At 35.8% G+C, this 143177-nt stretch overlaps 12 protein-coding genes, 1 long non-coding RNA gene and 1 pseudogene across 14 annotated transcripts in view; 2 read left to right on the forward strand and 12 right to left on the reverse strand.

The window, feature by feature from the left end:
* Window positions 1–575: 575 nt before the first annotated feature.
* LOC136817300 (uncharacterized) lies at window positions 576–1860 on the reverse strand. Its single transcript, XM_067073642.1, has 2 exons — window positions 1784–1860; window positions 576–1594 (listed from the first exon to the last, which is right to left on the reverse strand). The coding sequence occupies exon 2, from the start codon at window positions 1575–1577 to the stop codon at window positions 606–608; it is 972 nt and encodes a 323-aa protein (XP_066929743.1). The 5' UTR covers window positions 1578–1594; window positions 1784–1860; the 3' UTR covers window positions 576–605.
* Window positions 1861–10520: 8660 nt separating this feature from the next.
* On the forward strand, window positions 10521–15776 carry LOC136817302 (uncharacterized). The gene is made up of 5 exons (XM_067073643.1): window positions 10521–11172; window positions 12702–13049; window positions 13360–13782; window positions 14287–14508; window positions 14631–15776. Exons 1-5 carry the CDS (start codon window positions 10833–10835, stop codon window positions 15305–15307), a joined length of 2010 nt encoding a protein of 669 aa, XP_066929744.1. The 5' UTR covers window positions 10521–10832; the 3' UTR covers window positions 15308–15776.
* A 60-nt stretch (window positions 15777–15836) lies between these two features.
* Window positions 15837–17953, reverse strand: LOC136817303 (uncharacterized). Its single transcript, XR_010848059.1, has 3 exons — window positions 17871–17953; window positions 17371–17554; window positions 15837–15968 (listed from the first exon to the last, which is right to left on the reverse strand). It is a non-coding gene; the product is annotated as an uncharacterized lncRNA (long non-coding RNA).
* A 5046-nt stretch (window positions 17954–22999) lies between these two features.
* On the reverse strand, window positions 23000–26519 carry LOC136817304 (uncharacterized). The gene is made up of 5 exons (XM_067073644.1): window positions 26420–26519; window positions 25724–25876; window positions 24933–25043; window positions 23531–23714; window positions 23000–23335 (listed from the first exon to the last, which is right to left on the reverse strand). The coding sequence occupies exons 1-5, from the start codon at window positions 26456–26458 to the stop codon at window positions 23100–23102; spliced, it is 723 nt and encodes a 240-aa protein (XP_066929745.1). The 5' UTR covers window positions 26459–26519; the 3' UTR covers window positions 23000–23099.
* Window positions 26520–30656: 4137 nt separating this feature from the next.
* LOC136817305 (uncharacterized) lies at window positions 30657–33882 on the reverse strand. Its single transcript, XM_067073646.1, has 6 exons — window positions 33803–33882; window positions 33534–33572; window positions 32231–32386; window positions 31868–32008; window positions 31511–31706; window positions 30657–31012 (listed from the first exon to the last, which is right to left on the reverse strand). The coding sequence occupies exons 2-6, from the start codon at window positions 33570–33572 to the stop codon at window positions 30759–30761; spliced, it is 786 nt and encodes a 261-aa protein (XP_066929747.1). The 5' UTR covers window positions 33803–33882; the 3' UTR covers window positions 30657–30758.
* Window positions 33883–35393: 1511 nt separating this feature from the next.
* LOC136817306 (bifunctional peptidase and (3S)-lysyl hydroxylase Jmjd7-like) lies at window positions 35394–36965 on the reverse strand. Its single transcript, XM_067073647.1, has 3 exons — window positions 36679–36965; window positions 36223–36429; window positions 35394–36102 (listed from the first exon to the last, which is right to left on the reverse strand). Exons 1-3 carry the CDS (start codon window positions 36896–36898, stop codon window positions 35417–35419), a joined length of 1113 nt encoding a protein of 370 aa, XP_066929748.1. The 5' UTR covers window positions 36899–36965; the 3' UTR covers window positions 35394–35416.
* Window positions 36966–37627: 662 nt separating this feature from the next.
* LOC136817307 (general transcription factor IIF subunit 1-like) lies at window positions 37628–47940 on the reverse strand. The gene is made up of 10 exons (XM_067073648.1): window positions 47767–47940; window positions 47384–47456; window positions 46910–47109; window positions 46453–46726; window positions 46011–46095; window positions 39295–39450; window positions 38834–39006; window positions 38510–38597; window positions 38134–38280; window positions 37628–38022 (listed from the first exon to the last, which is right to left on the reverse strand). The coding sequence occupies exons 1-10, from the start codon at window positions 47907–47909 to the stop codon at window positions 37637–37639; spliced, it is 1725 nt and encodes a 574-aa protein (XP_066929749.1). The 5' UTR covers window positions 47910–47940; the 3' UTR covers window positions 37628–37636.
* Window positions 47941–48052: 112 nt separating this feature from the next.
* Window positions 48053–49037, reverse strand: LOC136817337 (glutathione peroxidase-like; annotated as a pseudogene).
* Window positions 49038–49173: 136 nt separating this feature from the next.
* LOC136817336 (glutathione peroxidase-like) lies at window positions 49174–58600 on the reverse strand. Its single transcript, XM_067073682.1, has 2 exons — window positions 58469–58600; window positions 49174–50052 (listed from the first exon to the last, which is right to left on the reverse strand). The coding sequence occupies exons 1-2, from the start codon at window positions 58487–58489 to the stop codon at window positions 49411–49413; spliced, it is 663 nt and encodes a 220-aa protein (XP_066929783.1). The 5' UTR covers window positions 58490–58600; the 3' UTR covers window positions 49174–49410.
* Window positions 58601–60234: 1634 nt separating this feature from the next.
* LOC136817308 (NADH-cytochrome b5 reductase-like) lies at window positions 60235–65791 on the reverse strand. Its single transcript, XM_067073649.1, has 5 exons — window positions 65367–65791; window positions 64150–64240; window positions 63755–63859; window positions 63183–63383; window positions 60235–62900 (listed from the first exon to the last, which is right to left on the reverse strand). The coding sequence occupies exons 1-5, from the start codon at window positions 65711–65713 to the stop codon at window positions 62667–62669; spliced, it is 978 nt and encodes a 325-aa protein (XP_066929750.1). The 5' UTR covers window positions 65714–65791; the 3' UTR covers window positions 60235–62666.
* Window positions 65792–88140: 22349 nt separating this feature from the next.
* Window positions 88141–94665, reverse strand: LOC136817309 (uncharacterized). Of its 2 annotated transcripts, XM_067073650.1 has the most exons (18): window positions 94597–94665; window positions 93967–94058; window positions 93588–93772; window positions 93355–93428; window positions 92936–93054; window positions 92781–92842; window positions 92558–92649; window positions 92202–92301; window positions 91963–92064; window positions 91786–91825; window positions 91394–91528; window positions 91109–91250; window positions 90814–90961; window positions 90429–90677; window positions 89672–89819; window positions 89071–89124; window positions 88811–88918; window positions 88141–88607 (listed from the first exon to the last, which is right to left on the reverse strand). In XM_067073650.1, the coding sequence occupies exons 1-18, from the start codon at window positions 94617–94619 to the stop codon at window positions 88492–88494; spliced, it is 1989 nt and encodes a 662-aa protein (XP_066929751.1). In that variant the 5' UTR covers window positions 94620–94665; the 3' UTR covers window positions 88141–88491. The 2 variants fall into 2 exon arrangements, with proteins under 2 accessions (XP_066929751.1, XP_066929752.1); XM_067073651.1 differs by lacking the exons at window positions 93967–94058; window positions 94597–94665 and having other exon boundaries at window positions 88303–88607; window positions 93351–93428; window positions 93588–93722.
* A 519-nt stretch (window positions 94666–95184) lies between these two features.
* On the reverse strand, window positions 95185–104702 carry LOC136817310 (HAUS augmin-like complex subunit 3). The gene is made up of 14 exons (XM_067073652.1): window positions 104571–104702; window positions 103225–103339; window positions 102819–102903; window positions 102522–102628; window positions 101665–101749; window positions 101340–101397; window positions 99802–99936; window positions 99365–99542; window positions 99017–99169; window positions 96674–96770; window positions 96337–96484; window positions 96122–96185; window positions 95754–95846; window positions 95185–95385 (listed from the first exon to the last, which is right to left on the reverse strand). Exons 1-14 carry the CDS (start codon window positions 104600–104602, stop codon window positions 95266–95268), a joined length of 1470 nt encoding a protein of 489 aa, XP_066929753.1. The 5' UTR covers window positions 104603–104702; the 3' UTR covers window positions 95185–95265.
* A 13446-nt stretch (window positions 104703–118148) lies between these two features.
* LOC136817311 (RB1-inducible coiled-coil protein 1-like) lies at window positions 118149–140034 on the forward strand. The gene is made up of 23 exons (XM_067073653.1): window positions 118149–118250; window positions 127149–127268; window positions 128102–128231; window positions 128357–128438; window positions 129089–129174; window positions 129324–129439; window positions 130019–130105; window positions 130219–130321; window positions 130511–130567; window positions 130720–130771; window positions 131165–131283; window positions 131662–131780; window positions 132053–132118; window positions 132207–132393; window positions 132685–132766; window positions 132938–132996; window positions 133148–135186; window positions 135786–135913; window positions 136129–136204; window positions 136471–136592; window positions 136919–136940; window positions 137370–137421; window positions 139576–140034. Exons 2-23 carry the CDS (start codon window positions 127201–127203, stop codon window positions 139651–139653), a joined length of 3930 nt encoding a protein of 1309 aa, XP_066929754.1. The 5' UTR covers window positions 118149–118250; window positions 127149–127200; the 3' UTR covers window positions 139654–140034.
* Window positions 140035–141463: 1429 nt separating this feature from the next.
* LOC136817314 (uncharacterized) overlaps window positions 141464–143177 on the reverse strand; it is an 8411-nt gene continuing 6697 nt past the window's right edge. The window contains exons 10-11 of the mRNA XM_067073656.1: window positions 142122–142286; window positions 141464–141858 (exon numbers count right to left, since the gene is read on the reverse strand). Coding sequence (XP_066929757.1) covers window positions 141715–141858; window positions 142122–142286 — 309 coding nt within the window. The 3' untranslated portion in view covers window positions 141464–141714. The remainder of the gene's footprint in view (window positions 141859–142121; window positions 142287–143177) is intronic.

Raw genomic sequence — 143177 nt, forward strand, 5'->3', positions numbered from 1 at the left:
ACTCAGAGTTAAATCTCTACCCTTCTTACCTAAATTAGAGCGCTTCCAAATCATCGTTTGTGGTTACAAGATTATCTAGGATTTCCCTTTTTTCTCAAATATTACGACCATAATTATACCGACAGAAAAAAGGGCAGTGGTAGGCCCATCACAGCTACAACTTGAGAAAACGCTGAATTGGTCGAGGAGCTGATTTGTTCACAAGAAGAAGAACCCGGCTCTCACAGTTCCATCAGGCAGATTGCACCATAACTTTCTATCGGAAGGTCTTCAGTTCAACGTCTGGTGAAAAAAAGAAAACTTCATTGTTATAAACGTATGAGAACACCTCAACTTACAGATGGTTGTCGCCAGAGAAGAACCGATCGCGCAACAAAGTTATCCCGTCGTACAAAGATATAAATATGAATTCTTGAGAAACGCTCAAAATTTCGAAGTTTTTTTGGGACACCCGATATTACTCAGCTCGGAGGTTTTCATGCTTCCTTAGAAATTGTTAAAAAGATAAATTGTCAACATACTTTTAAGACCTATTTTAATGAAATTAAAGGATCGTTCAAGAAAAACTAAGGTAATGAGGTTTAAAAGATTTTTCTTTCATTCAGTTATTTTGTGTTTTTCTTACTATGGATGAGCTTCATAATAGGCTCACTGGATTCATACCAAGTTTTATTAAAACAAACTTTTGACGGCATTAAATTGCTATAATGTTCTTGCAGTACTAATCGAGGCTTCTTTGGACATCGTACCTCTATACCCATGAAATCACAGCGCACAAGAGGTAGAAAATCATTTTTCAAGAAAGCTGGTCGGCCATCAGGAATAAACAAAATTGTGTCGTGATAATCAGTGTAGACGAACAAATCGAGATGCCACTGGCGATGTATGAGACGAGCTGTAGGATCGGTGAATGAACATTGACCTTCATAGTCTGGAACCTCCTTCCCTTTGCAACTAAACCGACGTCGCATATGATACGGTTTTCTCCAATCCTTTGTGAAGTATAAATGTACACCATTATCGTCGTAAGAATCCCAAGACATTTTACGGACCCGAATAGAAAGATTGAACAATGTTTCCAAGTCGTCATTATGAACACGGATATCGGTGTCAGCATCGTAAGGAATCGTTTCTTCATCACGCCACGCACCAAGTAATGAACCAAAATCCAGAAAGTAACGAATGTTATTAGCTTTTGCAATTTCTTGCCATTTTCTGATGAGAAATAAAAAACCCATCCGATCCGTGTTAATACCACACGTCTCGTCTCCATAATCACGATATGGTTTGGAATCATTTCTGTCAAGCCACGCTAGTTCGTTTTCATCTTCACTCAGTTTTTCTTTTTCTTCACTCTCTTTGTTTTGTGTGGAAGAAGAAGATGGTGATGAGGAGTGTCTTCCGCTTCTGCGCAACAAACGGTTGATCTTGTGCAATTCCGTGGAAAGGTTGCTTTCACGTTGCGTGTCGAACACGATGTAGATGGTGATGACAGTGAGCATGAGGAGAGCGAAGAAACGAACTTCGATATTCATCATAGTGGTGAAAGCTGACCCTCCTCGTCGATTCTTCTCCATCACACAAATAATTTTCACTGAAAATAGTAAGAGTAATTATTAATTTAATACATCACGGCTGCTCTCGGTAAAGTTATTTTCAAATCCATTAATGCAAGGACAGTAAAATGATACATGATCTTATCATTGCAATCCGTATTCCCTAGGAAATGACCTATGCAACTCCAAATCCGACATTTATCATCGTTTGAAACATAAAAAAGTACCGTTACACTTCCATACTCATCTTACTTCAACCATATTATCCAGTTGTTTATTTGTGTTAATTGAATTGAAGGAAGTTGTATCATGCTTTTACAGGATGCAACATAATAACTTCCAATCGATTTCTATTCATCGAAAATGAGAAGTTGGTAATTCTTATGGTTAAAGAAACACATTATATGATAATTGCACGGTAGTTATGTTGCAAAATGTATAATTAGTATACTGATCAAAAGAGTGATCAGCTATTTGTCATTTTCAGATATGTTATAAAGTGTAGGTTATTACAAAACCCGGGGGGGCACTAGGTTTGCGGACTGACGGTATGTGCGGGTCAAAAATTGGCTTTTAAAATTGCACCCTTACAGTGCAGCAAAAATCAGTGAAAATCATACCCTTAGAGTGTATTTTCCCCAAAATTTTCTATCCTTTTCGTGCAAAAAATGGTCAAAATTCTAGCATTTTTGGTCAAAATATCTAGATTTTTCAAAAATTTTCTGAAATTTCTACCCTTACAGTGCATCTCTAGTTTTTCCAACCCTTACAACGCATTTTAAACACACTGGAAAAGGTACCCTTAGGACCTGCACATACCCGTCGGTCTTTTTGCCCAGCTGCCCCCCCCCCCCGGGTTACAAAACGAAAAGTCACTTACACTATATTTGAAATGACCAGATTAAAATCAATCAACAGGAAAGGGACTTTATTCCAAAAACAAACAATCTCATATTCCTTTCTCGGATCGAATGTTCAACTCGTCCAGATTTTCCTTTCGTAGGAGATATAATCGGTAATAGTCGCGCGGCTGAGGTCGAAAAACGTTTCATTTCGTGATACATCTTTTAGATTCCAAAAAAAACAACGGAAACTCGCGAATTAGTATGTGTAGATTACAAAATCAAAAAGTTTCCACGATATTATCGTGCAAGTAACGAGTAATTGGCGATTTTTTGCGTTTCCAGGCAAAATTGCAAGGCCTGGAAATTCATGATTTGGGGGGGGGGTCTTCAATTTAAAAAAAGACCTATATCACATGATAGAGCTCTTCAAACTGAGCAAAAAAGTGTATTACACCAAAGTCCCAACTTCTCTAGATCAAAATTTATTGGCCTATTTGTGGTAAAAAACTGATGGAAAACAGGGAATTTCCCCACAATCTACATTAATTTATGCAAAATTAAACACCTTTTTGACCACAAATAGGCCCATAACTTTTGATCTAGAGAAGTTGGGACTTTGGTGTAATACACTTTTTTGCTCAGTTTGAAGAGCTCTATCATGTGATATAGGTCTTTTTTTAATTTGAAGACCCCCCCCCCAAATCATGAATTTCCAGGCCTTGCAATTTTGCCTGGAAACGCAAAAAATTGCCATTTACTCGTTACTTGCACGATAATATCGTGGAAACTTTTTGATTTAGGAATCTGCATATACTAATTCGAGAGTTTCCATCGAAAAAAGTGGAATCTAAAAGGTGTATCACGAAAATCATTTTCTAGCCACTTTTTTCGACCTCAGCCGCGCGACTATAATAATGGTGGTTGTTTTTATGCCAACACTATACTAAGTCAGCTTAGAAGAATTTTAAGGAGTTAAACCAGTTTCTTGCGAATAAAAGTATTCCCATAAAATGGTCTTGTGTTTTAACCTGTTTATTTATTTGTATCAATCTATTTGTATAAGGCTGAAAAAGCTAACAACACAAATACCGTAAGCACCACAGTTTGGTTTTATCTTAAAGTTAACCTGTGGTGACAGTGGTGGCAGACAATGATTGAAGAGTACATTTAAAAAAATATTCCTTCTCTCTCTGACACGGCGGTAAAAACAGTGTTACCCGATCCCACTCACACTTATTTAGCCTGGAAAACCAACTTTTTTACATAGTCTAGTTTATGATATTTTTGCTGCTTGTTTAACGCTTGGCGCAGGTAACTCGCCTGCATGGACATTTTTCCCTGCAATGCAGGTTCGGCCTGATTGGCCAGCTTTTGGCGTATTACTTAGCAGTACTTCCGCGCGCATTTTGATAATTTCGATGCGCGCGCATAATTTATGGAAAAAGCTGACTCTGCAGAAAAAAGGAAAACAAATGAAAATACGCCTTTGCGGGGTTCACGACGCCATTTTGTAGGCGGAGCAAATTTTGCGTGATACGCGGGGCAAAGTCCAGACGGGGATTCCTTCGATACAAAATGTCAATCAAATGTAAACAAAACAAAAACAAAACAAGACGACTCAGAGTCGAAAATTTCGCACAGTGTTTGATTATTTATAGATGAAATAATCATTTTAAACGACCGGGACTGGGGGAGTACTAGGGTTAGAGAATGTCAGGTCAGACCTGAGAAAAACTGGCTCCAACAGAGAATAAAGTTATCCTTACAGAGACAAGGCAAAAAAGTGACTCTAAGAACATTTTTCAAAAAAATTTCTAACCTTCTAGAGATCTTTTTTTGACCTTTCAAGTTTCGTACCTTAAATAATTCAGAGAGATTTGGGAAGGTCAAAAACCAAACCTTAGCATCAGCACATACCTGGCACCTATTAATGTCTAAGTACTCCCTCCCCCTTTACTATTAAAAGAATGCAATAAATAGAACTAGGCTAGAGCTAGAGCTTTATTGCCACCTAAATGTGAACTGTCCCAGTGTGGCCAAGTTACAGTCCAAATCAGTTTTTGCTGCCAATATATATGAAATTGTATATAGTTTGTATATATAGTTTTGTATATAGAACCTGACCTGTGTTGACAAATAAACAATAATATCAATCTGACAAAGTTATATACAAAAATTTACAAAAATACAAAAGGTACCTTGTAGATAAATCGAATTTAAACCAAATTAAACCAAAACATATCAAAAAGCTCAAACTCTATATTCTGTTATTTTGGTCATGTTTGCTATTATCAATATTTTAGCCCACAAGGCTGTACAGTAACTTTTTATCTTAGAGAGGTACGTGAAATTTGTGCAGAGATTTGAAATCCTCAATGTTGAAATGTACTATAGTTTTACGTCATCACAAGCAAAAAGTAACAATCCTAACTTTACTCATCTTCTTTCCTTTTTCTTCATAGTTTCTCAATATTTCAAAAAATTTTAGTCATATTAGATTGTTCACCCTCGTTCACCTCTAATGTATCTTTCCTGTATAACTTTCTACTTTAGCATAACTTGGTGCTAAGAATTTGTTTGAAAGGTAAAGAATCTACATACTTTTGGGACGACAGACTTTGATGACAGATACAATATAATGCAATCTCAATAAAACAAAATCAAACACAATCAACTGTGGCAGGCATTTAATTTTGATGATGCCTTGGAAAATAAATATATATAAAAAGAGTTTGATTAGACCATGAGGGCTATTTTTGGCAAAATATTGCAATTAGATAAGAAAAATAACTGTTTGAAAGCTTGAAAAAGCACTAATTTGGAAAATTACATGAAATATTCTAAATTTGCTGGAAATCAAAGTGAAATTTTTAAACCAATTTTCTTTCTGCAAAGTTTTTTACCTTTTTTAAAAAGCTAAAACTTTGTTACTACTGTTATTTTTTGAGAATTTTTTGAGAACCGTTGCCAGTAGGAATCGAAACCTTTGAAGCCTGTGTAGTATAGACCTTTTTTTAAAGAGGCAGCCATGTTGAATAATTATGTAGTCCAGCATTAAAACAATGATATAGCCATGCATAATTTTTAAAATATACATGATACAGTAATTATGTATGGCTGTATCATTGTTTTTATGCTGGACTACATAATTATTCAAACATGGCTGCCTCTTTAAAAAAAGGTCTATTCAAGGTTAATGACCACTATCCCACGAAGCGCCCATCCAACATGCCAGACTCTCCCATTCTATTTCTATTTCTATTATTTGATTAGCAAAAACTTTATACAAAGTTATTCTCGCCAATGTAACAAAAAATATGGTTAATAAAATGAAAAATATTAAGAATGTAGCCTAAATTTATAATATAAAAAATATAGAAATAATAAAATAATAAGTAATAAATAGTAAAAATCAATTCGATACAATCGATATCCCTTTCCAATCGATTACTAATCGATAAGTAATTGATGGATCGGATATCGATTGTTTTTGATAATCGATAGCCAATTATAATCAAGATTTTACGGGAAGCTTTTGATTGGCTATCAATTGATGGATTTTCCATCGATTTACTCTAAAGCTGTTTGATATTGTTCGCAATCAATCGACAGCCAATCAACGAAAAACCAATCTATTATCAGTTAGAATAGTCTCGATTACCTATCAATTCAATGATTATTGAGATCAATCGATATCCAATCAATCGGTTGGTTAGCGATTACCGTAAATTGGTCTAATATGTCGACTCCCCTCCTCTAATTCCGACTCCCTTTTTATCAGCTGCAATTTATAGAAAGATTGAAACTGTTTTTCTTTGCTTATATATACAGTGGTCAGAGAGGAATAATCCTTTTTCAATCAAGTGATTCAAGCTTTCATATTATTCCTTTCTCTAAAGAAGGGTGTCGGAATTTAAACGAGGGATGTCGTTATTAGACCAACTACTTACAGTAGTCATCGATTGGAAATAGTTATCTAGAGTGGGAGAGTCTGGAAACTGACACATCTCACCTACATACCGTGAAGTCGGGTAACTTGCATCAATGGAGGGAAACTTGCATAGCCATCAATCAAATGACTGACCAATCAAAGCAACAAAATTTCAAAACAAATGAACTATGCAGCTCCGCACACAGCTCTACTCTATCATTTTTGTTTTGATTTTAACTTTGTATTTAATGACCAGGCGGGTCATTCACATTCATTTGAGGGCCAGAGGGCTATGCATGTTTGCCTCCACTGATGCAAGGTAAATACCCGATCTCATCCCCTGCCATAAATTTTTCTGTGAAATACTTAGTAAATAATAATCTGTCTTACAACACAACTTAATCAAATATCAACAAATAATTATACCTGTAAAAATGAAGATCATACTTGTCTGTTGTCTGTGTTGTTGTGTGTAGTGATTTTCGAGGACAGTTCTTTAATTGTAAGATTAATATCACTTTATTGGTGCATTAACTAACTACACAAACATAAAATACTATGCTAAAAGAAATATAATCCTCTTTAAGTACTCTAAAAACACTAAAAACATGACAAAAATACAAAAAAACAGAGCAAGTCTGACAGCATGCTGAAATCCGCCATTAAAAAAAAGAGCATAATGTTTACGAATGCTTGGTCACGCCTACCAAACACTTGCAGACCGGAATCATTGAATTTTATCTTAGCGAGTGAGTCCATATTTCAGAATTTTCGAGAATGTTCTAGAAGTTTCAACTACTTTCGTTTTCTAATTTTTCTTCCGCACCGCCGCCGCCGCCACGAAAGCCTATCGTAATACTTTCGCTATGCGAAATTAATAATAAAATAATTCAACTCTGTGGTGGAATCAAGATGGGGAAAAATGATCATTGTTGTGTCTCAGGCTGCAAGAACGATAAAAGATATATCAATAACACCGTTAAAAGGAGTCATGTTGCTAAATTGAAATGGCACAGGTTCACCAGCCACCAGGATATCAGAAAGGAATGGACGAGACAGGTGAGGAGAGGGAGACCAGACTTTTCACCTGGGCAATGGACTTTTGTGTGCTCGAACCACTTTCCTGATGGAGAACCAACAACACAAAATCCATTTCCGAAATTATTCATGACGACTGCATCCATTAAAAACAAAACTCCAACTAAAAGGCGAAGTGTTTGGGAGTGCAGGAGAAAGCTTATAATGACACCACCAAATACAGACACCAATACACCAACTATCCTTTCAACCATTACCGTTGGTTTTCGAAGGCACATCAACAGGGATACACTTAAAAACCACTGATTGAGGGCTAACAATATGCAGTTCTCGTAAAAGAGTAGAAACAGAGTCGTCAGTAATGGCTTGTAAAGCTGGTTGAGCAGGGTGAAATTTTTGCAGTTCTTTCGCACGTAAACCTTCTCTGTTAATGTCAATGTTAATCTTTTTGTCATCTGAGCGAATTTTTTTCCGAATTGCAATATCTTTAACTTGTTTTGGAACAATGTCTCTCTTTGTTCTTTTGTTCCAGTCACATGAAACATCAGTACAAGCTGGATCAAGGTAGCCTTTTTGATTTCCATACTCCATTTTATACAAAACAGCAATGACATGATTACACGAGCGGCTACTACCCCCTACTACCAGCCATACAGCTACACCAGCAAGTCAAAATCAAAACAGGATCTTTTTGAATAGCTATCCACAAATGTTTTGTATCACTGACCGTCAATGAAGCTTGTACTTTAGAATACATGAAAACTTTGTTTTTTGATGATGAAGGCTCGTACATGTAGATCGGATGGACAAACCCACTATCAAAGTAAGAAAAAGCTTTTTGGTCTTTGTATCTACCAACATAGTCAATATCAAAATCCCGCACTTTCAAAATATAATTGAAGATATTTCCCAAATCTAATTTTGGCCATTTTAAAAAATCATCTGAATGTTTCTCTGTCTCGATCGAAAGAGGGTCACATATCTTGAACTCTTTCAGTCTTTTATCATATTCAGCTGCCAAAGCCTTCTTTTGATCTTCTAGTGTTCCAATAATTATTGGTAATTTATTTTCGTAGGAATAGAAAGCCCTGGCAACAAGAATTACCTTTTTACCAGTGACTTCCATAACTCGCATTGAGAGATAATCAGTCAAATTATTGAGACCAAGGTCCATAAAATCTTCATATACTTTCATTGACATTGTAATAATTTGTTATATTTCTACAGCTGAAATGAAAGAGAAAATTATCACAACACAACTCTGAGTTTCAAACGCACTCACTGTTTTTCTTGACCAAAAAGAAAACCTATATATCCTTTATAAAAATCAAATCAAAGATATCAGACAGAGAAGATATGTATTATGTTTTCATCTGTGAATTAACTTTCACTTTCCGTTGTTCAAGATGCAAGTGGTGATTCTGTTTTGTTTACATTTTTTGTTGTCGCGAAGGAATCCTCTTTTGAACTTTGCCCCAACCCACTGAAATTTTCTCGATCCCGCCATATTTTTGCTCCGCTTACAAAATGGCGTCGTGAACCCCAAAAAGGCGTATGAAAACATAGATTCATTTCGAAAAAAAATGGCTGTTGGCTGGAAGTCTAAATACATGTGGCTGATGTTTTGATGTGGTTTTTAGTAGTTTTGAAAGTCTTTAGAGCTTGTGAAAGAGTTTTTATGGTAAGTTGATTATGTGTGTTTGCCTGGGCTTCCAAAGTTCAGCAAGCCTGTCAACAAGGGTTCACACACAGACTTTTTATAACATTCTGTGTCAGACTAAATCTACCTGCACCAAGCTCTATAATTTTAGAACTTTGCGAGGTGAGGTTTGTTTTTTCTAAGATTATGAGTTTGGATTCCCAGGCTAACACTTATTGATGAATACGTTTCTTTAATCGATTTCTAATTATAGAAAACTTGTATGTTTTGTCTTGAGATAGCTTTCTTTCATCGAATCTTTTTTACGCGTCATATTTGTGATTTGATTGGCGATTGGTGATTTAAAGTCTATTGTGGCTAAAAGTGTGTTTTGTGATGTGGAATTAGGGAAAGGGGTTTTGCTTCCATTTTGCGTCCATTTGATCAAATTCTACTCTAATAAAGAAAAAGACATTTGTAAGTTCTTGAGAGAAGATAGCACTTTTTTTGTAAAAAGTCATTATTGCCACCGGAGGAAGCCTAAAGCTTCTGAGGATGGCATTCATAGCTTCACGCATAAGGAAGTTGGGCAAATATCTCATAATTTTGCGCGCGTTTTCAGTATTTTAGTTCCGTTTAACGGTAGCATTCTTATCTTACGGTTTCTCTATTGTTTTATAATCATAAAAAAGACTTTACCGGAGTTATTTTGATATGATTACTCATTTTGAAATGTCAGTTTGTCTTTTTCTTATCCCTGGAGAGTTAAATGAATCTAAGGAAATTCCCTTTTCTGGGAAATTCCCTTTTTACACCACAAGTAGTTATTAAGCGCTCTTCATAGGTTAAAAATATTACTCTAAACGTGTACATTAGTTAAATAACATGAGAAGAGCAGTATCTTCATATATATACGCTTTTTATAGGAAAAACCAGTAAGCCACATGATTCTGGCTGGGCTGCTCTTAAATTTATGTGCGTTTTCAGCCTTATATGTCAATATTAATCAAAATGGAACTCTACTTCTCAGTAATTTCTGAAATCTGAGGTTCAGATTCTTCTTAGTTTGTTCTTAGGTTTTGGCCAAATTTCATCCTCGTATTCTTATGAAATTGTTCTTATAGAAAAACGTTTAGAAAGAGAAAGAAAGTTTAGCGCCGCAGGTGATTTTTTGGAAGTCTCTTTATGAAGAAAATAGTTTGTAAAGATTTTAAAGTTACCGAATTACCGAAGTTTTACGAGTAAGTACCGAAATACCGTCACTGGCAGCATTTCAAATACCGGAATACCGCACATTTTTTCTTAAAATTCCGAAATACCGGATATAAAAAAGTCACCTTGAACCCCCCTTTCTCTTAACGAAATTTGACAGATTTGAAATTTTAGTGGCATCTTTTTAATATACAAGTGCAAAAGAACGTAAAACAAATGCTCATTATAATACATGAAATTTTTTAGTTACAAATTTCCACTAACTATTTCTATTAATTGCTTTTTTATGATATTTTTTTAGATAACAAATTAAGAATATTGCAACTTTTATTTTGATTATCTTTCAAAAATGGGAAAGCTCAAAAAAGTAAGGAATTTTGAAATCAAAGTCGCTGTGAATTCTTCATTTTATTCATACCTGTGATCAATTGTTTTGATTCATTTTTTACATGCATGAATACTAGCAGAAAAAAAACTTTCCATTCAACCTTCAGTTAATGTGCTGATTTCAATGCCTCTGTATGAATGAATGCTTAGATTGTTCTGAGAACATCTTCATTTTTATGAGAAAGAAGGTCTTTAAAACATAACGGGTTGGAGATGCATCAAATATGAGTGAACTTTTGGAAAAGTATCAATACTGGATAAGAATACACCTTGCTGTGGAAATCTTCATCAAAAGGGGACTCCTGCGTTTCTTGCACAATGAGGGCAAGGATCCATCATATAACGGTCTTACTTCTGACCCACCTAAACTCTTTCATGAAATGAATTTACTGAAAACAAAGAAGTCTTTGCAGAAAGTTGTCAAGAAGGACCAATGGGACAAACTGTGTCCAAAAAACAAACTATCGTCTTCAGAAAATTGGGATATCACGCTCATTTGCATCGTCATCTTAAACACATCCAGCTTACCAAAACCAAAAGGAGGATGGAAAAAAACTCTACCAGGTGAGTTGGTTATAGCAAAATACTTTGAATGCCAAACCTTCCATAAAGAATCGCATTTCTTCTGTCACTTGTAAATATCTGAAACGAGTTTCTTTCTAGGAAATTCTTGGTCTAACTCCCAAGCTTGTAACAGTTAGCCAGTCATTAACTTTCATTTCTCTAATGTTTCTTTTTAATCGATTCTTAAAATCAAAGTGTGTCGGGAAAAACCAAAATATGTAATGATATCTGCATTCTTGTGGACCGTTCAACGTAGAAAAATTAGCATGGAATGTTCTGTGCTGACACTGTTTCGTTTTCATCTTTTCTAATTTGTTAGTTGGGTTTTGATTTGTTCGGCCTCCATTCAAGATCCTAGATAATTTCTTTTGCATTTATCAGATTGTGCTCGATGTGCTTTCTATCACAGCATGATATTCACAAACTGTGATACTCGCTGTTAGGGAGTGGTCAGAAAGTATCTACTAGGGTGGGGTGGAGGATTTCAGGGGGGTTGGAAATTTTTTTTGAGGGTTTAGGGGTTGGCTCCAAAATATTTTCAATGGAAAGGGGGGTGCGAAATATTTTTGGCCGACTTAAGATATAACTCAAATGGAGATAGATCAAATTTTATGGTTTCACATTTGAAATCTTTTTTTATTGCTAATTCTGTATTCATCAAATATCGGCTATTTCGGTTATAGGTCTTAACATTGTGTAAAATATGGTTCAATTGACTAAGAGAGAATGTTTGTGAATGGATCCTCCATCTTACAATTTCATATGTCAGCATAGTCTAGCCTTTTTAAAAAGAGCTGAAAATAATGCTTTTAGCGAACAAAGTGGTTGAAAACTGAAATTTTTTTCCTGTCGCCGCAAACCATGGCTGCGCCTCCTTAATCTCTGATGAGATTTACATTTAAACGCAACTCAAAATATTACTCCTGTGATATCAAAATATTGTATATGCAAAGAAAGACTTTACTTTCAAATTCCACATGATTTAGACATTGAAAACCTCATTTCTGGGCAGAATCAGTCCGAAAAAGAGCTATGTTTGAAGTAAATCAGGAGTCCAAAATCCAAATTTTCTCATGTCTCCTTCGTCACTATATCCTTTGCCCCTGCACGTTTGTAATCAAGCCACTTGATGCCTTCTATATTAATGTAGTCCTCCCCACATGACTGCACAACATTTTGAAATTGAGACGTATAGGATCACTCACAATATGGAAATTTACTGTATTAAATCCGATTTATATGTGACAAGTCACCCTTATCTAAAAGTAAGTAAAGTAAGTATAACCCTCATCTTATTAATCAGTCAGTTAAAGTGTAGGAGAAAAAATTTTAGCAAAGGGGGGAGATGCAAAATTTTTTTTCAACCCTTTTGAGGGGGGGCGTCGAAAAAACTTTCCAGGTTAGGGGTGGGGGTGCGAAATTATTTTCCGATTTTTTTAAATATCCTCCACTCCCCCCTAAAATCAAAGATTCTCCAAAGGAGGAGGTGTTTAATTTCTAATTTATTTCCAATTTTTCACAAATTTCAGAAGAATCAGATATGTCAAGAGGAGCAGCTGTTTTGAGAAGTCGACAACTTCGGAACGAAATTAACCACGGTTCATTAAAAGACCTATCCACAGAAGAGCAATTCCTGGACAAGTGGCAGACCATCTCAGATATTTTGCATATTCTTTTGGACGGTGAAGATTTCACAAGGTTTCAAGCATTTAAAACAGAAGATTTGACGGGCTTCTCTGTCAAAGCGTTTAAAATGATCAACAATCGAATTAACGAAGAAAAACAGACGTCTGAAAACCGAAAACATCTTCAAGAAAGGTTGAAAGAGTTGAATGAAATCAGAGAATTGGTGAATGAATGGAAATCTCATTCTTTCGGTACGTACTAATGGTGGGGACTCTCCTTCTTACTAATTTAATTGTTTTACAAGCTAAACAGTCAATAAAATATCGATTGGTTGGATAAACATAAAAATTAAGTGAAATTTAGCTTGAGAACTATGCTAAAATTGACCAGGCTTTAGTCGATAAATAACATATTTAATTAAGAAAGGCTAGCTCGAAACACATTCCAAGTTTTCGAAATAAAGGATAGGCTGGTACTGATCAGGGTTTACTTAGTGTCATAGAATTCAGCGTATAAATGGAGCTAATTATAAACCTCCGAATACATTTTATTTTTAATCAGTGCAAGTGAATTCATATAAAAACCAATTGACCGATGGAAGTAGTTTACTCAACACCAATCTGACCGACATTCAAGCTGCTTATTATACTGTTCGATGTTCAGTTGCTATGGAAAATTTCACCAAGTGGCCAATCATGTTGCAGAGATGTCAAGTCAAACATGGTTTCTTCAATGCTCCACCACGTGACATCCACCCTGGGATGAGGGAAGGGTTTGCTTTTCACAAATCCTACCTGGCAACATTTGGTTGTTGGATCGCATGTTCTTACGTCATCAACGATAAATATTTTCACCTCTCAATCTATCAACCGTACACCATCAATAACAAGTACCAAAACAAGTTAGCAATGGTTATCAATGAAACGCATGACGTCAGCGCTGAGCAAGTTTTGGAATCTCATGATAAAGACAACGAATCTCAAGGTAGTACTGTAATGTTGTAAGCATTACAGCACAGAAAGGTTCAAAAATTTTCTCATACAAGACAACCCCTTCACATAGATCCGGCAGGATTTTTCAGCCAGTGAGAGTAAAAATAACGGATCAAAACACGATGGGTATTGATATTTCAATATTTCAATATGGCTGGGGGTTTGAATTATATTGTTTTTGAGCCAGAAAATTCAGTGGGGATGGAAAAAATAGCACGATGATTTACAGTGAGGATTTGCTTATCTGATTATCATCAGCAGGGACAAAAATTAGAGTATAGTTTTGCACTGGGGACAATATTTTCACCAATCTTTCCAGTGGGTCTGTGGGAAGGCAGTGTTATAAGCAAAGTTTCCAAACATGTTAAAGTTTCTACACTAACATTCCTCATCTAGAGCCCCCAAAAGGCCTTGGAATGAAAGTCATGTCAGAGAAGGGAGCATGATATTAGAAACCTATCCATAGGAAAGCCTAATCTTGCTCGTTTCTCCTCAGATAAAACAACGATCAGGATTCAGGAACGCGACATCTGCATCGTAGGAGAAATGGGCAATGCATACAAAGCACAATGTAGCATCAAAATCTACCCCAAGGAGTTCGCGAATTTGACTGACCTACTCCAAAAACAACAAGTCGACAATGATACTTACCATGAATTCATAAAACTAAAATTCAGCACGAAAATCAAAAGGAAATCAGCAAAGACCAAAAAGCAAGGTAAGTTTGCAGTTCAAACGTTCAGCTTTGACGGGGGGAATAATACGGCAACCAAAATTCGATTAACCAAATCTGATAAAAGAAGATGTAAAATATTGAAACGTCCTTCTTTCAACTTTCAGACCTAAATGATGGATTGCTTCTGACTGGATTGAAAGTTGGGTCGAGCATGCAATCGACTTCACTAAGATCACTTCATTTAAGAAGCGTGGACGTTTCATGTTCAGGTTGCATCGAAAACTTCACTAAGTGGCAATTGTTCAAAGTGCGTTGTGACGTCATGCGTGGTTACGTTAGTTGTCCCTTTCAAGACGTGGCGACGGGAAGTAAAGAAATTTTTGCGTCACACGCACGTCAACATTTTGGTAACGGTACATACGTGCGTGTAACGTATTCTATCGAGAACAACGGATATTTCATACACTTGCTTTATTTTCTCCCTTCTTCTTTTGCTGTTTATTCCAACATGATGGCTATGATGACGTCACACAAAAAAGACGAGACAACAGAGGATATTTTGAAAAGTTGCACTAACAATCATTTCTATGGTGAAATAGAACCGTTGTGCTTGAAATCTGAAGCTGAAGGTGTTTGTGTGGTGGGACTGATGGGGAGTGCTCAAAAGACCAACATCTATTTCACCATCTATCCGTTACAGTTCAAACATTTGGCAAAACATATCAAAGAGAGAATGGAGAAGAAAAAAAGCAAATCCCGAGAACTCTATGAAGGTTTCATAAAATCCCTTAGTTTAAACAGATATGATACTTCCTCCGTTGCAATGCAGGGATGTTTGTGATTAGAAGCTATTTTGGAAATCGCACAATACAAAAGTCCAAACACGAAATAATTCACAAAGACACCGATTAAAGATTGCAACAGATTGTTTACTTGGTTTCCAAAAAAGTAAATACTTCAATGAAAATTTCAAAAAAGACAACCTTGAAGTTTTCCCCAAGATTTAAACTTATTTTAATAGCTTTCAAATTATGTATCTTTAAAACTAAAAACCGTGGACAAAAGTTCTCACAAACCTAGTTGGACCAACTTCTACTGAAAAAAATGGCCAAAATAGAGAATTTGTGAAAAGGGGATGGGAAGATGATTTTAAAGCCAGCTGATTCTGTAACCCGATGTTTTTTTTTAAGAGAGAAAGAATCACATAGAAATTCAAGTAATAATTTATCGCTTTATATCTTTTATTTCATATTTACGAAAGTTTTTGTAACAATTATAATCACAGCAGATCATGCTATTGAATTTGTGAAGTCCTGTGCAGTCCAATCTTCCTTTTTGCAATTCCATTGGGCATTTGACCCAATATGTACATGAGCTACCTCGGATTTTACAATCAGCGCGGAGTTTTTCACCAGGGCAAGTCATGATTTTCATGGTTGAGGCGTTTGTGCAAGCGGTAAATTCACGGAGAACAGCTCGTTTCTTGGAGTTCTTTTTGGCAGCTGAAAAGAAAAATTTTCATTTTAATTTAAAGTACATCATTTAACGTATCTATTACCTTTTTGTACAGCATAGGGTTGCACCTCCTTTCTATTTCATAAAAACAGAATGCCGGTGGGCAGGACACGACAGGCTATTTTTCTTAAGTGAAATAAATGTTCATGAAAATTTCATACTCAAATATAATTAAGTACTAGCCATAACTTTCATTAAGGTGCCACCGCAGCAAAACGAACACATAGAGTTGAATTTGCATTCAAAAAAAATTATCTTAGCCCTACAGTAATTTTTGTTAAGAGTGACCTCTCATCTGAGACAAAATTCTTTCAAATGCTAACAAATGTGTCAAGGGAGTGATTTACAGTCTACTTACTTAGAGTGACATCCGTGCCTTGTCTTACACGTTTTTTATAAGAACAATTTCATAAGAATACGAGGCTGAAATTTGGCCAAAACCTAAGAACAAATTAAGAAGAATCTGAGCCTCAGATTTCAGAAATTACTGACAAGTACAGGTTTCCATTTTCATTAATATTAACATTTACGCCTAAAAAACTAATATAAAATTAAGAACAGCCCCGTCATAATCATATGACTTACTGGTTTTTCCTATAAAAAGCCTATATCAGAAGATACTGTTCTTCATATGTTATTTTACTAATGTATGTATGTTTTACTGTTATTTTACTGATGTATGTACACGTTTAGCAACATAACTGTACGAATACTATAAGGTAGAGTAATATTTTTAACCTATGAACAGCGCTTAATAACTACTTGTGGTATCAAAAGGGAATTTCCCAGAAAAGGGAATTTCCTTAGATTCATTAACTCTCCAGGGATAAGAAAAAGACAAACTGAGATTTCAAAATGAGTAATCAGATCAAAATAACTCCGGAAAAGTCTTTTTGATGATGATAAAACGATAGAGATAAGAATGCTACCGTTAAGCGGAGCTAAAATACTGGAAACGCGCTCAAAAACACAAACGCAAAATTATGAGATGTTTTCCCAACTTCTTTATGCGTGAAGCTATGAATGCCATCCTCGGGAGCTTTAGGCTCCCTGCGGTGGCAATAATTATAAAAGCATATTTCTTTTGCCGAATAACAAATCACCCCCTTCTCACAGACCTGGTAGGATTTTTTCAGCCAGTAGGGATAAAAAAACAGACTGAAAGTCGAAGGGGATTGTTATTTCTATATAGTTTACTTGGCTGGGGATTTCAATCCTTTTCTTTGCAAGTCAGAAAGCTCAATGGGGATGGAAAAAATAGCATAACATTTTGTATTGATGACTGGTTTATTTGATTATTTTCAGTGGGGACAAAAATTGGCGGAGAACTTTCCTGCGGACAATATTTTGGATAGTTTCTTCAGTGAGAAGGGGATGTAACAAGCATACCTAAAGCTTGCTTAACGGCAATTTTAGCAGCAGCTCTCATGTCAGCGACCAGAACTTCTGTCACAACAACACGTCCAGCGCAGAAGTTTTTGATGTGTTGTGGCAAGCTAGCAGCATTTTCATAAGGTTACGTTAAAAACATGTCTTTGACCTCTTCTACTTTGCGTGGCATTCGGTTCTTTGTCTGGAAATATGAAGGTCGTGATAATCTTGTAACATAAATATATGAGCTTTTTTAGAAAGCAATTAGTATAACAGGACTGAATAGAGATATTTCTAAAAAATTATTCCATGTTACTTTTTGTGCATTTTTTCGTAGCCCAAACAATCTATGGCGCATATAAGAGGTTCAAATTACGAAAAAAAGATATGATAAATCTTCATGAATGAGGCCCCCGTTGAGCCAAATAGTTTCAAATATTTTTAGTTTTTAAAACTTTTTTATTTCAATCACAAGCAATGATCCCCGAAACATTTTTCAAATGAAAATTATATCTTACCATTTTAAGAGCTCTTGAAACTTCGTTTGAGTTGGAATCCTTGGCTGGGTTGTATTGTCGGAGTTAACATTTGTTGTCCTTTTTATTATTAAGTTTGCTGACCACAACACCCTGGAATCAAAAGACAAAAGAATAGCAATCGAAGCAATCACAAGCTAAAACAATAATATGAGATTAGGTGTAGATATCGGAAATCCGGATTGTCTCTGTCAATGTCAATTTCAATGACACCACTTGTCTTGACTTACGAAGTTTGAGTCGACCATTTCGGTGACGGCTTTTCGTCCACAATGATCATCAGTGTGATAAGTTGCTCTTCCATTGTGTTTGTCAAAAACAATACTTTCATGGACAACTTCTTTGCCTTCTCGGATCTCCATCTTTTCAACTTCAATGGCGCTCTGAAAAGAAAGCACACGTTTTGTTCGTTTCGAAAGAAAATTTGGTGAGTAAAGAAGGTGCATGGAATAAGACAGTTAAGTCAAACTTTTATTAAATTCAGGGATGATAATTTGAAGGAGCCAAATCTCAATGAGTGAGTGAACTTATTGTGTTTATTTACCTACTAGGATTTGAATTAAAAACTCGATTACTCACAGCATTAAAATTCGAAGGGGGTTCCATAATTAAATATTTCCCGTTTTCCAAAAGGGAAATATTTATTAAAACGGGCTTTCTCCATAATTTCCCGTGTCAAAACGCCTTCCGTACGCCCTGACTGACGCCCGTTTTTAATTTCACAGCGAAAAATGCACCCAGTGAAGTATAAGTAATGTATCATGATTCGAGTCGACTGATAAACTATATATATAATATATGTTACAAGTTCCTTACGGATTCTCAAGCCCGGTTATAGTAAAACTATTACATGTTAGTAGCAGACCCGACTGGCAATTGTTATGTAGCAGGTTAAAACATGAGTTTTTGCTAGAAAGATGCAATTTGTTTTCACCAAGTTAAATCTTTAAAACAAATCAAACTGTGTGGGTTTCTTTACTTCCAAACAACCTACCAATAGTTTTGGAACACTCCATAATAAAGGAAGATGGCTGTTCTTGTGGATTGACTTTCTGGTTACCCCATATAAACACGATGTGACATGAAAGTGAAGAGACATGATTTGTTGGTTATTGTTTGATTTCTTGACTTGTATATCTCATGGCAAATGGCATACCGTGAAAAAGGGTAACTTGCATCAGTGGAGGCTAACATGCATATACCCCAATTCACAGACTTGTCTGGTCATGGTTTTCTCACCTTGTAATATGAAAATCAAATTTAAGAAAACATGTAATTAATTGAGGAAAGATAATTATAATTACCATGAAGTGCGTTTCCCAAATGACCTCACTTTTACACGCTTCATAATCTGACATCTTTGTTATTTAGAATTTTCAAAAGAATAAATCGCGATTATGTCATTAGTCCAAAACATGATTGGCTGATAGATGTGAGCCTGGTTTCCCCATCCACTCGGTAAAATATTCACCACCCTTCAGCCACCCTTGAGAGACAGGGGCGGCAAAAAAAAGTAAGTACGCAACCTTATGGAAACCACCCCATTTTGACATTTTTTTTAAACAAGTGGCGAAAACGGGGGAGAGTGTGCAGAGGAGAGCAAGCAAAAGACATTTACAATCACGCTCTTCGAAGCTTGTGACATGTTGTCGTGGGAAAAGAAAAGTGATTCTGATCAAAGGTACGTTTTTCTATTGTCAAGTAATTTTGTCATAATGTTTCCATGTCAACACTTTGAAGAGAAGTAATACTGCTCTAGTTGGTCTGTTAATTGGGGTATATGCATGTCAGCCTCCACTGATGCAAGTTACCCTTTTTCACGGTAGCAAATGACTTTTCATGTATTGATTGGCTTTACATATGATACCTCTAACTTTGAACACCTCCAGAATGTTGAAAAAAGCATTTTATGAGATAAGTTTCGATTGTAATTTTCATGGAAATTTTTAAGCGACAGATTTGACTTGGCGTCAGTTTTGTTTGGTTGATAAATCTTTAGCTTCACCATGACCGTGGGATGATTTTCAATAAACTTTTGTTGTTATACACAGTCACTCTTACACATGATGACTCCAGCCATGATTGGTATCAGACAGTCAGAATGTTGGAAATAAAACATTTTACGAGAAATTGTTGATAGAAATTATATTGACTTATTTTTACCATTTTGGTGGTGTGGGTTTTGTTGGTTGATAATGTTTACACCGTGGGATCCTGTTACGGTATATTGATTGTTGTTTGTTGGAATACACCGTTAACAGTCTCGCCATCTCCACCGTAGAGGCGGTAGGCAAAAATGCTCACTTTAGTACTGTGGCTGGAAGGTTAGAGAAATGTAAACATTGCCATTTTTTTTCCTTCCTTTAAAGAGAATGTTTTAGATGTTTGAACATGATATTAATGACAATTTTATGTATCTCTCCTGAAAATTTCACAAAAATTCATCAAGAGGAAAAGAAGTTATGATTAAAAGGAGTTCTTTACCTACCATTTCTCTGCTGGGTTTTCTTATGAGAACTGGATGTTTACCTACCATTTTTTACGGGGGAGAGTGAAGTTTCTTGTGGTTGCCAAAATCTAAACAATAGAAAATTGTTCATACACGTGCGCAACCGACACCTGTTAAACGGTGTATTGATTACAAAAAAAAAGAGAACCTTTTTTTGATAAATACTTTATTTTTTTCATGAACCGTGTGGATGGTTGACATCTTTCTCTAGTCTAGTCTTGTAAACCAATGCAGTGTCTGTTTTCAAATCTTGAATTCTCTATACCTACTGAATTTTTAAAATATGCATGATACAGTAATTATGCATGGCTGTATCATTGTTATGCTGGAGTACATAATTATTCAATATGGCTGCCTCTTTAAAAAAAGGTCTACTGTTTACAAGCTATTTAAACGCTTTAAAACTTTTAGCTACATTTATTTCTTTGTTTCATTTATTTCTTTGTTAAAGATAGATTTTTACTTTGTCGTAATGTAAATTTATTGTAAAGTTTTAGTTTTTGAGTTTAGTTCATCTGCAGTAGTATTTTTTCAGAAATCCTTAAATCTTGTGAATAAAGTAACATTTAACCAGACTTATTGCCCTCATTATATTCAAATTTGTATTTTTTTAGGACTGATAAGTACATATTTTTAAACACCAAATCAAAGCAAACAACATGCCAGTTCTTTCTGGACAAATATATATGTATACTTTATTGTGTGCTTTTTTATATATGTCAATAATGACCTTCATTTTAAGGAAATATTTAGTCGCAATTTTGCGATTCTTGTTTTAATGTACTTTTCAAAGGGGTGAGAAGGGGCGCATCGAAAGTTCTTCTATCAAATTTTCCGAACGAAGGGGAGATCGACCTAAAGGATCTGGGACACAGGGGTGTCCAAATTCTATGGAAATTTCTTAGATAACATTATTCTTGAATGAACATCTGTAAATGACGTACCAAGCACCCAACCAAAGCGACCAACAAAAAAAACTTCATCTGAAAGAGAAAAAAAGTCTTTTCATGAAACAATAAGTCATGGTTGGTTTCGAGGGGACTTCTTATAAAAATGTATCTTTCCATTTACTCATTTTACTGCTTACTACTTTTAAGCGACCGTAGTGCAGTGGTAGAGCATCCGGCTACGGTTCGCAAGATGTGGGTTCATCCCGCAGCCGGGTCATACCAAAGATTTCCAAAATGGTACTTGATGCCTCTCTGCTTGATGCTCAGCAACTAAGAGAAGGATCAAGGGTAAGTGGAGCAATCCAGGGAGAAAGAGTGGCGCCCTCCCCTATCTTCGGGTAGATAGCTATCGAAAGAGGAGGTCACCTTCGGGTCGCCTCCGACTGCGGTCGCAGACTTACTTACTTACTGCTTACTCTTTTTTATTTGAACTTGAGCCTTGGGTTGAGCAAACTTATTAATATTGAATAATCACTTGAATAGGCAACGACACCAGAAACTGATTTCTTTATAAATTCAAATACTAAGAAAAAGTTAAAAACATTTTAAAGCTTTGTGGACTATAAATTACCCGATTTCTTAGGGAATTGCAGGAAAATACTCGCAAAATAGTGAATAAATAGTGAGCATGTTAAAAACATTTTTCGCTTAAAACTAAAAAAACTGAGAGCATTATTCGGAAAAAATTTGTAAACCAAAAAAGTTTCGAAAGAGACAATACCTTTGATTTGTGTGTTGTAGCCACTTTATTACAAAATTAAAAATATCGAATAATAGAGTCAATGTCCTTACTGAACATTTTATATACCTCCACATTATTTATGCAGCTCAGATGACGAACCTACGCTGAAAATCATCAAAGTAAGCACAAAATCTAATTCTGAATAAAAACACGAAGGTGCGAACGTACCATTTGACTTTTACCACAAAGACGCTGGCAGATTCAGTTCATCGATACCAATGTTTTAGTATCAGGGTATCAATGTCACTTGCTCAAAAAAATTGAAATTATCATGTAAACGAAAAGCTGATAGCTCAATTGATTGAGCACCTGTCTTTACTCTGTGTTTTGTTTTGTTTTTTGTTTGAAGATTTTTTCACTTTAGTACAAATCTAAACATTAAAAGCTTATCCCATATGATGATCTCGATAAAGTCGATACTTTTGAGCCAAGATATTTCTTAATCCAGAAATTAACTAGGATCTTTCACAAGATATTCATTCCCGGGGGGGGGGGGCACTCAAGGTAAATGACCTACCAGACGTTCGGCCCTTAAGGGTAGGTTTTTCATAGTTCAGCTAGTGCACTGTAAGGGTAGGAAATTACAAAACTGCACTGAACTGCACTGTAAGGGTAGGAAATTGTGATAAAAGGCCAATTTTTTAGTAAAATTGGCACAAAATTGGTCAATTTTGGAGGAAAAATTCCACATTTTCTTGGAAAATTGCAAAAATTTTCGCCCTTACGGGCGACAAATTTTGAAAAAATGCACTGTAAGGGTATGATTTTTCATGGAAATTCACTGCACTGTAAGGGTCCGATTTTAGAAGCCAAATTTTGGGCCGAACGTATGGTCGTTTTTAGATCGAGCGCCCCCCCGGGTATTCATTGAATATTTAAATCAGTTCACAGAATAAACCGACTCTGAATGTTTGGTTAAAATTTTCTTTGAATCCTAATTAATGTTTTGTAATGTTTTGTTCTCAAAATACAAAATATAAAATCGAAAAATATCATAATTTTGTCTCTATTTAACAATTGTAATCGCAACAGATCATGCTGTTGAATTTGTGAAGCCCTCTGCAGTCAAATCCTCCTTTTTGTAAGTCCATTGGACATTTGACCAAATATGTGCATGAGCTTCGTCGGATTTTGCACTCAGCACGGAGTTTGTCACCAGGGCAAGTCATGATTTTCATGGTTGAGGCGTTTGTACAAGCGGTAAATTCACGAAGAACAGCTCGCTTCTTGGAATTCTTCTTGGCAGCTGAAAAGAAAAATTAATGAATTTTTCTTCCACTTGTGAATCATTTGAAAGGAGGTGGCCGCTACACTATTTCATGTAACTAAAGGTACTGAGTTAGTATTGCAAATGTCTACATATTGGAGCAATTAATTAAAAAAGACATTGCACCACTAGGCATTACAAGGTATTCCACAGAAGAAAAAACGTTTTTCATACCTTTAGCTTGTTTGACAGCGATTTCGGCGGCTTGTTTCAAAGTGGTGACTACTTGTCTTGTCACGATAGCTCGTCCAGCGCAGAAGTTCTTGATGTGTTGTGGTAAGGAAGCAGCGTTTTCGTAAGGTTCCATCAAAAACATATGTTTGATCTCTTCTACTTTATCGGGCATTTCGTTCTTCGTCTGCAGGAAGAGGAAAAAGAAGAAAAAATTTAGTCGTTAATTTTATTTTGTTAATTCATTGATTGAATATATTAGTAACCACTCCAGTATTTAACCGACAAAGGCTTCGCTCGTTGGCAGAATTAACCAAACAAATCATTCCAACATCTTTGAGGGGAGTACCGTGAAATAGAGTGATAATGTCAAACTACCGTAGGTAGATAACTGATTTTATGGGATTTAATTACATAAAGATGTTCCATTTACCATTCAATTCACCAAGTTTAACCGTCTAAGGTCTGTCTCAATATAATCTGCAGTGAAGGCAAAGAAGGTCCTAACTTGATGGATAGCTTTGAAAAGGGGTCCCGTGTTTATTAAAAATATATTCAAGAGTGGAATATCACCAAATAATGAAAGATAAGCTACGTGCTGAGATAAATTTATCCAAAATATATTTTTTATCGAAAATCAGTCTCCGTCAAATTTTAGGTATTCCCCATTTCGCATCATTGTGCAAAAAATCGAAATAAAGTAACGGGTCAATCCCGAAAAAATAGAGAATGAAGATGAAAAATGAAGGTGAAAAAAATTAACTTTGTGTAGATTCCCATCATCAAATTAGTAATTCTTTGATCTTAAATTATCATCACTATGAAAACAATTATTATATTAATTCAATCGATAGATATACCCAAGGTTTATCATTGATCGACTTTAAAAATAAAAAAAACAGCAAAAACAAGCCCAATTTATAACCAACCAGACCTAAATTGTTATGGAAATAACGATCAAAGCACCATTTTCAAATTTTTGTTGAACATTTTCTATTTTATAATGTTCCACTCCTTTATATCTTTTCAGTGAGCACAAAACCGCTAATTTATTCGAATTCTATTAAATTTATTCGAATTCTATCCTTTTTTGTTTCCACTGCAGATTATATTGAGGCAGACTTTAGTAATTATGTGCGAGAAATTCGTTCTTGATTTTGCTTCTCTTTTCCAAACACACGGTATTTAGACAGATAAAAACTAAAGGCTTTCTCTAAATAGTATTTGTTTAGTTATGTTTCGTTTATTTCAAGCGCATAGTTGATTGTTGTTAAAGAAAGGACCGTTCGCAAAACCAGACGACGGCCCTTTCTCGATGTGTCTTTCACTCGTAGTATTGATTAAACACATAAAACACGAGTATGAGCTTCTTAAAGACGTTCGCAGACTAAATGAATGTACTCACCATTACAAGAGCTCTTGAAACTTCATTGGGGTTGGAATCTTCAGATGGGTTGTATGGACGAACGATGCAATGTTTTGTGTCGTCTTTATCGAATTTGCTGACAGCGATGCCCTTCGAGGATACAGTAGGTGGAATAAATGAACATTGCTTTTTATTACTACACGTCTTGTATAAGAGAATATAAGGCTTCATGGCCAAATATTAAGAAAAAGTTTAGAACATTTTAAGGCTTTATGGACTCTAAAACATCCCAATTTCTTAGAAAATTGGAAAAAAACTCACAAAATGGTGAAACTAACAACATTTTAAGAACACCTTAGGTTTAAAACTCAAAAATCTAAAAACATCCGAAGGGCTCGAAGATTTTGGATGTTCTTATAAAAACCGGGTATGTCATTCAGGAAACACAAAGAATGTTTATCTGTATTCTAACAAGTCCTCCCCTTTCAACTACCCATCTTTTCAACTACCCATCTTTTCAACTACCCATCTTTTGAACTACCCATCTTTTCAACTACCCATCTTTTCAGTAAAGTTGTTGTCACCTTGGGGTACATTAGATATTGGTAAACTTCAGGAAGCAAAGTTTTCACACAAATACAATAGACGATATCGGCTTAACGAAATTCTCCCCGAATGATTACCCATGATGCATTGCGCAAAAAAATTCAGTAAGTCAATATAGTCCGTGAATTTTTTTGCGCAATGCATCATGGGTAATCATTCGGGAAGAATTCACTAAGCCGATATCGTCTATTACAACATCTTGTAAATGATTATATTAAACTTACGAAGTTTGAGTCGACCATTTCGGTGACGGCTTTTCGTCCACAATGATCATCAGTGTGATAAGTTGCTCTTCCATTGTGTTTGTCAAAAACAATACTTTCATGGACAACTTCTTTGCCTTCTCGGATCTCCATCTTTTCAACTTCAATGGCGCTCTAGAAACAGAATAGAAATTAAGAGTGAATGAAACATAGAAGCCATAAGAAGTGCTACCAAATCCAAATAAAAAATAGCACATTTTTTTGTCTAACGATATACAACGTTTAAGTCGAGAGAAATACAGACGAGTCTCCATAACGTGAATTCGTTGGCTCCGTTAAAATTTCCGAATCAAATTTCCCTTATTAAAAAACCTCTATTACTCTAACCTCCATAACTCGAATATTCCCATAAGATAAATAATAAAAGAGTAAAAAAGTATGACTAAAACCCACTGTTTCGTATCTTACCAAAGCCAATCCCCGAACCCCAAATATGAAAAAAAAAGAAAAAGCTCTACTACTCCAATGTCTGCACAACTTGGACGGTTTCTTTTTCCCCTGTCCGTTCAAGTTAAGTATGGAGAGTCCATGCATATAGAGTCCGAAAAATAAATGTAGAAAAAGACGGGTGAAATCAAGAACACTATACGAACAATTTTAAGGAACCTTATAAAAACGCGTAACCAGTTGTAAATTGAAAAAGAAATATTCGCTCACCATGCAACCAATGAGAGCGATCACGATAAATAGCTTCATCCTTGCTTTCTTATTTTGACTTCAAACTCAGCGATGTCGAAGAATGTGAATATTGTATGGACAATCCACAACCCATGATGCATTTTATATACCTCCACATTGTTTATGCAGCTGAGATGACGAACCTACGCCGAAAATCTTATCCTGAATAAAAACACAAGTCTGTGAACGCCAACAAAACCATTACCACATTCAAAAACTCTTCGTTTCACCTGCGTAAACACAAAATCACATTGAATCGAATTTCATCCGCTCAAACATGATTTTTCATAGTTTCGAAATGAATCACAACTTCGTGCTAACTGCAAACACGAAAACATTAAATTTCATACATGAGTTCCAATGTTTTCACTTTCAAACTACTATAGAGTGAATTTTAGAATGATAAACCACGGATAATGTTCCAGAAGCAACAATTGTACAATAAATAAAAAGGAATCTATCACTAAGGAAAAATTGCACCGGTGGATGGTATTACACGCATTACATAGCCATTCCAAAGTGATTTCTCTTCATGGACCTTTTGAAAACCAAGTATCTCCTCCCACCTTGAAATTTTAACCCTATTCGTACTAGAGGGGGGCTGTTTCTGTCAAGGGAAAAATTTTCACACTTTGAGCATGATGACATTTCTGACAGTAAGGTGCCACAAAAGTTTACACATTTCCAATATAAATTTATTTTTTATGTCAAAAATATCGTTCGAACCGTAATTTATTGAATACTTTTTTCTAAAGCCTTTGTTAGAAGACAATGGCTATTCAAAGAACTTTGGGCATGATGTGTGACGTCATCAAAAGTTACCTTATGTGACAACGATCTTGTGTGCCAAATTTCATCCAAAAAGACCAACTGGATGAAAAGTTAGGGGGTGGTACGGGAACGGCCTCTACCCCCTAGTTTTGAACCACCCTAATAGTGTTAAGGTTGTCAAGCTATGACCTTGAAATTGACCTGTTTTTAGTGGTATACATGGATAAATAAAAAAAACATCATCCGTTATTTTCATGTTAATCTATTCAAATTTCAGTCAATGTGTAAGTCAAACCTTCTTTAAAGAGCTTTCCTTTAGTTAGAACTATAGAGAAATACACTTTTCTCTGAATATAAAAAGAGAAGCTTCACTGTATCTAAAAAGTTTACGGTTTCGGTGCTATGCTATCAATCGTTTTAGCCAAAAACGGTTCCCGTCGTCGCAAACACCGGTTTTGCTTGCGGATCAAAAGCCCTTAGGATGATAAAGATGGTATTGTTGATGCTCTCTAAGGGGAATTTGAATTAGTTTTAGGAGTACGGGGGGAGGGGTTCAAGGTTTACGGTGACACGGTATCGGCCTTTTTACTGTGCAGTATTTCGGTATTTTAAGAAATAAAGTATGATATTCCGGTATTTGAAATGCTGCCGGTGACGGTAAATTGCTTAAAAATGCTTCGGTATTTTAGTAACTTTATTAAAACCCTTCCGAACTGTTTTCTTCATAAAGAGACTTCCAAAAATCGGCGTTAAACTCTCTTAATTTTTAGGAAACTACACCCATGTTTTCTAAAACGATCAATTTTGATTAGCTCCACAGAAACAGCTCCACCTCTAGTCAGTCTAGTGGCAACTTTTTTGTGATTGTAGTCCATCCATTATCCTTAAAATAATAACCTTTTGCAAAAAAAGTGCTACCTCTCAACAACTTACAAATGTCTTTTTTCTTCATTAGAGTAGAGTTTGATCCAAAGGTAGCGGATCTGTAAATAAGCACACATTTTTCGCGCTTGTTTTGCTGGCATTATTTTGTTAAAATGTTTCCCCAATCCTTGCGGGTTACCTTTTTTTGATTTACCTCCCCAATCTTGGTGTTGTCCGGACAATTCCCCCCTGGTGATTTCCCTCCTGGTGAATTCCCACCCATATATTTTTATATGTGTTTTTAAGTTTCGAAATCATGGACTGTAACCCCGGGGGGGGTACTAGCGTTGGCCAATAAGAGGTATGTGCGGACGGGACCTCCGAAAACCGACTGTTTTTTGCTGAAAAGGTGACCCTTAGATAGACTTTTTGAATTTTTTTTTGAGTTTTCCGACCCTTTCCGACTTTTAAAACTTTCAATCGAAAGAAATCTCCAATTTTAGGGTCAAGGATTTTTACATGATAGTCTACAAAGTTTTAAGAATCACAACGCCCATTTCTTTTTTTATTCTGAGAAAAGAACTGAAAGATTTTTACATGATAGTCGTCTACACAGATTTTTATAAGATAAATAGTAAAATCGCTTATTTCAAATTACATGATTTTTAGTTCACCAGGGGGGAATTCACCGAATGGGAATTTCCAGAGGGGGATTCACCAGGGGGGGATTGTCCGGGAATCATCTTGGTCAAGCAACCATGCTATTGCCCATCAAACTGCAAGGGCAGAATGAAACGAACGAACGAAAGCTTAACGATATTACTATTATTATCCATATCGGAAATTCAAACATCGTTTTTTTCTAGCGTCAGCCAAGTCTTTTCGCTTAAATGCAATGACTTCAACAAGTTTTGAGTACCCTTGCGAGCGGGCCGCAAATGACCAAAAAGTGTTTTTTCTGACTTCGGTTTAGTCTCACCGCTTCAATGCAACGACTTCAATAAAGTTCCGAGTGGGCCGCAAATGACGTTATCGCCCTACCAGGGCGGTTAATGATATTTCAGCCTTCTGAAGCACGACGCCTTAGTTTTCTCAGCGCGGGTATGACTATTTGAGTCATAGAACCTTTCAATACGCCCGCCATTCGAATCTTTAATGGCTAACTTAATGACCGCTATATGGATAATAATAAATGAGTTTATGAAAAATGTGTGTATGTAACGCAAGATGGTAGCTGATGAGCTGTCATTCTCAAATTTTGCCAGGGGGATTCGAGTATGAAAGTTGGATTTTCTGCAGTTTTAACACAAAAAATATCTTATTGTCTTCCGAAAAAGCAGTTGATGATACGTCGAGGTTTTAATTTATGTTTAAAATTTCATTTCATCTATGATTGAGTGCGAAAGATAGCACTGCCTTCCGATAAAACCCCCGTCCAAAAAAGGATTTGACGTTCGAATCGAAGAAGCCCCTACAGTGACTTTTTAACGAATATAATTCTGACGTCAATTTTTTTTTTTTTTTTTTTTTAGATAAATCACAAATTTATTTGGATATACATATAATAGAAATCAAATATATTATAGCCCCTACAGTGACAGTTTAACGAATATAATTCTGACGTTTAGAAGGCGTGGCACTTTCTACGATCACTAACTGTATGGTTTGATGTGTTCTAAAATCTAGGAAAAACAGTTTGCGAAGATAAACTTGTAACATATTTGAAATGTGTTCTGAAAATTTCTAGGGTTACTAGGCAACAAAATTACATCAATTTTCTCTTGATTATACCCCTGTCTCTTTAAAAGATGTGTTCTGAAGCTTTCTAGTGTTACCTAGACAACAAGAACACGTTAGATGAACTTGATTATACTCCTGTCTCGTCAGAACATCATTATTTCTAGCTGAATGATTTTCGAAGATCTGATCAGAACAGATCAAAACTTCTAGCTGAAATATGCTATCAGAACACATCGGGGAAAAAGGTGGCCTCGCCGGCTGATTTCGATTTTTTGGTCTTTTGAGGCGCGTCATGTCGACGTCAAATTCGTAGATACAGCAACATTTAAAAAATCTTTTCCATTCTTATTATACACTGATGATACATTTGACGCTCTCAATTTGGGGTTTTACTGCTTAATATTTAAGCTCCCGTTTTCGATTAAATTGAAATCGCCTTCAAACTCTCAAAATTGACAGTTTATTGTGAAGATTTCAAGTCATATTCTCACATTCAATTTGAAGTATAAAAAAGGTATTTACGAGAAAACTACTCGATGTACTCCGGGGGGGGAGTGGGTTCCAGGGGTACTGAATACCGAAATACCGGCAATTTTTTCTCGAATTACCGGAATACCGGACAAAATTAACTCCAAATACCGGACACAATTAACTCCAAATACCGTCCTCGAAAATTTCATCCATTTCACTGTATTTCGTGAGGAAAGGTATTTCAACTGCAAGAATTGTTGATGAAATAAGGAGTAAGGGATACCATGGTTTGTGCCGACCGAAGAAAATTTCGATTTTAACTGCAGAATTTTTGAATAGATATAATCATATAATTAGCCAATATACTACATATAATTTAATGGATATATTTTCATTTTCAATAGAACAAGTCTAAATATTGGTCTTACAGTAGCAAGATAGTGGTTACAAAATGAAAAAGAAGTAGAGAGAATTATGAGCTGAAGTCACACCAGTAATCACAGCACATAGCAGAATCATATTTGTGAAGACCTCTGCAATTGAAACCACCTTTTTGTAGATCGAGAGGGCATTTGATTTGGTAGACACATGAAGCTCCTTCTTTTCGCACGTCACATTTGGCGCGCAATTTTGGGCCCATGCATCGATTGGCCATCATAGTTGATTTGTTGGTGCAGGCGTTGAATTCACGGAGAATGGCTCGTTTGCGTCCGTTCTTGTGATGTGCTGCAAAAAAGTAAGCCATAATGAAACGTGTACAAATGTAACATAGAAATTCAGGAATATTCATTCTAAGTTTAGGGACCTAGCTAGCTTGACAAATGAAATTTAACAATTGTTGGATAATTGGATGACTATGTGACATTCGGTAAGTGTAATCGTCAAAAACCAGTCAAACTCTTTTAAGGAATTTTAAAGCTTACGATATCAAAGCCCGGGGGCCACTTATGGGTTTTCAATAGACTGGATGGAGCTGAGAAGTGGCCCGGTGTAATTTGGCTGACTCGATTTTTTTGCTTTGCTTGCGGTGGTAGCAAATCCGAACCACTAGATCCAGTCCCTTTTTCGCAAAACACAATCAGACGATGGATACATCGTTTTCAAAGTTTGTTGGTATTGTTTCTTTATTATCGTTTTATAAACTTTGATGGGATTTAGGAGTTCAGTCAGCAGTAGACTCTTTTCGATTATAAGCAAAGTTTGAGAAGATACAAAGACACCTACCAAGCATTTCTTTGACTTGTTCTTTAGCTGCTTCTTCTTTGTCTTTCACCACCTTCTTTATTCCGATCTGAAGACCTTCGCAAAAGTCCACAATGCTTTGCGGCAATCTTGGTTTGTCTGCTCCCATGTATTTGTAATCACGCATGATATAAAAGTCTTCAATTTCGATCACCTCTTTCGGCATCTTGTTGTGCGCCTGTCAAGAAACGCATTTGATGGACAGTTATAGTTTTCTCCATGTTGAAATTCGCTTTCAAATCGTCATACTGGGATACTGTACATGTTTTCGTTAGAAAAAAACTTTCCTCGAACTTCAAAAGCGTGAAAAATGAAGTCGTATGAATAAGTTGGACAAACCTTTTTGAGAGCATCTTTGGCTTGAACAGGGTCAAGATCAGTCTTTGGATTGTAAGGACGAACAACACAATAATTCTCCATGGAGTTCTTACCGCTAAATGATCGTTTTGGGTTGTGATCGAATTTTCGTGCTACATACCCCTGTAAAAGAAACACGAAAATTAAAATACTTATGACGAAAATATCTAAACTACTTTTTGCCTAAATTGAGACAGTTCAAGTTTAAACTTGTCAAAATCAGGTTAAACAATATTCGTCAGAAATTAAAGTTTCATTATTAAAAACACGAGCAATCAATCCCTCTGACGGGAGAATCTCGAGAGCTGACACTTGACTAACAAGAAATTGATTGAGGAAGCTTACATTTTGGGAATCAATGAATTCAGTGGCTCCTTTTCTTCCACAGTGATCACCAGTATGGTATTTCTGTGTTCCTTTCTCTGCATCCAACTCGATGTCTTCCTTCACCAACTCTTCTCCTTCTTGAACGTCCAACTCTTCACGATCCACTGATGCGTGCTGTGTGAAGAAGAAGAAGACAGTTGGGGAGAAAGTGGGAAAAAAACATATAGATCTGTTAGAGTTAAGGGGGCCGTTAACATAAGAAACGTCGGGGATGAAGCAAACGTATGAGTTTCTTTGATTAACAGTGGAGGCTATTATGATGTCAGAGATCAGTTCTAAAAATGCAGAGCTGTGTAACGATCTCCTGATGTGTGATGTGGTGGAAGAGCATGGAAGAAGTACAGAATATGAAATATTGAGATCTGTTTGAGTTGACACATAAAAATTTGAGGCAACTACGAGTTTCTTTGTCAAATATTAGTTCCAAGAATGCAGAGCCGTAAAACCAAAGCATAATCATTCATGGCATGATAAGAATGGCTACGAGCCCGGGGAGTACTTGGGAAAATGAAGGCTATGTGCCTCCCTTAAGGGTACCTTTTTTGGATTTCCGCTAAGGGTCGGAAAATTAAGAAATCAAATTTCAGTCCCACTAAGGTTCGGAGAATTAGGAAAATTTCAACTTTTTACCCCCGGAAAGATCGAAATTTTGTCAAATTTGTCCCAATAAGGGTCGTAAAATTCAAAAAAAATTTCTTTGTTTTCTCCTATTTAGCACTCATATGATCTGGCCTACGTCATGTGGCGCGCTTAAGGGTGGGGTTTTTCAGCATCCCAAAATGCACTGTAAGGGTGTGCTTCTGTGAGATTGCACAGCAAGGGTTGAATTTTAAAACAAATTCAAAATAATTGTTAAAAAGAAAGGTTTTTACTTCTCGTTTGTTTGAAAAAGTTTCTTCTGATAATTACAGCTGACTAGAATAATTTTCTCAGTTTTTCTTTGAAACAGAAAATTTCCAAAACTTCTTCTTTTACGCAGATTTACAGCTGAGAAATATAGTGCACTATAAGGGTTGGGTAAATCAAGAAAAATGCACTGAAAGGGTACCTTTTCAGCCATATTTTGAAAAGCAGATTTTGCGCGGCACATACCGTCGTTTCGAAATCGAGTGCCCCTCCCGGGGTCCCGGTAAGGGTCCGAGGGTTGTAAGTCAAGCGGCACCCCCCCCCGGTCAGCTCGCAACCCTAGTATCCCCCGGGGCTACGAGTGATAGAAGAAAAAGTTAAAAAAAGATAAAATATCATTTAAAAATGATCTTACCAATAAGCCAACCAAGGCAACAAAAATGAAGATCTTCATCTAAAACAAAAGAAAAAACAGAGTTTTTTTGACGATTAACAAATAAACAAAATACAAAATACAAGAGTGAAAGTCAGATAGCTGACATGGAACTTTTCTACGCCCATAATGTAGATCATGATTATTTGGGTCATACGAGCATAGTTTATAAGATTTTTACCAAGGTCCCAGCAAGGTCTAACAGCGCAAAGTCCTTTGATATATTCGAAATAAAGTAAAATGGTACCTACCGTGGTTCAAGTGCCAGTCCAAATGTATTGAGTATCTTTTGCATTCAATCCACAACCATGGCTTTTAAGGATATCACAAGATATTGCACGTGCTATAGAAAATTTTGCCGCAAAGCAAAACGCCCATGCAACATTTTTGGTAAAAATACTTTTTCGCACCTTTATGTAGAAATAGTTGAACACGCAACAAAATTCTTCTAATTCTTCCTGGATTTGTATTGATGCTTTTATATAAACAGTTATTATCGGAGATCATTGGGAGCAAAGGCTATTGATCAAAAACAATTTTCACGAAAAACCAAAAAACTGTTGACATGGGATAAAATTTGGGTCCTAAGGAGGAATGTGGAAGAAGACATTTCACGAACTTGTGACGTCATCTTGAAAATACACCTGCGGTCGAAGATTTAAAAGGTAAAGTGCATTTCACCTTCAGTTATAATGGAGTTGTAATAAGGGTGTGAAATTTCGTAGAATATAGCGAAAGAAAGTCCACCTGTATAAATTTGTGTTAATAAAAACAACAGTGTGTTAGAATGGGAAACTGGGTGCAAAGTCTTCTAGTTATCGTATAAACGAAAAAAATATGTACATTTATTGATCCATGTCTTCTTTATGGTTATCTCATCTTATTCATCAAAAACGAAAAAATTATCTTATGAGTCAGAAACCAGGAAGGCTTACAAAAATAGCAAAATTTATTGATCTATTGATAGCTCATAAAACCTTAAACAGAGTCTTTGCTTATGAAAAGAATGATACCATGATCCCTTCTGAGGTCTTACTTATAAAAGTCATACAAAAAATATTTTCCATAAACTAAGCTGCCATTTGATGAAAGTTCTTTACCCATGGGACCGTCCACATAGTACGTACGCACTAAAATGTCGAAAATCGATTACCCCATGTACCATGTACACAAGCGTACGCAAATGGCTATAGATACCCCCTGGTAAGTACGTACTTTTTCATTCACCCCCGCCCCCTCGGTTGAGGAAAATTTCGAATTCAAATCCTTTCCGTTCGGACCTTTATTTCAACAAACAAACAATAATTGGACTTTTCCAGAAAAAAACCGTGCACTGTTGAGGAGGTTCCATCTTTTGTGACCTACCCCCTTGGAATTCCAGGCAATTTTAGGATCATACCCCTCTGGAATTCCGAATTTTTACAAATTTTCAATTTCCCCCTTGGAATTCCGCTTATTATTGACGGATTTTGGTCTACCCTTATGGAATTCCACTGCATTTCAAACCTTACCCCCTTGGAACAGAAATGGACCTCCTCAACAGGGGGTGCACGATTTTTTTCTGAAAAAGCCCATTCTCTTTTTAATAATTTTTAATTAACTCTTTTTAATAACTCTCTTTCAAAAGATCATATAAGATAAAAAAATGGAAATGAAAGAATTTTCTCTGCGTACGTAAATTTTCCTTTGACCCTCTCCTCCCCCTGTACGCAAGCATACGCTTTTGAGAAGACCCCCTCCCTCCTTAGTGCGTACGTACTATGTGGACGGCCCCCATGATCGAATCGAATTTAACCGAGTATCATCTTGTGTTTTCATACAAAAACAAGTTAATATGCTTAATTCAGCTTTTTAATCATTCTATTTCACGAAACCAGGCTACTCAATCGAGGTTGTGACAATTTCTCTAAGAATTTGAAATAAACATACTTGGCATCATAGTTCATATCATACCAAAAGTTGACGGCAATGGTGCTATTGGTCTGTTGGACGTGGTGGAACCAGAGAGAGGGGAGATACAACACGTCACCTGCTTGTAACGTAACAACCAATGGACGCGAATTGTCGAAAAATGTCTGATATCTAGCATCGTATTTCAAAGGATTGCATGCTATCCAAGGAACTTTAGGTATAGAACAAGCCGATGATTTTAATGGTTCCTCGCCAGTTTTAATGTCATTACCAGGGTCGTTTTTTTGTTCATTATTCTCAACAGTTTCATCTTTGTGTACCTTACCTTCATGCTTTACACGTTCCACCACCTCATCAATGTCATTATCATCACGTGACTCGTCCACAGTCTTTTCATCCACAATATCGTAAACTCCTTCACATCTCCTCACATACTTAGCCAACGAAAACATTTGATATGGCATGAAGGGAAGAGTGAGTGGAGGGTACAAGGTGAACGTTTTACTTCCACGAACCACACAGTATAGATTCTCATAAGGATCTTTGTGTGTCGAAGTAATGGACCGGTTTCCACCCATCCAAAAGTTGATGGCATCAGGGGTCGACCCAAATGCTTCCGATGTCCAACTGATTTCACTAGCTAGAAAACACAAAACATGCAATTAAATACCGTGGAAAAAGATTTTCATATTCATAATATGCTGTTAAACCTCAAACCAATTCATTAAAGGATACCAGGACCAAGCAGAACGAGGTATACCTGCATCTGGAACGAGTTGATGGAATTCATCAGTGAAACTTGAGTTTTGCTTTTGTATGTAGACGACGTCTTTTGAATTATGATTGTTCAGCATTTTCAAGAAGTCACTCATTTTCATTTGTTCTTCATGCGGCAGGACGAATTTCTCACCCACCGGTGCATCGGCGTAACCATTTGGTGTCATAGAAACAGTCACTGTTTTGTCACCTGCACCAACAATAAAGAAATCGACAGTTAAACTGGAAATTAAACAATGTTTGGGTGATTTCCTTCTCGTTGATAATTTAATAAATCAAACACACTCGTCTATTGATTTCTCGATAAAACTTTTCTTGGCTACATGGACTCCTTTCCAAACAGAGACCAACGCCAGTGAAAAGTTGGTAAGCATTTATCTAGAGGCTTATGGGTTCACACAATAACTAATTCTTTACAGAAAAACGTAAGTTTGCTTACCCAGTGTTTCACACAAATATTCATCACTCCATTTCTCGACAGCAGGCCAATGTTTCACTCCACCGCGGATGACGAGAGGAACATTCGTCATAACATGTTCCCGTAGAAAGCACAACGGTGAAGGGTTGTCTTCCAACTCTCTCACTTCAGTTGGTAAATAGAAGTCGCGAGCGTCTGATAACAGTTCTCGAAACAAAGCAGTTTTATTTTCTGCTGCCATTGTCCATTCATATCATCATTACGATTTTCGCAATTTACAATGGTTTTTATTTTTATATACTCCCTTTTCTAAAGTTGAAGAGGAAAAATTAGTCAGAATTATAAGAAGGTTGAATGAATACAAAAGGGTACTTTAATGGGATAAAATCTCGCGGTGATTAAATTTCTGGGTTGGACTCATCTGTGAAGCTTTAAGATTTCGCGGGGACTTAATTTCGCGGATGGTACTATCGGAAGATAATTTTTCACGATTTTGTGCCTTTAACTGCCAAACTATGCATGTTGGTTATTAAAATACGCATTTTTAGCGCTTCTTTGACGCCAGTAAAAATTGAAAAAGTACATTTTTGACATTTTTTTTAGTTTTGTTTAAAAATATTTCGCGGACATGACCTTCCCAAATTTCCATTGGGACTTAATTTCGTGGATGGAACCCAAATCCGCGAAACTTTATCCCATTAAAGTAAATGATTTTAAATTGAATATTTGCTCGGTGAGAATTATTGTTCGATGCCAACTCACATAACCGTCCTTTAGAAGAGAAGATCGAAAGACGATGTTTTAGAATAATCCTTATTTTTCAAAAAAAAAATTATAAATAAGATAAAAACTTAAGTACTACAACTACAAAACGTTTTAAAACACACAAATGTCCCAATGATAAGTTTCATAAGCTGTATTTCTGAAGCTCTGAAATTCTTTTCGACCCGAAAATTAAATAAGGACAATATGATTTGTTTCATTTTTTATTCTTTATCGATAGATACAATTTTCCTTCAATTTTCTCCTGGTGGGGTTGTATTTTTTTCAAGATGGCGGCAATTGCACTAACGGTCTGCTCTTTACTTAATCCAGTCTTTTTCGGTTTAAATTTTCGCATTAAATCCGCAGTAGTCATTGGTTTGTGCGTGAGATAACGTCTTATAGCGCTTTCAGTTATATTGTGTCCATCTGAAGGTGTAGACGAGCGGACGGCCGGTGACGCGCTTCGATCGTTTCCGGCGGACGAGGGCACAGTGAGCGGACTGTTGGAACGCCCTCCCGATGAAACGGATGAATTGAACTTTTGTTTCTTCGATCCGGGTGAAGGGACTGATGAGCTGTCGTGACCTCGTTTTGAACCAGCTGAAAAGTGTGAAGGTGAATTGAAGACGGATAAAAAAGATTTCACATTGAAGAACAATTAATTTAAAGCTAATATGAAACGAACAGAAAAAATAAAAATAGATGAAATACCATCTTTGAGCGATTTGGCAGCTTGCGAAAGAGTATCCGATGTGGAGGAGTCTTGATCTTTCTGATGTTGAACAGGTGTGGAGGAGCGACTTGTTGGCTTCGATCCGTTGTTACTGCCGTTTTTCTTCTTCTTTTTACCATCCTTCCCTGAAAGAGAAGAAAATCAATTGATCACACTCTTGGCCGCTAACCATTTCAAATAAGATAAAACGTGTAGTATCATTAAAGGTATTTTATACAGCACTTTGTATTGATTTGGCCGAGAAAATTGACATAAAATGATTGAAATCAGAACGAAGACGTGATCAATGGCATTGAGAAGGTATCAATAATTTGCTACCAGATATCAACTTTGAATATGAAGCGCACTACTCACCTTGGATAAGCATGGCGTTCTTTGAATATTGATCATCGATATCCTCGTCATCGTCTTCTTCATCAGAGCTTCGTTCACCTGATTCACTCTGCGTATGTGAGAAGTGGAAAAAATGAAACCAATGATTGATGTGTTGTCATAAAGAAGTCCTCACAAAAAAATAAACACTTTATTGTACGACGAGGAAACAAAATTTGATATACATTTTAAGCGATTTTATAAAGAACTGACGTACGAAAACAAATACCATAGTTGAATATGTGAAGTCAATTTCAGATTTCTTTTCCAACAGGGGCAGACAGGGGGAGTAGTAAGAAGGATCACCTTAAGCATTGCTTTGAGTTGTTTTCCAGCTTGGTTGAGTTGTTTATCTTCTTCTTCATCGTCTTCGTCTTCAGAAGAAGTATCGGAGAATAAGTTCAAGTCGTCTTTCGCTTTCTGCTTGGTGGACGCTTTCTCAGGGTCCGGTTCATCGTCCATCTCCTTCAACTCGTCCTCTGCACAAAAACAAACAGAATAATGTCTAAAGAAACCACTTGGAACATAGGATTTATTTCAGGCTAAATCGACGTCAAATTGATTTTAAAAAACCTCAAGTAGATGTACGTAACTCAAACGTTGAAGAAAATAAAATGAGCAATATACGAAAGTATGAATTGAAGAATGTGTGTATCTTTTTTTGTTTTTAAAGATATCAATAAGATTTCAATATGGCCAAGTGTACCTGCACATACAACCAGGACGCTAACGAACAGGCCATGTAAGCAAAAGTGAAAGAGAGATACCGGAAGAGCTTTCGGACATGTAATCGACTTCTTTGGATTCGAGCATGTCTGCTTCTTCTTCTTCATCAGAATCTTGTTTGAAGTCATCTTCATCTCGCCCCTTCTTCTTTTTCCCTCCATAAATGTTCTTCTTGTTCTTACCAGCCCCTCCTTTCTCTAAAATAAACAATTCATCATGAAACTTATGGATATTCAATCTAAAACAGTGTGGATTATCCACAGAATGATAAAGGATATTTAGTCTCATCTGATTCCGAAAACAATAACACAGTGACAAACTTTTCTTATTTGCACCACGTTCAAAACAATAATACAGTGACAAACTTTTCTTATTTGCACCACGTTCAAAGCAATAACACAGTGACAAACATTTCTTATTTACACCACATTCAAAGCAATAACACAGTGACAAACCTTTCTTATTTACACCACATTCAAAGCAATAACACAGTGACAAACTTTTCTTATTTACAACACGTTCAAAACAATAACACAGTGACAAACCTTTTTTAGTTGCACCACGTTCAAAGCAATAACACAGTGACAAACTTTTCTTATTTGCACCACGTTCAAAACATTAACACAATGACAAACCTTTCTTATTTACACCACGTTCAAAGCAATAACACAGTGACAAACCTTTTTTATTTACAACACGTTCAAAACAATAACACAGTGACAAACCTTTTTTAGTTGCACCACGTTCAAAGCAATAACACAGTGACAAACTTTTCTTATTTGCACCACGTTCAAAACAATAACACAATGACAAACCTTTCTTATTTACACCACGTTCAAAGCAATAACACAGTGACAAACCTTTTTTAGATGCACCACGTTCAAAGCAATAACACAGTGACAAACTTTTCTTATTTGCACCACGTTCAAAAACAATAACACAATGACAAACCTTTCTTATTTACACCACGTTCAAAGCAATAACACAGTGACAAACCTTTTTTATTTACACCACGTTCAAAACAATAACACAGTGACAAACTTTTCTTATTTGCACCACGTTCAAAACAATAACACAGTGACAAACCTTTCTTATTTGCACCACGTTCAAAACAATAACACAGTGACAAACCTTTCTTATTTGCACCACGTTCAAAACAATAACACAGTGACAAACCTTTTTTAGTTGCACCACGTTCAAAGCAATAACACAGTGACAAACTTTTCTTATTTGCACCACGTTCAAAACAATAACACAATGACAAACCTTTCTTATTTACACCACGTTCAAAGCAATAACACAGTGACAAACCTTTTTTAGTTGCACCACGTTCAAAGCAATAACACAGTGACAAACTTTTCTTATTTGCACCACGTTCAAAACAATAACACAATGACAAACCTTTCTTATTTACACCACGTTCAAAGCAATAACACAGTGACAAACCTTTTTTATTTACACCACGTTCAAAACAATAACACAGTGACAAACTTTTCTTATTTGCACCACGTTCAAAACAATAACACAGTGACAAACCTTTCTTATTTGCACCACGTTCAAAACAATAACACAGTGACAAACCTTTCTTATTTGCACCACGTTCAAAGCAATAACACAGTGACAAACCTTTCTTATTTGCACCACGTTCAAATCAATAACACAGTGACAAACCTTTTTTATTTACACCACGTTCAAAACAATAACACAGTGACAAACTTTTCTTATTTGCACCACGTTCAAAACAATAACACAGTGACAAACCTTTCTTATTTGCACCACGTTCAAAACAATAACACAGTGACAAACCTTTCTTATTTGCACCACGTTCAAAACAATAACACAGTGACAAACCTTTCTTATTTGCACCACGTTCAGAGCAATAACACAGTAACAAACCTTTCTTATTTACACCACGTTCAAAACAATAACACAGTGACAAACTTTTCTTATTTGCACCACGTTCAAAACAATAACACAGTTACAAACCTTTCTTATTTGCACCACGTTCAAAACAATAACACAGTGACAAACCTTTCTTATTTACACCACGTTCAAAACAATAACACAGTTACAAACCTTTCTTATTTGCACCACGTTCAAAGCAATAACACAGTGACAAACCCTTTTTTATTTACACCACGTTCAAAACAATAACACAGTTACAAACCTTTCTTATTTGCACCACGTTCAAAACAATAACACAGTTACAAACCTTTCTTATTTGCACCACGTTCAAAGCAATAACACAGTGACAAACCTTTTTTATTTACACCACGTTCAAAACAATAACACAGTGACAAACCTTTCTTATTTGCACCACGTTCAAAGCAATAACACAGTGACAAACCTTTCTTATTTGCACCACGTTCAAATCAATAACACAGTGACAAACCTTTTTTATTTACACCACGTTCAAAACAATAACACAGTGACAAACTTTTCTTATTTGCACCACGTTCAAAACAATAACACAGTGACAAACCTTTCTTATTTGCACCACGTTCAAAACAATAACACAGTGACAAACCTTTCTTATTTGCACCACGTTCAAAACAATAACACAGTGACAAACCTTTCTTATTTGCACCACGTTCAGAGCAATAACACAGTAACAAACCTTTCTTATTTACACCACGTTCAAAACAATAACACAGTGACAAACTTTTCTTATTTGCACCACGTTCAAAACAATAACACAGTTACAAACCTTTCTTATTTGCACCACGTTCAAAACAATAACACAGTGACAAACCTTTCTTATTTGCACCACGTTCAAAACAATAACACAGTTACAAACCTTTCTTATTTGCACCACGTTCAAAGCAATAACACAGTGACAAACCCTTTTTTATTTACACCACGTTCAAAACAATAACACAGTTACAAACCTTTCTTATTTGCACCACGTTCAAAACAATAACACAGTTACAAACCTTTCTTATTTGCACCACGTTCAAAGCAATAACACAGTGACAAACCTTTTTTATTTACACCACGTTCAAAACAATAACAGAGTGACAAACTTTTCTTATTTGCACCACGTTCAAAACAATAACACAGTGACAAACCTTTCTTATTTGCACCACGTTCAAAACAATAACACAGTGACAAACCTTTCTTATTTGCACCACGTTCAAAACAATAACACAGTGACAAACCTTTCTTATTTGCACCACGTTCAGAGCAATAACACAGTAACAAACCTTTCTTATTTACACCACGTTCAAAACAATAACACAGTGACAAACTTTTCTTATTTGCACCACGTTCAAAACAATAACACAGTTACAAACCTTTCTTATTTGCACCACGTTCAAAACAATAACACAGTGACAAACCTTTCTTATTTGCACCACGTTCAAAACAATAACACAGTGACAAACTTTTCTTATTTGCACCACGTTCAAAGCAATAACACAGTGACAAACCTTTCTTATTTGCACCACGTTCAAAACAATAACACAGTGACAAACCTTTCTTATTTGCACCACGTTCAAAGCAATAACACAGTGACAAACCTTTCTTATTTACACCACGTTCAAAACAATAACACAGTGACAAACTTTTCTTATTTGCACCACGTTCAGAGCAATAACACAGTGACAAACCTTTCTTATTTGCACCACGTTCAAAGCAATAACACAGTGACAAACTTTTCTTATTTGCATCACGTTCAAAACAATAACACAGTGACAAACCTTTCTTATTTGCACCACGTTCAAAGCAATAACACAGTGACAAACTTTTCTTATTTGCATCACGTTCAAAACAATAACACAGTGACAAACTTTTCTTATTTACACCACGTTCAAAACAATAACACAGTGACAAACTTTTCTTATTTGCACCACGTTCAAAGCAATAACACAGTGACAAACCTTTCTTATTTGCACCACGTTCAAAGCAATAACACAGTGACAAACCTTTCTTATTTGCACCACGTTCAAAACAATAACACAGTGACAAACCTTTCTTATTTACACCACGTTCAAAACAATAACACAGTGACAAACTTTTCTTATTTGCACCACGTTCAAAGCAATAACACAGTGACAAACCTTTCTTATTTACACCACGTTCAAAACAATAACACAGTGACAAACTTTTCTTATTTGCACCACGTTCAGAGCAATAACACAGTGACAAACCTTTCTTATTTGCACCACGTTCAAAGCAATAACACAGTGACAAACTTTTCTTATTTGCACCACGTTCAAAACAATAACACAGTGACAAACCTTTCTTATTTACACCACGTTCAAAACAATAACACAGTGACAAACTTTTCTTATTTGCACCACGTTCAAAGCAATAACACAGTGACAAACCTTTCTTATTTGCACCACGTTCAAAGCAATAACACAGTGACAAACCTTTCTTATTTGCACCACGTTCAAAACAATAACACAGTGACAAACCTTTCTTATTTACACCACGTTCAAAACAATAACACAGTGACAAACTTTTCTTATTTGCACCACGTTCAAAACAATAACACAGTGACAAACCTTTCTTATTTACACCACGTTCAAAGCAATAACACAGTGACAAACTTTTCTTATTTGCATCACGTTCAAAACAATAACACAGTGACAAACCTTTCTTATTTGCACCACGTTCAAAGCAATAACACAGTGACAAACTTTTCTTATTTGCACCACGTTCAAAGCAATAACACAGTGACAAACCTTTCTTATTTGCACCACGTTCAAAGCAATAACACAGTGACAAACCTTTCTTATTTGCACCACGTTCAAAACAATAACACAGTGACAAACCTTTCTTATTTACACCACGTTCAAAACAATAACACAGTGACAAACTTTTCTTATTTGCACCACGTTCAAAGCAATAACACAGTGACAAACCTTTCTTATTTGCACCACGTTCAAAGCAATAACACAGTGACAAACCTTTCTTATTTGCACCACGTTCAAAGCAATAACACAGTGACAAACCTTTCTTATTTACACCACGTTCAAAACAATAACACAGTGACAAACTTTTCTTATTTGCACCACGTTCAAAGCAATAACACAGTGACAAACCTTTCTTATTTACACCACGTTCAAAACAATAACACAGTGACAAACTTTTCTTATTTGCACCACGTTCAGAGCAATAACACAGTGACAAACCTTTCTTATTTGCACCACGTTCAAAGCAATAACACAGTGACAAACTTTTCTTATTTGCACCACGTTCAAAACAATAACACAGTGACAAACCTTTCTTATTTACACCACGTTCAAAACAATAACACAGTGACAAACTTTTCTTATTTGCACCACGTTCAAAGCAATAACACAGTGACAAACCTTTCTTATTTGCACCACGTTCAAAGCAATAACACAGTGACAAACCTTTCTTATTTGCACCACGTTCAAAACAATAACACAGTGACAAACCTTTCTTATTTGCACCACGTTCAAAGCAATAACACAGTGACAAACCTTTCTTATTTGCACCACGTTCAAAACAATAACACAGTGACAAACCTTTCTTATTTGCACCACGTTCAAAGCAATAACACAGTGACAAACCTTTCTTATTTACACCACGTTCAAAACAATAACACAGTGACAAACTTTTCTTATTTGCACCACGTTCAAAGCAATAACACAGTGACAAACCTTTCTTATTTGCACCACGTTCAAAGCAATAACACAGTGACAAACCTTTCTTATTTGCACCACGTTCAAAACAATAACACAGTGACAAACCTTTCTTATTTACACCACGTTCAAAACAATAACACAGTGACAAACTTTCTTATTTGCACCACGTTCAAAGCAATAACACAGTGACAAACCTTTCTTATTTACACCACGTTCAAAACAATAACACAGTGACAAACTTTTCTTATTTGCACCACGTTCAGAGCAATAACACAGTGACAAACCTTTCTTATTTGCACCACGTTCAAAGCAATAACACAGTGACAAACTTTTCTTATTTGCACCACGTTCAAAACAATAACACAGTGACAAACCTTTCTTATTTACACCACGTTCAAAACAATAACACAGTGACAAACTTTTCTTATTTGCACCACGTTCAAAGCAATAACACAGTGACAAACCTTTCTTATTTGCACCACGTTCAAAGCAATAACACAGTGACAAACCTTTCTTATTTGCACCACGTTCAAAACAATAACACAGTGACAAACCTTTCTTATTTACACCACGTTCAAAACAATAACACAGTGACAAACTTTTCTTATTTGCACCACGTTCAAAACAATAACACAGTGACAAACCTTTCTTATTTACACCACGTTCAAAGCAATAACACAGTGACAAACCTTTCTTATTTGCACCACGTTCAAAGCAATAACACAGTGACAAACCTTTCTTATTTGCACCACGTTCAAAGCAATAACACAGTGACAAACCTTTCTTATTTACACCACGTTCAAAGCAATAACACAGTGACAAACCTTTCTTATTTACACCACGTTCAAAGCAATAACACAGTGACAAACCTTTCTTATTTGCACCACGTTCAAAGCAATAACACAGTGACAAACCTTTCTTATTTGCACCACGTTCAAAGCAATAACACAGTGACAAACCTTTCTTATTTGCACCACGTTCAAAACAATAACACAGTGACAAACCTTTCTTATTTACACCACGTTCAAAACAATAATACAGTGACAAACTTTTCTTATTTGCATCACGTTCAAAGCAATAACACAGAGACAAACCTTTCTTATTTACACCACGTTCAAAGCAATAACACAGTGACAAACCTTTTTTAGTTGCACCACGTTCACTATCAGAAGGCGGGTCATCGAATTCGTTATCTATTTCGTCTAGGTCGTCATCGTGTATCACCTGTGATGTGAGAAGGAAGAGCGGATGGTTAAAAAATACTCGCAATGGGAGGGATATACAAGCCGGTAGTGCAAGGAGGTCTGAGTCCGCCATTTTGACTTCATCCCTCCTTTTTTAAATCGTTGGAATCTGCATAATGTTCACCAGCCGTTTTACCAACCATTTAATTCCATGAAAAGCTTAAATTTTGCGTAAAGGGTGTAAAACGGGCATCATAGTTTTGCCATTTATAATGCCCTTTCTAGCAAATTCTTTGAGAAATATTCGACACTATACATAATTTAACCAGAAAGTTTTGACAACCCAATATTCTTATTTGACCCCTGCCCCTTAAAACCTCAAACGAAAAGTACAAACCAGGCCACTGCCATCTGCCCTCCGTTGCACTTTGCTTCCACCACTCTCCTCGTCTGCTGGTTTCAAGCCATATTTCTCTTGGTAAGCATTCATCCTGCGATCACGTTTTGAGAATTCTTGTTCCACTTGATCGGCACTCAGTGTTGCGTAATCGATATCTGGCATGAAGTTATACCAGGCTTGCACGGGTACTGCTTCGAACACGCCGTCCGGTGATTGTGTGATGATGAAGTATGCCGAATGATCAAGAATCGGTTCTTTGCGACCTGTATATCTAAACGACAGATATGTATTTTCTCAAGTTTTGAAACGTCAGCAATTTCCGATCTGATTTCAATTGCAAGGTCTAAATATTATTCGTATTATACTCCATTAGTCTTAACACTACTTCAAATAACCAGCTTGAATTAATGAAAGATTGTGTAACTCAAGGGGAAAGTTAAACAAGGAGACGTACCTTTTGCCTCCCTTCCCATTCAACCTGAGTGCATAAGGGAGATCTTCGGGAGAGATCTTTCTGGTTATGTATCCTCTTCTCTTCCTTCTTGCTTCTTCTTTTCGTTCGTAGTTATAAACACTCCCTGCTCCTGTGGTCGGCATGGCAACTGTGTCGTCTTCAACGTAAACTTGTTTCTTCGTTTTACGAACCATGTTGGCCTTTAGAAGAAAAATACAAAAATGAAATAACAGAATAATGTGACACATTTTGAGAGAGCGTTGATAACTTTAGATACCTTACACATAAAAATGTTCAAAAGATGATTCACATCCATCTTCACTTAATTCACAACTGTCCTTATCAACGCCCTTTACCCCTTGACTGATCGCACTTGTATGTTCAACTGATGTAGTTCTTTCCTTTACTCATAAGTGAGTCTTAGGAAAATTCATCTAAAGAAAAAGAAACCCTTCGGTTCGTCGCATATTGTACCTCTTTCACTTGATCCAGTTTTATCGGTCTTGGGCTGTTGATTTTCATGACGTTATAGCGTTTCACTAGATTTCTAGACGAAAAAATAAAAATTTGGGAACTTGAAAGTCAAAAAACTTCTAGATAAACTCACTATATCCCTCACTATCATTATTTGTTTGGTGAACAAATCAACACATAAGTGCTCGATACAAAAAAAAGATTGAAATCATGAATATATTTCCATGACAAGTTGAATAAAATTTTACATCGCTCAGAATTTCATGCTCCCTCAGCAATCGTCAGATGTAAATCTATCACTAATTGAGTGCGCTTTTTATTAGTGAAAATCTTTTCAAATTTGAATTAGAGAAATGTAAATGTCTAAAGAGAAAGGAACATACTTGGGTACTCTTAGCTTGTATTCGGTATACTGTTCAGGCGGTTTACTGATGCCAGGTGGGAGGACGGACGCACTGACCCCTGGAGGTCGTGATGTGGCCGCCGGCTTCATGCCAAGTGGTCTAATTGCTGTCGGTTTGTGCATTGTGTTTAATTTCTTTTTTATTTCTTGTTTAGTCTAAAAGAAAAGTTAGCCAACATATTTCAAAACAATATTTCGAAATCTTGACTTAGATTGGATTCATAAGGAATATGGTTTTCAAAATCAGAACAACAAGACAATACAAGTAAGTGAATTTAAAAATTGTTTCATTTCATATAATTAACAATTTTGCTTAACTGCAATATAAACATCAAATAAAACTCAACCAAGAGAAATTGAATTTAGAGTTTTACCATCATAAGCAGTAGCAAAAAAGAAGCAATGGAATAAACAAAAAAATAATTCATTGAGGTTATCTTTTAAAAAATAATTCATATCAAGTTTTTCTCCTTTCCAAAAACCATTTGGCCTTATTACGAAATCATTGCTTATTAAGTTCAGCTTTGATATCATTTTCGGCGTTCAAAGGAGTATCAGTTGGAGAGTAGCGTTTCACTGGTACACCATGTCGATTGCACAGAAATTTGGAAAAGTTCCATTTAATGTCATTCGTCAACATGCCATGTTGTTTACTTTTCAAATAAATAAACAAAGGATGTGCTCCGGCACCATTCACATTAATTTTGCTGAACATATCAAAATTACACCCTTTATTGGCAGCAAACTCTTTGATTTGTTTGTTGTCACCTGGTTCCTGTGCATTAAATTGATTGCATGGGAATGCGAGTACACGAAGACCTTGCTCACCATATCGCTTTTGTAATTCGATCATTTGAGCATAATTGGTCTTCGTCAAGCCTCATTCTGAAGCAACATTAACAAAGTAGGTGACCAATCCATTGTATTTGGAAAGATTCACTATATTACCATCGATATCCAATGCAGAAAAACCATAAATGGAACTCGCTTTTTCTGGACTTTGAGGATTATCCTGCTTTTGAAATGGATAATTGGTGGTGGAAAATAGCCGAGAATAAAGCCCTTCTCTCGAAAGATGTTTTGTGGCTTCTTCAAGAACTGCTCTGCTTCTTTGCAACATTTTTCTTTTGAGACTGAAATATAAACAAAGATATGCCGCAGATTAGAACTAAAAAAATCCTGTCACATTGGAAATGCCTGCCAATTCTTGTAGGATGGTGACACATCTTTTACTCAATCCATAAACTATAATCTATGCTATTATTTTCAACGTTGGTAAGAATTTTGTTTTAGGCGCAAAGAAACTTTTGTAACTCAATAAGATTGTCTTGTCAACCAGACCTTTTTAAATGTTATCAACACAAACGAAAAAAAAAAACTGAAATAATTTATAAAAATTTAACATTGTTTTCGTTGAAAATTAACACCAATAACATCTATAGACTACATAAAAATCCAATAAAACTCACTCAAAAAAGTTGACAGTTCTATCATCATAAATAGTCTAAAGCTACAAGGTCAATATCTCCTAGACATTATTAAATTCACATGACTTTAATTGAATAAATTGCCTCATTAGTATAAAATTAAAAATTCTTTGAAAAGAAATTACTCTGAAGACTAGCTATTCTTTACTAAGTTCAGCTTTGATATCATTTTCGGCGTTCAAAGGAGCATCAGTTGGAGAGTAGCGTTTCACTGGTACACCATGTCGATTGCACAGAAATTTGGAAAAGTTCCATTTAATATCATTCGTCAACATGCCATGCTGTTTACTTTTCAAATAAATATACAAAGGATGTGCTCCGGCACCATTCACATTAATTTTGCTGAACATATCAAAATTACACCCTTTATTGGCAGCAAACTCTTTGATTTGTTTGTTGTCGCCTGGTTCCTGTCCATTAAATTGATTGCATGGGAATGCGAGTACACGAAGACCTTGCTCACCATATCGCTTTTGTAATTCGATCATTTGAGCATAATTGGTCTTCGTCAAGCCTCATTCTGAAGCAACATTGACAATGTAGGTGACCAATCCATTGTATTTGGAAAGATTCACTATATTACCATCGATATCCAATGCAGAAAAATCATAAATGGAACTCGCTTTTTCTGGACTTTGAGGATTAGAATGTAGGAGATTTGTATTAGCAGTCTCTTTAGCACTTAGTGTAGGGAAGAGATAGCCGGTGAAAGCTTTGTAAATTGCCAACATGGCGACCACTGTCACAATTATGCCAAGAAGTGTTGAAACTTTTAAATCCTACGAAGGAACAAGAAATACTAATGAACTTTTTTTAATTAAAAAAGTGCTCTCCAACTTTATTTAATGTAACTTCTAGAGCTGAGTAATTTTCCCATAAACCTAAAAAGATGAAATAATCAACTGGACGGGCTGATGTGCAAGAAAGTTTAGAAAGGGATCTAGGGTAGGCCCATTGGATAGTTTCACAAAATTAAGAATCAAGTATCTAGAGGTACTCATCATGTACTTGCAAAAAAAGACCAAAACTTAGCATGATGGGGCAAAATATCTCATTTTTGTCATTCTATGAATGAAGTTTGAAGAAAAGGTTTTGTGAGCTTTCCTATGATATATAAATGAAGACTCCCTGGATTGGCAAACATAAAGAAAAGGAAGAAAAGATAAAATTTTTTGGGCATTTCACTTAAAAAAGTTCGTACAGTAATATGAAGCCATGCTTTCTCAAACCAAAATGAGGAATTGGTTTTGGGTGATTCTGAAACTATGGCCAGTAAACTATAGAATTTTCAAAAAAACCAACGTCACAAAAACACTACAAATTTGATTTTAGGGGTATTTTAGAGCTACCTGACCTGTCCTAGAGGAGTTTGTTCCTGCTCAAGATAATATTTAATAATTCAGTCCTTGGTCTATGAATTTGAAGTGATTGCAATAGAAAATCTTGGCCCTGCTGATGCAGATATTTGGTTGTAAAAAAACAATGTGATTGGGTGACCATCAATAATATGTTATGTTTGCGTCACCCGACTGACTCACTTTCAAAACATAAATACCAAGTTGGCCCAGTCACAATAATATTGGGAAATTTTTTCCATAGCTAAGCCTTTTTCTACATCACCATTCACTTCAAGTTTTTGTTTACTTCACCCACATTGAGTCCAATTTGAGTTTTTTCCCGTCCACCCTCATTGAAATTATCAACTTGAAATTCACTGACGTGATAGAGCCGGTATCCAGGAGGGCCGAAAATCAGGTTCAGTTTTAAGGTCAACACAACCCGCATTTCACTGGAATTATCTTAGCAAATTTAAACAGGGCGGCAAGAGATTCTGTTTTTTGCCGACTGTATTCTTCAGGATTTATCAAATATTAAAAATCCAACAACATTTGCTACCGACCGACCGACTGGATTTGGTGATATTTTATGAAGCGAACAGAACATCACGCCTGTCTGATTTGGAAAAGCGGGTGTCAATGTTAGATCATAGAAATAAGTTTTCACTGCAATGTCTAAACTTTTGACTATATCTAAAGAATTAGTAAAGCTTTTTAAGATCTGTGAAAAGCTCTCTCCTCCCAAATAGTTCTAGAATGAACCCTGAAAAAAACCAAGATAATTGATAAAATATCCAAACTTTAAATAAAGATTGAAGTTAAAAAATCACGAAGAAAAAACAAACTTTAAGCAAAGACATTATAGCTCATTTTTCCATGAAAAATAGAAAAACTTTGTAGAATCCCACAACATTGTAGAATCTTTTGGTACACAAAAGAAAAAACCTTTAAATCAACTGAATTCTTTCCATAATTCATATACATCGAAAAAACGTCCTTCTGCCATTTTATTTTTTTTAAATGTGAAGTCAGAACTTCTTGTCACGTGACAAATAAATTTCCAACATCCAATGAAAATGCGCGATTTGTATCACGCGGTAGATAAAAGTCACATGACAGCAATTTCCGTAGAATGGCCGTTCCATTATACTTATAGGATAAGAATACAAAGATTCTTACCAGGGAGTTATATTTTTAGCTGGGGCTTTTTATTAGCTATGGTAAAGTAATTTACGCGTGGCAGGATTAAATAAGGAAGTTGACAACGCATAACGTCAAATTGACGTTATTCTCATAACCTCTGGAATGTTTTACAAGGCTCTTGACAGAATATCGTTTGTCTGAATTGTCAATGATGACAGTGCCGTTATTAATTTTGTTAGATCTGACAATGTGATGTTTGTAAGTGCACTTTATAGTTTTGATTCCCACTGAAGAAACATATTCTGGTTTTCATGTTATTAGATGCTGTTTTAGAGCTTTAGGTCTACACTGTCAAACTGATCAAACCGCAACCCATTGTTATTGATCAAACTTAATCGAACACTCACAATTTTGTTAAAAATCTTAGAGTTCGATTAATTATTTTAATCGAACTTTAATCTTTCGATCGAGTTTGATTAGTTTGATTGTTCGATTGGTTCGAAAAGTTCGATTGATCGGGTCTGCCAGACGTAATTAATCGAACCAATCGAACGTTTTTTTTAATCGAACTTTGTCGAACTTAATCAAACTTTGTTGGGCGATTAATGTTCGACTAAGTTCGGTTGTCGAACTTTAATCGAATACTCACAAATTTCTCAAAATACCAAGTTCGATTTAAAGTTCGATTTAAAGTTTGATTACTGAAATCGAACTTAATCGAACTTTTTTTAAAGACCTTGACAGTTCGATTAGTTCAATTACATTATTCGAACTTAATCGAGCTAATCAAATTTAATCGAACTTTGTCAAGTTTAAGCAAACAAAAATTTGAGAAAACCCGAGCAACTGAAGGCCGCTCCACTTGCGCGTAATTCGATTGCACTTTTTGCCGGCCTTTGACGACACTTTGAGGAACTTTGAAGCACCCCTGCTGGTGCAGGCGTATACCCTCACACCCCCCTGACCAGTGGGCACCGCTCAAACCTCCCGGAACCCTGGCCAGGACCCCCAGGAGCCGTCCACGCTGGTACACAAATGATACGGTCATTTTTCCAAATTTTTCCCAATTTTCGCCAATTTTCCAATTTTTGCCGGCTTTTGATCACGTGCGTTTGGTTTGGGAATGCGAAACACGAACGCGAACTACCCATGTCTAAACTTTTCAATATATCTCTAGAACTAACAGATTTTTTGAAATTCTGTAAAATGGTCTAAGTTCCTGAATAGTTTTACTATGTTCTGTGAAAAAATCATAGCCATCAGTCAAATACTCCTTCATCTATTTAAGATTAAAGACAAAAATTTGCGAAGAAAAATAAACCTTGAGCACAAAAAATGCTTTTTTAAACACTTTTTTCCACCGAAAAACAAATAACTTTTACAGACTTACCTTCCCCAAAACATTGAAGAAGCCTCTACAAATTAAAGTAAATGAGATAAGATAAGATAAAACCGTAAAATCAACCAGAATTTACAACCTTTTGCCCAAAGCAAAAGACGTGCTTTTCTCGCCGCCATCTTGTTTAGAATGAGAATTCTAGAGAATTCCATTCGTTTCCAGCTCCCCCGGTCTTTTTTTCATCCAATCAGATCGCACGATTTCACTTTCGCTTTCTCTAGTCCAATAAGACTGCGGATTTGAGTCATGTGACATCTCTATTAAAAAACCCGTGCGAATTAAAATAGAAATACAGGGGGTCACACTACTGGCTACAGGAACTGAAAGCAAGCAATCAAGGCCAGTATTTTTGGTTTTTCTGAAGGACAAAAGGTATAGGAAGCTTTACTGAAAGAGGGATAAGGCTGGGACAATCTATCTAAAAGATATGGACAAAAAAAGGCACTTTTTTGGGTGATAATTAAGATTTTACTAAGAAACTTTAATTCTTTTACCCCGTCTTGCCCCTCCCCCTGATATGAGCAAGGGAACCATGTTGGCCACCCCTACTGAAAATTTCAGATCAAAACAAACAAGGAATTTAATTCCTGTAACTCGAAGAAAATTGGAAAAAGCTGGTTTTTGACTGTTTCTGATCCTAGTGCTATTTTTTGTAAAAGCTATGTAATTTATGTTTGGATTTCTAGAAAGCTTACCCATTCATTGTCAATATATTTTTTATTTGAAAGTAATCTCTTCATGGAATAAAAAGATATACTGTAGTCAAATCTTGTAGGGTCATTTTTCAAAAAAATTTTGCCAAAATTGATTTTCGCATTTCGCCATTTTACCCTACGCAAACGCATGTGTGATGACGCTTTGAGGAACTTTGAAGGACCCCCACCGGTGCAGGCGTGTACCCTCACATCCCCCATGACCAGTGGGCACCGATCGAACTCCCCGGAACCCTGGCCGGGACCTCCAGGGGCTGTCAACGGTGGTACCCAAATAAAGGAGGTCATTTTTTCCAATTTTGACCAATTTTCGCCAATTTTCAAGCCTTTCTAAGCTTAAAGGCTTTGGAGTTAACTGATGGAGGGTTCTGGCTTTGAGGGAGAGCAAGGCAGAGTGTATTCGAAGGAGTCCGGAGGGCTATGGGGGCTGTGGACGACTGTAGAGGCCTTCAATTGGTCTCATCGGCGATTTTTCCTGGTGAGAAAGGGGTGTAGTAGCCTCAATTGAGGAGGTCATTATTGGCAATTTTTGCCGCCTTGTGACGGCACTTTGAGGAACTTTGAAGGACCCCCAATGGTGCAGGCGTGTACTCTCATACCCCCCACCTGACCAGTGAACACCGATCGGACCCCCCGGCACATCGGCCGGGACCCCCAGATGCCGTCCGCAGTGGTACCCAAAGGAGGTCATTTTTTTCCAATTTTGACCAATTTTCAAGCCTTTCCGCCTTTCCAAGCCTTTTAAAGGCTTCGGATGACTGATGGAGGGTGCTGGCTTCAAGGGAAAGCAAGGCAGAGGGTATCCAAAGCGGTCTGAAGGGCTGTGGGGGGCTGTAGAGACCTCGATTGGTCCCACCGGGGCTGGTACCCAAAAGAGGTCATTTTTCGTAAATTTTGCCAGCTTTTGAGAACACTTTGAGGAACTTTGAAGGACCCCCAACGGTGCAGACGTGTACCCTCACATCCCCCTGAACAGTGGGCGCCAATTGGACCCCCTGGGACCTCGGCTAGGCCTCCCAAGGGCCGTCCATGGTAGTACCCGAAGGAGGTCTTTTGTTGTCAAACTTTTTCGAACAGAGTTTTTTGTTGAATTTGTCAAACCTTTCTTGTTGTTGAGCTTTATCGAACGGAGTTTTTTGTAGAATTTTTTCGAACATTTGGCGGTCATCGAAAAAATGCTCTGTTCGCGTCGCAACGGGTGTTAAAAATGCATGCGGGCGGGCGGGCGGGGCGGACAGGCGGTCAAAAACATTCCCGTTTTTTTTTTAATCACGCCAGTAACTCAGGGGCGGGTGGTAACGCGAGCAAAACAATTTTTCGATGGTCTTCAGTCAGAGCAATTGAGAAAAAAGCTATACTTTAAAAGTAAAATTTGATGCGGGCGGGTGACGCGAATAGAACAATTTTTCTATGACCGCCTTTCTCGTTGTCGAACTTTGTCGAACTTAATATGTTTTGTTGAACTTAATCGAATACTCACAATTTTAGCAACTTTTGAAAAGTTTGAATAAAGAATTTAATCGAACTTTTGTCGTTCGATTAAGTGCGACAAAGTTCGATTAGTTCGGTAAATCGAACTGTTCGATTAAGGGGACGTCGACAAACGACTTTCCTTTTTTTTAACGGCCTGTGGCCGTTAAGGTTCAGACCCCCTTCCCCCTACGTCTTAGCGGCCAAAAAAATTCTTCAAAAGTAACTTTCACTGGTCCATGGCCGCCATGTTCTTACGATTCGTAATCCTCAAACTTCTTCTTTTCGCACGGAATAAACATGTGGTTTTGAGCCGTGACCTTTCAATTTTGAAACTCCAAGACCCGGGCGATTTGCACTAAATCTGTACCGTCTCGTCCGAAATCATTTTTTGCATATATCTCATTAAGGTTAAGTGTTAATGATTTTTTTCTTTTTTCATCAGATACAGCTTGGTAATGGTACACTTTCTGCAAAATTTCATGTTTTAACTGTCTATCATTAATCTGCAATCATAAATTTTGTGTCAATTTTTCCTTGTTTTGGCAATTTTTAGCAAAAAAGTGCTTCAGTTTTATGGTAGCACTTTCTTTCCAGGAAGGTATAAGACCTGGAATTTTGATTTTCCATATAGGCAATTTATTTATGTGTTTTTCTACAAAAAAAGTGTTTTGAAACCTTTTTTCCATCTTGCTCTAGCAGTGATTTTCTGTTTACGTCCATTTTGACACTGAAATGTGTCCCGTCCGAAATCATTGCACATTGCCCCTATTTAAAGAGTGTTTATTGAAGGTTTTTTAAGTTTGAGAGTAAGCTCAATCTGTTTGTGTTTGAAAACCTGTCAAAAAGTATGATTTTACCATTAGGTTAACATTCTATAGGTCCTAGTGTATTGGTGATTGGAAGTGACACCAAAAAATGTCCCGTCCGAAATCACAATAAGATTGACAATATTTCTGAAATTCTGCAGGGTAGAAAGATTTGAATGGCTGAATATTGTAATCTAGGATAGAGCATATTTTAATTGAGTAAATCTAAGATTCAAAGCTCTTCAGATTTGATTCCAGGGGTACTAGAAAAAATGTCCCGTCCGAAATCATTTGTCCTGTCCGAAATGATAACTTTTCAAATATGTTTCAATTTGTAATAAAATGAATGTTTAACATTCAGGAAGTTATTAGCAAGACCTATTGGTAAGAAAAATGTTCAAACAGGCCAATTAAAGTAAGTTTTTATACCTTTATTTTAACCTTGAAAATAGGAATTGATTTCGGACGGGACAATTTTCCTGTAAAAATAGGTCTTGTATTAAAACCACTACTGGAACAAAAAGAGTGGAAGATTCTCAAGTATTTTCTATTTGGAATAGTAGTATATTTACTTGTATATATGTAGAAAGAAAAAGTTTAGCAAAACTTGAAATAAAACAGATTTTTATGAAAATGATTTCGGACGGGACTACTTCCTCAATACATTTTTCTGATGTATTCTAGCCTTTGGTTTTACAAATTTTGTCCGTCCGAAATCATTTTCAATATCTACAGTACATGCCAATCAAAAGAATGAAACAAAAAAAGGATTTCACCTAAGTTTAGTGATACTTAAATATCACCTGTTACAACCCTTATAATATGTGATACTCTCTACAGTGCAAGTTAGTTTTGATTTTTTTTTACCACAAATTTACCATTTTCATACGCTCTAACAGCTCCATGAGCCCCTATATCTTTATCATTAGGCCTTAAAAGGTGGTGTCAAGGTACATTTTCATGAAATATAGGCTATAGACTGTCATAGAAAAGTAGAGTTATGTTTAAAAAATGAACTTTATTATTCATGATTTCGGACGGGACACGGTACAGATTTAGCGCAAATCGCCCACCCGCATCAAGTCAGGGCGGGATGGGTGGAGCAAGGAGTCAACTGAGACGGAGGGAAAAATTGCCGACTTTCGTCATGTCAGTGAGGCTGGAACTTCGATTTTTGAGGATTACGATTTTACCAGTTTTTTAGCAATTTTTGCCTCGCTAACCCAAATCTCGCAACCTTTTTACCTTAAGGAAGATCGAAATTAGAGTTTTTCAGCGTTCCGAAAAAAACGCATAGCAGAAATTTTTTCATCTTCACAGGATCGATTCTCAACAACAAAATACATCTTTTGGTCTTTGGGTTTGTTTCTGACGTTTTTCCTTCAAAGAATATCGATCACTTTCCTTTTCCCCTTGAGCGCACGAGAAAAAAATGATTAGCTCACGTTTTCGCGCGGGCGAATAAAGATGAGGCGGCAATCTTGCACTGAGGGTGCTTCTTAGTTTCCGCCCTATTTTGCGCCCACGATAGAATGGTCCGAACACGGGGGTATTTCAAATGATAAACTATGTTGTTCTGTAAGTGTTTATTTTCTGAGAGATACAAATAGAATATTGAATATTATTAACATATTCATTTGAATATTTTTGAGCGCAAATTTAAATATATGGTTAAGTAAAAACTAATGATAACAGTTCTGTTTATTCCTCAAACCCCCGGGAAAAGTTTTTTTGCAGACTTAGCTATTTTACAAAACTTGGAAAAGAACTCCCATAGGAATTCCGATACCTAACCCGATTGGTTATTTTCGGAACGGCTTCAAGAAAGTCATAATGGCAGATAATTTTAAGAGTTTTGGAGGAATTGTGTGTAATTTATCGAAGTTGATGGCTTGTTGATTCTTTAAAGAAAAAAGATAACAGGTATAGCTTTTTCTAATCCTGGAATATCGAGGTTCCAGCTACACTGCATGTGACCAGTCATTTTTTTTCGTCGAAGCATTAATTGGTGATTGGGAATATAAAGGTGAATGTCGTGTGGTTGCTTTGGTCTTTAGCCTTTCTTCACATGTTTCTACTTTTTGGACTGATGAAATTTGTAAGTGAGACTTTCCCTTCTTTTTTTTAACTTTTTTAACGGCATTGCAGTGACCGCCTCCCACCCCTTATGGCCAGAAGCCGTTAAAAAAAAGGAAAATCGTTTGTCGACGGCCCCTAATTACGTCTGGCTCTGCTGGGGTCTGGAATAAAATAAGTTTAAAAACAGCAAAATGGCAACACCTTTACATGCTATCTCTCTAAACAAAAACTATCAAGTAACTTACAAATAGAATACTTTTTGCCATTATTTTCTCTGCTTGATAGCTGCACCATCAGACATTTAGACAGAAAATAATAATTTTCTGTTCTTTCTTGCTGTCTGGAATAATCTTCTTTTCATTTGAATGGCGGTGCACTTCTTCTCAATACGGGTCTATTGATCTAACGCCTCATTTTCTCTCCTTTTCCGCCCGACATAACATACATAACCCGCCCAAGCCTGAATCGCGCAAATACCGTTGTTTTCGCTTCGGTACACATTTCCGGTTTCGGGTCAGGCCTGGGGTGGCTTAGCATTCTAGTTCATTTCCTGAAAAATGTATGCTTTGATCTGACATACCATATTTATGCTTATTGAGCCAAGGACTATCGTTTGCCATATGTTTAGATTATCTAAAAATTACCTTGTACATTAATTATTGTACATACAAGATAGTGAAAAACAATTTTCACCAGAGAATAATCTGGTGCTCTCAGTAAGCATAAATAACTGACAATATGCAAGGTAGGGAATGAAGTTGTAAGGCTCTATTTCCCAGTCTAAGATTCACAACTGCCTCTTTTCAGTGGAAAAAAACAACAACAGAATTCCGGGTATTTAAAGAGTAGTTGATGAAGCTTGCTTTTCTGGGTATTTTAGCGTTTTTCACCATTAAAAGAAATAGGAAAATGACATTTTCAGGCTTTCTACTGTATTTAATCGAAATAAAGTCCGATTTGGGAGGGGTGTGATAGCTGCTAGGTTATATTCTCAAACTAGTCGGATGATTCACAAGCTTTTGGATCCTCGGATCCTCTAAGCTTAAGTTTTAAGTCTCATATCAAAATTCAGGTTAAAACTATACTCATATATACAAGTGAACTGTGCCTAGAAGCGCAATTCAAAATCACTTTTAATTCGCAAATACCTGGACCCAAGGATTATCATCCGGGGGGGGGGGGTACTTAGGCAAAATGGGTGCCGGGTATGTGCGAGCCATAAGGGTACCTTTTCTCATTCCTCAAAAGTCTCTCAAAGGGGTACAAATTCAAAAGTTAGTCTCTGAAAGGGTCCCAAAATCACGAAAATCAAAAATTTCTCTCTCAAAGGGTCACGATTTCCAAAAATTTTGACCAAAATTTGGTGAAAATCAAACCAAAATTTGGAAAAAATGGACCAAAATTTAGGAAAAAGTCTCTCAAAGGGTCCCAAAATCACCAAAATTTTGTCTCTCAAAGGGTCGATTTTCGATTTTCGGCTCGGACATACCCGTCACCTCGCAAACCTAGTACCCCCCCCCCCCGGGATTATCATCCAAAGAAGAGCGTCAACGATGCTAGCCCTGTGATCATCGGAGAGCATTTGATAGAATATACCAGGGCAGGATGAAAAGCTACAAATCGCTGTATAAACTGTTGACCCAAGCAATTTAGGGGCGGAGAAGAGTTCATTGTCGGATGAGATTCAATCTAGGTTCCCCGTAGTAATAATGAGTGCTGAAAATTCTTGTACGAAATTATTGGACTTGCACTTTCCAACAGCCCTTTAAAAATTGTAAACTTCTCCCCGGACGCAAGCTTTGGACCAACTCTTACGCTCGCAGCATATTATCCAAGCGAGAAGAAATTGTACAGTAAAGACAGGAGCGGAAATATCTATGACTAACGGAACTAGCGTTTTCAAGACAGTTGTTTGTTATTTTGAAATCGGTCAAACCAACGAAGCTAAATATAGTAAAGTTATTTAAAGCAGTTAATATTTAAATTACATTTACGAAAAATAGTTTTTTTAAAATTAAAAGAATCTTAAAAAAATTCTCAAGTGTTATGGTAAAAATTATTTTAAAAAATCTTTTAAAAGATCATCGTCTGAATAATACAATTGGTAGATACCCAAATTATTGATCGAGTGTGTTCAGTAAAAAATATATTTTAGTCAGTCTTCGTTTTCCCCTCGAATAAAATAATGAAGACTCTCTGTGGCCAAGATGCAGAGACATTATTTGAGAATCAATGCAGGCTCGGTACAATTAACAAAAACACCAACCACACCATTAATTGATTAAAAGGCTGAACCTATGTGGAAACACTCAGGAGAGGTCATTCATTTTTAGTGAAAAACTAAACAAAAATATTGAAAAAAGCAATAAAGAAGACGAATACAAAATTAACTTGAAGAATATCAACAAGAAAGAAAGACTACCTCAAACTTTAACACACCAAGATTAGCTCTGGATCAATCATTGAACTTTTAATTTTACTTCTTGCTCAAGCAATCAATATCATATCACAAGGGTCCTGTGGCTGGTCACCCAGTTCCCATGTGCACCTGATCAACAGATCAGGGCCCTGTACTGTTTTCATACCTACTTTTTTCCCAATCTCTGGCTTGCCGATATAAAGACGCTGACATGTCACAAAATCATCAGCACTTAGACAAACAATGACGTGTATCTGAAAACTTGATGGAAACCTGGAAACGAGCAATTGCTGGTCTTGTTGAAAGTGCTCCAAACGATACCATCAACAATTGTCTACGGATTTATAACCAAGAAACACCAACTAGCGATCAATATCAAAGCACTCAAATCACGTCGCAAACAAATGGTCATTGATACCCTTAACTTTCTAATGCCACCCCCTTCATTACTCTCCGACAAGGTGACTAAAGATGATGTAAGCTCTAGTTTAGACGGCCGACTTTCTGCCCTGTCTATTCTAATTGTTAGAGTAGGCAGAAAGAGGGCACAAAGTTGGTTGTTAAAATCTTTGCTTGGAAAGGTTTGAAAGAAGACATTGCATTGACGTCAAAAGAGGGCTATGCATCACTTTAGACAGCCCACTTTGTGCCCTCTTTAATTCACAATTAGAATAGGCAGGGCAAAAAGTGGGCCGTCTAAACTAGAGCTAATTCACCTTTTATGCTTGAAAATCAAGAATTTCTTCCCAGACGTAAGCCAGATTTGTAAAGCATCGTATTCCTTCAAACTCAATGACAAACCACTCATAAGTTGAGGGGCATGTGATCAAGAAGTGCATCGACTGTGCTATCTTGATCTTTTAAGGAGTATGAGCCTTGTGAACGAAAAGAGGAATAACGCCACCTTATCTACAAAATCCCTGGCCTTTACTATTTTTGTCCGTCTTGCCAAGATGAATAACCATCAATTTCCCTCATGTTCCAAATGATTAAACGGAAACCCTACCGTATGAAAAATCTTCAACTACAGTATCTCCAACTCAAATAACAGAGGCTGCTGAATCTACAGAAAATCAGATCCTAAACACTCCAAAGCGTACCCTCCCACCAATTCCATCCACTCCAAAGGAGTGCCTTTTGGTCGACGAACAAAAAACGAAACACTTGAGGGAATAGTAAAAACTAACTTTTTGAAGATAAAACGCCAACGAGAATGATGCAACATTGTCTTCTGAAAATACAACAGACAAAGAAAATGACTCTGATGAAATCCCAGTTTGCAATTTCTACAAAAAGGGGAAACATGATATCAAGGGCAAGAATTGTCGATTCAAACATCCAAAAATGTGCGCCATTACTGAAACATGGTAACAAATCTCCAATAGGATTGAGTGCTGGTACCAATTGTACCATGTTTTACCCTCGTATGTGTTCGTCCTCAATCACAAAAGGGAAATGCTTCAACCTTGATTGTACCTTCACCCATGTCAAAGGGACAAATCTCAACCAATCCAATAACCAAGTCAACAATACCCAACAAACACACGATTTTCTAAAAATTCTGGACAATTCTCGGACGGAAATGATGGCAATGATAACCAACAACCTGGCTGTAAGAACACTTCAGCAACCAATTCAAACAACACGGCAAATACATCTACACAATCTCCTACAACATTTCCAAGACATAAGACATTGTTCAAATGACATACTTCTCTTATGTGAGTATGCATGGTTTATGCCCACAAACCACCCCTTCGTCAGTTCCATTTTTTCCATCTTTCGCAAGTATATAGATAGTTGTTTTTAATGAACACTTCAACGCCAAATGCATACATTCGAATTGGCACATCAGCAAATTTAGTTCAAATGATCATACCAAGGGATGACATTTTATCACTTCTTGTGACATCTTCAACAATTCAGAATTCACAATCTTTGATGCTAACTTTTGTCAGACGCGTGGTAAATGTACGAAATTCACGAAAGTTCCCACCCTTAAAACCGATTTCACAAGAAAACATTCAAGAAAACGTCACTATTCTTTCATCTGTGACTTTGAACATTTCTCTAACTAACTGTTTCATGGCATTGTTGAACAGTGTGGAGCCACACACGAAGAAGAGTTGGTCTGAAGGGTCCACATTTTTGAATTGGATGAGATGGCCTTCAAACCATTGTTTATCGAGATGTTGGTGGTGTACTTCATCTCCATATCTCCATATCTTCTCTTCCTTCTTCTCGTTAGCCTGTTCGCCCTGAAATTGGCCAAAAAATAATACTTCAAAATGGATACTCGAAAACCAAAGCTTCTAAAACAAACCATTTCATTAGCCTTTTAATGAGATTTTTGAGATATTGAGATTCTGAGATTTTTTTGTTCAAATCACATACAAAAAAACATTAAGCCTTTAAGATAGTTGACTGTGATGATTGTAAAACACGTTTATACGTATCCGACACTCTCTTGATGAACGTGTTCAAAAGCAAAACTACATTTCACTTCCGTTGAATGTAAACTACACAACTACCACACTCACGGTAATGAAGTAATGAATTTTGAAATTCCAGAAGTCTTTCCACCGATCGAATCGTTCTTTTTGGATGATTTCGTCTGCATCATGGGCACTGTAACACAACAAGATTCTCGTCTCACTATCTTCATTCGACAGAATCTGGTCCGCAAATTGTATCATAGGTGTGATACCAGTCCCTCCAGCTAACATAACCAACTGTTGACACTGAAGAATAAGATGAAGCAACATAGATCACATAAACCAGCATTTCAAACCACTGCATCAATTACTCATGTATGTACAGAAAGAATATGTGGGAACAGAATATTGGGTCCCCGAAAATTATTCTACAACAGCAAGTGGTTTTCTTTATGAATTTCAAAGAATCACAAAAACGTAAACTCCAGCTCATAATTCCTATCACCGTTTCAGTACCTTTATATCTTGGTGATCGCTCTCGTAGCATCTTTCTTATCTCTTGGAGAGGAACGATTTTTCTAGCCTATCCAGTTTCACTAGTTGTTTGAAATACAAATAGGTCATTTCGAAGTTTCTCAATTAAGTGATAAATTAAACAACTACAACTCTCACTATACCTTTTCATGGACTGTATGTAAATGACCAAAAGGACCTCTCCAATCGACAGACGATCCAATCTTCCATGTCTTCATACTTCGTGACATCGCCCCTTCTTCGTATATCTAGAGTACGGTAAGAAACCTCGATTGATTTTCTGAAGGCTATACGCTCTACTAGAAATGTATAAAATCATTGTGAACTTCGTTTATAATGTATACGTTTGCCAGGATACGTCAACATAACATAATATATTGTTTACACTTTGGTGATCAAGATCCCAACTTTTGCGCTTTTGTATCACGAAAACATTCTTTTTGATTCCATTTGAAAATGTAAATAATTCTCTATGAAGACGCATTTCAGTAAATATTATGATCATTGAAAACTATGCTTTTCAACTAAAAAAATTTACCTTGACGGCGACTTGGAACGAACCACGTTGATGTGGAGCACTGACCGGTGTGTAAGGTCTTACGATTGAAACATCATTTTTATCTGTACATCTGTAATGGATTTGATAAAAAAGTAGTTTTTTATGGTACGGAGGTAAAATATTCATCGCTAAAAAAATTACGTCACTTATTAAAAATTTTGTCACTTTTTCTGGGCCAGTAATTTTTGCCGCCACACATTTATCGATAAGGTGTTTATTCTGCATACCTAAAAAGCGGCAAAAGAAAAAAAGCAAATTGATGTGCATTATCATTGAACTAAATGATCACCATCGCATACACGGCGTATAAACGCGGCGGAGGGTCTAAAGAATCTGAATCACTTCATATATTACTTGGGCATTGGGGAAAAAATGTCGGAGTTTTATCTAGTCGGGTTTTTTTTCGTCGGGGAAAAATTTCGTCACCTAGAGGCATTTTTGTCACTTTCCCCCGACCAAAATTTCAAATTCGTCACTTTTCCCCAACGAAATGTTCAATTTAGTCACTCTCACCCAAGTAAAAATTTAGATTTTAATTTTGGTTGGAGTTTAAAAAATCGGGTAAAAGTTTTGGTCGGGGATAAAAAAATCGGGTAAAAGTCTTGGTCGGGTGATAAAATATCGGGGAAAAATTTCGTCACCCCCTCAAAATTTTCGTCACTTTCCCCCGACATTTCCCCGATAAGGTATATGGAAAAGGCAACTATTGCCTTAACAGGAAATATTTCCCGAACGGGAAGGTGGGAAACTTCCCGAAATGGCTAGACTTTTCAAATCGGGAAGTTTACCAGTTTCCCGATCGAGAAAGTGGTCTCTGAGTACTCCGGAAATGCCTGTGGAAAGTTAAAAACTTGTCCCTCTTGTAAAGGAGGGAAAATAAATAATATTCACCAGGTAGTTAAGAAATCCACCTGGTAATCGCTTCTTAATTCTACTTTCCCCATTCCCAATTAAAAACTTCCCTAATTGGAAAAATTTTCTCGGTCGGGAAACAAAAATCTGCTTTGTTTACAAATTTCTATTTCCCGTTCGGGAACGATGAAAAGTTTCTTGAACAAAACGGGAAACGTGATGAAATTTTCAATCTGGAAACAGTTTCCTTTTCGGGTTATTCTCACCTTCCCGTTCGGGAAATACTCCATTTAAGGCAATAGTTGCTTTTTTCATGTAGTGGTACTGTATGTACGTTACCTTACCTTGCCACCAAGTGTTGTCCACGAGCCATAGGTAACTTTTTATTGTTGGGGATTTCGAAAGTGAAATAAAGTATCGGAGAATGATCGATGATATCGATTAATCGAAAGGATCGATATTCAAAAATGGATATGATTTCATCCTTTTCAATATCCTCCTCGTCATTCTGCTCATCTATTCGTTGACACCTTTGCCGCCATCTTGAAAGTTGCAACTCGTAGAGGTCGAACACACATGTTGAGCAGCCGTTACCGCAGCAATCTTCATCACGTGGTTTGGTTGGTTGGCATGGATACAACGCACCACCATGGTGTTCTTCTTTAGAAGAATCCTCGTTCCGGTCCGTCATTCCAATGACAATATGACCATATTCATTCTAATTCTAAATTCACTTTACGGATTTTAGGTATTTTTCAACATTTAATTTGCTAAATTGAAAAGGAAAAGAATTTAGTAAATATTCACCGTCAAAAGCACCGGAAAGACCCTAATTCGCTTTTGAATTTTTACATTGAACTGGCGTGGCAGGCTCGGATACAGGGGGAGGCTATAACCAATGGAGGAGAGTGCACTTTATTATCGTATTACCTTATATGGAAACTAATTACTCTCCATGAATAAGATAGCCTACCTCCTGAATCCGACCCTGTGGGGATATGACGGCATAAAGCAATAGATTCTATCTTAAAAACTTATTGAATGAGTTCTCACCATAGTGAATCGCGCATCGACAAAGAAGAAAATTTCGCGAGCAAAAGTACAATATTTCATTCTTGACGTACGAAGGAATAAGAAATCGATTTTGCTTTTGTAAAATTGTTTATGATGATATTGTAAAATGAACGTCATTATAGTGATCATAAAAATATTATTTACACGCTGTATTTCTCTATTTTTCGTCGAATACATACTTCCAAACCGCCTTATTGTTAATAAAAAATCAATTTACAAGTATAAAATATATGATTAAAACAAACGCTTAGAGTATTTGACGAATATTTGTCAGCCTGCTTATGATGAGTTGTGTCCAACTTGTGACTTGTTTATATACTATCTTCAAAAACAATGTGTACAAAATGGAGTACGCCACCGGAGATAAACTTTTTGTTCTTTTTAATCCTACTGACTGTATTTAGGGATCAATCTGGTCGGTTTTCAGAAAGCCCACCATATTACCCGACTATGTGATCTCAAAGATATTCGATAATTCGAAGAGACACAACCATTACACCAAGATGAATGAATTTTTAAATGATCACAAAAATGCCATTTTATGGAAAATAAAGAAATGTGTTCAGAATGCAGTAAATTTGCAATCAAACCACGTTCCAAAATTGGTAAAGTATTGGAGACGACACAAACATCAAACTTTGCACCATCATCTGTGACATCAAAAAAACGAGTGGTGTCGACTGTCAAAGTCACAAGGCAGGGGAATAGGAAAGTGAAAGCTGAAAACTACGGATTGACGAAACAAATGCAAGAAACTTTTCATAAAAATTCTGTCGACATTCAAGAAGATCTCAGAGATGATTTAATGAAGATCTTTTATGGTGTTGTAAATGAGAGACTTACACTTTTTACACGATTGTTTTGAAGGGTCTGTTACAAAAAGGTTACACTTTCATGAAAAAAAAACAATTTCCGGTAAAGGTCTTAGAAAGTGTAAAATCGTATAACATAATGATTACCCGACATGAACAAAATCAAAGATGAAAGATTTTTAGAATTTTCTGGCCTTGGTGCCTATTTTTATTGAAAGCAATGGAAAAATAAAAGTGTCGGATGGACAACATATAAAATAGGTATTCCAGTCGAGCCTTAAATGCTTTAACCGTATATATCGATTGAACACCTAACCTAATGCAGGGTTGACCGTTTTCCAGTCATTTATTTCGTTCAAATAATCTAAATATGAATTTATGTGATTTCTTACTTGTCCATCCGACACTTTCTTCACTTAAGGTATACCATCAAATTTTCCTAGAGGAAAGTATAAACGACCACACTAAAAGAAAATGGCAAAACCTATCGACTCAAAGATCATGGAAAAGGATCTGATATCACCTTAAGCTGCTTATGCAATACTGAATTGTCGGAGTGACCTCGAAATATTTTGTCCATCCGACACAGAAATGCCAAAAGTTTAAATGAAAACACAATGACCTCTTAAAGATCGGTACAATCAAATAAGTTTTAAGTGGATGGCTCTCCTCAAACTAGTCCCCTTACCAGACCCCTGGGCTGGCTTACATGCTTAAGAAGGAACCTTCTAATGCGCACGCGGACCAGTATTGTGACGTCAATTCGTAGCAGTGCTTTTAGGCGCGAAAACTTCTCGAGCTAAACATTCAATCTTCGAATCTCGTTCTGTGAACATCATCATGGGAAGATCAAGGAAAGAAAATAAACTCTCCGTCGCCGAACGTTGCAAAAAGTATAGAGAAACACATAAAGCTGAATACCGGGCATCCGATAATCTTCGAAAAAAATTAACACGTTTGCGATCGAGAGCTGATCCTGAGATGGAGAAAAAACGCTTGAAAAAGCAAGCTGAAGGAAAAAGATTACAACGCTTAAAAAAGAAACTAGCTGAAAGCCATATTTTATTATTTTATCGTGATTAATGTGAAGGGGGATTCTTAGTCAGTCACGTAATTTTTCTTTTCCTAGTCTTCCTTTTGTCCTTTGGATCATAATCTCAGCAACGGACAGTGAAAAAGTAAGTAGTTTTTGGTTAAGCTTCTTACTCGCACAGACATAAACAAAAGCTAAAAAAAAATAAAAAAAAAAATAAAACATTCGAAAGAATGTTTTGCATCGTAGGGTCTTCATTTCTTAGAATCCGCGCCGTGCGCCGCGCGCGTCTGAGATAGAAAAGTCGTGTAGTGGAGTAGGCTGCACACATCCCCTTCTGATACGATTTGATATGTATTTGGATGCGTATCGTCTAAAATATTTCTGTCACAACTTACCCCCGTCTTTTCTTTTTTTCTTTTTTGATTATGCGTCATAGCAATACAATGACTTGTTCAATTAATGAAAATTGATAATTGTGAAAACAACAGCACAATGACTTCATTTTTTCTTTCTTTGATTGGATGTAACGAAATTATGTAAATTTATGCAAATTTTGGTTACCCCAAAGTTGAGGTAACTCTCGGACGAGAATTTCATACACGATACGCATCCCCTATAACAAAATAAATTCTGGGGATGCGCGCAGCCTAGTAGTGGAGGGGTTACCTAGATTTTATGGATTTTATCCATTTTTATATTTATTTTTTATTTTACAGAATCCTTCGAAAATGCCATGCCGTCGACGCCGGATCAAGAAACCGTTGGTTCGGGTGCATTCCGATATTCGGCTTCAAGAAGTAGAAGTTTGAGAAAAGCGGAAAAAATCTACCAAAAAGCCCTCCTGGTAAGAGGACTGAGATCGTTAAAATGTTGGCTTCGAAATCCCTTCCCCGAATCAAGTTCTACGATAGTAGAGGCCGTCCGAAAAAGGAGCTGGAAACTGAAGAGGAGCAATGGCTTCAGGATTTCCTTGACCGCCCTGATATATCTCGTCAGACACCAGGACGCAAAGACACTGTCTATATCGGTAAGGTGAATGGCGAGAGACAATACAAGCAAAAGCGATATTTGCAATGGACTCTTCGGGAAATTTTGGATATCGTTAATGGTTCCAGTCAAGTCCAGCAGACTGTTGAAGAGTCTTTTCCTGCAAGGTTCAACAGCAAAGTTGTAACCTTCAGAATGCTCTATAACTTTATTAAGGTGCACAAAGAGTACAAATTTCAAAGGGACACGCCTCATGAGTCTTGCACATGCGAGATCTGCGAAAATGTTCATCTTTTCGTCATGTCAATCAATCGAAATCTTAAAAAGATAGATAAACGGTTGCCGACTAATGTCAAAGAATTTTCTTGTGACCTCGAAAATGTGAAGTGTATGAAATCCAAACCTGGGAAGCTGCTGAGGATTGTTTTATAGACGTCCAACAATCCTCCGAATCTGACACCAATTCTGGAGATTCAAGTGGAACAGATGCAGAGAATCATGACGACGAGTTAAAGTATCATCAATGGGCGACTGTCAATGGCAAAGCTTCCAAAGTTCAGGCGACCTTGCCTTTTGATTCCGTTCAGTCCACATTCAAAGAGAAAATGAAGGAGCTTAAATTGCACATTTATGTCCAAAACGAGCAATATAAACTTTACAATAATTTGAAAAATGAAATGTTTGAAAATAGTATTATTCTGCACGTAGATTTTGCTGAGAACTACGAGAATAAACAACAAGAGGAGTGTCAGTCCGCCTATTTTGGACACGCCTATTTTGGACTCACCTCTTTTAGCCTTTTTACCGGAGCAGCTTACATCCGAAAGAATGATAATCTGGAAAAATTGTCGCTTGTGATTGTAACAGAGGCAAAAGATCACTCCCGAATAGCAGCACATTCCTGTATTATGAAAGCCATAGATATGGTAATAACAAATCATGCTCATTCATATGCAGACATGGGGCACCAGATATGCTTCTCTCCGATAGAGGGAGCAACTTCATCTCAGCGTTGATGAAAGAAGTCTGTAGACTCATCAACACGAAAAAGCTTAATACATCATCATACCACCCGGCAACAAATGGAAAATGTGAAAGAGTCAATGGGGTTATCGTGAAACGGATCTCTTTGTTCGTAAGTGACAACCAAAAGGACTGGGATGTCCACTTACCTGGCGCCTTATTTGCAATAAGGCTTGGGCTTCTACAAACGAAACTCCGTTTTTCTTGGTTTATAGAAGAAAACTAAGGCTTCCGGGAGACGTCGCACTGCTGCCTCAAAAGAAACGTGCAGTTACCTTCGAACAGTCTAAAGAAGAGTTGGTCGAAACGCTCAAAGTAGCCCACGAACTAGCCGCCGCTCATGCAGAAAAACAAGCATCCAAAATGGATCAGTTCTATAACAGAAAAACTGCTCCACCCAAATTTGAAGTCGATGACAAGGTCCTCATTTCAAAATTGAACAAAACTATTGGCCTAAGCCCAAAACTCGGACCAAAATTCGTTGGTCCCTACATTCTGAAGGAAAAACTGTCCGATGTATTATTCAAACTAACAGAAACCAATGGCAAACCTGTCAAATCGCCGATTCATGTTAACAGAATGAAAAAATACGTTGAGCAACAGGAAAGCGTTGATTCCTATAATAACGACGCTATGGACGACCTACCACGACCACCCAAAGTACCAGAGCCGCAAATCAGATAAAGAGCCGACACCTATATCGTGGACATGACTGGTCCAGAAGTCATTATAAACCACCGCAAGAAAAAAGGCAAAATGGAGTACTTGGTAAAATGGCGTAATAAACCTATGACACAAAACACATGGGTTCCTAAAAATAAACTTGATAGCAGCTTTGTACAACCCTACACTGACAAAACGCGGTATTCCGTGAATAATATAAACCTTACCACGCCTAGGAGACATATGCAAAACGTCAGAGGTACCGCAATCATTTGGCTGATGCTTCTCAACTGGGTCACAAAGAGCGAGGCAATGCAATTAGGACCAATTTATGACTGCACAAGAGTCAAGCCCACTGGTATCTACAGATTCCCGGACATACGGAATTGCACAGTTCCGCCAGACGACGAGACTCGACGAGTACAAACATTTAAGGCAGAAGTCCTGCACGAATCTCCGAAGTACACACCCGTCACTTTATTCCACTGTTCCAAATTTGAAGCCACTTTGACTTGTAAAGAAGGATTCCTAGGAGGAAAAAGGAAATACCGAAAAACGAAAATACTTGCGATGACAGCAGCAGAATGTCGCAAAATCTGGTTCCAAAAAGCATATGGAAACCAACGCTTAAGACCACTTTATGGAAAAGGAATATGGGAATTAGACGCAGCCGAGAAATATAGATGCAAATGGATGAGCACCAAAACAATTTCTTTCACGCACTATAGGATAACGGAGTATAAAGGTTATATAATTGGAGGAAAAGAAAACCTTCACCAAGCAGTCTCAAAATCCAAAATCACAATGTCCCTACAAGAAAAGGTTTTGCAGACCAAAGGAAGACATGCCGTCAGTACTCAGCTGCCAACAAATCTTGACGCCAATGTATACCATTCTAAAGGAATCCACACTATAAAGATGATGGGTGATATGGTCTTAGTTAGAAAGCTTAAAATCGGAGGGGCAATTATTATGAAAAAACAAGGATCGTATGTTTTGGACAATGGCTATGTCATTCAAACAAAAACGCCATCACAAACTACCGTCGATACTATGCTACAATACACCAAATCTATGAGAAAGTATATTCCAAACGATGAACATTGGTCGCTAGTCGAAGCCCATCTAGCGGCACTTTACCAAACTGAAAGGCTGAACCTCATAGATACCTGGAATTCTATATGTGTCGAAAATCAAAGAATACAGAAGATCGAAAGGTGGATTCTATCTACCTTCCCAGACAGCAGTACCAATTGGTTTTACAAGAAAGGATACCACTTCGAGGCAAATGGCGATAGAATAATTATCAGTAAATGTTTCGAAATCACATCCTATTCAATAGCATAGGACAGGCGTCACAACAACACGTGTTACACGCACTTTCCTATATACATTCCATACGTAAAGAAGGTGTATTTTCTCAACCTACCAAGCATATCACTTCTACACACGCGCAACAGGATTGACTGCAGTGAAAGACCCAATGGGACCTATATTGTAGATGCCCTGAACAATGCATACTCAGTAGGACCAACAGGAAAAATAGTTCCAGCCAAACTGTCCTACATAAGAAACCGTGCAACACGAATGAATTAATTTCCGGATTCAACTCAGAACTATACGAACCCAGACCGCCAAGAATGGATCAATACTCAATATTGCAGCTGATTACTTCAACTGGGCAAACCATAAGTGACATGCATGATACCGTATCTGCAGATCCGGGATCAAACTTCATAGAAAGTATCGGTAAAGCTCTCGGTCACGCGTTAATGGGTATCGGAAATAGCGGAAGCATGATCATAAAGAGCTTGGGTACACGAGTCACTAGAAGGAGTGAACGAAGTGGACAAAGGCTTAATAAATTCATTGGCAAATGCAAGTGCTGTTATTCTTCCAGCCGCTGGACAAGCTCTGGAAGGAGCAGGTCATGGATTTGCAAGCGCAATGGGAGGAATATCCGGAATTGTTAGAACAATCGTAATATTGTTCATAATGATAGCGGTGGGATACATACTGTTCAACAAAAACCCTGGAATGTTTAAAAATATATTCAAAAGAAAAGAAGATGTGGTTACAGGCATTATAGAGATGAAAAACTTTCCCAGGGAGGCAAAATGTCCGGTCCATAGACAACGTGAAATGGACGTAAATACAACGTATCCAAACCTACGGGGGGACAAGCTGGTTGCACCCCATACGTCGAACTGAACTAAAAGTCAAGAAAAACAAAAAAAATACAACTAAATATAAACCACATAAACGATATAAACTCTATAACACTTGAAAATCCAACCAACAGACGAATCATATTATATCGTACATAAGCGTGCAAAACTAATAATACTTAAAAAATGATTAAAAAGTTCAAAACTTCCATTAATCTCCTATGGCCAAAAGCTCTCATGCCGGGAGATTCAGAAATGATGACCCCCGTCCAGAATTCAACAGAAAATTATAACAGAACGAACGAACATAGGACGTACAATGGATGCTGCACTAAAGCCGCCCAAACGTATAAATAGCCCAGAAAGACTATCCCAAAACAAAATGGCAACTAACGAAGAAAGCAGAAATAATGAAACCGCTTGGAGCATCCCAGTAGAAGATGGATTGTTTCCCAGGGGTCTGTAGATTGAAGTAAACACAGCTGTTCTGGACACAAACATCGAAATTCCGACAGGTGTTAGGCAGCAGATGTACCATGCCTACACGGTAGCCAACCTACAGGCACAGGTGGATCTGCTGACCGCACTGACAACACGGCTGATGGAAGAAAAGTACGGCGGGATGTGAGAAGATATGTCTCGGAGCTGGAGATAATTGGTTTTGAAAGAGCATCAGCGATTGTCTCCAGCTCAAAATATGACGGCACTCCGTTGATGACTGACCAACTAAATTTACCGTCACGAATGCACAGAGACGCATCCGGATACGACCAAGAACGTAACCCAACACATCGGAAAACGATTCTCACCGAATTGAATAATTCCCGTCGTCATAACCCCAAACCTGTTAGTAAAAACGATCAAGTTGTACCGGATATTTAGCCACAAAGGACAACATCAAACAAAAACTATTTACTCGCATATGTGTATCACTTTTGAATTGTATATTACCGCGAATGTAATCAGGCACACTATTTTTACAAAAGATTTATAAGTATTTAGTATTTATTAGTATTATAGTTTTTGGCGAGGTCGCCAAATGTAAGGGGGGAGGTATGTCACGAGTACATCCTTTACTAAATGTAAATAGCATATTTATTCTATAGTTATAACCTCTATTAATAAAAGTTAACGCCGTAGCTAACAACAACGATAGCTGCCTTCTATTCTTCAAATATACAACCAATCAAATAGCTTTGTAAATTCACCAATAAAAATTAGAATGAACTCTGAAAACAAACGTTTAACGAACGATTCGACAAATCGTGAGAAAAAAGATAATCCCTGGAATTCGAACAATGCTCTCGGTAGAGACCAAACCACCAACTACGTAAGCACGAGATTTTCGGTACAAACCTGACAAAAACATTGCCTAATGTTGCAAAGAATCCACCAATCAAACCAAGAGAACAAACTTTAAGATAAACGTTTAATGAACGATCCACTCAACCGTGAGAAAAGATAATCCGTAAAGCCAAAATAAGGAGTGTTATAAATTCCACAAGAAAAAGGTTTGGGCAAGTCCTAGCAAATGGAAAAACCCTAACCGCAAATTGCGTTACACGAAATTCTTAAAAACAATACGTACTGGCGAGATAAGGCAACGTCGGAGCAACGTTCTTCATCAAACAAAAGAAACCGTGGGAAAACACAAGAAGAAGGAGTGGCGCTCCACCACCTCAAAAACAGTATAAATACAGAGGTCGAAATCAAGGAAGGCGGTCAAGGGAAGCGAGCGAATAGAGAAGAAATAAATCGAAATAAGATAGGCCATCAGCCTAAGAAACAAATAGCGAGGCCATCAGCCCGCACTAAACGTACTCTTTTATTGTAATTTCGAATATGAATTTAAAGGAAGAAGAAAAGAATCTAAGGGAAATTAATTAATAGCAAACCCCTTGAATATATCGTGTCAAATCATTATTTGGAATCATTTGAAAATAAGACTTACGGAATATACTTTAGTAACAAAAAAAGGCGATTGTTACAGAATTAATGCTAAACGAAAAAGACTGGAAAGAAAAAGCATCGAAGAGGCCTGTAAGGCGCAAAGAAGCATTTATGAATTGAAAAGACGGCCAGTGTCTATTTGGGTTACTGGCATTATCAAAGACTATATTGACAGTATTTGCAAATAATCACAGTTTATGTTATGGAATTGATTTTTTTGTTTATATATTTGTTAAATAGTTGAAAGTATAATCGTTTTAATCAATTTCCATGGAATCCCGTGTATTCAGTGATGGGGACATCACTTTTTTTATCCCCCAAGGTGTCGTATATCAAGAAGAGTTAAACTGCTACAATAACTTAAACTGATACAATACCTAATTGAAAAAAATGTGGGTTTGAAGCTAACCACAATGACCCTATCCTTTTATAGTTATTGCAGCACTTCTCTGTTTCACTTCTCATGCAAAAGTCAGGTATAATTCTGTAGTTACCAGGTCCTTATAATTAAATGAACCTTTTGTTATTAATAGTTATTATTTTCAGTATATCTCTTTAGCCATTTAAGTACCGCTTATATTTTTTTGAAAGTTAAGTTGTTATTTGGTATTGTTAACCGGTTACTTTTTCGAAGCGGGCTACATGGCTTTTTGCGCAATGCAATTGGTTCTTTTCGCATGACGACGGGCCTACATTGTCCAGAGTTGCCCGTCGTTAGGAAAATTCATTGTGACGTCACTTTTTCAAAGGAAAATGAACAATGTGTTGACATCATTTCTCTCATTTTTTATTTCTGACGTCAGAAATTATAGCAATTTATCATCTCTTTTCGCTTGTTTTTTCTGCTTTATTTCGCTATTTTTCCTGGATAAAGCGCTAAAAATCAATCAAAGTTGAAGGAAACGGTTAACAAATACAATAATGACCGGCTTTTTTCGGGCTGTACTGAAAATATTGCCCTCGGTCAACGCAACAACCTCGCAAGCTCGGTCGTTACTTGACCTCGGGCAATATTTCTCAGTACAGCCCTCACTAACCGGTCATTATTGTATTAGTGTTATCTATATTTTATTAAGGATCACCCTTATTGATTCTGTTATGGTCGTTCCTATAATGTGTTAATATCGTGATTTTTCAGTTCTTCCAACTCAAAGAATGGTTCAGCTTGGGTCGAGTTTTCCTATTTACTTTGGATTTATCAAGCTTCGATAACGATTCCTCGTGCCTGATCTGATTCTGCTTTTTTGCCAATCTCGAGAAAAGCTGGTAACAGACGAACGAACGAACGGACGAACGCACGAACGGACGGACGGACGGACGGACGGACGGACACAGGTTAATTTATATGACCTCCACCGGGGTACCGGAGGTAGGTCCAAAAAGTTCTAGAAAATGTACACTATCATCTGAAGATGATTGTATTTCACAAAGAGATTATTTGCACTCTTTAAAAAATAAGAAGACGTAAAACAACGTGTGAAAACAGAGTTTGGTGAGTATAATACAGTGCAGGTCAGGGGGGGGGTCGGTAGTAAAATCTCAGACATTATATGAGTAGTAAAAGGATTTTTACGAATTTTTACATACCACCACCCAGACTCTTGGAAGAGGTATTTTACTACCCTGGTAGTAAAAGTTTTTGGGACAATTTGTCATGGAGACCACCTATTTTTTGGTTGCTTTTCGGACTGATTTTACAAAAAAAGCTAAAAAATGATTATTTCTGTGACACATTTTTCACTTAGTGCGAAAATTAATGTTTGCCCTTAGAATTAAAGTCTTTTTTATTTTTCACAAAAAATTTCGAAATTTTTTTGTTTCTAGCAAACAACTTTCCATCAGAAAATTTCTTCAAATTATAGAAATTTTCAGATTTTTTCAGAAAAGTCATTCAAAAAATTAAAAGAACTACAAAAATAGCTAAAATTTGCTAATTTTACCAGGTTTAACTACCAAGGTAGTAAAAATTTTTCAACATTTAACACATAGATACCACCCATTTTAGTATTTAACTACCCTGTGCAGGGGGGGGTCATGCAGTTATTATAAAAACACTATGACAATTACTACCGTTAAACCAAAATTTGGGAAAACAGTTACTCCACCAGTGGACTAACTGCAACATGGGTGGTGCCCAAGCCCAAAATTGTCGATTTTGGTAGGATATGGTGTACTAAGTGAGCACATTTTTCAATTTTTCACTTACAATTTTAGGTTTTTAAAAATTCCGGAAGCAAAAAAATTCAAAACATTTTTTTCAAAAGTCAAAAAAAATCACAAAATTTTTTCATTAATCAAGGCATGAAAGATATTTTAACAAACTTGGAAAATGATTGAGATATTTAACTCTTGAACGGTCGTTAATAAGTCGTACCCAGTAAAATGGTATCAAAAATGAGGAATTCAGTGAAAAAATTGCCAAATTTGGCATTTTTGGGGGTGGTATACACCAATTTTGAGGGTAAAATCAGTAAGTACACTATTCATGATATTCATGATGTAATCTTATGTAATCTTTTCGTTGATTGACACTCCGAATCAAAACATTTGGCCGCCATTATTGGTGGCAAAACAAATGCGTTCCCCAATGTTTTCCAACCAAGGACCCCCGGAAAAAATAAGAAAAGATTAATACAGAAGTCCAAATACTCCAAATCAAAGAAAAAACTCTTTCATTGAAATTCTTTAATTATATGCAATAGATTTCCAAAAAATATTTAATTCTATTATATTACGTCACAAGATATTAAGCTTTCTTTTTCGTAAACCCCCGGTTTCAATACAAAATAGGTTAGCGGGACAATTTTTTTGCCACCAATAATGGCGGCAAAGTTGTTACGTCACATCTATTGTTTAGGCGCAAAGATTACATCATGAATGGAAATATCATGAATGGAATAACTGCAAGGGTGGTGGTGTTTGTAGAAAATGTCCAAAATTGCAGTTACTCCACATAGTGTCAAGGAGTAACTGCAAGACCCCCCCCTGCCCTGTGTAGTAAAAATGTTTTTCGATTTTTCGTCACACCACCACCATAGTCGTTTACTTCATTATGTCTGATATTTTACTACCGACCCCCCCCCTGTGCAGGTGTACAAGAGGTGAAAGGAGGCTGCGAACAAGTTGTCCTTTCAGAAATTGATCCACGGGATTTCACGACCCAAACTTGTCAGCCCATTTAACAGGCCAACGCCACAATTGGAATAAAAGATGACAATACAAGAACAAAACTATCGAAACCGATACTTTAATTATTGTACTCGGTTAAAGGCTTTTCCCAGGTCAAAACCAACCCTCTGCCGAGAATGCAACCAATTTAATGACAGGCTCGACACTTATCTAAAGAGCACAATGAGCACAATGCATTAAATGAAAGACAACCAAAAGATTCGTCAAGAAATTGAAATGAGCAAAAAGGAGGTGAGAAATGTTTTCAAGTGCAGAGATTCGTACCCTAATATGAAACAAATCAAGTAAAAGTATGAAAAATACAAGCATTTTAAAACAATTCTTAATTTTCTGTTTCTCAGAACTTTCAAAAACCTTTAGAGAGTGAAGATGGAATAGCTCTTATTGCTTTTCTTTCTTTTTCAAAAGCTTACATTGTAGTAAACTTTCAAGAAATGTATTAATTAAGTAATGACGAGGTGTGTCTTTCAAGTTTGACCACGGAAGCGGACGGTCATGCTGATCTAAAGAACTTGAGTTGAAGGGTGTCGAAATATTTTTTGCTTATTTTTGGATTGTTTTGATTGATTTTTCTTGCTCTTTGGCTGCTGTATCTGGTTTTGTTTGTATTTTTGCTGTCATGAGTCAAAGAGTTTTGAGGAGTTCCTCTGGTACTACAAAACAAGATGAATTTCTGGACAAAAAACTTTTGGAACTTAGCCAAAAACTTGCAACGAAGGATGATATGGAAGAAATAAAGAATATTTTTCAAACATTGTTAGAGCGTCTTGAGTACCAAGAGCTGAAAATTGCTTCTTTAGAGAAGAATAGTGTAGATCATGAGGAAAGGATTCATCTTCTTGAACAAAAGGTGTTCGACTTTACATCTACGGTCAATACTTTGTCCGACAAAAATGCTGTACTCTCGAGCTCTATCGATTTTTTGACAAAGCAAAAAGATGCACAGGAACAGTATTCTAGAAGATCATGTTTAAGAATTAATGGTATTAAAAAACAGGGCAATGAAAATGCTGCTACTTGTGTTGAAAAAGTGGTGGATATTTGCAAAGATTTGAAGCTTAATATTTCTTGAATTGTAGTATTGACCCCCTGGTATCGCTAAATCTAAGAATTCCCAGAAGAAAATTCACAGGTCCAAAGCTTCTCTTATCAGATAAAAAATTATATGGCGCACTTTTAAGTCTTTTATTCAATCCCTGGCTTAGTCCTAGTTTTTTTGTAGGGTTGCAGGTAGTTTATTATGAAATGTTGTCAGTAACATACATCTTTTTTGATGAGATAATTACTGCTATATTTTTTGGTTTGCTGAGTTTTTTTCTGTAAAAGTAAAATAAAATAAACTCATTTCAACATTTTGAAGAATTTTATTTATTTTTGTACTCTCGAAACAAGGAATTTTTTGAAGAACATCAGCATTACAAATGTCAGAAGGAACCATGGATTCACCCTCCCCCAGTTTGTTGGGGAGTAAAATTCAGCAATTTTATGGGGTTACCTGTTTGTTGTTAGGGGTACCTAGCTTATCTGATATCTACCCCAGTACTTATTTTACAAATTGAATACTGCAGACATTCTTCATTGCAGTTTTCCATTTTCAACTTCAAATCAAATTTTTATCTTTATTCGTACATATTGCTTAACAACAGCTCTTCTTACAAACAAGGTGTGCAGGTAGAACAACAATTTTCAGTTTAAAAAATTCTTATGTCAAAAGGGGTACTAAACTCAAAGCATATTTTAAGGGAGTTTCTAAACATCGACCAGAAATGGCGACCACGACCAGCGACCACGACCGGCGACCAGATAAATTTGGGTCATCGAGTTTTTCCTCTTTCTCCACCGTAGAGTCTCTCTTATGATCATTTATTTATGGAATTGAAGAGTAAAGCTCACCTATGGTGGCCCATAAGTGCCAAGTAATTTTTTATTGAAAAACTCAGAAAAATATTTTTTTTATAAATGAAAATAACTTTCATTTTACAATTTAAATTAACTTTCATTTCAAAATCAATTTAAAAGTAATTTCGTTTTCAAAATGACTTTAAAAACAACTTAAAATACGACCCAGCAAGGCCACACAAATGATTTAAATTTTGTTTTAATTCTCATTTACTTTTCGATATCATTTTAAAAAGCATTTTGTTTTTTTATTTTTAAAATCACTTTTCTCACGTAGCCCATCAGTGCCAAGGACAGCTTTGTCTCCAGACCCCTACAGGCTTAAAAGATTGAAGTTACTATGGTTACTTATTGGTTTGTTTACAGTTCACGGCCCATCAAGGCCAAAACAACTTAGTGCTTAAACCCCAAATATTTTTACAAATGTGTAGGAGAGTATAAAATGATATCCTTTACTCCAGTGTTCTATGGTACCATAAATGAGAGATTTTATGTCCGTCACAGTGCTTTTCCTTTCTATTGTTTATTGTTTGGCTGGTGGGTTGTATTGTCTTGAAAAATTTACTTCTTTTTGCAGACAAAATTATTCATCAAACAATGGGGAACATGAAGAGCCTTTGTTTTGATGTGTAAATAAAGAGTCGAATTTTTTCTTAATATGCAGCATGCGAGCATAAAAGGAAAAATGTTGAGAAGAGAGGAAATACACTTTTTTTATATAAGAACAATTTAAGAACAGTGGAGAGGCTGAAGTTAGAGAGTTATAGCAAAAAGAATCCCTGGTTGCCCCGGTTTCTAAAATCCTCTAAATAGTAAAGTAAATAGCCAAAACTTGTTTTTTACCTTGGAAAAAATAAGAACAAAATAAGAACAATTCAAGGCTCAAAGTGCCAAAAAATTAAGAACAGCCGAGCCTCAGCAAAAATTTACTGGTTCTTATAAAAAAAGAGTGTAATAAGAGGGAAGTTTTATTTACTTCCAACCCCTTTCATGTTGCCGCCATATGCTTTAATATTTTTGGCTCCGAGGAAACCCCAATGTGACCCCCCCCCCCTAAAACAAACGACTGGTTCGTTCTATTATCAAAAGAAACTTTATCTGTTGAAATTTACTCATTTCTATGAGTGGCCTCAATGGGCTGTCAGATCAATTCATTTAAAATAATTTAAAATTGATTTTAAAATGACATGGCCTCGATGGGCTGAGTTGGAAATCGTTTTTGAAAACAAACCCGTTTTTAATTTGAAACGAAAATAGAAAGTAAATCAATTTTGAAATCAAAATTTAGTTCAAAACTTAAATTAAAAGCTATTGCAAAAATGAATGTGAAAAGTAAATTATTTTGAATTTTTTTTATAGAAATGTCAAAACAATTTAACTTGGCTCCCATGGGCCACCATACTCACCCCTGTCTCACATGTAGTGATTATAAAGCCACGTGCAAAAACGTGTAGAGTAGCCATTTCAACGCTCTTGGAGCTTGAATATAGTGTCAATTTGTATCCTTTTGTATTTTCGGCATCAAATTGGTTAGTGGCAAAATTTGTGCTGGAATTTATTTAGGAAGCTTTATATTTGATCATCAGATCATTATTTTGTCAAAATAAGTCATTTTGACAATGTAAGGACAATAGAATAATTGATGAGATTGATATCTCTAAAACTGGCCTTCCCAGCTTTTTCCTGCTACTGACAATTTCTATCTATTCATACTAAAGGCATCTCATTCGGTACAATTAAAATATTTGGTGTAATAAAGTTTACAGGCATCACACTTAATTACCCTATCAATATTTTTGTCAAAAAGTGTCACTTTGTCTAGAAAATGACTGGTAACGTCAAAAGTCACTTTTAGTATTCTCTAGCTATAGAGTAATTCTCAGCCACATGCTCAGTGGTTCATTTGAAAGCCACATCAGGACTCGATTTGGACGTTCTCGACGGTGGAGAGAGCAGGTAAACTCGATAACCCAAATTTATCTGGTCGCCGGTCGTGGTCGCTGGTCGTGGTCGCCATTTCTGGTCGACGTTTAGAAACTCCCATATTTTAAGGAAACCTAATTTGTTGGATTTACCTGGGAACTTGACTGAAACCATGAAAACCATGAACTTTTTTCTCCAATATGGGTTTCCTTTAATAATTATTTCAACATGACATAGTATAGTAAAGTCTGTTCCAAAAAATTGGCAGTCCGTACTTCTTTAAACATTGCTCTCGAAGGAAAAAATATATATGACTAAAAGTAATTTCAAGCGGCTTTTTGTGAAACCTTTATAATAGATTTTTCTGAAAAAAAACTTTTATTTCATACTTTTCCAAAACTTTGAATCCTGCTGATTTCAAATGTATTCACATTTTTCAAATCTCTTTTGGGTTAAAAGTTACAGCCCTCAGGAAAAGGTCCACTTCGACCATTTTTTGCAATTTATCGCCCAGTTGGACCATTCTTCCTCTCTTATTGTCCTTTCTTTAATAAGGCAATCTTACTTAGTTTGCATTCATTTTAGGCATACTCTATATGCAGGCCATATTCTAGAAGGGCGGAGCAGCGTCCGATGGCAGCCAAAAAGGGCACTTTTCAGAGTGCTTTTTATTTTTAATTAAATACTTTTTCTCCAGGCAAAAAGGTATTGATTTTATCCCCCGGTTTCGCCGGCCCTGTTTAATAAAAATGAATGGACATAATAAAGAAACCTCAAGTGTAAGAAGCGTGCTTGGTGAAATTTGTGAGAAGACTTCACGCTACAATACTAAACCGTTTGTACGAGGATAAATTAGCAAGAAAGAAAACAAATAAGAAAAAGTCGAGAGCTTCAAATGCAACGAAAAGGCTAAACTTTGCAGTGACCTTTTTTGAATACCCCGGGAAAACACTTTTCAAGAAACTCGACAATAATTTGATGGAGTGTGAACTCAAAAAAAATATGTAGTGGGACAATCCAGTTGTTCACTGATATGGACTCAGTAAAATCAAAAGTCTTTGGATATATTAAAACAGATATGAAACTTCAAATGAACGAAAGTGACTGCAATTTCAATTATGTATGTCAAGCAAGAAGGGAGAGGAAAGAAAATTAAGCGCATCTCTACTGATCCAGATTTCAACTACGATGCATTGGCTTTCAAAGAAATGTGCAGTGGTTCAACGAATAAAAATATTCTTGTGTTGCTTGGAAACCCTCTTCGCTGTCAACAGTCAAGCCAAAAGAAAAGTGTAACTTTGAGCGTCAATCAAGACAGTTCAACATCTTTTATAAATACCTTATGGAAGTAAATTATTCAAGTGATGATTCGTTACCAGCTGCCAAATGGAACACATCTCAAGCACCCCTCTGGTACCAGGCTCAAAAAGGAAAAAGATTGCTACAACTACCTCAAGAAAATTGCCAAAGAAGGTTAGAACAATATTTTTTTAAAGCTCATCTTTTTTTCTACCTTTGTAACATTCAAATAGTATATATATGTGCTTTTTGAAAAATATGTTGTTTTTTTATTTTTTTAAGTTTTTCTGACAAGACCTTAATTGTTCGTTTTAAATTCGTCCATAAATGTATCACTTGTTTGAAAAAAAAACTTTGCAGACGCTCAAGTGTGCTTGACATACATTTATATGTTTATGGTCATCAACTTGATTCAAATGCCCAAAGTTGACTCCTGCTATTAAGTAGGACAAAACACTGTTAAATAAAAAAAATTGATTTAATTTTGATTTTTTTAGGTTTTATGTTTCATGTTTTTACTATGTAGGATGTGCTGGTTGCTGATACCTCGAGTTCTGAAACTGATGAAGAAGCAAATTTACATGATCTTGAGGAAATTTCAAAAAATGGTAATCTTTGCTGCGACTAAAAAATTATTTATTCTAGCTAATTTCTCTCAGGCGTGATAAAGTAAGGGTATTAACATGGGTGGAAGTGGTATTTGTTGGAAGTGTGGTTCGGCCAAAGAAAAGATTATAGCTAAGAGGATGTAAAAATAAGGAACTTTTACTTTTAACTTCCGAAAATATATTCAATTTATGGACATAAGGCGGGTTCAGTGGATCTCGAGGGAGGGGGTTACAATGAAATTTATATCTTGATCTCAGGATTGATAAATTGTATTGACCTCCAATATTTTGTCCAGATAGTGAGTAAAAATTGTCAGTAAATTCGGGAGTTTCTAAACATCGACCAGAAATGGCGACCACGACCAGCGACCACGACCGGCGACCAGATAAATTTGGGTTATCGAGTTTACCTGCTCTCTCCACCTTAGAGAACATCCAAATCGAGTCCTGATGTGGCTTTCGAATGAACCACTGAGCACGTGGCTAAGAATTACTCTAGCTAGAGAATACTAAAAGTGACTTTTGACGTTACCAGTCATTTTCTAGACAAAGTGACACTTTTTGACAAAAATATTGACAGGGCAATTAAGTGTGATGCCTGTAAACTTTATTACACCAAATATTTTAATTGTACCGAATGAGATGCCTTTAGTATGAATAGATAGAAACTGTCAGTAGGAAAAAGCTGGGAAGGCCAGTTTTAGAGATTTCAATCTCATCAATTATTCTATTGTCCTTACACTGTCAAAATGACTTATTTTGACAAAATAAGGATCTGATGATCAAATATAAAGCTTCCTAAATAAATTCCAGCACAAATTTTGTCACTAATTAATTTGATGCCGAAAATACAAAAGGATAGAAATTTACGCTCTATTCAAGCTCCAAGAGCGTTGAAATGGCTGCTCTACACGTTTTGCACGTGGCTTTATAATCACTGTAGGTGAGACAGGGGTGAGCTTTACTCTTCAATTCGATAAATAAATGATCATAATAGAGAAAGACTCTACGGTGGAGAAAGAGGAAAAACTCGATAACCCAAATTTATCTGGTCGCCGGTCGTGGTCGCTGGTCGTGGTCGCCATTTCTGGTCGATGTTTAGAAACTCCCCAGTAAATTCCTAACAACAGGACTGACTAAATGAAATTTTGCACATCGTCTTATATCAACATAATCTACCTTTAAAATTAATAATCTACCGCTTAAAATTCCGAATCAAAAGCTCCTGTACTTCCTTTCTTCCTGTTGCTGCAATATTTTTTTTTTTAATTACAGTGTTTGCCATGGTTAGTGACAACAGTGCATTGCTTGCTGTATTTTGTCGTGATGCTAAAAAGTAATTCGCAAAACTAAAAACACTACACATCTTTTTGACACAGATTAATTAAATGGCAAGTCATGTATGATCTTTTTGCTTTGTATTCCAGGCATCTTATTCGAAATAGGAATCACTGAATCACCTGACATCGTAGAGGTCCAAAAGGACGCCCTCGAGGACGACATCGTCTCTGGATACGTATCTGATACGCCCAAACGATGTAGAGAAGTTATACAATCAGCCTTTGGACGTGTAATGTTTATAGACGAGGCTTATCAACTTTGTCCTCAAGAAAGTGAAAAAAAATCATTCGAGGGAAGCAGTGGATACAATCATGCAAATGCAATACACCTAAAAAAATCCCGACGAAAAATACCCTATATTTATCTTTGCAGGCTATCCGGATGATATGGATAAGTTTATGGCCAGTTTCAATAGAGGGATGAGGCTTAGAATAAAAGAGAGATTCGACTACACACCAGAAGAGCTTTCTACGATAAGATGCTACGACAGAAACTTAACATTCCCTATAGCGTAGAGAAAACGTTGGTAACTGGTTTCATTTTGCTTCCACCAAGCGTCCGTGCTGACCAAAATTCTTCGTTGTGCGAGGATTTGTATAAATTCATCGCTCAAAACCAAGAATTGCGTCTTCGGTTTAATTCTACACTTGAAGAGTTGAAGACTTATAAAAAAGAGGATTTTTCGGAGGGAATTAAAGTCCTCGTAAGAAAGTTTGTACCAAATGTAAGAGAAACCCATCGAGAAAGCTCAAGACGTCTGGCTACACGCGCCCGGAGTTGGACTCATTCCAGGTTCGCCTTAAACTCACTGTTGTAATCTTCAGAACATTTTCCATTTCTTTTGTTGGCTTTAAAACTGAGAACTAATTCCCCACCCTCGAAAACCAGGGTCACATAGCCCACTTGATGCTATTATGCTGATGGGCGCATTGACGTGGGACATAAACATTCTTTCATTTAGCCTTGTACCTCTGGCGATATCCCTTCTTGGTGCCTAGCAGGGGGATAAGGCTATTACTTTTTGTCAGTAGTGTTTTGTCTTATTTGTTCGTTAGTGTGCCGTGTAACCTACATTATAAAGAAAAAAAGTAATTGACTTCAAAGATATCCCATGGTTCTCATTGGGCCAGTGAGACATTTGATTTCCTTTTTTCGTACATAGCTTATAGCTTATCATCAAACCATTGTACTTCTTCTATTGAAGCACGTATACGTTCAGGTAATTGAAATAAAGGGTCCAAACCCCAAAATCGTGAAGGTATGGCTCCATCGAAAATTATTTACGAGAGTTGACAGTTAATTGGTTTATTTTGCTTTTTATTCCTAATGCTGCACTTTAGTACCAGTGATTAGGACATCACTTTTCCTGACTCCCAACCATGTGATTTTCTACATGCCGATCAAACACTTTGGAGATAAGAGCTTGCTAAAATGTAAGTTCCCCAGTAATTTTTCCAAATGAATGCTGAACTTTATAGTAGAATGTAGCCGACTCTAATCTGAACCTCTTTATCAAATCCTAACATTCTAACAATATATATTGTCCTAAAATGTATATAAAAGCCTGTACAACATTGTGAGCGGGACACGGAGAACACAAAGAAAAAATAGGGGAGCAAGGCTGCGAGAATCGACTATACATTTGGCAGTAAGGTCGTTGTATTTCTCAAAGAACCATGTAGTTATTTTCAATCCCTAGGCCTTTCTATCTAATTTAAATGTAATTGTAAACAGTTTGTTTAGTTTAATTACACACTATAAATTGCTCATATATATTCAATATATAAACTATAGAACCATAAGAGAGTAAGTTCAACTAGGTGACTCTCACTGACTCCTTAATAAGAGCTGATGAAAAGTATTTATGTTTTTGGGGGATGATAAAAGTGTCTCGTAAACTGGTTCCATGATAAACTACTTGCTTGTCACATACACAAAATTGTTCTTCAAAAGGTCCACGAGGCAAAACTCTCTGTTAAAGTGAGCCACTGTATATGGTGCTGAGACCTTTGATCACTCTTTGTTTGTTACGACAACGTGTATAAACCAAAGTAGCAATACCGTTACAAAAACCGGTCAATCAAATCAGGATGTAAGGTATAATATCATGGAGGAGATAAGCACGAGATGTAAGGCTCACAGGAAATAATAGCGCGCTGTTCAATAGTGAGTTTTAGGATCAAGACAAATGCTAAAGCCAAATGCTAAAGTATAACGTAGCGTAGTTGCCTCTATGACCATGTATTTTACGTACATAATGAGTCTGTTTACAGACAAAAATCATCTTGAGGGACGATGTAAAAGAGACCAAACTGAGTTAAGACACACTCGCATGCCATATTTTGATCCATGGCCGATGAAACGGAAGAACTTGTTTATAGGAGATCCAGTCCTTGGGTACGTTTACACGGTGGCATGCAGAGAAAATAATCGTTCAAAAACTTTGACGCAAATATTAGCCAAATACTCCAAAGAACTAATTGCTCAATTTCTTTGTGATAAAAATTCATAAAAATGTGTGCTATTAAAAAATAAATATCATGTAAAACTTACGAACAAGCATCCACCATGTTGAAGAAGCCTGATATGGTCTTTATAAAAAGTCAACATTGATATCTTCAAGAAGGTTTTCATGGATGAAACAGCAAACCAAAGCATCATCCATTACCAAAACCAATCGATTCCAGGCTTTCAACCTTAAAAATCCATGTGTTATAATAAAACATTGACTAAGCAGCAACCGATGTACTCAGATAAGCATCTTCCTGACCATGAGTTGATTCTTCTCATTCCTCGTGATTTGGTTCATTCGGGTGAACTTCAACAATTTTCTGTTGCTGAATCTTGTTCACGACTATTTGTTTACTTTGTGCAGGGATGTCCATCATCAGATTCGTCCACCATGAGAAGCCATCTTGAATCTCCTTTTTGTTGGCCTGGTTGTCATGACTACTACTCTCTACTTCAGTATGATTTCGTTTGCGGTTATTTTGATTGTCTGATTGAGCTGATGACATTTTCTAAAGTTATTTTATTTATTTTTTATTTTTATTCTTTTAGTAGCTGAAACGAAAAGGAAAAAAAGAGATTTATTTATTAGACCTCGAAACGAGAAATAAATTTGATCCTCATGTACAATGTAATCATTAAAGCATCAAAATAATATATTCTGTAATAATATAAAAATGTATACACAAAAATGCATTTTTGGTAGTATAAAACTATAAAAACTCTTGATAAAATGTTCATCTTGTTGGCCCCTCAAATTATGTTTTATTCCCCTTTAGTACCAACAAACCGTTAGAACAAGGGTTTAGTCATGGTAAGCTTGGTTGGTAACCATTGAGTATCAACAATCTCATTGTAAGCCAATGTATCGTCTTATATACAATGGCTAGCGTATCCTTTCAATGGAGTGGTCCTTGAGTGCGCGTACTTCCGAAGAAATAGGGGGCATCTCCCCCTCTCCCGTTGATGAGCGAAGCCCAACAAACAAATCAAGAATGGAAATCAAAAGACAACATCATCAGAGCACCGTCCATCACGTATGTAACAGGAACAATAGAAACAATGGTCTTTGGTTTTAACTGCTCGTATATCATGTTTGTGGCTTCTGGAAGAGAGAAAGAGAAAGTAACAGTTATTTGTCAGCTCATATAACTTACAAATAATACAACATTTCGCGAATTTTAATTGGAGCCAGATGGAAAGTGTTAAAGACCTCAACCGTAACCATTTGAAAAATCCTTTCAATAAATTTCAGAAAGCAGATATATAACCACAAAAAGGATCAAGTAAAACAAAGTGTGGATAGACCTTTCACTTCTTGGTCACGTGATGCTGTATCACCAATAGCAACAAACAGACGGCAAAATGGAGCATCTTTTGATGGAGGAACTTCTCGCAGGACTCCACATGGGTTATCTAAAGTTAAAATAATTGAGAGCATTTTATCTAAAAAGGTACAGTGATAAAGGAATAAGATGAATTCAAAAGTGTGATCATTTCCATTCTTTACCCCCCCCCCAGAATATTAGCTATTCGCCATCAAAGACATCAAAGACTAAAAATATTACCGAGAGAAAATACTCTGGAGTTCTTGAAATATCTTGAAACATCATTGACCACATCTAAAAAAAACAGTGGAATTATAAATCAACTCTTAGGATGCGTTAGTAAGACACACAAGACGAGGATCCTCTTTTTCTCAACGGTTGGGGAAAATGTTTAATTTCTCCAGCTTTAATCTGTAAAATTGTTTCTTCACATCCGTCCGTAAAATCTTCAATAGAGTCCTAAACAGATGCTAAATAAATGCTAATTCCTAAACGGTGTGAATAAATTCCTACCCCCAGGCCATAGGATTAGCCAATATAGCTTCTCAGTTATGGAAACAGCTAAATGATTGATTGGCGGCTAAGCGATTGATTGGACCGCTTCTAATAACATTCGAAAAATCTTGAAAAAGTGATTAAGCGAACAAGGTCGAATCTACAACCTAATTTGTGACAATTGACTTTAAAGACAAGTAAAATGTCTATTCGTAAGTCGTTTGAAGTTAAAAACTCCCATTTTTGCCTCTTTGATTTTATTAAATTTAGGTTGAGGAATCAACCATATCAAATATCTCTGATTCTTTTATCGATTTGATGTGAAAGATCATTTCTTCTCACATACCTTCAGTTTCATCTTGGCCATCCTCATCCTCGCTACAATCTTCATCTTGTTGCAATGGGATGACCATGTTGACGTGCCATTCGATGCGTGCATTACGTGGCAAGCGAGGGACGCAAACCACTCCTACTTCGTAATTCTCTGCTGGAAACTAAATGAACAATATGCGTCTGAGTGTTAGGTTTACCTAAACAAAGAAGCTATTGCATTGCTAATTCGATTTCTAGGATCTTACACTTCTCACGCTACCATTTTGAATTTAAAGGCCTGAAGTCACAGCAACGAATTTCAAAATGGTAGCCTAGCTGAAGAAAACATTAAAGCTTAGGGCTTATGGATGTGCGCACTTAGCGAACCAGCGTAAACAAGGTGTAATGCTTGGTTAGAAAAATGGTTTAGCAAAACAAAAAATCAAATGGTGCCGTCTGTTGGCTAAACCCTCGGTTTAGCAAACAAAGAAAACACAGAAAAAAGACTGTTGGCTTTGATCGTCTGTTTAGGTAAAATTCTAAACGAATCAATGCGTTCGCTAAACCCTCTGTTTCACTTTTTTGGGTTTTGGTTAAATGGTATGCACCCTTAATGATACAGATAAAAGAAGTTCACTGATGCCCGTTAACTTTCCAGAAATAGTTCTGTCACAACGATTTAAGAAAGTGTTATCAAGAAGATGGGAAGGGGAATCAATAGATGTTAAAGGGGTATACTCTCGAGATGTTCGACTGTCGAGATAAACTAAATTGTATAAATAAAAGCTTACAAAATCCTGATGATGTTCGAAGATGTTCTGAGCCATTTTCATAAATTTGTATTGGGTGACATAGCAAGTGATACTTCCATAATGAACGTTCGAGTGTCGTTCGTTTGCAAACACTTCTGCTACTTCATGGACGTGTTTTAGACTAAGCATGGCTTCACGTGGAAAATCATCCGTCAAAAGTTGCATGGAAGCTGGTTGCAACGGGATGGAACCCGAGAAGAACACTTTCTTCAACCGTCCTATTGTGCACTGAAATATACAAAGGCGACAGCCTAAAAGAAGCTGTTAGAATGTTCCGACAACAAACGTTTCAAAAAACAAACAGGATCCATAATACTCGAAAAGAGTTATATCCCATAGTAAACTAAAGAAAAGAAAGTGGCACCTTGACGGCTTGACTGTATGGTCCGATGTTGGCGGGTGCCCAATATGAAATGCCTTGTACGTAATGCACCTGACGTTGTGATTGGTTTACTAAATGAGTGTCCATACGAAAATGTTCGTTCGGCGGCAATTCCACCTTCACACAAACTCTAAAAAGAAAAGTTAAACCTGGTTCTTTTTAAAGAGACTGAAAGACTTAAAAATGGATGAACATTTTAAGGTGGATATTTGGAATTTTAATACATAGTGATCAAATCTCCTCGCATCTATTTCGATTGTAATTTAAGCAATGGTACCTAGCAGGTGGTTTAGCTTTGAAGAACCTTTTGTAGACGTTATTGATTCGTGCAAAATCATCCATGTTTCGAACAAAAAGATGAACTAAACAGTTGATTGGATTATTTTCGTCTTGTCCACCACAATGTTCTTCAAGTTTCTCTGGAAAGAAAACAATTTTAACAATTATGTGTGAATCACAAAAAAACTTATCATTTGGGTACGCTTTACGATTGAATGATTAATGATTGAATTTCTCACGATCGCGCAACATCACAATAAAAGCCACAATTCAAATGACCCACCTTTAAATGTATTGAGTACTTGCAACGTCGATTCTTCAAGAGTTTTGTCCTCTTGAACTGGACAAACTATGCCACTAACCCAACCAACTGTTTTGTTGGATCGAAAACTGAAGCAACAATCCTTTGATTTGGGCACTACAAAGAAAGTTAGAGTAACTCCAGTGAAATAGTAGTTTACTGCTTATAATGCTTTCGAAGAGAAACAAACTTAAAATGAGGGGTAAAAACAAAGCTGGGATAGCGTAAACAGTTTAAAGACTTGGGTACGTGCACATGGATGGTGGCAGATGGATTTGTAACGGTAGTACACATCCATGAATCCATCTCACCCTGGCCCAACCCTAGTCATTCTGGATCAAAGAAAGGAGTGAAAATAAAAGGAAAAAGCTTACCATCAGTTCGAGTGCAAATTACATCTGCATTGTCTTTCTCCTAAAGAAAACAATCGTGGTATTGTGAAATAGTCAAACACTCATCAAAGTATGCATATTGCACTGACAAAGAATGGAGAGAATGGAGAATAAACAAGAGAACGATAGTGTTTTACTCATACGAGGAGCATACAATACCTGCTGATCATTAGAGCAAAGCTGTGGCACATGTACGTTCAACAAGGGAGGTGTTGCTATGGTGACGCCCTTCATTCGTTCCCGTAATGTCATATTGCTGTTCTGGAATGGAAAACCATTAAAGGGATGTTGTAGATAAGCTATGACTAAGAGACAATAGATAGGCATCATGGCGAGTAGGAAGTAACGAAGATTGTGTTTATTCACATCTGTTGAAGAAGGAGAATTCAACTACCTACAACATTGAGTTTCTCTCGGAGATGGAACTTTTGAAAAGTTTTGTATGCAACGGTCAAAACATCATTACTTTCTTCGTGTGTCACAACTGTCGATTCATCTCTGTAAGGAATTAAAAGATTTACTTGTAATTGACATTTCAGTACATCCATTGGCGTCAATCTTTCAGTAGCTCTTCAGGACTTTTTATGTGAGTCAAGTCTTTCCATTAAAGAACATCTATATTGGATTTCAACCGCTGAACAGATAACCCTTTCATGGAAAACCAAACCACGTTCATTATGCTTCAGAAACTGGTCTAGAAGCAATAGCGACAACCTCTTAAAGGATAGATAAGCTGGAGTGCCAATCAACTTACATGACGATTGTCTTGATGAATAGTGGACAATCAAGAACAAGTGTTTCGTACTCCCCTCCTTCTCCACAAACGTTCAGAAAACATTCCTTCTTCTGCAATGCGAAAAGTTCAAAAATCAATTTCAAATTGGATACTCTACTATGAGAAAAAAATCAAAAATTCTTCTAGAGGTTTCTAGGCAACCGGCGACGAAGTATTTACAATTAAACAAAGCAGACGTTACCATCCTGTGAAGACTTTGTCGCATTTCATGTAAGGTTTGCCCAAGATGACATGGCTTCAAACCTGAAGAAAATCAAAGTTTCTCAGGTTAAAGCGTATTATTAAAGCCACTAACAAGTAGCCAATTGTTAACACCTGTTTCATATTTTGACTTACCAAGCGAAGCAACTTTGATGAGAATTGCAGTGACTTCGGCAGCAATCATTTCATCCAGCAGCTCATCTTGGTTTCGTTGCCAAAGATAAGCCAGTGATTTCAATTCCAACCGATTGCAGCTGTGTTTTAAGAACAAGGAAATTTTGAAATTTTGAGCTCTAGATTGCTTGAAAATGCACTCAAAATAAATTTATGACAAATTAAAAAAGAAAAACTTTGCATTTTGCAAAATAACCATTTTTGAAAATATTATTGGGGGGGGGTAGCCAGTTGCTACGGCACTGAAGTTTTTGGACCCTCGAGGTTAGAAGAACCAATTGGAACCAATTCGAAACATTTCATGAAAAAAACTTTGAATTTAGTTCAAAACTGTGAGACTGGTTAGTTGCAACAATTTCAAGTGACAAACAATTACCTACACATGTTCAACGCGCACTCTTTGATAATTAGACAGAATCGCTCCAGATGAAACTCCTTCAAAATCAATTTCTTCCTAAAATATTAACAATGAAAGGATTATTCATTTTAAATCTACATCGTTTGCTTCTGAGCTAACAAATATATGAATCTTGGAAGGCCAACCAACCTGTAGAACATGCTTTCATTCATTAGGTCAGATATTTTCTCAAAGTGCAAAGAAAATGATTATTACCTTGATTTTTTTGAGCAATTGAAAAAGATCTTCAACTTCATCTTCAGCGACAACCTGATAATCTTCTTGCACGTTCACTGAGCGGCCACGGATCACCCTTCTGTACAACGGTAAACCTAACGCTTCACTATAAGCGTCGATGACGTCATGACCCACTGTCTGATACATATAACTGTCCATTTCGTCTAAAAAGATCAAAAGTTTTGAGCTTACGCTATGAATGGTGGCCGTGTGAAGGGTAAGACGCTATGGGCAATACATGTTATTTACATAAGCTTAGGGTAAAAAACAAAAGGATTCCAACCCGGTAGATTCATCAGAATATGTCTTGACACGTGGTTATTTACTACGCTGAGTGGACCCAGTAAAATAAGTCTACCTTTTTCTTCTGGTTGAAGATTCGCCAAAGCAACAATCTCATGCCCTTGGTAAACACAATGCATCATGTTGAAACAACTATCCTTCCCTCCGCTGAAATTCAAAACAGGTATTGTTACCTAATTTACTGAAGATGATATGATGAGCCCTCCCCACTGGGGAATGGGTCCTAATCCTTGCGAAGTAGGAATTCCTCCTCTTTCGATTTGGAACGCTTAGCGCTATCCAGACATCGCTGGTTCTGTGCACGCGAGACACAGATACCATGATGCATAGTGATGACACTCGAACCACGCGGGAGAGCATAATAGCTCGTCGCAGACGCGGAACAGGATAAGTGATACCACACACAACAATGCCTGGCATATCATCCACACTCTTGTATCAGAGTAGTGGTACCCAATTCCCCTCACATGGTATGGGTTGAGCCGGGCGAAAGTGTGTTCATTTGCCAAGTGAACCGTAGTACTACAGTGGGAATCGAACTCGGGTCTCCCAGACTGGAGTCAAGAGCGATGACCACCACACCACTACTCCTAATTTACTGAAGAGACCTCTGAAAATCAGGCCGTATTCTTCAACTTTACCATGGCAGGTACTGAGTTAAACAAATATATAAAAAGACACTTACCTTATTAACGCGACGACCCTCATTTTTAACAGCTGAAGTTATTTAACAGGTGATTGTTTTATATTTTTTCCTAAAAAAAGGAGGATACATAGAATGCTCAAGCAATCAAGAATCAGAATATTTTGATTTATTATAAATCAATGGACTGTTCCATTTAATATTCATACAGGGGGTGCACGAACCTTTCAAGCCTAAAAAGATTCTTCACAGTGCGAATGTCCCCTGGAAAATGGATTTCATTATCCTTAGAAAAAGTCTACTTTTTACCGTTAAATTAGGGTTGATGAACTAAAGTAAGTCTTCTCCTTCTTAGAAATTTCAAAATAACTTTGAGCCTCCTTGAAAAATTAAAGGTCTCAATGAATCCCAACAATTTTCTTGGCACCCTTGGAATAAAAACGAGCTTACCTTTTTGCCCCTAGAATATAAAAAATTTGTGAACGATGCTTGTTCATAAAAAAAAAAAAAAAAAATTTGTTATACCCCATGAAATTTCTTCTTTTAGGGGCTTTTGTTTGCGTCCACCTCAAGCATGAATGTAAAATGGAATAGCCCAGTAGAATGCAGTTGGTCAAATCCATCAAGGTATTGAAATCAGAATAAATATGCTTTTTTCATTTGCAATAATAAATATTCGATATTTACAAAAATAATCTCGCTCGAAAAATTTTATGAGGCTTGTACTCTAGATTGTATCTCAGTCATTGTTCGTTTCAATCGTGTGGGGTCGTTGAAGAAATTCGGGAATACGCTTCTCTCCAGTTCTTTCAAAGAATCCGTCGCCAAAAGCTGAGAGAATAAGATATAATACAGCGCCAAGGTTTTCCATATTCACTCATAGTTGATTATTAGTAGAATACTCTGTATAAGATTGAAGACCATGACTTTGTTTCAGAGAATAGGATTGGAAAGAATTGCAATTATCTATAGATTCGTTACAACTGACTGGCCTTGTTGAATTAGACATTCTATAACCGTATATCCTGGTATAGCAAAAACCTGAGAGGCCAGAAGAACAAAATGTTTAGAAATTTTGATGGACTCTAAAATTACAAGTTATTCTGTATACAAAATCTGTAAGAAAATGAAAAACTTTCACATGAAACTTTGTTTTTAGAATTTGCAGGATCTACCTAACTTAACCTTGATGGACCTACCTTTTTCTTGGCCATTACATCTTTTATGATGTCATTCACTTGCACTTCAGCTAACGTTAAATCTTGCTCAAGATGTCCTACCATATCCTCCATCTGAAATATATTAATAAGAGGAGTTTTGTGATACTTCAAATTTCAAAGCTACAAATGATATAAGCTAATCCCGGAATTCCAACTGAAATTTGAAATCTTCATAAGACTGAATTTTTTAAACATCAGTCTCCAAACTTTACTTATTGGAAGTAAACTACGCTAAGATTATCTTTAAATTCTTGAACTGAAGACGAGTAGACTAATTGTGAAGGCAAACTATTCAACTGAACGACGGGATTTTCTCTGGGGACCACGGAAATAAAAATGAAAAAAACCTGTGATTGTAGACCAGCTTCTTCATAACCAACAAGTTTTTGTATCGTAATGATTGAAGACTCTCTAGAAAGAAAAGGAATATTTCATTTCCTTTAGATGTGCAATAAAACATGACCTCCAACACCCCTAGAAAACAAACTAAACACAATTCTCATTATTGACTTTGTCTAGCAAAAGTATAATGAACGATAAGTTGTCTCATTTCTATACTCACAGTGTATCAAAATACTTGTCTTTTTGCGTTTCAAGGTCTTTACATTTATGGGAAAGGTTGTTCAATTGAGATGATAATATTTGTGAGCGGTCAATCAAACTTGAGTATGTCCGGTAGAGTTCATTCTCATCCCTCTCTTCCACTGGAACTAATGTAAACAAACAGTGTTGGTTTATTAAGATAAAGAAATACTTTATATCAATCCTTTGGTACACTTCCCATATTTGTATTGTACATTAAAAACAAAGTCATGGAGTCAAATAAAATACAGGGCTCTACCCAGCCAAGGCCTTTGAATTCTATAAAAATCCTGAATATGCAAATTAGAGAGACATACCTAATGCATCATAAATACGATTCATGAATTCATCTTTTGAGCTGATTGTTTCCTTGTTCAAATTATTAGTTTGAAGAACTGGGTCTCGGAGTAAAGCCTTGTTTGAAGTTTATCGTTAAGGAATACTCATGTAAAAACTACCTTCTAAATAGAGACTTTCTGAAACAGCCAAAAAACGATTTGTGTCTCAAGTTTGCACACAAGTGAATATCCAATAGCTTTTTTATATTAATTTTACTTATAATGGTATTTATTTCGAAACATCATCTCTCTCATAATAAATCCAGACATTATCAGGCCTCTCTGTTAAGAATTGTGAGAAAAGTTTTCAGAGCAGCATTTCTCAGCAAAAAGTTGGTAGATTCGGTCATTTTACACAATCAAGAGAGTACTACTGGGCCAAATTGAAAAGTGGTCAACCAAAACACAAAATCAAAAATCTTACAAACAAAATAAGTAACTGTGATTTTTTTTTTAAATAACCCTTAAATTTTCCAATTTCAACTTTTAAATCAACTGAGTCGCACTTTTAGTCTCTGTAATCAGGTGATTATATCGAAACACAACTAGTGAGGTTTGTCACGGAAGGACAAGTGTTAAAATATAATGGACCTTCTTTTGAAAAATAAATGATTAATCAAAAATGAAATGTTGTTTTAAAACAAGTACATACCCTAGTTAGTTTAATAGGTTTGTTCATTTTGAAATAAGTCAAACAACAAAAAAGTACTGCAAGCAGAAACTTTTTTCAAATATCGAATTCCTTCCGTGACAATTTCAAGACAAAAAGTTTTTTCACCAGTTTTGTGCAAGTACACTATACTTGATATTATTGCAAGTCCTAACTATTGGTACCCCCTAACAAAAAATGAAATTACATTCCAAAGCAACCTCCTTCATATTCACTTACAAGGTCTGAAATTATTGTCCTTCCGTGACACTTTCACCTTGTCCTTCCGTGACGGATTAAAAATATCTTGTTATTTTTAGAAATCTTGGACTTCAATGGGTCTAATTTATTACAGGAGAGTGTCCTACGAGGTTTAGAACCATTGGGAACCAGCTCAACCCTGTATGGAGCTCAGAATAAGCTTAACTAAGGCTCCAGTACAGCGCTGTAAGCTTACAGCGTAAGCCCAGGCGGCTCTGGAGGCCTAAAAACCGGTTTTCTGGCAAAACTACTGTTCCCAGCGGGTTCTAAACGATCAAAATCGCTTCAGCATCATGGAAATATGCTAATTAGAGTCTTTGGAAGTAGCTCACTTGCTTGCAAGGTTGCGTTTTTACGTTTTTTGCTTAAAAAAGCCTTAAAAACGCTTAAATAGAGCTTTTTAAGCGTTTTAAAGCTATTTTAGTGAAAATTTGTCGGTTCTGCCCCCTTTGCTGGACTTCAATGGGTCTAGTCCATTGCAGGGGAGTGTCCTACAGGGTTTATGACCATTGGGAACCAGCTCAGCCCTGTATGGAGCTCAGAATAAGCTTAAAACTAAGGCTCCAGTACAGCGCTGTAAGCTTACAGCGTAAAGCCCAGGCGGCTCTGGAGGCCTAAAAACCGGTTTTCTGGCAAAACTACTGTTCCTAGCTGGTTCTAAATCCTCTAAATCGCTTCAGCACCATGGAAATATGCTAATTAGAGCCTTTGGAAGTAGCTCACTGGCTTGCAAGGTCGCGTTTTTACGTTTTTTTGCTTAAAAAATAAAATCTTTCCTGTAAAATTTCCTAATTATTATCACCATTATGGTTGAACAATAAAAATACAGTTTCAAGGTTTTGAAATGAACTGAATAGTAAAAATGGCTATGATTCATGATATGATGTGTCACATGATGTTTCAGTCAACATTTCTTACGCTATTGCTGATTTTGAAAAATAGGAATTTTTTCCTTCCGTGACACTGACCTTTCTCAGTTGCAAAGGCCTGTAGCCATTGAAATTAATTTTTTTGACTCAGTTCTTTTTCAATGACAAGCAGATAGACATAAGTTTCTTTTAGTGGTATTTTGGTTTTAAAATTATCTTTAAATTCACAGGAATCTGAATCAGCATACTTTTGTCTTTTTTAATGTCTTTGCTGCGTTCCTTCCGTGACAGAACCTTCAAAGTTCAATTATTCAACGAGGAAAAACTTTTATGAAATTTATTTTGGTTTGGAAGTAGTAGTACTATGAAGGCTTTAATTCAGGACTAATACTATTTTCATTAAGTTTACCATTTTTCAAAAATAGACCAAAAAAGGCTCTGATTTCCTTCCGTGACAGAAACGGCACTTTTCAATTTGGCCCTACAACAGACAACATGAAAAGCATTTACATTTTGAAGATCAATAAATGGTGAAAAGGATACAATTCTAGAGGAGATTTTCTTTATTTCTGATGCTAACAATGTTCTTGAAGATTCGAACAAATGATAAATTTTACGATGTTCTTTCAATTCAATCTCGTACATCATTGTAAGGAAATAATTCCTGGAACATTGTAACAAAAGCTGATTTATGACCTAAAAGTAAACAGAACAAGTTAACAGCATATTTCTCTTGACCAACCGAGGTCTTCTTCGACCAACTTTGACAGCAGAATTTGAAAGAATTACAAAACAATTGTTTACTTTTGATTGTGACACTTTTCTCCTTTGTGGTTCAAAAATGTAGTGGTTTTAATCGAAAAAGATGCTGCAAACTAATCCATGGATTACCTCACTTTGCTTGGAAAGAAAATAATCTTGACGAAAAATCTTTAAATCATAATTTCCTTCCAACACTTTGATGCCATGTAACTGCTGAAGTTCATTCAATAAAGGTATCATTTGTTCATCCAAATCATCTTGCAATGCTTTTCTACTCTTTTCATTCATTACAGTCAACTTTTTGTTCCTGGTATATAAAAAGACAAAAAATAGCACATCTTCTAACAATAATATAGAGGGTAAGGTTGGTAAAAATAATTAATAATGACAATTAAATAATGATAGAGGGGTGAAGTTCAAGGAGAAGAGCAAGAAATATGTACAATATATTTATCAAAGATTATTTCTCTGCCAATAAACTTATTTAAAAGCTTGTGCGAAACTATCAAAACAAATCTCTCTGAAAATTTCAAATAAAATGTTTAATAGAAGGGTAGAGTTCTTACTTGTTAATGTCTGCGTCAACAGTCGAATATCCCAAATTAAGTGATTTTACTTGGGACTCTGCAATCTTGATTTTTCGCTTCAAGTTCTCCAAAGTCATTTCACTTTGGAGCCGCTTGATTTCACTTTCTTGATACCTAAAAACAAACCCCTTACTTGATCATAAAATACAATACATATACAAGACGTCATTTTGACGTCAAATTTTTTTCTGGCTGGTTGTGCTCGTCGAAATGCATCAAAATGGCGAAAACTAAAGAAATACCAAAAAAAATCGAAATTCAACAAAATAATGGATTCTGCACCCCTGACAACTGCTTCATGAACGAGATTGTGAAGGACAATGATGTGCTACAATGTAGAAGATGCGAAAGGTTTGTCCATTATGCATGCACGGAGCTACCTGCCTATCAGATACAGCTGTGCCTCCAATACAAAAGCCGGCGCTTCGAATGTGCCAAATGTGTTACAGTCACGCCAATTCTTCTGGAAAAGATCAAAACAAGTACAGAAAGAGTGCGTAAGGACAAGGCAACAAATACTGATAAGGTTAATAATGGAGAGCAACAAGGAGATAAATCTACAAACGCTCGATTGGACAGGCTGGAGAAGAAAATCGAGAAACTTTTAGATAAGGAAGATGTCGCTAAAGATAAAAACAAAGGACATACGCAGAAACTACCAAAGAAGAGCTGAAGAAGCAAGAGGTAACTATGAAACAACAGACCTATGCTAGCATTACAGAGTTAAAGAAACAAGAGGTAACGATCAAGAACTTCATCAAAGAAGAGAAAGAAGAAGTACGATGGCTGAACCTGACAAAGTGCAATATCATTGTTCACAACATTGATGAACTCAAACATGAAACCCTTGAAGAACAGCGAACAAGTGATAAATATTACGTCGAAGAATTTGTGAGCAACCAAATGGGACTAAAGGTAAACATCGTCAGCGCAGAAAGAATAGGAGCTCGAAAGGACGAGATGTTCAGGACGAAACGTTGGCGACCCTTAAAAGTTGTGTTAAGGAATGAAGAAGAGAAACGTCAGATTCTAGCATCAGTCCACAAGCTAAAGAAAATTGTAACTGATTTACGAGTAACCGATGATTTTTCTAAAAAAGAACGCGAAACCATCAAAGAATGGCATAGGAACGCAAAAGAGAAGACAAAGTTACAAAAAGATGGCAGTCAAATAAAGGTTAGAGGAAGTCCTCGGACTAGACTCTATTTCAAGAAGATCTGCTGTGACTTACGCGTTACTGAAAATGAAATATTGTAAAGACGACTGATTAGAGGCCAACTGTGCGCCTACAAAATGTTAAATATGATTATTTCATAGAGGTCGATAGACCTGCGAAATATATTACTATAAATAAATAAAAAAAAAAAAAAAAAAATAAAGACAATTACCTATTATAAGAAGCTTAATTTCCTGGAATATTTTGCAAAAAGTTATTTTTTTTTGTATTTTGGAGAAGATTATAATTTTCATAAAGAACCAGCAATAACTGAGAAATTTGATGCATAAAAATACATTACTGTATTTGAAGTCTCTTTAACTCTTGTTTATCTTTTGCTTTTATCTCATCTCTTTCTCCTACAAAATATGAATAACTTCATTCAAGGCAAAGAAAAATAATAGGTTATAGCAGTAAAGAAGTATAATATGCATTAAAACTAATCTTTATCTATTTTTAAAACACTAAATTAATTACTGACGATGATATTAATATATCAAAACATGTTTAACAATAAAAATTAACTTTGCTTCGGTCAAGTTCATTTGACAATGTCTTGCATTGACTTAATGTCCATTAAATATATTTCATCTTATCTCACAAGTTCCTATATACCATCGCATTACCTTTGAACAGTAGAGTTTCTGGTTTGCTAGTATCCAAAAAATCATACTTTGTCTGGTCTTTAGAACCTGCCAATTCTGCTATTCCCTAAAATCAAGGGCAATATGTTTTGATAAAAATTGTAATCGATTTCTTACGCTTTAAGCCTAGTTTTTGGAGAAAAACAAAAAAAATTGATTTGAGTTTTTCAAACAGTGTACTTTAATCGGATTAACTTTTGGGAGATTAAATTTCACAGTTTCGCGAATTTTTGCCATTTTCGTGAAATTAAAACTCGCGAAAACGCGTGAGATTCCCGACCCACAAAATTTTTTTAATCGCATTTTTGGCGGAAAACCAGTTCAAAGTCTTCATTTGTAGCACAAAATGGCTATTTTTCAGCTGTTTTCACAATTTTCTTCGCTTGCAAAATTTAATCTGGCAAAATTTAATCTGATTAAAGTACAAATTGAATTGACTCTTGTTGACAATGTTATAATTTTCAACTTTAACATACTAGAAATTATGTTATAATTTTCGAAAACTTTTAACATGAATTAGATTAAGGAAATTTTGAGCTATCATAATGTGAGTTCATTTTATTGGTTTGAAAGATGTTGTGCAAAAGAAGAACAAAAAAACATTGATCAAGATATTTTTTCTGCTATAACCTTTTCAGCTACTTAGCCAAATATGAAGCATGATAGCTCAAGATTGAAGTTAAGTTTTATGTTTTTATCAAATGCTGGACAATGTCTGGATTTTTAAAACATTTCTAGTTTTCTCCATGTACTATTTTTATAACACCAAGCAGCACCAAGTAGAATCTGGTCAGTATCTGAATGATATAATCGAATAAAAGAAATATGTACAATCTTACCTCAAAGAACTGTTTTTTTGTGTAAAGAGCCAATGAGTTAGTGAAGGACTCTTCTTCGAGCTGAACTTCATCAATTTGTTGTTTATAAAGAAAAGGATGACTTTTGTCTAGAAAATTTAAATATATAAGTTTCAAGGTTGTTTACTCTTAACATCCCTACAAAATAATGCAGCTATAAATCACCACAAAATAGGAATTAAAAAAGTTAACCACAGTCCTATATCATCTCATTTGCATTTTGAATTTCAGTGCCTTTTTCTTTTTATGAGAAATACAATTGTATCTGCTATCCCTTACCAGATCTTAATGGATCATCATTCTTCTGATAAAGTTCAGCAAGTTTTTCCACATTTTTTATAAGACTTCCTAGTGCTGCTTCAAGCTAGAAAAAAAATTTTTGTTGTATTTTTTATTCATTAGTGAAACTGTCAAACTATTTCATTTTCCCATAGGTTTCAGGAAAAATTTTCGAATTTCAAAATGGTTTTTGAATGTCATCATTATTGTAAATGCTGTCAAAATATTCCAATTTAATTAGAAGACACCCAAAAAGACATTTCATTTATAACAATAATAACTTTAAGCAAGTGGAATGTACTCCCAACCAAAACTCTCAAAGAAGTGAACAATGGTTCATTATTTCATGACGATGAAACCTGAAAAGGACACGAAACTTCTAAAAGGGATGAGGTTAGTTGCTTACTTTCACAACATGTTTACTCTTTTCATCACCAAGCGTTCTCTTGAAATGTAACTCATGATTTTCATCAGCTTTTGTAAGAGATGCAACCTTCCCTTTTAACTTGTCTTCCAACAATCTAAACAAAATATGACAATGTGATATAAGACCAGTACTGTAAATAAATATTTCTAGTCACTCGGACATGATGTCTGACTAAAATAAAATCCAATTGGTCAAACTCAAAATCCTCTCGGTCATTCAGTCTTATTTTTTCTAAAATTATCATAATTTTTCAACTAACAGGATATATTTACTAACCTCAGTAAGAAAAAAAAGTAGAAACACTCTTAAAAGTTAAGAAGAAAGCAATTTGATAAAGTGATCTGAGAAAATCATAAAGGTTACGAAGAAAGCAATTTGATAAAACTGATCTTTGAAAAACTCTTAAAAGTTACAAAGAATGTGATTTAATAAAAAGTGAACTTAGAAACACTCTTAGAAGTTACAAAGAAAGTGATTCAATAAAAAGTGAACTTGAAAAAACTCTTAAAAGTTATGAAGAAAGCGATTTGATAAAAGTAATCGTAGAAACACAAGTCACAAGAGGCAATTAGAAAAAGAATAGAGTAAGAGGCAGGACTTATAGAAGATTTGTTCCCAAATCAAGTTAATGTTTTTATTCTTCTTTTCATCCGGACATCACGACCAATAAAATACAAAAGGTTTTCAGTCACTCAAAAGGCTTTTTCAGTCTGACATTGGCTGATGACCGTCGCTGTAAGACTATCATACATACTGTATATTTAAGGCATGCAAACCTTTTTAATGTATCATAAAATTAAAAAGATTTTTTAAAACTACCATCTTCTATAAAAACTTGCTTTAATATAAAAGAAAAAGTATTGATCTTTTTAAGATTATTTGATACCTTAAGGGGATTAATTCTCATGGGAACTTATTTTCGCGAGCACAGAAAATGAAAATTTTCGCGAGGATAAAATTTCGCGAATCAGCCCCTTTTTGATTGAATTTCTTTCATTTTCCTAGGGATTTAGGCAAAAATTATGATGTTAAATTTTTCGGGAGAATTATATTTTGCGAATTTTGAGAATCCAAAGGTTTTTAAAATTTTTGCGAGAATTAATTTTCGCAAATTTCGGAAAAACTCCCCGCGAAAATTAATCCCCTTAAGGTACTAAAAATAAAAAGCAAAACGATATTAGAAGTTTATACTATGATTCCAAAAATCTATTTCAAAAACTTTCTTGTTTAAATTGTAAAAGACTCAATTTGCAAAAGCTTGAAGTATTACCTTGTGACAGTAAAGCTTTGCTTCAAATTGATTAAGAGTATGGACAAGGACTTACCTCAAATGCTTTGTTTTGCTGTTATAACTCATCTTTTTTACTTTTCCAAATCTTTTTAAAACATAGATATTTTTCTTTTTTAAAACTGATAAACAAGTTTTAAAATGGAATCTAAGAAAATAAGAGCTTAAAGGATCAGTGGTAATCTTGGGGCATTGTGCCTACTATCCGTAAAAAGGCAAAATATGGGTGGTATCTATGTTAAATTGCTCAAAATAATTTTAGTACATGTATACTAAAATAACATTTTCGAAAAATAGGTGGGGGTATGTCAAAAATTAGTGAAAATCCTTTTAGTACTCATGTATGTCTTACATCTTAGTACTGACCCCCCCCCTGTTACTAGGTAGATTTAGTTAAAATTGTTTTGAACATATATTTCTTTTTTGACAGTACTGTAAGTAAGCTAACAAACCGACCAGGAAGTGTCTAGTGTGTCAGTAACTAGTTATTACAAAATAAGTATCCAAAACCTATGCTAAACGCATGTCCTGCATTGTTGTACTGTTTGTACAATGTTCAGGGTTTCATCTACCATGACTTGTCAGCTATTTTTAAAGTCCATTCACTAATCCTTGATTTACTTGTCATTTTCAATCAATGTCTTTCGTTCCTACTATAATATAATATAAAAAAAAAACTGAACGGATGTGTTGTTAAAAGATGTAAATATGGCGGAGAAAATTCAGGAAAATCTACGAAAACAGCTGAATTCAGCATCAATTTACAACCTTTGCAGCCCATCTGAATGTGTTACAAGTGAAGAAGGAGAATCCAAAGACACACTTGAATGTAAGAAGTGCAATCGAATCGTACACTACATTTGTTCAAAGCTCCCCGTCTATCAAATCCAGTTATGTCTAACATACAAATCAAAAGCTTTTATTGGTCAAAATTGTCCTGTGATCACTCCTGATCTATTTGAATGGGTCAATTCATGTGAAACATCAACAGTTTCAGGATTCCGAAAGGAGATAAAAGCTTGTGAGAACATAATGAAAGCCCAGGACGTAGAAATCACTCAATTAAAGTCCAAAGACGTTAACACTATGATCAGCAAAATAAAGGATAGTTTTGAGACCAGAATGGCAACATCAACAATCGAAAAGAAGATGGAAAACATCATTGAAAAGAAAGAAGAAGTAAGACCACGAAGCTATGCAGCAGTCGCGTTGAGACAAATCGAGAAGTACATAGAAAATATATGCATTTCAAAGAGAAAAACAGGAGGAACGACAGATTCAATCCACGGTATGCAATCTAATTCTTCATGATGTTGACGAATCCACTGAAAATTCAGAGGAGTCCACCAAAATCTACGACAAAGAATATCTTCATGAAAAAGTCTTACCTATGATGCTACAATTAAGGAATATAAAAATCAAAGAAATTCAAAGAATCGGAAAATTTTTGAGGAAAATGAGAAACGCTATCGACCAATAAAAGTCCGATTTGCAAACGAAGAAGACAAAAATACAGTTTTAAAGGCAATCACCAAAGGAGGATTACCCTTAAGATTACCTTTCCAGGTGACAGAAGATCTTACGAAAAATGAAAGGAAGACAATCAAAGAGTGGTGTATCAAAGCGCAAGAAATGAATACTTCAATAAAGGACGTAAACTTCAAATTCAAAGTCAGGAGGAGCCCTAGGAAAAAACTCTATCTTAAGAAAATTGTAAACCGAACAAAGAGCGGTTCATAGAGGCCCATGTGCTCGCATGGTGGCCTGCAAACTTGTATAGCATTATTATTATTATTATACTAGCCGGTACACGGCGTCGCACGCCGGTTAAGCTGTAGCTGAACGCTCTGTTTTTATCAGATTTAAAAGAAATCTAAATCAGTCAATTCTAAATCACTTTTTTTAAACCCTTGTCATAACTTTTCGAATTTAAATATGTAAAATGACGTACACAGTTTTTAACACTATCAACCACTTAAATGTTTTTATAAGAAAAAAGAGATGGACTAATTTCTTTTCTTGCTTTTTATCGTCCTTTGAATGCTGTTATTGTTCGACAAATTTAATTTTTATGTGTTGATTTACATTTGAAATGTTCTTTTCTATAAAAAAAACTTGGTTTGTTTTGAAAAGAATTCGAATGTCAAGATAAATAGGTCAATTTTAAATTGCTTTTTTAAACCCTTGTCATAACTTTTCGAATTTAAACATGTAAAATGATGACGTACACAGTTTTTAACACTATCAACCACTTGAATGTTTTTATAAGAAGAAAGAGATGGACTAATTTCTTTTCTTGCTTTTTATCGTCCTTTGAATGCTGTTATTGTTCGACAAACTTTTTAATTTTTATGTGTTGATTTACATTTGAAATGTTCTTTTCTATAAAAAAACTTGGTTTGTTTTGAAAAGAATTCGAATGTCAAGATAAATAGGTCAATTTTAAATTGCTTTTTTAAACCCTTGTCATAACTTTTCGAATTTAAACATGTAAAATGACGTACACAGTTTTTAACACTATCAAACACTTGAATGTTTTTATATGAAGAAAGAGATGGACTAATTTTTTCTCTTGCTTTTTATCACCCTTTGACAAACTTATTAATTTTATGTTTTGATTTACATTAGAATTGTTATTTTCTATAAAAGAAACTTGTTTTTGTTTAAAAAGAATCCGAATGTAATGAATAAATACCATTGTTAAATACATTTGAAAACATTTCAAACAAAAGAAAAGAGAAAAACAGGGTCGGGCAAAGCTGTGCAGAAATTAAAATCACTAAATGTAGAGGAGCCTTAAATTTCAAAACAAAGGCTGAATAAAGTCTAAACACCAGGCTCTATCCGATCTGTCAATCAAAACAAACTTACCGAGAACAAAACCTTGCTTGCGAAATCTTTTGCAAATGGCGCGAATCCAATAGAACAAATTAATTTGTGGAGCAAGAAAAAATCTCGGAAAAATGACTAAAAGTCATAATTCTAAAACACAAACAAAGTGAAAACGAAAGTGGTGACACACAGACACACAAAGCACCGCTATTATATATAGAATATTGTTGAAAAGATGATTCAGATCACTATAATAAATCTTTTGGAAAATTAGCCTAATTTTTTTTTGAAAATGAAGAAGAAAATCATGAACTTTTTGTTATCCTTTTAATATCAGAAACGCTATTTTTGGTAGAGATGTACTTTCAAGCCACCTATGACAGAAGCTAATCAATTTTAATGACTTTTTTGACTAATGACCAAGTTAAAATGCTTTAATTTTTTTATATTTGAGTATTAAAAAGGCATGCATTCAAATAATAAAGGTTTAAAAATTTTCTCTGGGCTAGTTAGTAAAATATCTCAAATAGGCTCTGTGATGGAGTGCAAGGCTGAAAGCCACATGAATATGGTTCATCCTATAAAAGGAAGTTCATTCTATGATGGCCTATCTTGAAGTGAAGGTGGTTGAACAAAATGTTTTTGGCATATTGATGGAACTGCCTGTAAACTATTGGTGAGCACCCGGTTGCTAAGATGTTGGCTTGAAATTGAAAATGAAACCACTCAAAACGAAAGTAAAATCGGCCCTACTGACAATGGACAAGTTGACACAACACATTGATAAGTCATCCCTGTAAGAGAACTATTTATCGAAATCTGCAACAAGAACGAAAGTGGTTTCTTCTACTAATTGCTTTCTGACGCTCATTTGCAGTTGTTTAGCAAAGGCCTCTCAGTGCCTTGCAACACGGGCGGCTGTAAAATCCCACCCTACATACATTTGCTTCAATCCATGATCCGTAGCTTAGGTTTCTTCTAATCTTCAATTTACTGAAGAAAACGGAAATTTGATGTGAGAGTTAGATTGTCGACAAAGTGCCGAAGAAAATAATTGAATAAAAGAAGAACTTAATAAAATCTTAAATATTATCATTTTGAAGAATAGGTGCAAACATAGAAAAGTTTCAATCATTTTTAATTGCAATAATCAAAATGGGGGATTTGGGAAATTTTCTGTTTTAGTTTTTTGCACAAACCTCTGTAACTATGGGCAAGCACGCCGTTGCTATGATGTTGGCTTGAAATAGAAAAATAAAACCACTCAAATGGAAAGTAAAATCGGCCCGTACTCAAAATCTCGTAATCTTGATATACAAGTTTTTAAAAGTCTTTACTGATTTAACTAAAATGATATGATATTCACTCTTGAAAAGAGGTGCTTTTGATTCACTTACCCTCCTGTTCATTCAGATTTCAAGGACATGTCTACCCCCTCCCTGCAAGCTACTTTTTAGGTGTACAAACTTTTGCAAGCAGAAACTTTAGGAATTTTCAGGAATTTTGGCCTTTTTCGCGAAACTAAATGCATTTTACAATTCTTATCTGATATAAACAGGACGGGTACAAGCTGATTTCTGCCTCAAAATAATTACAGTGCAATGGGAAATTCAATAGTGCTGGAACTTATCACTATCAGCAACCATGAGATCGGGTAACTTGCATCAGTGGACGCAGAACATGCATAGCAGCCCTCAAATGAATGACCTGTCTGGTCATTAAAATACAAAGTTAAATCAAAACATAATAAATGGTGGTAGAGTAGAGCTGTGATCGAAGCTGCATAGTTCATTTGTTTCGAAATTTTGCTGCTTTGATTGGTCAGTCGTTTGATGGCTATGCAAGTTTCCCTCCACTAGGCCAGACGTAATTAATCGAACCAATCGAACGGTATTTTTAATCGAACTTTGTCGAACTTAATTGAACTTTGTTGGTCGATTAATGCTCGACTAAGTTCGGTTGTAGAACTTTAAAAATCGAATACTCACAAATTTCTCAAAATACAAAGTTCGATTAAGTTTGATTACTGAAATCGAACTTAATCAAACTTTTTTTAAAGAGACCTGGACAGTTCGATTAGTTCGATTACATTAATCGAACTAATCGAACTTAATCGAACTAATCAAACTTTGTCAAGTTTAATCGAACAAAAATTTGAGAAAACCCGAGCAACTGAAGGCCGCTCCACTTTCGCGTAATTCAATCACAATTTTTGCCGGCCATTGATGACACTTTGAGGAACTTTGAGGAACTTTGAAGCACCCTCGCTGGTGCAGGCGTGTATCCTCACATCCCCCCTGACCAATGGGCACGGAGCAAACTCCCCGAAACCCAGGCCGGGACTCCCAGGGGCCGTCGATGGTGGTAGCCAAATAAGGTCATTTTTCCCAATTTTGACCAATTTTCGCCAATGTTCAAGCCTTTCCAAACCTTTTAAAGGCTTCGGAGCACTAATGGAGGGTGCTGGCTTTGAGGGAGAGCAAGGCAGAGGGTATTCGAAGGGGTCCGAAGGGCTATGGGGGGCTGTGGAGGGCTGTGGAGGGCTGTAGAGGCCTCAATTGGTCTCACCGGTGATTTTTCCTGGTGAGAAAGGGGTGTAGCAGCCTCAATTGAGGAGGTCATTTTTGGCAATTTTTGCCGGCTTTTGACGGAACTTTGAGGATTTTTGAGGGACCCCCAACAGTGCAAGCGTGTACTCTCACATCCCCCCTGACCAGTGAGCACCGATTAGACACCCTGGCACACCGGCCGGGACCCCCAGGGGCCGTCCGCGGTTGTACCCAAAGGAGGTCATTTTTTGTCCAATTTTGACCAATTTTCAAGTATTTCCGCCTTTCCAAGCCTTTTAATGGCTTCGGATGACTGATGAAGGGTGCTGGCTTTGAGGGAAAGCAAGGCAGAGGGTATCCGAAGCAGTCCGAAGGCTGTGGGGGCTGTAGAGAGGACCCTGTCGACGCACCGTACTGTCTGGTGTATTTGTCCGGTGGCAAAAAGTATCCTTTCGCTACACCGGACGCAATAAGTCCGGTGTCAGTCCGGTGTTGCATACAGGGAATTTTGGACACCGGATATTTATGAAACCAAAAATTAAGAAACACCGGACGCACCGGACTGGTCATGTCCGGTGTTTTGATTGTCTGGTGGGAAAAAATATCCTTCTCCAACACCGGACATCCGACTTCCTTAAGTCTGGTGTAGAAATTTTCCGGTTTAAAGAATTTAATCGAACTTTTGTCGTTCGATTAAGCCAGGCGTAGTTAATCGATATAATCGATAATCTTGAGTACTGTGAGTGGTCCTAAATCTGACAGCACTGCCTAAATCCGACCCCCCAAATAACTGCTATGAAAAAAAATTCTATGTTTACAAACATTCCCTCTCCAAGTTGAACAATAAACTATATTGCAAGAACTCTCAAAACAAAACATCTAACAAGATGACTTAAATGTCAAGATGTCAATTAATGTGATAAAAAAAGTGTAAGTTGTAAAAGTAATTACCTCTATTATTCTGAATCTGTTGCTCGTGTTTTAAAAAACGTTAACAATGTATGTAATAAATAATTATGTTTTGTATAAGAAGCAATTATTGTTATTTGGTTCAGTGTATCAAATCTCTCAGTTTAGTTGACACTTTGGTATCTTCATTGCGCCACAGGGAAAGGTTTGTTTTTATTTTAGTTTGTATCTTTGAAAGACCCTATCGGATTTAGGCAGGGCTGTCGGATTTAGGACCACTCATGGTAATCGATAAATAATCGATAAGTAATCGATGGATTAGATATCGATTAACCGATAGAATCGATAGGTAATCAGACCTTCAAAAAATCTTGAGTATCGATCAGCAATCGATTATTTCCAAGCTATCTATTACTTATCGATCACATATAGACTACGTATACAACCTATCGATTACTTATCAATCATGTATCGATTGTTAACAATCATCGATTACTTATCAATTATTATTTATCTTTGATTGCGTATTGTTATCAATTATATATCGATCGTAACATTGACTACATTACCGGCCCTTTTTACGCCGGCCCTTATTTCACCAACAAGCCTAGCCTGGGAATCCAAGCTAATAATTTTAGAAAAAACAAAAAAATACCTCACCTCACAAAGTTCTAAAATTATAGAGCTTGGTGCAGGTAGATTAGTCTGACACAGAATGTTATCAACAGTCTGTGTGTGAACCCTTGTTGACAGACTTTCTGAACTTTGGAAACCCAGGCAAACACACATAATCAACTTACCATAAAAACTCTTTCACGAGCTCTAAAGACTTTCAAAATTACTAAAAACCACATCAAAACATCAGCCACATGTATTTAGACTTCCAGTCAACAGCCATTTTGTTTCTAAATGAATCTATGTTTTCATTTTCATTTGTTTTCCTTTTTTCTGCTAAGTCAGCTTTTTCCATAAATTATGCGCGCGCATCGAAATTATCAAAATGCGCGCGAAAGTACTGCTAAGTAATACGCCGAAAGCTGGCCAATCAGGCCGAACCTGCATTGCAGGGAAAAATGTCCCTGCAGGCGAGTTACCTGCACCAAGCGTTAAACCAGCAGCAAAAATATCATAAACTAGACTGTGAAAAAAAGTTTAACGCTTGGATTCCCAGGCTACAACAAGCCCAAAAATAACATTAACAAGGGCCGGCGTAAAAAGGGCCAAGATAAGGTATTTAAAATCTAAAATCTGATAAATAATCAATCACGAATCGATAGTTGATCGATTAACTATTTGATCGATATGTAATCGATTAAAAGCTGTGATGGATAGCCGATCGATTTTTAATCGATACTTAATTCAATCGAAGTATAATCGATTTATAATTGATTAACATTCGATGACAAAATTGATCGATAAATAATCGAGCTTTGAAAAAATCTTGAGTATCAATTACCTATCGATTCTATCGGTTAATCGATATCTAATCCGTCGATTACTTATTGATTATTTATCGATTACTCAAAATTATCGATTATATTGATTAACTCTAACTCTATCAGAGACAAGATACAGCCAGCCAACCACCACTTCTCAAGCTTCATGAAAAACCCTAACCAAAACTCAATCTTTTTCACACCCTCAACACCAGAAGAAATCAGTAAAATAATAAGCTCCTTCTCACCATCTAAATCATCAGGCCCTAACAGCATTCCTGTTAAGATACTCAAACTTCTAAATCAAGACCTATCTACTCAAATCTCTTTTTTAATCAACAGGTCCTTTGAAACAGGAATATTCCCCTCCGCCCTTAAAATCTCCAAGGTTGTCCTTGTTTTCAAAAATAAGGGTTCACCACTTGAAGTCTCTAACTACAGACCAATATCTTTGCTGTCAAATATTGAAAAGATTTATGAGAAAGTTGCTTACTCCCGGGTAATAAACTTCCTCAATCGCTACAATCAAATATACTCTAAACAATTTGGTTTTCGTAAAGCTCATTCAACCATTGACACCCTTATCAACATTACCGAGCGTATAAGGGAACGTCTTGATAAAAAGGAATTTGCCTGTGGTGTATTTGTTGACCTCCAGAAGGCCTTCGATACTGTTAACCACGAAATTCTTCTTTCCAAGCTCGACCATTATGGAATTTGTGGTACTGAGAATGCATGGTTCAAATCTTATCTTTCTGATCGCTCCCAGTTTGTCTCTCTCTCTAACTCACAATCTAGATTGCTACCAATCAGACATGGGGTACCTCAAGGTTCAGTCCTTGGCCCTTTATTATTCTTAATTTACATCAATGACCTCCATTCATGCATTAGAACATCTGAAACCTACCACTTTGCTGATGATACTCACCTCTTAAACTTTGCTGAAACAGTCTGGTCCCTCTGTGGAAGGGTCAACGCAGACCTCAGAGTCCTTGTCAGCTGGCTCAAGGCTAATAAAATCTCTCTCAATGCAAGTAAAACCAAATTTGTTATCTTTCACTCTCCATGGAAACGTCTTGATAGTATTCCTCGTCTCCAGCTAGCAGGTCAAATTCTGACTCCGAGCAAGTGGGTCAAACAGTTACATCAATATGCCTTCTTACCTGTCTTTAAAAATATAAATAAAAGTAATCACAGAAAAGGACGCGAAAAAAAAAGACATAAGTGTGAGAACAGAGTAATCAAACTCGTTAGAAAAAGTACCATTACAAGTCATAAAAAATCAACCTGAATAAATGCAATCGGAATCCCAGAGAACTTCATAATCCCCCAAACAACATTACATTACTATGTCAAACTCCCATTACATAAATTTTACAATTACGTCAGAGTAGACTACGCTCGCTACCGAAGAGGTTTATTTGGAAAGGGTAATTCCATTTTATTGTTCGCTTCTTTTTTAAAGATTGGCCGGGTTGGCTGGGGTTGGCATGAGTTTTAAATGAATTGTCAAGTTGAAACGAACGATAAATGTATCAAGGTCTGTTTTATTCACCCCCTGGTGACTTAACAAAAGAGACTTAACTCGATGTTACAATCCAATTATTGAAAGTTTGTCTAGGCCTTTTTATAATGAGCGAGACATACGTTCTCTGATTTACGCAATTTTCATATTGACATTTTTGAGGCATTTTGATGTAACTGTCAAATACCTTGGTGTTTACCTTGACGAACATCTGAACTGGAAACACCATGTCTCTACTGTCGCTACAAAACTTCGCAGAGCAAACGGAGCACTGTCTAAGATTTGACATTTTGTCCCTACAAAAACTCTCATCAATATCTATCATGGAGTATTCGCATCTCATGTTAGATATGCTGCACAGATATGGGCTCTGTGTGACAATACAGCGACACACAGAATCTAAGTTCTTCAAAATTCTGCAGTAAGAATTATGACCTTCAACGGTCCTCGGGTTTCCGCTAATCCTCTATTAAACAATCTAGACAGTTAGTCACACTAGGAAATTAAGCTTTCAGAAAAAACAACATCAGTCATCTACAGGATACATTTCAACAACAAGGATGAGAGTTACCTGAATCAAGTTTGCAAGACAATATTAATTAAAACTTGAAAGTTGGAAACAAAATAAACCGTGCAACAGCCAAAATCAACCAACCAAAATTTGTCATTCAATTCCCGAGACAGCGCTTCGATTTTTAAGGCCTTGTTTATACGCTAAAGTAAAAACAATCCCGCACATGTAAATGGGTCATTGCTGAGGTCCGGCAAAATTTCCGGGAGATAGCCTATCCGGCGGTGCGCGGATCTAGGTGGGTTCCGCCCACCCGTAGATCTTTTTCTTGGGAAGTTGATCTTCAAATTAGTTTTCAAGGTTGGCTTGGCTCAAATTTTTTCATCTATGGCTCAAATTTTAGGCAATTTCTCAAAGTTTTTGAAAATGTTAATTTCATTAAAAAGCGCCGGGTTATTTTTTCACGAACCCCTTTAGAAGTTTTGCGGCGCATTTTTTTGCTTGAGAGTCAAGTAAACGATATAGCGCTTTCGCAGCATTAATCATTGATACGCATTTTGGCGGGACGCTAGTGTGACTAACTGCTAGACCTACTCAATGTTTTTGACCAAGTCAAAATCATGAACATTATCTATGTTTATAAATACTTCAACGCTAGCCTCCCCATCGAGTCCCTCCAAAATTTAACATTTGAAATAACTCAGCATAAGATTGAAACTAAGGACAAATTCATTGAGCTAATCTTTCGACCAAATGTCAACACTACCAACTACGGATTGAATTCTTTCACTAGAATATCCTCAAACCAATGGAATGAGCTTCAACGTAAGTTTGATGATAAAAAACTTTCTGAGAAGAACTCAAAGAACTCAAAGAAATCTCCAAAGAATACTATATGAGCAAGTACGTGACCAACCATCGTTAAAAAACATCTTTTTTTGTATGTAGTTTGTTGTATTATATTTCACCCAGTTTCACCTTAAAGCTATTACAGCTATTTTTAACATGTATATTTTCTCATAGTTTTTATTAGATATATTTTACGATATTCAGGACAACCTTGTATTTTTATTAGAATTTAGTTTCTATTAGGGTTGTTCCTTCTGTCTAACCGGACAGTAAAATATATTCAATTCAATTCAATTCAACTACGCCTGGATTAAGCTCAACAAAGTTTGATTAGTTCAGTAATCGAACTGTTCGATTAATTACGTCGTAGGCTACCCTCTCCTTTACTCCAGAAAACGAAAAGAAGAGAAAAATCCCTGGTATATAGTATATACACTTTGTCTTTTCACACCATAATGCTGCTCAAAATCTGCTATATTTTAGTCGCGCGGCTGAGGTCGAAAAAAGTGGCTAGAAAATGATTTTCGTGATACACCTCTTAGCTTCCACTTTTTTCGATGGAAATTCTCGAATTAGTATATGTAGATTCCAAAATCAAAAAGTTTCCACGATATTATCGTGCAAGTAACGAGTAATTGGCGATTTTTTGCGTTTCCAGGCAAAATTGCAAGGCCTGGAAATTCATGATTTTTGGAGGGTCTTCAAATTAAAAAAAGACCTATATCACATGATAGAGCTCTTCAAACTGAGCAAAAAAGTGTATTACACCAAAGTCCCAACTTCTATAGATCAAAAGTTATGGGCCTATTTGTGGTCAAAAAGGTGTTTAATTTTGCATAAATTAATTCAGATTGTGGGGAAATTCCCTGTTTTCCATCAGTTTTTTACCACAAATAGGCCAACAAATTTGGATCTAGAGAAGTTGGGACTTTGGTGTAATACACTTTTTTGCTCAGTTTGAAGAGCTCTATCATGTGATATAGGTCTTTTTTTAATTTGAAGACCCTCCAAAAATCATGAATTTCCAGGCCTTGCAATTTTGCCTGGAAACGCAAAAAATCGCCAATTACTCGTTACTTGCACTATAATATCGTGGAAACTTTTTGATTTTGTAATCTGCACATACTAATTTGCGAGTTTCCGTTGTTTTTTTGGAATCTAAAAGATGTATCACGAAATGAAACGTTTTTCGACCTCAGCCGCGCGACTATTTCCTAGTTTCATGGATTTGGTCCTCCTGGTCAAATAAAATTTGAAATCAAAATGGCGCTGCAAAATAGCTGGAATCCAGTATCGGACTTTAATTCCGATTTTGAAATGAACGGATTTTTCTAACAGATATCTAAATATCTAATCTAGATGAGGCACACTTTTGCTGAATTTTCTGGACGCAGAAAAGCTTATCTAGTTTGTTTGAAGGTATCTGTAAGAACTGAAATAAAAAACACGAAGTAGCTACAACCAGTTGGGTGTTTAAGATAAAAACGGCTCTATTCGGCGATTGTTGCCGAAAACGGCAATTCATTCAACGATGAAATACTGAATCAGCAAAATGTGTTTGTCCTTATAAGGGCAAAGATGTCAGAGGGGGGTTTGAAAATTACATTCTGATAAATAACGAGATTGTTCACCGGAATTTCTAACCCGCGCGAGTAAACCCGCGTCTGTCAATCATTTTTTAGCTGCTTTTCTTTTCACTTGTGGTTCTGAAAAAAGTGTTTGTAAAAATAATGAAAAACCGAAAGTCGATTTTTATGCATTTTTTAGGTTGAAAGTTTTGGAATACTGGATTTTCAAGAAAAAAGAAAGTCATGACTATTGACTCTTGACTCTCCACACCCGCTAACCAATCTGATCCTTTTTGAAATACTGTATTTTGAGTCAAACTGCACTGAGGTGCCTGAGGTTGACACTACTTAGAAAATTTTTGTTTCTTAAAAATATAAATCTTCAAAAATATCAATAAGAGCTCATAAAACCAGAAAAAGTCTGGTTAATGCTGACAAAATAATACTATAGGATTCGAACTCTCGAAAAAGACTCTCTCTCACTGGCAGCCTGACGGCTTATCTACTCGGCCCTCGGGTAAGTTATGGCATGTCTCAAAAAATGAAAATTACCATAATTTTTAGATCGCATTAGTCGACAGAAAATGACCAAACAAATGAATGAACATGAAGGGTACTATGATTTAGTTTCTAAACTGATGTGTAACCTAATTGTTTTTTCGCTAATTTTCGCGAAAAACCGCAAAAACTGATTATTGCGTCATAATCGATGACGTCATCAAAACTGAAAATTGAATTTCTCGAGAATGGTTCATCAAATTGTCCTCTAATTTTCACCAAAGATGCATCTCACTAAAGTCAAACATTTGAAAAAATATTTTTTTCAAAATTCTGATTACGTCAGCAAAAAGTAGAATTTTTCGTTTTTTACTAATTTCTGCTGACGTCATCAAAATTTCGAAGATAATTTTTTCCAAAAGATAAACGAGGTACAGTGGGCCTACTTAGTGGGGCGGGGCGTACGGTTTTTCGGAATTGCAGAAATCGACCCTTTTTTCTTCGGAATTTCAGAAATCAGGCAAAATTATTTCGGTATTTCGGAATCCTGAAATTGTTTCGGTATCGGAAATCCATGAATTTTTGATTGAAATTTCGGTATTATAAAGTTTTTATCCCCTTTTTTCGGAAATCATACATGAAAAATCAAAAATTAGTCAAAAGGAGGAAAAATACCCAAAAAATGGGTATCGGAATTGCAAGTATTTTTTTACGTAATTTCGGAAATTTTGGCAAAATTATTCGGTATTTCGGAAATCGCGAGGGTGCCAAATACCACGTGTTCAATAAAAAAAAAACTTTTCTTTCCCCGAAGAAGAAAACGGCAGTTTCATTTCTTATATTCTTTACTATTTTATTTTTTCTGCTGATTCAGCATTTCATTGTTGAAAAAATTGCCGATTTCGGCAATTTAATTGCCGTTTTTATCTTAAACACCCAACTGACAACTAAATATTTTTTGTCAACACAGACAGACAGAACCGAGAACAGCAAGTTTTAGGAGCAATGATGAAAATGGAAGCAATTTATTGAAAAGAGAGGTATGGCTTTCTATCAGAGTTTTCTTTTTAACAGGACTGAAGGCTTGTTTTGGCTATTTTGCAGATCCATCCGATGACGACAGTGCCAGTGGTCGAAATAAGCTTTTTCGTTGTGATCGATTGACGGTTGTGCCAAAAGTAAAGGTTTGGGCTGAGGAGTGGCAGGAAATTTGAAAATTGCCCCTCATTATTGGCTTTAAAACTCTCTCATTTTGTTTTGATGACATCAATTATTGGGTATCATTCTAGAATTTGTCTGTAAAAGGGGGGCGGACAACACCACAGGATATTTCCGAGGGCAAAAGTTTAGCTACACCAAAATTTGAAATTTCCAAGGCGAGAAAAGAAAATGTATGAATTTCCAAGGCAAAAAAGAGTGGGGCGACAATCTAAAATATGTTCTGTTCGCGTCATGTGTGAACCTTAAAAGCAGACCTTATTTTCGGCTCTCGGGGGTATTGGCCCTACCGCGTCGCCAAATTTCGACTTGAAAATTTCAATAAGGGTACATGAAAAAACTCAAACGGGACTCAATGTGGGTTAAGTAAATAAAAACTCGTAGCGAATGATGATTCAAAGAAGTCCTTAGCTATCAAAAACTTTTTCCGACATTTTGCCGACTTGTCCGACTCGGGATTTATGTTTTGAAGGTGAGTCGGTCGGGCGACGCGAACGGAACATATTTTAGATAGCCGCCTGGAATTTCTGATGCATTGTGCAAAAGTACATGGATTTTCATCGGAATTTCCGACCACCACCGGAAAAGAAAAATTATTTCCAAGGCTACAGTAGAAAAAATTAAAAAATGCATGTGACGTCTTATCTGCCTGACGGGGGGGGGGGTAACAAAAATTTTCAGGAATGGCCCATTATTAATACTAGCCAGCCTAGACTAATGTTAAATTTCGTTTCCGCGCAAATTCGTCACATTTTGTCTCGATAACCTCATAACTACGGAACTTATCGTTAGAGGCAATCGAGCAAGAACAATAGAAAAAATCTTTATTTGGCTCTGTAGAAAAATTGCAAAATAGAAACTCGCTTAAATTCACAATACTGATTCTTTACCCCAAAACGAAACTTTTCTATTTTGTAAATCTTTCTTACACTTCCCCATGCGTAAAATATAGAGTACTTTCGTTTTCCCCCCAAACTTACGAGGGAAAAAAGTTAAGACCGCGTGTTGTCCTCGCGGACTTTCCCAGCGTAATTTATTTGTGTGATGTCATAATGTTATTGTTCTCTTCTCAGATTATTACTGACGGCACTTCAATCGCTTACGGGATTGGACAATGGTTGACAATTGATCGTGACGTATACAACAATTCGATGACGCGGACGAATGAAAGTTCATTTTGGGTGGCTTGATAACACTCGTAAATTTTTTATTTTTCTAGTGTATTTTGTTTTTTCGTTTTAGAAGAAATACTATATGGTAGAAAATAAGGTTTTATACTATTATTTTTAAATTTGATATTTTAAATGCCTATTATAAAGAAAAATTCGTAAATGGGCGGCGGAAAAATAAAAACGCCTTTGTTTTGAACGCCCGACTGCAAAAATCTCGGGATTCTGGGACTTCTTTTGAGACGGGGGTTAGACATGAAAACAAAGAGCTAAGTAGAATAGTAGAATCGACTTTTTTTCAGTGTAAAGTATTTTTGTAATCAAACATTATATTTAGCAAATATATTGAAAAGTAATATTTCGTTATAAGCAAAGATAACTTGTTCGGAAATAAAAAGTCTTCATTCTTCGACCCCCGGATTTTTCATCGCATAATTTCTACGGGAAATCGAAAGTAATTTCATTCGGCTTGTGATGTTTGAGAGCTTGGATGTTGGAAAGCTGCAGGAATAAAGGTAAACAAATTATAGTCTTTTTTCTGAAAGAAAAATTAACATTAGTCTAGGCTGCTAGCTAGTAATATGAATCTTTTGTTTTAACATAAAGGAATCAACATAAAAGGGGTTGCGGAACGACCGTTCCGTTTTCGCAAAGCAAAGAAATTTCGAAACGAACAAATTATTTTTTGATAAGTCAAACTTTCATTTTTGTAAGAATTTCATAAGAACAATACGAGTCTCGAAAAATAGGCCAGGTTTTGAGCAGTTTATGGATCAAATTAACAAAAGACACAGGATAATGGGAATAGAATAGGAACAATTTCAGGCTCAAAGTGCAAAAAAAAGAACAGCCAAACCTTAAAAACAATTTACTGGTGCTTAAAAAAAAAGAGTGTAAGTGACAAAAAATAACACACATGTTTCTTGTGCAATGACTTTATGACCAGTAACAAAGATATTTAGGGTGCTGGTAGTTTATCTGAATAAATTGAACAACTTTATTCTTTATCCCATCTTTTTGTGAGTTTTCGAAACAAATACTGAGCGCTTTATTATAAAACTTTTACAAAGACAAATTTATCAAAATCTCTCAAAATATCTCTTTATGATATCATTCACTTTAAAAAGCCATCAATCATGCTTTTGTTTTATCACTTTATCGTACAAATATAAATTAGTCTTTATTGTAATCGGTCGGTCAAGCTCCAATGAATTAAACACAGATAGACCTTTTCGCCTTTGTGTCCGCCATATTGAATTGTATGCAAAAATACAGGAACGAAAATGCCGTGGTTGGATTTAGTTGGAATGTATGCAAAACATATGCAAGTTTACACAAAGATTAAAAAGACAACAAAGCATCTTATAAATAAATATTATAATCATTAGAACAATAAAAGATGGAATTTCTTAATCCAAAAGGAAATATTTACAGAACAACAAAAGCCTTTTAGGAATTTGTTCTTAAAGACATTGCATATTCTGTTTTCATGCCATTAAGAAATTCCACGAAGACGGAGTACACACATCAAACTTTCAAAACACGCAAACTGAAAGCAGTAATTATGACGTCACACTTTATCAATGTTTTGATTTGATCATTTGGCGGCTCTATTCCCAGGAGAATAATTTGCCGTCAGCCGAATAAGGATTGATTTTAACTTCGCGGGTGATTTTTCAGTTTGAGATTCTGTCTAATGTTATGGTCTTTTGAAGTGCTTGTTCTAAGAGATGAGTGAATATAATTGTTTTTAGTTTTCAAGAGAAGCAAATTTAATCTTTCTTCTACAAGATTACACTTTAATATAATGCCAATTATGCATGTAAGTTTTTATTTAATACTTTCTTTTTGCATATGTTTTGCATACTTTCTAAGGGAATTTCACCACGGCAATTCGGCAACCATAATCTTTGCATACAATTCAATATGGCGGACGCAAAGGCGAAAAGGTCTATGGAATCAATCAAACCAAATCAAAATGATTCCGTTACTGTATCGCACAAATATTAAAGAAATTTTCAATGACGAAAATAGCAACCATTCACCATTAATTATCATTTTAATTCTGCTTTCCAGTCAGTCATCTTCTGAAAGCTTTTTCCTTTTGCATGAAATAACAATATTATTGTGAACTGGCACAATTTGTGTTCAGCAGGACTATTTTATATTATCCTCCATCAATTACACATTACAATCTGTTCATGTAGTCATAATGCTATGTATATTTTGGTTTTATGCTAATTCCTTTGTCTTTTTGTTGATATGTGTTATGTTGTGTGCACGTTCACCCACCAAAACACCGCTGATTCTCAGCCGCCCGGTCGGTAGCTAAAAATCAACCATCAAGCTTCTTCCACCGTTCACCTGAAGACAGAAGAGATGAAAATAAGTATAGTTTGAAACACATGGCCGAGATAAAAACTTTTTGTTTTGAGATGAAATCCAATTTACAAAAAGTCAACAATAAGAAAGAATACTATATAATGTAACAATTCAAAGGTAGTTGAAACTATAAAGGCATAAAAACTGAAGATAACCTCAATTTACCTTTCAATGGGCCATAAACAGTCCAAAAGTTAATGCATATACATCAAAAATTGAAGAGATTCGAGAGATTCGTTGGTCTTCTGGCCATCTTTGTTGTTATGAAAAATGAAACGCAAAAAAAAAGACTGGGCCCAGACATCTGGAAGAAGCGGGAAAAAAGCAAAAGAGATAAAGTTTTGGCACTTCTACTATTATTTGTACAAAACTTGACATTTTTATAAAAAATCTTACATTGTAATACTCAAATATAGATTACATTCTATTAAAATAAGTATTTTACGAAACAAACCATCCTACCGGCTCATTTTCAGAAATTTTCGTACATATAAAGATTTTTTTACGCCACGCGCAGATCTAGAGAAAGGATGCTACACTCCCTATTCGGGCGCTTCGCGCCCTCAAAACGGTCGTTCCGCAAATATAAGCTAGATCATTGCATAGCAGAGAAAATAGCATTTTTATTTAAGATGTTTAATTTAGTTGGTATACCTTATTCGATTGGTATTATATTTTGTGTATTACAAAATTTTGTGGGTACTTAATTTCGCGATTTTTTAGGCCAAATTTCGCTAAATATAATACCGTTTAGATTTTCAAAAATACAAAATCGCGAAATTAAATGCATGTGAAAAATTTTCAAAATAAAGTCTGTCTCAAAATAATTTGCAGCTGGAGAAAAAAATAGCTGTAACTTTTGATAGAATTTGAATCAAATTGCGATTTTGTGCTCGTTAAAAAGATATTCGTGAGTGGAATATTATCAAGTAAAAAATTTGAGAAAAAAAAGGAAAATGAAGAAGAAAAAAATCAACTTCTTGTTGAAATGTGGTATGATTACCATTTTCACAGGAGTGACTCTTCAATCTTAGATTATCATCACTGTGAATAATCTTTTTAAAGAGCACAAAATCGCAACTTGATTCGAATTCTATCAAAAGTTACAGCTATTTTTGTCTCAAGCTGCAAATTATTTTGAGACAGACTTTAGGTCGAAAATCGAAAATACTTATTTGTTGCACTTAGTTACTATTTTTGTCACTAGTTTTGTTACTTTTTTTGGTATTTTTACACCCATTACGTTGTGTTTTAAGCAAAATCAGTCATTTTCTTTCTTTATTCCCACTTTTAGTGAATCGCGAAATTTAATACATGCGAAAATTTCCAGGAACTGGCAATTGCAAAATTTAGTACACGTGGAAAACGTTTTCTCAAAAGTTTTGCGGTACATAACAAAATATTTAATACCAATATATATATAAGGTAAATACCAAAACATGAAAATTCTAGATAGAAAATGATTGTTCTTAAGATAACTGAGCCAAAATCAACCAAACAGTATATGATTTAAATATACTATAGACCACTCAAATATTGATTGGTTATTTCTTTAAATCTGGAAATTTTCAGGTCGGTGATTTTTCATTTCTGGTCGGTTTTAACCGATAACCGACCGCTATTTCAATCGCTGGACAAGACTAAAGGCCAAAGAAAAGAAGGTGTTGATAATAGACAAAATCTACGGTAAACTACAACCTCTAACTATACTCTAATAAGAGTCAAATATCTTATAGTATATTAAGAGGTTGTAACGGTTGTAACGGACTGCATGATGAGGAAAATGATCAAAAATAAAAAAGTGAAATCTAACATGTGATAACATACCATAAGTTGGTCTAAACTAATTGTTGATGACATCCCCCTTTTCTAATTTCGACACCCTTCTTTTAGAGATAATTTGTAGTTGGAAATCGTTGATGGAAAATATTTTTATTTGCTTAGAGATTAGAGAGGAAAAAATATTTTGTCCATGAATGATCCCAACCTCTTATTATATTGTTCCTAAAAACTTAATGTCAGAAGCAGAAGAGGGATTTTTACATTAGACCAACTCGGGGTATACAGGAAAGATTTTTTTGACCTTTGTGCGTGCCAGCAAATGTCAGAAAAGATAGCAAAACGTTTTTTTAAACCTTTGGGATGTTTAAAATTTTTGAGTTTAAAAAGCTTTGGTAATTGATGTGTCTTGGATGAAAAATGTCAATTATTGCTTTTTTTAGCAAATTCAAATATAAGATATAATGTCGAAACAGCAATTTTTTTTAACCTTTTTAGGGAAAAGATGTTAGAGTTGCTCACACAATATGGGGAGGAATAAGCTTAGGATTGAGACTTAGCATGGTATTCTGGATAGTGTTAAATGCTATAGGGGAAGAAACTTTTGCAGCAGAAGAAATTTTTGTTTGTAGGGGATTATGTACTGTGTTGTAAGAAGAATTTATCAATTCAAATGCCAAACTTTTGCATTTCACAAGAATTATTTACTTCTGGCAAATTCAGCTTTTCAAAATAATTTGAGAGAAAAGCTTTTGCGTTTCTTTAACTTGTCTTTGTTTTTGTCTAATTTCTGCGAAACAGAGGTCTGAAACCTAAAGTTTTTCACGTCCATCAACTTAGAATGTGGTGTGTCTAAATTACTGTTTCAAAGATGTCTCTAAAGAAAATTTTATGACAAAAGGCAAATGTTTAGAAAAAGTATTTTTTTCCGCTAGAAAAAGGTTTCATGAATATTAGGTTCTTAGAATATCTCACCAAACTAACTTTTGCAAAATTGCCTGAAATGTGCAAAAGCCAAAAAAATTCTTTTTGCCAGTTTCTGTAAAAAACTTTCCTCTGAAGTATAATCATAGTCAGAATATGATATGTTGGCATTTCTGGGTATTAGTGTTTTATAGCGGTTAGTGTAAAACGCAGGTCACAAGTCACAGGTCACGGGTCACAGGTCAGTGTTGACAGGTCAGCTTCAAGTATTGTAAAACACAAAGAAAATGTTTGAAAAACAGTTGTTAATGTCAAAAATATAATTCCAAAGGTATTTTATCGATCTAGAACTATTTTATTGAAGCCAAAAATCTATCCACATGCTTACCACGTGCTTTCGCGTTTAATGCCGTGTATAACACAGACCTGTAATACTGTATTATATATTACACCTATATCACACATGTAATAAAAATTATCTTTTTAATGTTATATGCATGTTACGTATTAAAAAACATTGATCTCACCTTTGACTTTAAACGGTCCCTAACAGGAAGAAAGCTATTTCACAATCACTATGTCATATCTCATTTTATCTCATGCATCACCTTGGGTATGATAACAAGAATTGATGAAAATAGCACCAATGGGATTATATTTTATAAATGTGTCAATATTTTTATCCCCTGCTTTGTATTTTTGATAAAATGACGTCACTATTTTCATATCTCTAAAACAGCTCTGTTGGAGTATTTATTGTTTTCAAAACCTGTCAATATATATCCACTTGCAGCGTCAGCATCCTATTATCCATGAAAAATATTTTGATGTTAATTGATGGACAAAACCTCATACTTTGAGATAACGTCATAATTTACATATAATTTAAGTGTCATTTGTTGTCAATATTTGAGGTTGATGATTTGTAGTTTAAGTCTTCTAAATAACATATTTTGATATTATATTTCCATTACATATAATATTTTCAGGAACTTATGTTATGAGTTGTATGTTACGAGTGCGTTACAGTTTTCTGGTCTGTAATTTGTATGACCTGTGACCCGCGACCTGTGACCTGTGTTTTGCACTAACCGTGTTTTATAGAATCTAAAGTTGGGGAAAGAATTTATTTTAGGCAAAAATAAAAAGATGTAGTGTTTCTGAAAATCGGCAGTGTGAAAAAAAATTCTTTCTGACTTGGCCGCAGACTATGGGTTCATATTATGGTTTATCATAAAGAAAATCAAGTTGACCGTTCAAGCTATCAAACATCGTTTCGTTATATTCCGCTTGTAAATCAAGTTTTGTCTGTTGAGTAGTTGATACATTAGTATTTAGGGCTTACTTCATACTGTTCTATTTCAATGATCTTAAATCAAAGATAGCAAAAAAAGATTTTTCTGGCAGGCCGCATGAGAGCTTTTTTTATTTGCCTGCATTCCGGAAACACTACATTATTTTCGCCTTATTAATTTTTATCTTTATCTAATCAGAAATTTTGATTTTGGAGGGTGAAGACCTTTTCCCTATTCAATCTACCATCTTGGATCATATATGCAAAAATACAGGAACGCAAAAAGCCATGGATTTAGTTTGAAAACATGCAAAACATATGCAAGATTAAAACACAAAGATTTTAAGCCAACAAAGTAGCTAATGACGAAACATTATAAATATTCATTTAACAATAAAAGATCGAATTTCTTCATAACTCATAAAGAAAATACTTACGAAAATACTTTACTACATATAGCATTTCTGTTTCTATGTTAGTTGCCTAATTGCCATTAAAGCAGTACTTATGATGTTGCACTTTCTTTCCCATGCAAGAAAATGTTAAAACCCTCGTTTCTATCTATGAGCTCCAAACAATAGTTAAAAGCAAGTATTTTGTATATTCAATGATATAATTTAAAACAAAACTTCTCTCTCTCTCTCAAAAATATTCAAGGAGGGTGCAAATAAATATGCAAGTTTAATCTCTATAAGACATGAGGCCAAAAAAAAGTAGTCTTGTTTCTGGAAATACAGGTGACGAAAGAAAAACTCACCCGGCTGGTACATAAGCATAGTCAAAACAATAATTGTAATTTTACTTTTTTAATTTTACTAAAAGAATAAAGGCATATCCATTGTTAGGAGATCCCCCATGAAAGAAATAAACGATTTTGCTGCTGAACAGAAAAAAATAATCGTTTCTAAAGAAATACTGTTAATCTTCTATGACCCATCAATTAGGTGAAAGAATAAGAATGTTTTAGGCAAAAAAATTAGGTTATGTAGTGGAGGTAGTGAGAGTAAAAATAAGAATAGTGACAATAAGAAATTTAACACAGAAACCTTTCAAAGTTACATCAATCCAGTAGTAAATATGCATGGTATTCTTACCATTAAAAGAATGTTGTTGTTCTGATAAACATAAGCAAAAATCTCAAACTTACAAAAATCACATTTTCATATTGGTAGGATTCACGAATGAAATCCCACCAGTGAACTTTGGCAAAACATAAAAAACAAGATGTTGCATGTTTTTCTTGTTGACACTGGCATCATGCTGAAGTTTGACATGGAGCTTGCTGTAGAAAGGTAAGTTGCTCTCTTTTTTTGGAACTACCAGGAGATAATTTAACCTTTGTCCTTTGACCGTTCTGTTACTATTTTTATTTGTATGATGCATCAGTTTATAGTTTCTGAACTTTTATACAAAGTGACAAAACCTGATATTTGATAAAGAAGTCTGCGACTTTTGATGGGTATTGAAATTCATGATTTTATTGTTTAATCCCGGGCGTTTTCCACTAGTTTCATTGTTTGATTTCAAGTATAATGGTAACTTTTAATAGCCTTCAGACCAAAACCATTCTGGTCCTTGCTTTACAAATAAGCCAAAATATGGCTTGTTTGCATTCCATTTTTTCCAAATAGAATAAAAGTTACAGACCAAAGAGAATAGTCTTGTGTTTGGAGGTTATCCCTAACCAGTAGCGCAGTGGTAATGGGCAGGGGGCACCTGATTTTTATTATCCATTCTACAAAGATATTTTACTTTTAGTAGGGGGACCCCAACTTTGGGGATGGGCTGGAGTTTTTACAAGAGACTTCACTAATTGGTTACTTGAAGTAATAGAGATGACGCGTTCTTTAGAAAAAGTAACAAAATTGTTTTATTACAGGTTAACGACCAACCAAATCAAACGAGAGCTTGTAAAAACTCCAGCTTGTCCCCAACTTTGCCTCCCCAATGAAGCACCATGTCAATTCCTGTGTGTGTTAAAATTGCCGCAGTCCAGATACTTTGCTCATAAAATTGATGTTAGGTGGTAGATTCTCCTAGTTATGTATATGTCTGGTTATGTTTTCAAAAGGTAAATAAATTCCAAACAAAAACTCATCAAAATTTTGTTTGAATTACTTCGTAGTGTTGGGTACTTGATGGAAGCAGTTCACCAACGTGTCTTCATTCCTGCCAACAAACAAGTGTTATTGTCAGCCTCTGGAGAGCCTCTCTCACCATCAAATCGCGTTGCAAGCTATGCTAGTTGTGGAACAGTATGTAGTTTAGAATCTTTACAAGCAAATTATTATTATTTATTTTCTAAACTTCATATATTATTTTTGCGACATTGAAGAATTGTCTTACCATGTCTTTTAAAATAAGCAAAAATTATTTTTAGGAGACACAACCAATCTACTTATTCAGTAAATCCACCATTGAATCACCAATACCACCTTCACCCAGCATCAATCTGGGCTCAGGTAATTTATCTCTATAATTGTTAGTCTGGGTTCTATATAATTATGATTCAAGAGCTTGTATTATTCCAAGTCTAGGTCTAGCCTAAGAAGTTGGTTTCTCATTTACACCCCAAAAAGTTTATGAATATTTTTAAGTTTCAACCAAGGATAAATATCTCACGTAGTGTTACGTGTGCACAGTTTTTCAATTGTAATGCACCAATTATGTATTTCTTCATTAAGTTAATTTCCCTAGACAAAAAATATGTTTGTAACTTATGTTCTTCTTTGATCATTTGTACGATCATTTGTAGTATTTATAAACAATGAGTGTCTTTTCATTGACATTATTCCATAGGGATTTGTACAAACTTAATTAGGGTCTTTCGCTGGTGAGATTCAAAATCGCCAGCGCAAGTTATCAAGCCAACAAGAGCATTTTCATGTTATGAGAGAAGAGATTAATGCGTTGTGCTATTCTAAGGTTTCCATTACTTACTGAAATGATGGTCGGAGCAAAGCTAGACTAAAATCAAGTCGATTCGCTTTACAATTAATTTCGACAAAATCTAAACATTTCGTTCTTAACACTTAACACATAGTTAAAAAATACAATGAATTGCTAATACAGTTTTGAATAATAGTTGACGTTTAATTATATACTCTTTCAGTTGAATCACTGATGACTGAAGTTGAAACTTGCTTGAAGATGAAACCGAAGTATGAAACACTGGTAGCAAGAGCTCAACTCGCTGCTGTAAGAAACATCCTCATTGTATTTTTATTGAGAAACTTAGTGACCTGTTCAGATGGTGACTTGCATACCTATTCTTTTTAAGTCGCCAAGACATAAAACACTTTTTTAGCCACACAATTTTCTGATATTTTAAATAAATGATTTCTCAGGATTTTCAAAGACTTGCAGTGGAAATTGGTGAGAACTGTGAGAATCTTGTTGGTGATCAGTTTCTTCAAAAAAGTGGATGGAAGGCTGTGGTGCTTAATCTGGACCAAATTACAAGGTAATTAGTAAACTATCAAAATTAGTTGAAATCATCATTTAGATTAAAATTACTTTAAAGGGAACATCAAATAGCTTGATATCTTTTTCATATAGATTCCTTTCCTGGTTTTGAACGGAACCTCCGTGTCTTGTCTTTTCCTTAGTCGATATATGACAATTTGAAAACTTTAAAAATGGGTTCTTACAGGGTTCTTACGTCGAAATTGGTTTGAAGGTTTTAATCGGAACCATTGCAGAAATCTACACTGATATACCATCTGATATACCATCTGATATTTCCTTTAACTAACAATTTCTTTATTGGTTTTTATCATTTTTAACGGGAGATTATCTACAATCTTCTGCAAAAATTATGAGACTGGTGAGTTCCCCTCCCCCTAAGGCAATGTTGGTTGAATTCGAGTATTTTACGTAGTCAAAATTACGTCCCACCAAGGCAACATTGATTGGGGATGCGGGGGGCCAAATGAGCTATAAAAAGTCTCATAATTTTTGCAGGTGATTGTAGTTAGCATCATTGCACTTTTTCAAGTCATGCTGCAAGAACATTAAAGAGGCTTTTTTCTTTTGTTTTCAGTGCATTTGAACAACATGTGCAGGTGTTTGAAGAATATTATGAAAACTTTTTCACCGCAAAACTCCAATATTCAGAAATGATCCAAAAGTAAGTACTGATTCATAATATTCGTCGGAGTAATTTTAATTTCAAAAGTTTTGTATGATAAAACACCAAATGTTTCCTATTGTAATGTATTAGTAATCTTTCTTTTGATCAAGGTTTGAATGTGTGTTGATGTTATTGAAGAAGCTTCCATTATTGAACAGTATCTTACGTACTGATGAGCAACCCATCACTCTACTTCAATGGATAAGTACACATGTAAATACCATGCCATATCATTCGTCATTAATCTAAAATAATATGTTTCTTTTACTTTTTATGTGTTCGATACTTTTTCAATGTTTCCTTTCTCAGATTTAATTGAAAACTTGAATAATGAACCTATAGAACAAATTGAATGTTTAAGTGAAGTGATTTTCCTTATCAATATTGGCTTTCTTTCTTTAGGATGAGCAATCTTCGATTGAGAACATGGTCCGACAAGTCCACGAGGCCCTTAACAAGGTTTGTTACGCGTCTACATACATTTTTTGTTGGTTAAGTTGACTTAAGTTCGTCGATATATAAAGAAGCATTTAACAACTTTACGTATAGTGCAGAAAAATTGGTATTTCATTGAGTATTCCCGTTGATGATTAAGCATTTCTTTATTACAGTGTAGCGAAGATGCATTGCATGGGATGGTAGATGAAGCTCATAAAGTCCTTGGTATATTTTTCTTTCTTTTTTTTTATGTGGCTTGGAGCTGGAGACTATTTTACCATGGTACTGAGCGCTTCTTGGCATCCCCAGTTCTTGAAAAATGTCTATCTTGAAGGTTTTTGATGATCCTCTTGTTTTCTCCTTCTCTTTGTTTGCGGAAAAAAGGGAATGTCTTTCAAATAATACTAATTTTTAGGGAAATTAAAGAACTTACTCAATAAAATTTAACTTAAATTTCACTACAGTGCTGGTGAAGATGTCTAAAATATGGTGTATCGATAAATGAAGTGGGCTCTTTAAATCATATCTTTTGCTACACCGTATAAAGGTGTGCCCCCCCCCCCCTTAATCAAGGAGATTTCGAACAATGAACTTACGGGATTGTTCTCCACTTTTCAGACTCAGTGAATAACGAAGGAATGAAAGAAATCAAAGGATTAAACGAACGTTTAGAGAGCCTTCAACAACGCTTGTTACTCGTCAAACAACTTGTACAAGATCAAACAGATATGGCACAGGTTCGAAATTCCTCTCCTCCTACAGTTAAAGAATGTTTCCATTGAAGTGTACTACACAGACCATCTCGACTCGTTATTGTCTTTGTCTTTGTCTCATCTTCTTCTAAAAGAAGAAGGTATAATGAATTATTTTAGACATATTGAAGGGTTAGAGGCGTTGAGTTCGGGGTGTAGTTGAGCAGTCCTTTTAAAACCTAAGCAAATTCTGTTTCATTTCACAGTGACCTATAGCTCTTGTTCAGAAAATAATGTTTTATGTACCCTCTTTTTGTGTAGTTTTGAGCTCAATTCTGTTTAAACATGTAATGTATGAAGTTATGCAAGGAGGAAAAAGAGAATTAAAATGAATATTCTATTATTTTCAATCTTTAATTGCAGGGTTTTCAACAAAACAAGATGAGGGCAGAGCATGTCGGTGACCCATCCGTTCTGCCCGATCTTTGTGCTTCACATCAAAAGCAATTGACTGTTCTCAGGAAAAATCACTATAAAATAAGGTGAGTGGAACGTTGTAAAGTTGGGACAAGTAGAATCAATGTAAAACTATCTTTTTTATTGCCATCATATGTTCGCAATAACTAAATACGATCTAGTCAAGCAATGTTGAAATTCGAGCGTCAGTTGATTCTAATGGACGGCAAGGAGCATGTAACGGTTGGATTACAAAAGGAAGAATTGAGAGTAGATATGTATTTTTTGAGAACTTTAAGAAAAAAGGATCGTGTCATGCTAATAATGATTATTCCCATCATTTGTTATTTCATTTTAGAGATATTCGGAATTTATGCGCTCGTGCGAAAGATGAGCTATCTACAAATCTTCATGCAAGACTTCGGTAAGGATTATGTTTGAGTTTTATTTTTGATAAAAGATACTTTCTTTGGCTTTATGTGATCATCATGGTCAATACTTCCTCTCTTTAGGTGGGTGATGTTTATCGAGAAATCTATTTTCGAATGTGACAGCCGATTATTGGTTTATCATGAAAGTTTAAAACGAATCAAGAAACGGCTTGACATCTTCGAACAAGTTTACGAAGCGCCCAAAATGTACATTCTTGCTGTCTTGGAAGTTTTGCGAAGGAAAAGCTTCTCTGCTCAGTTTTTGGAGGTTTGTTCTTTAACTGTTTTATTTCTGAAGAAGCTAATCAAATTTCAGAAAACACTAATACTTTCCCCACATCATATGACAACAATCAAATGACCAATGAATTTTAACAACCCAAAATCCTAAAAGACAAAAATGAACCAAATTTAACTAGAGATACATTACTAGAGCATTGCTACTTTTGTTTTTTTTTGTACGATATCTTGTTTTATATAAACAAATGTATAACTTTTACAAAATTTTACACCCTGTCCTCGCCGATTCTACAAATGCTTTTCATTTGTGTGGTTTCAGTGGTCAAAGAGCGTTTCGGAGAGCGCCATCAATGCACGCACAGAAGAATTGAGGAAACGAGAAATGTTCACAACAGTTTTTGGTAATTTTCATTTGACATATTGGTTTACATTTATCCAACACACCTAAAGTTTATTTATATCGTCGGATGTCGTGCTTGTATTGGCCATTCCCCGTTATCACAAGGTAGTATATTTTTATAAAGGCTTATTTTCCTAGCATAAACATTTTTTTTTCAATTCTTTAACTATAGGAAACCACTTTGTGAAGAACTTGTTCCCTGGTTTGGACCGACAACCTTTGCCTTTCGCGGTGAGTTCATACACATTATGTTCTTTACAGCTCCGGGAAGTGAACTTTTAAATCTTTCATACTCAATCAAATTAAATTTTCGATTTCAACAATGATTTTAGTTTTTAGAATTGCCGATTACATATGTACCCGTTTTCTTTCTAATTGATAGGAGGATCCACCAGTATCATGCGATGAACATTTACCAGACATTTCAGTAGACGACATTCGATTGCTTCAAGAAACTGCACCTGAACTCATGTCTGAGCTCCATCTCGGTGATATGGAATCATCGTTGGTCATTCAGACGTGTCTCTCACAAAGCAGTCTCACAAAGTTCGTCGATCCACGCTCCAACAAAACACTGGAGGAGACGGTCAACTTCCGTGAGAAAGCACATGTGGATAACAACCAGTTGACGATGAGTGTTCTTCATCGTGAAATATCTCGTGGTGACGTCGTCGATCTTTCTTTTCCTGGCAGTGTTCAATTCCAAGTCGGTTCCGCGTCCAGTCAAGATGATGACGTCATTGACGGGGCTGCGACTTTTGAAGCTGGCTCGTTAAGTTCGTTATCTAAAGAGAAGATGTTGGTGGGATCGAGTGATAGTGAAGCGTTGATGTTCCACAGTGCAGAGTTGGACTTCACATCGCCCTCACCTGGTGTCTCCTCACCTATCATCGCATCACCGTCTAGCGTTCGATCGAGTTCTGGCAAGTCCAGCTCTGGCAAGTCTTCATCTTCACCCATCGCTATCAAGACTTCATCCTCGGGAAAGAACTGGCGTTGCAGTCAAAGTTTGAGCCCTCAGTCCGTTCCTCATGTTGTGAAGGAGGACGTTTTCTCGTTACCTAACTTTGAACGTCAGGCGTCTCGTTTATCTGTGACTGATGATAAGAATAGCAGTCAGAACAGTTGTCGGTCGTTGTCTGAAGCTATTCGTTCTGTCGAAATCAATAACAAACTCGCAACATCAGGTGACTTGTTGAAAGTCACGTATAACACTATCCTCGAACTCAAAGAAAAACTTGCGACTGCAAAAGAAGAGGCCAAAGCTTCAACAGAATTTGTCAGTTCGAATTTGAAAACTGTAAGAGAAACTTTCTTTAGGTGCATATCGAATAAAATTGAAAAAATCGCTTCGCTTGAAAACTTGATATCAGACATGAAATCTGACCATCACACGCAAATCGAAAGCCTCGAACACGAAATTGAGGAATATACAAAGGACATCGAAACTTTGAATTCTTCCAGGGAAGAAATGTCTGATAAACACAAAGAAGAAAATGAAAAACATCGACAAACAATAGAATTTCTTCAATCGGATAATAAAGAACTTTCGAAACTGAAGGAAGACAACGAATGTCAAATAAGCGAACTTCAATCAGAAACCAAAAGACTGAGAGAGTTATACGAACAGTTACAGCAAGAATCTTCCTCAAAAGACACCCAGTATATTCAACAAATCGAACTTCTCCAACACGAGTGTAGTAAAAGACAAGAAAATTTCGATGATTTAGAAAAAGATAAGCAAAACGTAACGGAAGAACTAAAAGACGTTGCGTTGCAATTAGAAACTTTACGCCAAGAGAACGGAACATTAAGAACGCAAATCGCAGAAAACTCCGACTCCACACAACAAAGTATCGATGAACATTTATCTCATGTTTCTTCTGTCACCACCCAAAATAAAGAACTGAAGAAAAAGTTAACGGAAAAAGAACAAGAACTATCACAAGTGCTCATGATGAAAGACTCTTTAGAAGCTCAAAAACAAACCAATTTCAACGCCGTCTTCAACAAAATCAAGAAGGATAAAGACGCTCAAATCAAAGAATTGGCTTCCAAGCTAGCATCCTGTGAAAAAGATTTGCAGTCGCATAAAAATCGAAATAGTTCTCTGAACAATGAAATCGGTGTACACAAAGAAGCGTACAGTAGTTTGGAAAGTGAAGTCAATAAACTTCAAGATAGCAAGAAAGAGATTGAGAACACTGTTGCAGAACTGAACGAACAAATGGAAAGTTTGAAAGAAGAGAAACTTCGAGTAATGCAAGAACTGAAAACTCAGTATGACGAGGGTTTGGAGAAAGCGAAAGCCGAGATGTTGTTGGAGAGTGAAGTAGAGAAACAACGATCGTTGGAACAAATTGGAAAGTCGGAAAGCACCATCAATGCAGCTGTTAAAGAATCCATGTCATCGTCCATCGAGTAAGTCTTTTTTTCGCATTTTCTCAGGTCTTGTAAAGAAAAGTTCATCCAAGTATTTATGCAATAATATATATTTCGCTTAGCCTACATAGTTTGGTCTTGAGGTTTTTAATTTTTTTTTGCAGCCTCTACCTGGGACAAACAGAAAAGATGGGTGAAAAAATAGCACCGAAAACTGTAGTCGCACTGTAAAATTAACAGGTCGACCAATACAAAAATGAAAAATGACGCTTGATATTTCAATTTTCATATTAAAATCAAATACATGGCGTATCAATAATGATAATTGTTACAATGGACCTCATTTCTAGACTTAAATCACGCCATGAGCCGATCCTTTTAATTTGAAAACTTCTCTATAAAAAGTGACGTCGTGACGTCTTTATCTTGAAATTGAAGACACCACAATGCGACAAGTTCGAACGTTTAAATTTCATTCATTCATTCGGTCATTAAAAGATTAGAGGCGAGATACCATCATGGTCATGGACTTTCATCCAGGGTATGAATGATTTGATTTGATTTATGAAAAAAAATGTTTGATGGTGTAACCTTTAAAGAATAACATGTTATTTCACTTGATTTTCTTTCTTTTTCAGGGAAGGGCTTGATGCGTTAGAACTGGATCAACTCATGGAGAAAATCAAAGTGCTTGAAAATGAAAATGCTAAGATGAAAGAAACTCTTGCAGAGAAAGAAAAGAAAGAAAATCAGGACAAAGAAAAAGGTCGGTTGAATTAGTGCTGTTTAATTTAAAAGGTATTTTTCTGCGAATACTAGATCCGATGGTAATTATTAAATGTGTACTATGTTGAAGAGCTCTAATTGAAAATTTGATGGCTTCAGTTTCTAAAGAACATTTGTTATTGTTTTCGCAGTCGAACATCCCTGGCATAACTAATTTTTCACTCAATAATTATTATATTTGCTTCTCCTTTTCAGTCATTTCAGCAAGTCCCAAAGCTCAGAAGGTTGTTCGCACGTCCACTAAGCCTGTTGAAAAGATCGATTTTCGAGAGTAAGTTCACCTTGACCCTCCATTGTCAGTCCCCGCCTCAATGCTTTTAAATCGATGTCCGAGTTTTTCCCTTCAGCGTAGCAGTTTTGACTTCCCGGTGATGAATGGTGAAGTATTTTCCTGAATTATCCGAAACAGCTTATTCTTCCTCTGCGGGAAGTTTCTTTCCAAATTCGTAAGACTCTTCCCGATCGAGCTAGTAGTAGTACTAGTATGTAGTATTTACTTCCCTATTAATGAGCTTGACATCTTTTGTCTCGTTTCAGTTTGGACATTGGCAGTTTGGTCGTGTTGTGTTATGACGATACGACGCATCATTATGTAGCATTAACGGTAGCCGATGAACGAGTTTTCCTTCATCCAGAATCACAAAAAGAAATACTCTCGCGTATGCATACTACCTTCTTTTCGTGATACAACATACAATGTCTTTGAAGTGTCCTTAAGATGCCACTAAAAAGTTCCCTCTCAAACTGACTCTGCTAGCAGGAGTAAAAGGTTTTTATTAAATGATGCACCATCGAATTTTCAGAGAAGATCAGACTTGGCTTTAAATTAGTGGATTTGCGAATGACTGAAAGAGTTTTGACCTCAGTTAAGTAAGGAGAGGTGAAGAGAGTCATCTTAGTTCGAATAACTTCCAAGTTTGTTTGAGTTTGAATAACGGAGACCATGCTTCATTTTAATGACCACTATCTTGCTTTTTTGTTACAGGACGAGGAGCACCAGAGAAAAGGTTCGTTGTCTTAATCCTTTTCTTTTTCTTTTTCATTGAGCTCCACTTCTTCTGGTTTATATTCTTTTAGTGTAAGGTACACGTTGGTTTGTATGCTTTGTTGTTGATATGCGCAATCATGGCGTTCTAAATCTACAAAGCCTATCAAGCGTGCAGCGACTTCGATTTTTTGGGGCTCAATTTCTCACCAAAATCTGTTTCCTTCTAACTTTTCTCATTGTTCTCAAGCTAACGAAGAGACGTCGCAATGCAACGTATTCAAATATTTTCAGAAAATGATCTGTGTCTATTGCGATCATGAGAAGCAATGATGTAGTTTTTGATTTCTCCAATGAAATAATCGTAGAGAGAGCTTAGAGAAAAAGGAAATAGAAAATCATCAATTTAGAAGATCTTTTTTTCTTAAAAGTAAAATGACCCTTCTTTCAGGCAATGGATGATTGCATGCATCACACAGAAAGAGACTTGTATAGCTAAAAAGGTACGTGTTAACTTTTACGAAGCAGTTTGGAATGCTTGCTCCCTGTTAAGGTCCGTCCATTTCATTTACATAATCGTTGACGAATTTTGCGACGGATATCAATTGGACTAGCGTAACTCGTAAATGCGTATATTCGTAAAATATAAATATAAATTCGTAAAATATAAATATAAATTCGTAACTGTGCATTCGTAATTGTAACACTATACCCTACACTTATATACCCTAAGTAAGATTATCTCAAAAGTTCGATTCTAGAAATTATGTACAGAGCTCATGCACTGAGTCATTTATTGAATGTCCTCAATTAAAAGAATGTTTACATGCGCATTTTCATGAATTTGCTGAGTCATTGTTCCAATGTTCTACAAGCAATATCGCGTTCGCGACACCCTTCAAGTAGAACGGACCAGGCAATAAAATGAACGTCACGAAATGCTCTCGATAAACTACCATAAGCTTTTTTGTACCCTCTGACAAATAGTGTTTACTATTCCTTGTACTTTCTATGGGCCATGGCTTTGGCAAAGTTCCATAAGGGGGGGCTTCCTGCACTTTCTAAAAAAGAGAGCAATTTTATATCAAGAGATCGTACAACGGAGAGCCTTTACCTGACCTTAAGGGCTCTGACCATAGTCAGAAGATCGGTTATGAGATTTGAAGATAAAACTTGTGTTTTGAATCCCTTTACACTTTTAACAAGAAACTGTCTTTATAAGCTGTTTGTGAATTTATTCAATCAAGAGTGATTAGCAATTTAATTACAAAAATGACGTTATGAACCTTAAAACGACGTTAAAAAATGTTATATGACCATCTATTACAAAAAGTGCTTAGTTTTAATGGATTAACCTTTTTGTTTCAATTTTTTTAAGGGCTCTGGTCATAGTGAAAAATCAATTTCAGAGTTTGAACATAAAACCTTAGGTTTTCGCTTCTTTGACATGCTTTTGAAAAAATGATTTTGATGTTGGGATTTGCCGAAATGGGCACTTTCCATTCCTTTGCCGCAAAATTTAACACTTCTACAAAGATTTTGTATTAGATGGTTTGAAATGAAAAAGGATAATAGTTAAAAACTTTTCTATGTTGAAAAATAACTATTCAACAATGTTCAACTCAAAATTATAGTCCTCGGCTGATACTTCATATATTATTCAGAAAATGAAGTCAAATTCGCTACCTTTTGCCCATGTCGGCATATGCCGACATCTGGCAAATAGGTCGAACCTTCTTTTTTTCCCGTAAAAAATACGAACGGCAGTTAAAGGGTTTAAGTAATTACATTACGAGTAATTAAGGAATAAGTGTGGCGTGGACCTTAATAAAACGTCAAAACGACGCTATTCATACTTTTCACAAAAAAGCCTAATCTCCTTGGGGAAATCATTTTATTGTTTCAAAATAATTTCTTTATTTAGATTTTTTCGGAAAAATTTTCTATTTGGCTACATCCCAAGTTATAGCTGTTTTTGTATGGAAATTTAGTGGAGAAAATTGCCAAAAATGAGGTTTTTTAGAGATTTTAAAGGAAAGATACTTCCACAAAAATATCCCGAAATTGTATTTTTAGATACTAAATAGATACATAACCTGAACCAAAAAAAAATCCAAAATGTTTGATTTTTACCGAGATTAGGGTGCTTTGAAAGGTGAAATACTCTTCTTCGAAAAACTTTTTAAATTCTAAAAAGATAGGTTTAACAGGACATATAAAAAAAGTTATACATTAATCTTTTTAAAATGCAGAAATTGTGATTTAAGTTGGTGTAAAATCGAAAAATTGTCCAGAGTCCTTAATTGTCTGCAAAAGATTGTATTTAAAAACTTTCGGAAAATTTTTCTAAATTAATGTATGAAAAGTTATGACTGCTTTTGTACAAAAATTTTCAAAATGTTTCTCAAAATTGACATACTTGTTGAATTATTTCGCGAAAGTTTTCACTTTCTTCTTCATCAAATTTAATAATTGCAATTTTAAAATTTTCAGATTCAAGAATAGTTGGCTTAACAGAAAATGTATAACATGCCATAGTTTTGTTGGTTACATAAGTCAGAAAAACACATTTTATACACTACAAATATGAAAAATTCATTATGCCCTTAACCTTATCTTTGGACTATCAAATAATTTGTCATAACATTTCGTTTCAGGCGATCAACTCTTTCAACCTTCCAGTCAACACTTACTTCTCACGCATCCATGTCAAGGTGCACGAAGATTATCGTTGAAAATGCTTTAATTCATTCACTCACTAAACGATCTGGTGCTTTGTTTGGTTTACATATTTATTTTTTCTTTAAATCTCGTATGCGTTTAACGTTGATTTTCAGCCTTCATTTTCTCAATTAGCGCTTTTAACGCATTTTTCAAATATTAGTGGATGTCGTATGATTTTGTTACACATCGCAACACAGTTGTTATGTCTGATATACCATCTTAGTTGTTTTCTGTTACTGTATCATTTTAGTTCATGTATTTAGTGGAATTTGTATAATTATGATATTTTTGATAAATTTGTATACAACAATTTGAATATTTTGTTAATATACTCGGGATATACTCGTAACCTTATCATATGATGCAGACAGAACAATGCAGAAATCACCTTATTGGTATTTTTTCTTACTACCTGACACTTACAAAAACGATAGAGCGTGAAAAACCCCTTCCCCTTAAATCACTTATTTTTGGTGTATCTCAACTTATTTTTCGTTTTTTTTTCCAGGTTAATAAATAAAGTTGAAAAATAAGAAAAAAATGGAAGTTGATGAAGAGAAAAAGACATCACTACCACAATCACCATCTGAAGAACAAAAGAAGATGACGTCATCATTAGCACGTGAACGCTTCCTTCGTTTCTTGTTGTCATCAGAGAACGAACCATGTGACGTCCAAATGCACGAGAACACTAAATTGAAGGGTGTCTTTCTCACTACTGATGTCTCCTTTGAAAATATCATGATGAAGTCCTTAGTGACACCTATTGCAGTCCATGAATATGCCACTATTCGACGGAATGACGTCATTTGTATGCAGTTTAAACCAAAAATTTGATGGATGAACGAGAAGTTAAGAGTGACTTTGGACATCGTTTATCGATTCTAAACTGAACGTTCATAGAATGACTCTTCGAGACATGTTGGCTTAGCCTCTTGGCTGCTGGGCTCGCCATTTAAACAATTTGGAATGTTTTATATATTTAATGGTGCTCTTTGCTTGACGAAAACAAATAGAGATTATTTGTAAAAATGACAATATTTAATTTGACGCATTGACATTTGTTTCTCGGAAAACCCGCTTTTTTCTGTATTTTCTTGTCAAACCTTTTGAATAGAAGTGTTGATATTCATTTTAAAAAATGTCGATAAATGAATTTTGCCTGAAAATTTATAAACACAAAGATGAAAAAGTAATTTGGTTTTATCGCTTAAACCTATAAACACAAAATCTGCATTTTCTTATACAAAGTGAAGGTGTCTGAAATAGTTTACTGAAGGCTCCTTGTGGGACTTTGAAGCACCATTGATTGGTAAAATCTTCAAACCTTTTTCGTTCATTTATAAATGACGTCCATTTGCGGGTAAAGATTTTTAAAAAATACCGAATTTTCCATTTGATTTTGAAAAAATCAAGATAAAAAAGAATTAGGAAAGTGAGATTGCTAAGGTTTTATTTGTAACATTTTGGCTAAATCGTGAGATTTTTGAGTATAAATCTAGCAGAGTCAGCTGATAGTGACAAAACCTCCTGAGATCTTTATTCCTCAGTTTTGTCACCACTTGCCCTTTTTATTGGTGACTTTAAGACCCGAATAATAATGATAATTTCCACATGATTTAGTTTTAGAAAAAAGTCACAAAGTATAATGGATTAAAAGAGACAATCAAATGGTTTGGTCTTAGGGTTTCTTGCAAAATCTGTAAGTTCTGTTGTCGTTCTTTTGTAAGTGAATCAAAGTTGTATTCTCATCTCTGAAACATGAACTAGCTACTCAATGTAAAAACCGTGGCTGGAAGAACCTGATTGTAAAGCAAAATATAAACAACATTCAGTAATATATTTTCTCTTTTTTCACGTTTAGTACAAAAATTCGGACGATTTGACGTTCAACTCCTCATTGATTGGTGTTGTTTCAATGGTTGAAGGTTTCTTCTGATACATCGGTGAGTCATAAAGTTTTTTCCTGCGTTCAACGAAAATTGTTTTCATGCTTTATCAACTTATAAATGAAAACAACTTTGGATGATAGCCTTTAAATGTTTCAGTATTTACAATGTTTGTTTGGTTATTCATGGTTTCTTTTCATTGATGAAAGTTCGGACACGATGTCCGACATCATACCAATAAGACGATAAATATTCATTCATGGCTTTGGCTTCTCGCGTCAACTTTCGCATTCGAGACGTAGGATTCTTCTTCAGAAACTCCTCGAACTGTTAAGAATGAACAAAGACATGATCAAAGTGTTAACCAGCATGAAATAATTCTGTTTTTATGCTGGCGGGTACAGGGTTACTATGACGAAAAAGATAAATTCCAGAATGATGTTGGAATGTGAAAAACATTTTTCTGACTTTGCTTTTCCGTTAAAAGCATTTTTGCTTCGAAATTTTCTTTTCAAGTAACTTCCTCAGATTTGGTGAGAAATATCTATTCAACGTTGGCAGTTCTTTTTCTTGAGTAGGATTCAACTTACATGTTTGATAGCGAAGTCTAGATCCTTCTGGATTTCTTGTTGTGCTTCAGTAAACTCTTTCATCTGTTTGGTCAACCTTTTGACTTCAATACTGGTGCTGTTCAACACATCTGAGATGGAAGGCTCCTCATCAAAACTGTCATCGTCGTTGTACTTGAACGGTTTCTATGGTAACAAGAGATACAGTAAGGTAACTGCTCGTTGAAACTGTTTCATAACGATTATACTTTTGAGACTTTTTTCCTCCAGGGTTATTATATATGTGTATATTAATCATGGACCCTAATTTAGTTCGGCTTTAATATAAGATGATAAGGATAAGATGAGAAAGAATTTGAAGCCATAAAATCAACGAGGTATTACTTTTGAATACATATATCTTTTTGGACCTACCTGGAGGTCCTATAAATTAACCTCTGTCCGTCCGTTCGTCCGTTCGTCCGTCCGTCTGTTACCAGCTTTTCTCAGGATTGGCTCATTAGTTTTTTCTGATTTTTGGCACAATGATGCAAAATGGCGATGCCCAAAATGTGACGGAGCCCAATTTTCGAAAAAAAATCATTTCCGGCCGAAAATGCCGGAAATATGCCGGAAAAACTGTTTTTTTGGCATTTTCTCGAGATTTTATCATTAGTTTTTTCTGATTTTTTGCTCAAAGATGCTTATTAATAATGCTCAAAACATGGCCGAGTCCGATTTTTGAGAAAAAAATTTTTCCGGCAGAAAATGCCTGAAATATGCCGGAAATCGCCGTTTTTCTAGATTTTCATTGGACTTTTTCCTTATAATTGGTTGTTTTTTCATTCAAAAACATTATTAATAGCAATGCCCACCATCAAGCATGTTTCAATTTTCAATAAAATTTATTTTTGAAGCCGGAACTATTTTAACCCTTTGAGTGCCAGGGTCCTTTTTTCTAAGTTTTTTTTTAAAAATTGCTAGTTCAAACTTTAAGGGCTTATAACTTCTGATCTAGAATGAATTAGAAGCTCGTATATAGCTCGTTGGATAGCTTAGAGTCTCCTCTTTCTTTTGGGCGCCTTCGGCGCCGCCCGA

This window comes from Clytia hemisphaerica, unplaced genomic scaffold (assembly GCF_902728285.1).
Source record: "Clytia hemisphaerica strain Z4C2 unplaced genomic scaffold, Clytia hemisphaerica genome assembly, whole genome shotgun sequence".
NCBI classification, from domain to species: domain Eukaryota; kingdom Metazoa; phylum Cnidaria; class Hydrozoa; order Leptothecata; family Clytiidae; genus Clytia; species Clytia hemisphaerica.

Coding starts and splice junctions, on each gene's coding strand:
- LOC136817309 (XM_067073650.1), bottom strand. CDS start 94,619: ATGAGGGTCGTCGCGTTAATAAG. Junction 93,429..93,587: donor AATTGCTCAAAAAAATCAAG/GTAATAATCATT, acceptor TTAATATTTTAG/GAAGAAATTGATTTTGAAGG. Junction 92,302..92,557: donor TTCATCAAGACAATCGTCAT/GTAAGTTGATTG, acceptor AATTCCTTACAG/AGATGAATCGACAGTTGTGA.
- LOC136817304 (XM_067073644.1), bottom strand. CDS start 26,458: ATGAAGCTATTTATCGTGATCGCTCTCATTGGTTGCATG. Junction 23,715..24,932: donor TTTCAAGAGCTCTTGTAATG/GTGAGTACATTC, acceptor CTCTTCCTGCAG/ACGAAGAACGAAATGCCCGA. Junction 23,336..23,530: donor CGCTGTCAAACAAGCTAAAG/GTATGAAAAACG, acceptor TTTTCTTTTCAG/CTGCCAAGAAGAATTCCAAG.
- LOC136817305 (XM_067073646.1), bottom strand. CDS start 33,572: ATGAAGATCTTCATTTTTGTTGCCTTGGTTGGCTTATTG. Junction 32,387..33,533: donor TTGCCTTGGTTGGCTTATTG/GTAAGATCATTT, acceptor TTCTTCACACAG/CACGCATCAGTGGATCGTGA. Junction 31,013..31,510: donor ACAAGTCAAAGAAATGCTTG/GTAGGTGTCTTT, acceptor ACTTTTTTGCAG/CACATCACAAGAACGGACGC.
- LOC136817307 (XM_067073648.1), bottom strand. CDS start 47,909: ATGCACAAACCGACAGCAATTAGACCACTTGGCATGAAGCCGGCGGCC. Junction 46,727..46,909: donor AATGGGAAGGGAGGCAAAAG/GTACGTCTCCTT, acceptor TCTGTCGTTTAG/ATATACAGGTCGCAAAGAAC. Junction 39,451..46,010: donor ACGTGGTGCAACTAAAAAAG/GTTTGTCACTGT, acceptor TGTTTATTTTAG/AGAAAGGAGGGGCTGGTAAG.
- LOC136817306 (XM_067073647.1), bottom strand. CDS start 36,898: ATGGCAGCAGAAAATAAAACTGCTTTGTTTCGAGAACTGTTATCAGAC. Junction 36,430..36,678: donor ATATTTGTGTGAAACACTGG/GTAAGCAAACTT, acceptor TTGTTGGTGCAG/GTGACAAAACAGTGACTGTT. Junction 36,103..36,222: donor TCAACTCGTTCCAGATGCAG/GTATACCTCGTT, acceptor TGTGTTTTCTAG/CTAGTGAAATCAGTTGGACA.
- LOC136817302 (XM_067073643.1), top strand. CDS start 10,833: ATGAGTGAACTTTTGGAAAAGTATCAATACTGGATAAGAATACACCTT. Junction 11,173..12,701: donor ATGGAAAAAAACTCTACCAG/GTGAGTTGGTTA, acceptor CACAAATTTCAG/AAGAATCAGATATGTCAAGA. Junction 14,509..14,630: donor AGCAAAGACCAAAAAGCAAG/GTAAGTTTGCAG, acceptor TTCAACTTTCAG/ACCTAAATGATGGATTGCTT.
- LOC136817310 (XM_067073652.1), bottom strand. CDS start 104,602: ATGAGTTATAACAGCAAAACAAAGCATTTGAG. Junction 96,485..96,673: donor TCGTATTTATGATGCATTAG/GTATGTCTCTCT, acceptor TGTTTACATTAG/TTCCAGTGGAAGAGAGGGAT. Junction 96,186..96,336: donor GACAAGTATTTTGATACACT/GTGAGTATAGAA, acceptor TTTTCTTTCTAG/AGAGTCTTCAATCATTACGA.
- LOC136817308 (XM_067073649.1), bottom strand. CDS start 65,713: ATGACGGACCGGAACGAGGATTCTTCTAAAGAAGAACACCATGGTGGT. Junction 63,860..64,149: donor CGTTCCAAGTCGCCGTCAAG/GTAAATTTTTTT, acceptor ACCGTACTCTAG/ATATACGAAGAAGGGGCGAT. Junction 62,901..63,182: donor AAATTCATTACTTCATTACC/GTGAGTGTGGTA, acceptor GGCCAATTTCAG/GGCGAACAGGCTAACGAGAA.
- LOC136817300 (XM_067073642.1), bottom strand. CDS start 1,577: ATGGAGAAGAATCGACGAGGAGGGTCAGCTTTCACCACTATGATGAAT.
- LOC136817311 (XM_067073653.1), top strand. CDS start 127,201: ATGTTGCATGTTTTTCTTGTTGACACTGGCATCATGCTGAAGTTTGAC. Junction 132,119..132,206: donor AATCTTCATGCAAGACTTCG/GTAAGGATTATG, acceptor TCCTCTCTTTAG/GTGGGTGATGTTTATCGAGA. Junction 132,997..133,147: donor GACAACCTTTGCCTTTCGCG/GTGAGTTCATAC, acceptor TCTAATTGATAG/GAGGATCCACCAGTATCATG.